Source organism: Thamnophis sirtalis, unplaced genomic scaffold (genome assembly GCF_051295495.1).
Source record: "Thamnophis sirtalis isolate CommonGarterSnake01/CBP01778 unplaced genomic scaffold, rThaSir2_p1.2 scaffold_1, whole genome shotgun sequence".
Taxonomy (NCBI): Eukaryota; Metazoa; Chordata; class Lepidosauria; order Squamata; family Natricidae; genus Thamnophis; species Thamnophis sirtalis.
In genome coordinates, this window is record NW_028261381.1 from 143906603 (window position 1) to 144044334 (window position 137732).

At 38.1% G+C, this 137732-nt stretch overlaps 1 protein-coding gene across 3 annotated transcripts; it reads left to right on the top strand.

Annotated features, from left to right (window-relative positions):
- The first annotated feature begins 27960 nt into the window (after window positions 1-27960).
- TRAF3 (TNF receptor associated factor 3) lies at window positions 27961-106166 on the top strand. 3 transcript variants are annotated; one of them, XM_014055054.2, is made up of 13 exons: window positions 27961-28160; window positions 29516-29570; window positions 72372-72486; window positions 82700-82958; window positions 85403-85454; window positions 88000-88104; window positions 89065-89232; window positions 91262-91342; window positions 94601-94675; window positions 97656-97748; window positions 100904-101044; window positions 103003-103177; window positions 105296-106166. In XM_014055054.2, the coding sequence occupies exons 4-13, from the start codon at window positions 82717-82719 to the stop codon at window positions 105865-105867; spliced, it is 1704 nt and encodes a 567-aa protein (XP_013910529.1). In that variant the 5' UTR covers window positions 27961-28160; window positions 29516-29570; window positions 72372-72486; window positions 82700-82716; the 3' UTR covers window positions 105868-106166. The 3 variants fall into 3 exon arrangements, with proteins under 3 accessions (XP_013910529.1, XP_087582823.1, XP_087582832.1); XM_087726697.1 differs by having other exon boundaries at window positions 27965-28095; XM_087726706.1 differs by lacking the exon at window positions 27961-28160 and adding an exon at window positions 28683-29414.
- Window positions 106167-137732: the final 31566 nt, after the last annotated feature.

Below are 137732 nucleotides of genomic sequence, written 5' to 3' on the forward strand. Positions count from 1 at the left end.
AAAAATCTGGGGCCATCTAGATCTCAAGGACACACAGACTTGCAACAGCAAAAGCATGACTCCTAGTTTCCACTGGAGGACATTTCCTAATAAAAGAGACTTGGACATGTCAACCCTGCCCATTCTGATGGAGCAAGCAGAAACCATAGAGACAGGCAGGCACACAAATATTGTGACCTTGTGCCGTGTAGGGCATTATAGGTGCCAAGCAACAGTTTGGAAGTCCATTGGGAAAGTCTGCAGTTTGTAAAGTAGAAGTGACAAGAGGATACATTGCAGAGTATCCAATGTTGCCAGAGGTGGGTTCCTACTGGTTCGGCCTCGTTCGGCCAAGTAGGCAATAACTCGGCCTGCCATGCCCCCGAACCGATGGCAGCCACCGGTGCCGCCATATTGATTTTAGATTCTGGGCATGTGCAGAACAATCTTCATACATAGAAATCTGTTTTCCCCTTATATAATGTTGTGCACATGTGCAGACCTTTGTAGGTGCAAAAGTGCACGTGTGCGGAGCTTTTGTTGCACGTCGAACTGGTGGTAGTGCCAGCAGCAAGCCACCCCTGAATATTGCCCATCCTATTGCATTCGGGATGAATTGCAGCTTCTAAAGGCTCTTGGAGAACAGCCATAGGTACAGACCATTACAATGATCCAACTAGATGGTGACATGAGTTATTGTGCTTAAGGTAGTTACAAATTTAGTTGTAGTAGAACAAGACTTATAACCTTCTTTGAATATTAATTTTGCCTTTGCATAGCATATGAGGGGCCGTAATTTAAAAAGAAGAGGGTGCAGCTAGACAAATTTCAATTTTTGTTGTACTGACATTTAAATTTAACTAAGGCTGTACAGAGATGTAGATAGATATAGATACATATTCCATCAGACATTTAATAATTTTCTCAGTCTGTCACATTAAAAATGTTAGCTTGGCAACAATTTTTGGAATTGTTCAAGAGCTTTTTTTTGTTCAGCTGTGCTGCTTTTAAATGATTCAGCAGTCTGAAATTGTAAATTTTACACATTATATAATGTGATGGTTTAATGGATGCTTACTATAAACTTCTTTGAGTAAAAGAAATAGCAAGGAACAAAAGGGAATAATTCAGAGGTACACAAATTGAGGCCACATCTGGCTCCTGAAATGTTTTGCTGTTGCTAAGTATAAGGAAAGTATTAGAGTAGAAAGTATTCATTACAATCCTGGTGTTGGAGAAGACTACTAGGACAGGCAAGAAAACAAACAATTCAACCCAGAGCTCTGATTCAAGGCACAAATGTCCAGGCTTAAATTATTCTACTTCAAACACATTATGCGAATATGCAGCTCTCTGGAGAAAGCTCTGATGCTAGGAAAATTGGAAGGAAAGAGAAGAAAGGAATGACTAGCAGCAAGTTGGATGGATTCAGGTTAGGTCTACACCATTGGAAGACCTGAATGACCAGCTTAGAAATAGAACATCATGGATAAAATATTTTTGGGTGTTCATTAGAAGTCAAAAATGATTTGATAGCACTTAATCACTCATTCAAGGGTGGCTCAGTAGCTAAGACACTGAGCTTGTCAATTAGAAAGGTTGGCAGTCCAGCAGTTTGAATCCCTAGTGCCGCGTAATGGAGTGAGCTCCCATTACTTGTCCCAGCTTCTGCTAACCTGGCAGTTCGAAAGCATGTAAAAATGCAGGTAGAAAAATAGGAATCACCTTTGGTGAGAAGGTAACAGCATTCCATGCACTTCGGCATTTAGTCATGCTGGCCACATGACCACGGAGACATCTTTGGACAGAACTGGTTCTTCAGCTTTGAAACGGAGATGAGCACTGCCCCCTGGAGTCAGGAATGACTAGCACACATGCGCGAGGGGAACCTTTACCTTTACCTTTAATCACTCATTCAATTATTACAAGCCCTAATTCAAATTTGCCCAGTTTCTGCTTCAATCTATTTATTTAAAAGCAAATACCATCCTCACGTTTATTACTGAATGTACAATATTTCATAATTTGCCATATTTATATGCCATTTTAACCAAGAACTATCATGAAGTTGAAGAAGACAAATTATTTGATTTGCTTGATTACAGTGTGTGCATGTTTGTGTTTGTCTGTTTTTATATATAGATAGTACAAATAAAAAAGAAAAGCAAAAAATAATTAAAGAAGCAACGTCCAATCTTCTTTATCCCAGTTACATACCAAGTTATTATTCCTCCCCCCCCTCTTTAAGATTACACCACACAGTTCCTCTGTATCCTGTTTTCAACCTTTTAAATCAGCAAATCCAAAAATTACCATTTCATTTCCCCCCATTTTTTAATAAAAAGTCCATAAAAGTTTTCTAGTCTTTGAGAAAAGTACTTGTAGTTCTGATATAATAAAGTTAAATTACTTGGCCTAAAGTGTGTGAATTCTGCTCCATTTGTGTTATGGGAGATCACATTATGTTTTATGTTCTGTAGATGGATATCAACATCTCTTTGGTATGAGAACAGCAGCACTGTAGCAATTTAACCTATTTATTAGTGGAAGTAGTATTTTTATTTTAAACAGTACTAGAGAGGGAGCACAGGTGAAAACTATATGAAAAGTATAGTGACGAAATGGCATTTATGATAAAGAAAAAACACAATGTCTACTGTAAAAAGTAAATGTGTCACCCCAAAAAGAAGTGAAAGGAAGATATATATCTGAATAAAATATGCACCCACTAAGTGATGGCTATAGATATAAATAGGGAAATCATTTCTTTATTTTAATCAGAAAACAATAAAGCAGAGGTTTTTGACCTGCTGAAATACTGTAGGTGCCCCAGGGTTCATTTTTTCAGTCAATGTGTTAATTATTCATGTGCAATTTTAAAGTCTCTGCTTTCCCTCCTAATGGTCTTTTTAAGAGCCAGGGTGGCACAGTGGTTAGAGTGCTGTACTGCAGCCACTTCAGCTGACTGTTATCTACAGTTCGGCTGTTCAAATCTCACCGGCTCAGGGTTGACTCAGCCTTCCATCCTTCCGAGGTGGGTAAAATGAGGACCCAGACTGTGGGGGCGATATGCTGGCTCTGTAAACCGCTTAGAGAGGGCTGAAAGCCCTATGAAGCACTCTATAAGTCTAACTGCTATTGCTATAAATAAATATTAACCATTAAGTTTGATTTGGATTGGGACCCTTTCCAAATGAGAATATTTTAAACAGAGAACTACCCCCTGCTAAGTACTGCATGTGACCAGTTTAGGGAAAACATGGTATTTTCAAGTATTTTTGCATCATTTTTTTGCATCACACTTGCAAGAGACGTGTTCAGTCTCTGGATGGATATAAGGACATACAAATGCACAGATTATTTCCCTTTCCCTATTGTGAATAAAAGTAATTGGCATGGAGAAATAGACACAGTGAGTCCAAGATAAGGAAACTCTGAAATTACTGCTCTGAGTTAGACTTCTGCTGATTCTAGATAGTTGGAATGGAGAAAGCATTGGTACAACTTTTGAAGCTTATCCCCATAAGATTGAGCTGGTGAGTCTCACTCTTCCTATTGCATCCCAGCCTTCCATCCTTGTAGGCTGCTGCCCATTAGTGGGTTCACTTCTGCATTGGGAGCCTTCTCTTCTAATATAGTCGTATGGCATGATTTTCTTTGGATCCTGGAGTCCAACAATACCCCTGAGGCTGAAAAGCTTGTCGTATTGGTGAAGAGAAATGTAGTTTCCAAGGCAACAACAGAACTATAGACCTCTAAGATGACTGAATTACAGTATTACCAGGCTTGTCATTAATGAGCCTGAATCCAAATGGAGACCAGTGTCTGCAGCTTCCAGGCCTGAGCTCAGTAATAACCACCAAGGGTTACCAAGCTGACACAGACAGCCTGCCCACGATAAGCTCAAGAAGAAACCATCATTATTACATACAAAGCCCTTGATTAATTGACACATTTTATATGTTCTCCATGTTTCCATTAGCAATTGTATGCCTGGCGGTTTTCATTTCTCAGGAAACAGAGAGAGGCTGGGAAGGATGGTCAGGCTCAAGGAGCATAGAAGAGCTCAATTCAAAAAGAGGCTGGGATTGGAATAAATTGCTGCTGCCTTGGCTCTGTCCAGGGTCCTGAAAAATTTGCAAATGCCCACTTGTCTATTGTATCTTCTTCATTTGTCCCAAGATATATATTGGATTTGTACCTTTCTGCCATTTGGTTCTTCGTTGCAGATTGGGAAATGATTGAAGAGCCGAGCCTTGACTAAGCAAATTCAAATTCAAGTCAGCCTCTAAAAAGGAAAGCTTGTTTGGTGATTTTGAGCCAATCAGTATCTTTCAGCAAAACCTTTAAAGGTAAAGGTTCCCCTCGCGTATATGTGCTAGCTGATTCTAGGGTGCAGTGCTCATCTCTGTTTCAAAGCCGAAGAGCCAGCGCTGTCTGAAGATGTCTCCATGGTCATGTGGCCGACATGACTAAATGCCGAAGGTGCACAGAACGCTGTTTCCTTCCCACCAAAGGTGGTTCCTATTTTTCTACTTGCATTTTTACATGCTTTTGAACTGCTAGGTTGGCAAAAGCTGGGACAAGTAACAGGAACTCACTCTGTTGTGCTAGGGATTCAAACCACTGAACTGCCAATCTTTCTGACTGACAAGCACAGCATCTTAGCCACTGAGCCACCGCATCCCAAAACCTTTAGCATAAAACCTTTATTCATCTGGGGGAAATGAGAGGCTATATGTCGAATAAATAATTGAATGCACAGTATCTAACTCTTCACTTGAAACACCCAGCCATCAATAGGTGGAAAACTCTGATTTGGGGGAGGATGACGGGACCATAGAATAAAAGGTTTCAATGGAGTACATGTAAGCGCAACTATGCACACATATATCAATGTTCAAATTTGTGTGTGTGTGTGTGTGTGTGTGTGTGTGTGTGTGTGTCTGTGTGTGTGTGTATGTGTACGTAGGGGTATATTATGCAGTATAACTGGATATGATTCTTGAGCTGAAAATTTTGCCCATTCCTGGACTAGATTTTAAAGAAAAGTCAGGTCAGTATCAGCCTGTGGTGTGTAGATCCACTTCAAAAGAAGTGAGCCCTAGATCATGTCTCCCTGTCTATACTGAACAACCAGGGAATTATTAAACAGCTATGAAGACTCTGCAAATGCCTATATCCATGATGGTGACCCTATGGCACATGTGCCACAGGTGGCATGCATAGCCATAGCAATAGCAATATAGCAATAGCAGTGGACTTATATACCGCTTCATAGGCCTTTCAGGCCTCTCTAAGCGGTTTACAGAGAGTCAGCATATTGCCCCCAACAATCTGGGTCCTCATTTTACCCACCTCGGAAGGATGGAAGGCTGAGTCAACCCTGAGCCGGTGAGATTTGAACCGCTGACCTGCTGATCTAGCAGTAGCCTGCAGTGCTGTATTTAACACACTGCGCCACCTTGGCTCTTTTCATATTTGCTGGCATAGCAACTCTCAGCAGCCCTGAGCTCTGGCGCACAAGTGCGCACCGGCCAGTAAACTTTTGGCCTTCTGGAGGGCCGGAGGAGACTGTTTTTCACCCTCTCCAGGCTTCAGGAAAGACTCTGGAGCCTGGGGAGGGCAAAAATATCCCCCACGCAGGGGTCACTTGCGCATGTGTGGTGAGGTTTCTCATGCATGTGCAGGCTGGTGGGCATGTGTGCATGTTCAATAGAGCGTGCACACACAGTTTTGGCACACTTTTAGAAAAACGTTAGCCATCACTGGCCTATATACTTATTTACATGCAATGTTAGCTTCCTTCAACATGGCTTCCTGCAATAGCATCACAATCTAGCCATAGTATAATACAGTTTTAGCATAATAATAAAGCATTAATTAAGTTCATAAATAGCACAGTTAAATCATTTGCTTTATTCTTAAAATTAGACCTATAATAATTTAAAAACTTAGAAAGGAGTAATAAACCTATTCAAAAAAGAGTCAATAGTTTCCCAGTATCAACCAATTAATACACCCAAGTCTGCCTGGAAGGCTGCTGAGCTATAAAACCCATGTCCACAGGTTGATTGATTCAACAGATGAAACAGTAGCCATGAGTTAGACTTTCTTGGAAGAAGCAGCTGAACTATAGATCTTCCACTTAAGGGAGAAAGCTATGTTCTCTTAAATAACATTTATGTTCATTCAGACATTTGTAGAATAACATTTATTCCAAGATCAAACTATCTTTTAGATGATGATGGTGATGACGATGGTGGTGGTGAAGATGACGATTCTTCTCTTTTTGGATTTATTTATCAATTTTGCTTTTTTATTTTATTTATTAAACAAATTTATTTGAATTAGATTATGTTGTTTTATAAATTCATCTGGACTTTATAAATTCATCTGTGAAGGTATAGGAGTGTAGAAAATAATTGAAGAAACAGACAGACAGATAGATGACAGTGACAGATGACAGACAGATAGAAAGAAGAAATTTTAATAAAAAACAGAGGGAATAAGGCATTATGGAATTAAGTATCTTTTTTTAAGAAAATGAGACAAAGAAGGAAAATTTAAAAATGGTAGAAACATGCTGCACTTGTAAAAAATGTAGTTATCTGAATCATGTGCAGAATTATTGTGCATGTAAATATCTAAAGCTGACTAGTTGCTGGCCTTAGAAGAAGCAGCTTTAACTAAAAGCAGGATTTATTTTCTATGCATTAAAGCAGGGGTGTCAAACTCAAGGCCTGGGCACTGGATCCAGTGCTTAGATCTGGCCTGTGGCGATACCTGGAAACAATGAAGTGCCTCTGCTATTGGAAACAGAACTCGCAAGTGCTGCACATAGCCCTCCCAAGCTCCGTTTTTGCTGGGAGGGTTGCAGGAGGCCGTCGCAGCTGAAAACAGAGCTCAGGAGCCCTGGCAGAGCACTTGGGCACCCCTGATGCAAATGACGTTGAGCTGGCCATGCCCACTCCAGCCCTCGAGATCAAACACAACTCTGATAGAGACTGCCTACTTGAGAGACCGCCTTCTGCCAATTACCTCCCTGCGACCAATTAGATCTCACCGATTGGGCCTCCTCCGTATTCCATCGGCCAGCCAATGTCGGCTGGCAACTACAAGGAGGAGGGCCTTCTCAGTAGTAGCCCTGACCCTTTGGAACGAACTCCCCGTGGAGATTCGTACCCTCACCACCGTCCAGGCCTTCCGCACAGCCTTGAAGAACTGGCTAGCCCGTCAGGCCTGGGGACAAGGATAGTTGCCCCTCCCGAATGATGAATGTATGTTGCTTATCACTTTTATTATGTGTGTCTATGTCATTGTTGTATTTTTCCCCCCCTGATTTTATGTGAGCCGCCCTGAGTCCCCTCAGGGAAAAGGGCGGCCTACAAATGTTAATAAAATCTAAATCTAAAAAAATCTGATGTGGCCCTCAATGAAATCAAGTTTGACATCCCTGCATTAAAGTATTTTCTCTCCGTCAGTTGTGTGCAGACATAACCACAACCCAATTGTCCAGTCCCCCCTACTAAATACTCCAGGAAAAAAAGAAGGGATATAGATGGCACTATAGGAGGTTTAACATTCAGAAAACAGCACTGAGATATGAGTGAACTATTTATGGAGTCCACAAAAGAAGACCATGATTTTTTCTCTATTACCCACAATGTAGGATCTGAAATAATGGATTTAAATTACAGGAAGGGACATTGCCGTTGGTGAGAGTAGGAAACTGCTCACATCAAGGTCAAGACATAAGGAAAACCAAGCAACCTCCAGCCCTGTAAAAGGGGTGAGTATAGTCCTTTAACTGAAAAAAAAAGCAGGCAAAACATTCATAGGGAAAGGCCTGAAGGCTTGAAATTTCAAAACCGCACCTACTCCGTGTCTTGCAAGCTGTAGGAGGAAACTGCCTGTTCCCCCCGCTACTCGAATTTGCTGTGCTTGCTGTGCTTTTTTAAAGTGTTGTATCACTGTCCTGTTTGTCTTACTTTCTGTATTTGTTTTTCCCCTTCCCCTGGTTTTTGTTCAGCCGCCCTGAGTCCCTTCGGGGAATAGGGCGGCTTACAAATCGAATAAATACCAATACCAATACCAATTGCTGGAAACAACTAACAAAGCTTCAAAGTATGAAACAAGGGAGACCCAGAACAGTGACTCTGGAGGACCATTGCAAGAGACCTGTAACATCGATTACACTTTGGTTGGGGAACCTACTTAAATGGATATGAAAATCAAAACAATTTAAATAAAGAAGGGGCATTCTGACTTTTAAAAAGTTGAAAAGTGTTTTTTTTTTAAATTTCAACATTAAGAATGATACAAGCATTGGAAAAAAATGTCTCAGAATTAATGCCTTTTTCTTACAGAACTGCCTGTTGCATTTAGAATAGAAACTCTACCAGTGATAAGGTCTGTGAGTGGCAAAATTTGAAAGACCACTAGAGGGCAGCACATTAGAGTTGCCTGAATTTCTGCAGTTATCTATAGCAGCCTGTGTCTGGCAGCCCTACTGCATGGCCTAAATGTCCTTCCTAACTATTCTGTTGCTACTAACTCTAGATTCTATTACTAGAATCTAGGTTATTAGATAATCTTTCACATTTTTCTTTTGGGAGGGCTATCTAGGATGCATCTGCTCAAGGTATTTCTTGTTTATTGTTTTTCTTGTTTGATAGCTCTCTAGATACAGTCCCAGTTTGGGGGCTAAAATCGTATTTTTTGTTACCCTGTTACATGGTGGTGTTCTAAGCTTGTTAAAATTCAACTGTTACATATCTTGTTGACATACATACTAAAAAGCAAATACCAAATTAAAGTGACTTATTATTCCTGCTGTGAATACCAATCCAAATGCAAAAGTTTACAACTCTCATGTGAAGTGGATAGACTCAGATTCTGTTAGTAGCTTTATTTGGGGAAGGTGATTTGATGACTGCTGGGGCAGCTGCTGAGCACCTTCGGGCAGTTTTCATTATTGATCTCTTGTAAGAGATTCTTTGAAACAGTGTTAAGATTGCAGGGAAAGTAGAGATAGGACCAAGAATGGTATTCATTTACTTTCCCTACTGGTTCGCAAATATGAGTGTGGACTCTTGGCCTTCCGTGCACGCGCTTTGGCTTGAAAACATGCCTAAATAGGGGTAGGGGTAGGGCTCAGGCCCACCTACAATTTCCACTACCGGTTTGGGTGAGCCGGTCCGAACTGGCTGAATACCACCTTTGGTTAGGACCGAGATAGGACCGAAATAGGAGAACTTCTGAACATATTGATAGTGTTTTTCATGATTGGGCTTCTCTTGTTTTATGAATGCAAAACCCTGTTCATTATCTACATCAATTAACTAATCAGTGCAAAACCCTGTTCATTATCCACATCAACTATTCAAAGTGTAAGTAAAGAGAGTGTAGCATTTATATTTTAGTTCAGGGCTGTCAAACTCCTGGACTACGGGCCGGATGGGTCACACACTGGCCATCCCAAACCAGGTTTAGCAAAGGGGGAAAAAGTCCCCATATGTCATGTAATGCTGTTGTGACACTGAGTTTGACATTCCTGCTTTTAGTTCATTTTCTCTGTGATTAGAATGGCACTGAGACAATAGCAGGGTTGGCTCAGGTTTCCCTCACTTGTACGTTTCAAATATTTTGTTTGTTTGTTTAGATTGTTCAGTGCCTTTCATGTTTACAATAAGATCAATTTACAGAATCTTCCCCCTTCCTTGTAATTTATTCTTGCAGTCTCTAACTTGTCTTTACCAAGTGAGCATTTATAGCCCAGAATGTGGCTTTTGTCTCTAAGCTATCACTTGTCCTTGAATAAATACTTAAGAACACAAAAACTTAAGCAGTGCCCTACTGCAGTGGTTCCCAAACTTGGCAACTTTAAGACTTGTGGACTCCAAATCCCAGAATTCTCCAACCAGCTCTACTGGCTGGAGAATTCTGGGAGTTGAAGTCCACAAGTCTTAAAGTTGCCAAGTTTGGGAACCACTGCCCTACTGGATTGGACCCCTGGCTGGTCAAGTTCATCAACTGTATAAGGAAGCTCACTAGCCTCCTAGCAGATGGCCTTCAAAGCAGAAACACTGGGATCTAGGCTAATAGTCATTGACTTCCATGATTGCCTTGAATTGCTTGAACATTTTTTTAAAGCCAGCCAACCTGATAGCTAACACCTCATCTTGAGACAACAAAATGAATAATTTCTTGTTAAAGTCAGGTCCTGGATCTCTAGGTATTAGTGATGCATTAGCCTTTTTCCAGCCGTCAGGAATCCTGATATTGTATTTTTTTTTTAAATAAAAGTTGTAAACGTTTGTTCTTAAACATTTATAGTAAGAGGTCAACAGTCCATCTGTTTTAGTCTTTTTTAAAGCTTCTCTTAATGTTATAGGTCCAAATTTCAAAATTTGTCTTTGATTCTCTGTAATATTCAGTAAATTCTGCTTATGTAAATATTAACCACTTTTTCCAAAGAAATTTCCGGACCCTTATGTAAAGTAGAATAACATTGGTAAAACAATTTTTTGCTTATTTACATTTTTTGTTATTACAGTTATTACAGATATTACTATTCCTTCTTGTAACTTTACCATCACTTACTTTTCTTTTCCTTTTCACAATTTATATGCCAACCATTTCCCTGGTTTATTTGCCAACCCAAAACTTCTTGGTTTTGCATAATTCATCTTGATTTCCATCTCTCTCACTGCTAACATAGATAATTGCTTTTATAGAAGCTTAATTTGGTGGGTAATGGTTGTCCTCTATTTAAACTCTTCTTCCTTTTCAAATCTCATCAAAATAACTTGTGTTTTCTCTTTTCTTTTAAAATTCACTGCTACATGTTGTATAAGAAGATATCCACTTCTAAAAGCTTTGCTTGTATCCCAAACAATTCTTACTTCTGTGACTTTATTAAGATTATTCTCAAAAAAATCTTCTAACTTCTTTTTGCAGTCCTCAATGAATGTTTCCTTTTGCAACATCTCATTCGATCTTTGTCTGAAAAAAAGCCATTTTTCTTTTTAGAAGTTAAAGTGGTGTGAGAAAATCTTTAAGAGCCAAATTCCTAGAGACTGAAATCACATCTATTCTTGAAAAGGATGCATGTCTTTTAGAAAAATCAGTATATTATTTTGAATTACTATTTTTCTATCTTCATACATGAATTAGCTCCAAATTCTCCATTAAAGCAAAAAAAAAAAAAAAGTTTGGTAATTTGCCTTGGGTATTTTTAACATTTTCCTCAGAAGTTATATCTGTTTCTGGGAAATCCCACCTTTACAATCTTCCAGGAGACACCAATTTTCACATAGAAAGCCCAATTGTTTATCCATAAGTTTTTATAAAATGCTATTTTAACTTTGTTCGGGGCATAAATTCCCAATAGCCACCTGTAGATTAACTTACATCCCAATATATCTGCCATAATTATCAGTCAATAAAGGTTTTGGATATAGTTGAAAATTTATATAACAAAACAATTTCATTTTTTTCATTCAATTTCACTCCTAAAGTCTTTATCTTCGTCAGCCAAATTTTTCTGACTCAAATAGTTTATATCCTTTTTCATAATGTTTTTCATGTAAGCAAGTCATATTTTAACTTTTTCAAATATCAAAACTTTTTTTTTCTATTTTGAGGAGCATTTGCACCATTTACACTTCATATTAATCTTTTAGAATCCTTAGTTATGCCAAAGCTGGAGAAAATTCAATATCTGTAGCACCTATAGTGGTAGCATCTTCACTGTCCTGATGTATCTATTGTGGCATTTGTTTAGTTATATCTTTATTGTGACTTCCCTTTGCATTTCCTCTAATTCTTAAAATTTTTCCAACAAATATCTTGCTTTCTTCAGTTTGAATCTCTACTGTTGAAAAGTAAAAATTACCCTTCCAAATAGATAGAATCCCATCTAAATAGAATTATTTCTGTTTTAATATGTGGGGGGGAAACCACCCTATTTTTTCTTGTGCACGATTCCATTTGGAATTTATATTATTTATATTATCAATTTATAATATTATTAAACCTTATTTTAGTATTTAAATGCTACTGCAAAACCTGGTCCCTAGTTTTCTTGTAGATGGAATGCAGAAGGATAACTACTGGAATATTTCTTAATTTAGCAAATTGAGGATTCATCCCAATCCAAAAAATAGACACAGACTTAAAAATATTTTCTCTGCTATCTTCCTCTTGGTCATTTAATTGTTCTAAAAATCTAGAATTGCTCAAAAATCATTTTCTCTCTCTCTCAGTAATGCCAAGTTATCCAAATATTTATTTATCTCTTTATTATATATCCTATCTTACTTTCCAAAAGTTTCATTTGGTCATTAATTTGTTTAATTTTCCAGCCAATTGTTGTACGGATTCTTCCATCTTCTTAACTTTTTTCATATACTGTATATATTTTATCCCTGCAAAGCCTTCTTCCATTTCTTTTTAAAAGCTTCCAAAGTATTGGCAACTATTTCAGTCACCCTCTTATCAGATTCCTCAAACATTTTCTGCAAAAAGCCTAGTGATGTCCTTATGTATGTTTTTCTAGTATTGCCTTTTTTCTTTTCCAGTGTTTGCTGCTTTTTTGTGTGGTTGCCTTTGTAATAAATTATACGCATTTCTATTATTAGGGTGAAAGCAAAAGTCAAGCTTCTCTTTTTTTCCTATTTTGATTTTCTTTGTCTAATACTTTAATCCCAGTTAGCTGTCCATAGCTACATTCACACTGATTACTTATTTTGTAAAATTCACCAATTATTTATTTTCCTTAATAATACATAATTGGGATTCCCACAAAGGTCTGGTCTGTTTGTCTACTTAATTTTATTACTTTCAAGGGAACCTTCATATTATCTTTATATAATATTTTATATAATATAATATATTATTTTCCCCATTTTCTAAAGTTGTCCCTTTACACATTTAAAACTTTCTTAAATCATAATATTATGAAGCTTTTTGCTTTTAAGTCAACATCCATTATGATGGTATTTTTTCTAGTTTTTTTTAATCATAAAAAATCATAAATATTATGAAGCTTTTTGCTTTCAAGTCAACATCCATTATGATGGTATTTTTTCTGTTGTTTTTTTTAAAAAAAGAAGGCAATTCAAGTGTCTTTATTCTTTCCTGCTGATTGGAAAATCACTCTTAAGTTGTAAATTAATTGAAAGCATGTAAAAATGCAAGTTGAAAAATAGGGACCATCTTTGGTGGGAAGCAGTGGTGGGTTCCATATCCCGTTCAAACAGTACAGTTGGAATGGGCACGGTGGTGTACATATGGATGCGCGCAGTGTGCTCGCATGTGTCTTAGCACCTCTGCAAGTCTCCACGATGCTCCAGCTGCTCAGCGGAGCATCATGCAGGTGCTGTTCATGCTGTGTGCGTGCGCGGAAGCCCCAAAGACTGGTAAGGAGCTTGGGTGGGTGGGCCCTTCAGAGCACCGTACCGGAATAGTATCCGGTGCTCCGGGCAGGCTCAGATGCTCCGGGCAGGCTCTGATACTGCCTGCAACCCACCACTGATGGGAAGGTAACAGCGTTCTATGCACCTTCGGCGTTTAGTCATGCTGGCCACATAACCATGGAGATGTCTTCGGACAGCGCTGGCTCTTGGGCTTTGAAACGTGGATGAGCACTGCCCCCTAGAGTTGAGAACAACTAGCACATATGTATGAGGGGAACCTTTACCTTTACCTTACAAGTTGTTATTTTAGGCAATAGGAAACCAATGCCCTCAATGCCCTTCTCTGACAAAATGTACTACATCAACTACATACAGCAAAGCTGGAATTTCATAATATTGTAACATTAGAGAGTGATAATTAGAAGATGAAAGTGACTGAATTATTGAATTAATGGACATATGATAAGGGGCCTCACCCTACCCCTAGAGAAGCATCTGACCCTCAATGAAGAATAGAATAAACAGTCTGGATATGTACAAAGGAACACATTTGTACATTGAGGATTCCTGCAGTTTCTCTCATAGTTCTCTTTTGGAATCAGAACCAAAAGATAATTTGAAATCCATAAATTTTGCAAAAAGGTGCCGTTGGACAGTAAGCAGTAGTGGGTTTCAAAAATTTTTCGAACCTACTCTGTGGGTGTGGCCTCCTTTGTGGGGGTGGTTTGCCGGCCATGTGACCTGGTGGGAGTGGCTTGCCAGCCATGTGTTCCCCCCCTCTCTCTCTTTCCTTCCTTTTGTCTCTCTGTCCCTTTTTTTTCTTTCATTTCTCTCTCACTTTTTCTTTCTTTTTTTCTTTTTCTTTCTTCCTTTCTTTCTCTCTCTTTCTCTCTCTGTGTGAGTCTCTCTCTCTCTGTGTGTGTGTGTGTGTGGCTCTTTGCCTCTCTCTCCCTCTCTCCCTCTGTGTCTCTCTATGTGATTCTCTCTGTCTCTCTCTCTCTCTCTCTCTCTCTCTCTCTCTCTCTCTCTCTCTCTCTCTCTCTCTGTATCTCTCTCCTCTCTCCCTCTGTGTCTGTGTCTGTCTCTCATTCCCTCTATCTCTCTGTGCCTCTGTCTGTCTGTCTCTATCACACACACACACACACATAGACACAGAAACAGACACACATACACATACTGTGGTCACCTTGTTGAGTGTTCCAATCACATTTGAAACACTCAACAACTGGCCAGTATTCATGGTTTTTTGCAGCATTCTGCAGACATGGGAACAAAATATATGGTTAAAAGTACCTGGCAGCGGCGTTCTTCCCTGGGGGGCTCCACAGAACATCCCAAGACCAATGGCTCTGGGATGAGGGACGGTATCTTCGCTGGGGGCCAGTAAAGCTTCGTCCACCAGAGGCAGCAGGACCAAAGCTCCTCTCCCAACTGGCCCTTCCTCCCTCTGAGGGCGAGGGACCCGGCTGCCCCGCTGCCTCTGGCTTCCTTCCAAGAGTCTCCACTCTCCAGGGCTGTAATTGTGCAGGCTTATGTTTTCCATGGGGGTGACGAATGGGCTCCAGAATCGCTCCATGCCTTGGAAAACATAGGCGCGCGTGGGCAGCGGGACAGCCAGGACAAGGGAGCGCAACCCGCACGGCTTGTTCAAACAGCAATAGAAGGGACAGGAGAGGAGTTCGGCTATTTGAAAAGCCCCGCTTGGAACTCCTCTCCTGTTCCTTCTTTTGCTGTCTGTACATGCAGTGCGGGTCACACTCCCTTGTCTTTCATATCCAGCTCGTTTCCAATTGGGGTGGGGATCCATGGAGCGGGACGGAAAAAAATCGATTTCTTCCCCCCTCCCCCAATTGGAAACGAGCTGGCTGTGAAAGAAAAAGGAGCACAACCCGCACTGCATGTAGAAACAGCAAAAGAAGGAACAGGAGGGGAGTTCCAAGCGGGGCTTTTCAAACAGCCGAACTCCTCTCCTGTCCCTTTCTTTTGCTCTTTGAACAGGTCGTGCGGGTTGCGCTCCCTTTTCTTTCATAGCCAGCTCGTTTCCAATTATAACAGCTGAGGTGGCACAGTGGTTAAATACTTCAGCAGTTCGGCTGTTCAAATCTCACCGGTTCAGGGTTGACTCAGCCTTCCATCCTTCCGAGGTGGGTAAAAATGAGGACCCGGATTGTTGGGGGAAAGATGCTGACTCTGTAAATGGCTTAGAGAGGGCTGAAAGCCCTATGAAGTGGTATATAAGTCTAACTGCTATTGCTATTGTTGAAAATCTTTTGAAAAGAATTCTCCCAAATATCTGCAGGTATTTTGCAGACGGAACCTAAGCAATTACCCATAGGAGAGCAGATAAGTGGGCACCAGAATCCAGCAGGGTCCTTAAAATTAGGCTGCTGTAAATAATTGACACTGACTTCAATTAGAAAGTAATGCAGAGAAAAGCAGGGATGAGGTATAGGGAATAACAACTGAGGTTTCTTTAGTAGTGGATACTAAAGAGAAATAGCAATAGCACTTAGAGTTATATACCATGTCACAGTGCTTTACAGCCCTCTATAAACAGTTTACAGAGTCAGCATATTGCCTTCAACAATCTGGGTCCTCATTTTACTGACCTAGGAAGGATGAAAGGTTGAGTCAATCATGAGCTGAATCAAACTGCCAAATTGCTGGCAGCCGGCAGTCAGAAGGAGTAGGCTGCAGTACTGCATTCTAACCACTGCACCACCACGGATCATGAAATAGAATTATTACTCTGGCTTCTCACATTAATATTATTTGATATCATTTGTTAATGCCATGTGATATCACAGATTTGATAATACCTCAAATAAGTGTTACAATAATTGTTTCAATCAGCTATTGAGTTGAGTTTAAATGGTATCTGTACAGGGAAAGGAGAAAAATCTGAACAACTTTTATGACTTATAAATGTAACTTTACCCTGTGCTGACATGAGATATATAACTGTTATTAAATGTATATGTATATGTACATATACATATATAAATACATGTTTGAGGGGTGGGAGTTGTGTTGTGGGTTTATCTAAATTACTTTGTCCTTTTTATCCTTGTTCTTAGGGATTATTCTAATGATAAGTCATTTGGAAATATAGTAAAGTAAGCAATTAAATGGATATGCTTACTTTCTGAATGGCCTATTCCAGACAAGATAATTTCTTATTTGTGTGTGTGTGTGTCAGTTAAACTAAACTTGTCAGTTAAACTAAACTATTTGTGATGACTCCCATGGAAGCTTCCCCAGATACCTCTTCAAATGTCAGTTCGGAGGAGGATGAGTCCGTCCCAGGCACCTCAGGAGGGGAATTAGTCAATAGCTCTGAGCAGCTGTCTGAGAGGGATTTGGCTGGAGCACAGCTGCAGCAGGACAGTCCTGAGGCTTCAGGTGGTGAAAGCATGCACCTGCAACTGGTCAGTGATGAGGAGGAGGAACTGCCTTCTGTCCCTGATCTGAGAACACATAGGGCAGAGAAAAGGCAGGAACAGTGAAGGTCATCACGATTACTTGAGAAGAGGCAGCCTTGCCCCTCTTGATGGGCTGCAGCAGAAGCTGCCTATTTAGCACAGCAGACAGATGGAGACGATCCTGGGAAAAACATGTCCTAACTGTGTGTTTCCTGGTTGTTGTGATCCCTGCCTTTCTTTGGATTGACACAGTGCCTTGACTTGGATCTTGCCTTGTGAATTCTGGACTTGTCTTGCCTCATTAACCCTCTTGTGTTTTGTGGATTTAATTTTGCCTGGTGGGTTTATCTTGTTTGGGAAACTTTCAAGTGCCTTGTGGACTCATTGGCCATCACTCTGTGGAGTAGCATCAGTCTGCTTTTGGCTGGTCTTAATTGGGTCAGTTTTGAATTTTTGGTGAAGGGAATTGCTGGGGAATATTAATAAACTCACTAAACCACCATTATGTGTGTATGGATGGGATAGTACACTATTCTAAAAGGTTGCTGCTTTTCAGTTCTTCCCCTTCACTATTGTACGTCTTTAATTTCTACAACAACAACGTTTTCTGTGCAAGTTTCATTGATTAGTGCTATAGTGCAAGCAAACAGGAAGTCACATTTCACTGACTAATTAGTTTCAGGTAAATGAAGAACAAGAACTAATCTCTGGGCTAGCGAAAGTCACCTTCCCCCTCCAATTTTACTTGTGGGATACATTTCTTTTTGGCCATAAATCAAGTGATCAGGAAGAATTTCTAAATAACACAAGCTTGCTTATTTGTTAATCTAAAACAAAAATATTAAACAGATAAAATTTCCTGAAGGGAATGCCTCTTAACACATAAAAGTAGAGCTAATGAATCTTTTGTGTGTTGCATAATAAAATCCTGTAATTTTTAGATAAACACTGCACTGGTCCAATTTAAACAGAAATTAACTTCCAAAAGACTTCCACTTTCTTCTCTTGGTCTGTACTTCCCTTGCATTAAGGACATTGACCAAGATAGTTGCCCAATATTACTGTCAGATCCAGTGGTGAAATTCAATTTTTTTTTACTACAGGTTCTATGGGCATGGCTTTATGGGCGTGGCAGGGGACAGATAGTGCAAAATCTACAACGGGGATTTTACAGTATCCTTCCCTTGGAGTGGGGAGGGAATGGAGATTTTACAGCATCCTACCTGGGAGTGGGGAGGGAATGGGGATTTTACAGTTTCCTTTCCCTGGAATGAGGGGGGAATGGAGATTTACAGCATCCCTCCCATGGAGTGGAGAGGGAATGGGGATTTTACAGTATCCTTCCCCTGGAGTGGGGAGGGAATGGGGATTTTACAGTATCCTTCCCCTGGAGTGGGGAGGGAATGGAGATTTTATAGCATCCTACCTGGGAGTGGGGAGGGAATGGGGATTTTACAGTATCCTTTCCCTGGAATGAGGAGGGAATGGAGATTTTACAGTATCCCTCCCCTGGAGTGGGCAGGGAATGGGGATTTTACAGTATCCTTCCCCTGGAGTGGGGAGGGAATGGGGATTTTACAGTATCCTTCCCCTGAAGTGGGGAGGGAATAGAGATTTTATAGCATCCTACCTGGGAGTGGGGAGGGAATGGGGATTTTACGGTATCCTTTCCCTGAAGTGGGGAGGGAATGGAGATTTTACAGTATCCTTCCCCTGGAGTGGGGAGGGAATGGGGATTTTACGGTGTCCTTTTCCTGGAGTGGTGAGGGAATGGAGATTTTACAGTATCCTTCCCCTGAAGTGGTGAGGGAATGCGGATTTTACAGTATCCTTTCCCTGAAGTGGGAAGGGAATGGGGATTTTACAGTATCCTTTTCCTGGAGTGGTGAGGGAATGGAGATTTTACAGTATCCTTTCCTTGAAGTGGGGAGGGAATGGAGATTTTACAGTATCCTTCCCCTGGAGTGGGGAGGGAATGGGGATTTTACAGTATCCTTCCCCTGGAGTGGTGAGGGAATGGAGATTTTACAGTATCCTTCCCCTGGAGTGGTGAGGGAATGGGGATTTTACAGTATCCTTCCCCTGGAGTGAGGAGGGAATTGGGATTTTACAGTATCCTTCCCCTGGAGTGGTGAGGGAATGGGGATTTTACAGTATCCTTTCCTTGAAGTGGTGAGGGAATGGGGATTTTGCAGTATTTTTCAGGATTGTAATGTGTGTCCTTCTAAGGACACACATTAAGGGACCAGAGCATGAATAACTGAGCAGAGTTTCACAATTCAGGAACAGGGGCAACTAGTACACAACATGTTGTGTAAAGACCCTACTGGCCACAACTGCCACCTGCTTTTGAAGCTGAAGTTGTGAGTCCAGAAGGATCCCCCCCCCCCAGATTATGGATCTGGTCTATTTGGGACAGTGCCATCTCATCTAGTACCAAATAATATAAAACCCTAGATCCGGAAGACCCTAAAACTCAAAGCTGCTCAATCTCGCTAAGGCACAGTTGAAGCCTGTTGTTTCCCATCAGGACCCCTACAGCTTCCAGGCATCATGACAGGACCTCCACCGCACCCAGGGTCAAAGATTATATAATTGAGTATCATTACTATCGTGGTATAATACCTCACTCCATAGCAACAGATGATCTCCCCAAGCAGTTTCATGTAGAGGTTAAACAGGAGTGCGGAGAGCACTGAACCATGCATTAGCCCTCACTAAAGCATCTGAGGGTGGATTCTCACTCCTGACCAACATTGACTAGTTTCGATCTCTTAGGAAGGAAGCATACTGTGTTATCCCCTCCAATTCCTGGAGTCATTCAGAAGAATGCCATGACTGATGATTGTGAAGTTTACTGAGAGGTCAAGGAGAGCCAGGATTTACCTTACTGATTACATTGTGAATTGTAATTGTTGCTTTCTTTGTTCTTTCACTTTTCTCTGCTTCAGTTTGTGATTTGAGGCAAGTCTGCCCTGAATAGTTCCTTGTTTTTCCTCTTAGCTACAACAATTATTTAACCCAACACACTAATTTATATTTCCCTGAGTCAATTACCAATTGACTCAATTGACCCAATTACCTCCCAAAGACCCGTCAGATCTCACAGGGTTGGCCTCCTCCGGGTTCCGTCCACCAGCCAATGCCATCTGGCTACTACCTGGGGGAGGGCCTTCTCTGTAGCAGCTCCGGCCCTTTGGAATGAACTCCCCGTGGAGATCCGGACCCTCACCTCTCTCCAGGCCTTCCGGAAAGCCGTCAAAACCTGGCTGTGCCAGCAGGCCTGGGGTTGATGAGTTCCCCTCCCCTCTCGACTGGTATGGCTGTGTGATTTTTCTGTATTTTAATTATGTGTACTGTTGTTTATGTTCCCTTTTCCCCCTGAGTTGTTCGCCGCCCTGAGTCCCTCCTGGAGAAGGGCGGCATACAAATAAACCAAATACAATACAAATACAATACAGTATTCTCTGAATTTTTCTTCTTTCTTTTTTATTTAAAAGCAGTTTAACAGCTGAGATCATTGATGTAATATTTTATTATTCTGGGTAGCAGAATACAACGTAAGTTTGGGTGTGACTTTAGCTTTGAATTCATTGTGCACCACCACCTGGAATTGAAGAGGGAGGAACCTTGATATAGACCAGTGATGACAAACATGTTAGACACTGAGTGTCCAAACTGTGTGTGCACATGTCCATACACAGACATGCATGAACATGTGCATGCACAGAGATGCACGTTCAAGCGCAGACATGCACATGTGCATGTGCAGCAGAGACCCGAAGATCAGCTGGCCGGGAGGAGGCGGGGCATCCCAAAACTGGCAGGGCAGCAAGAGGTAAGGTCTTTTTCTTTAGTGAGCTTCTGTTTCGTCACTTGCAGGGAAACAGAAGCTCACAAAAGAAATGCCACAGAGATCTGACTTGGGGTGATGGCGCGCATGCCAGCAGAGAAGGCTCTGCGTGCCACCGATATGACGAATATAGACTGTACATATAATTTTTGATATACAAGTTATTCTGCGCTGAAATCAGATTGTCTCAGATGGAATGAAGCTTTCATTTAAATAATACTTTTGATTATTCTAATCTAAGCCAATTTAAACAATTCACACATAGTGATATTTCAGGGCAGTCTTTAATACATCTGGGACCTAGAGTGGTGATTAAATTCCCAGAATAATTACAATGTTCAAAATTCTAAACTAGCCTCCAGGATCTGATGTCTTTCAAACATGCATACTTTCAGTTAAATGTCTATGGAGATTCTCAGTCATCCAAGTCACGGTTGTCCCAAAGGTGCTTTTTCAAAAGGCAACCAGACTTTCTGGTTTTTCTTTGAAGACATTCCACTTCTCATCCAAGAAGCTTCTTCAACTCTGAAAGTCCAGTTACCTCTTGAAAAAGCAACTTTGGGATATGCATACCTTTAGTTTCTATCATACTCCTATCAGTGCAGATTATGACAATTAGGTTGGGATTGTGGCAGTGTTTTTTTCTAATTAGTGGACTGTATTGCATGACATTGCACAAAAAATAATACAAAGAATAATAATTATTTTTTTACAATCCTGCAAGGTATTGCACATGAGCTTTATTGCCACATAAGACTTCAGGGTTCCCATCTTAAATTTAAATTATGGGAATTACAAGTTTGGAGATAATTTGTTTAATAACTGTTGTTTAATCTGAGAGTTTAATTAACTTTATATGCAGCTAAATGTACCACATTGCTCACTTCTTGATTATAGAAATCTTACATGTAAGGAACATGACATATTGTAGGAAAAAATGATCTAACTATAAAGTCAACAGTCTCTTCTATTAGCTATTATTCATTCAATTCATATCTCTTTCTTAACCTCATGAATTAGGAAGTCCCATCTTGATCATGCTGTAATTATCTTTTTCTTGCCTCAAGTTCTTTAATTATAGATTCCTAGTTGTAGGATCATATTTTTCCTGATTTCTAACTAGTGTGATTACCAGTTCTTCACTCCCCCCACCAATAAAAGCTAAATTGCAAAACAGTGACTAATCATTCCATTTTACAATACCAATTCAGTCATTCTCCATTGGAAGCCATGAGCACAACACTATCTGATTTTTCTCTTCTATAGATTATCAATTTAAAATAAGCAATTTCAACTTACAATATTCATGTCAATATCCATGGTTTACTTATCTAGAACTTGTTTATATTTGATGGCATTTTCCACTGGGAAAATCAATAGATGTAGTCAACAAGGTTTGGAGTAACATTTTTACAATAAATATTAGCATAGTACAGTAATATTATACAATAATATAATTTAGTATTATAGTATTATTAGTATTAGCATTTCACTTGACTAAAATAGGCTAGTATTATATTTTCTAGCTTCTTGCTGACCTATTCTGCCCTTTAGCTAAGGCAAGTTTGGATTTATGCTTAGCTCTAAAATAATTTTAAAATAACCCAGAAGTCCATTTTTCCCTCTAGGAAATTATTTTGGCCCCATAAAAATTGTAATGTATCTTTGCCCTTCCCATCCCCACACCACTTCTTTCCTTAAATTTTCATCAAAGGGATGACCTACTTCTATATTTTGTAATCTTGCCATAACTGTGTTTTATACCACTTGAAGAAATATGGTCTTCAGCATGATCCATATTGTATATTAAATGATAAGTTAATAATTTACAGAATCAAATTTATAATAATGTATAATATACATGTTGCTATCCTTTTCCTGGTGAATTTTTTAATCTTGGCTATTGCTATATAAAGGTTCTAGGAACTTTTTTGAATTGTGAAATTTACAATGACAATAGCAACTTTAGGCAAAATAGTTGTGACTGGTTCTTTTTTAGTAATGAGAAGCACAATGGATAGAATCAGATTGTTTCTTGGCCATTAAATGCTACTGACAATAAGAGATAAGTAGCTGTAAATGGCACAAAGGTACCAAGCTTAATTTTCACTAATTGGGGGAGGAGGAGCTGACGTCACAACGACATGGCGTGCGATCTTGGAGCTCCAAGATTGCAGTCGATACTTTTGCCACTGGACGGTCCTTTTGGACCTAAACCGTCCCGAAGAGACGGTGATAGGGAAGAGTACATCCTGCTGATCTCAGGGATATCGCAAAATCCCTGATTGATCCAAGAGAATTTTTTGCCGGTGACAAAAGCACAGCCATTGAAGCTGCTGAAGTTGGGACAGCTCTGGAATGGGAGGAAAATGGAAAGAGAAAGTATGTTCATCTGGTGAGGAAATTTTATTATTATAAAAGAGACTACCTCAAAAAAAAATTAAAGCTGAATTAAATTTGAAAACAAAAGAGAACAAGTGGCAAAATTAAACTACATTAGACAGTGTGTTATCCTTTTAAAAAAAAATCCTTTATGGATGGAACTTTTGCAAATGTTTCCTATTCTTTAAATTGAACGGATTAGTTTTTCTTCTACTACTTTTTATATTCTTTTTTTATACCTATGATTAAAATCTTTTTCCTTATTTTTATAATGCTTGATTGGATAGTTTTTTCTTTTGCTCCATTTAAGAATTTTGTTTTCTTTAAGCCTGGAATATAAAGAAGATATAAAAGGAATACAAAGAGGGCTGTAATAACAGAGGGAAAGGAAGTAACACTGCCATTTGGAGGCTGGAGGCTTGGAAAGTTTGGAAATATTGTCTATTCTGTTTTCTTGTTGAACATTTGATTTTGCATTTCAAGGTTCCTCAGCTTTACAGAGAGTGATAGTGAGAAGAGCACGGGTTGTTTATACAGGTGTTTCTCAGGAGCTTCATTGGCAGCTGGAGTGGAGTGAAAACAAAGCCTTGTCTTGAAAGATTATAAATGAACTTGCTTTAAATTTAATAAAAAGTTTTGAATGCCAGAGTGGCAGTGTGTACAAGTTGGAGGAATGGCGCAGCATGAAAAAGAAACTTTAACATTGCAAAAGATTATGTTTGAAATTCAAAAACTATTGGAAGTAGCAGAGAGAATTGAGAAGAGATTGGAGAACATGGATCTTAGAACAGCAAAATTTGTTGGAAAAATTGAGGATGTTCATCAAATGAAGAAAATGGAGGTCAGAGTTCTAAAAACTGAAGGAAAAAATAAATAAAAAGACAAGAAATTTTTTGATACTGACAGTGAACTGAGCATGGTTGGAAATGGATTGAGTGGAATATGGAAAGGGGAGATTGATGGACTGGAGCTCTACCCCAGATCTCAAAGTATAGAAGAAGAAAAGAGAGAAGAATTGATGGAACTAAGGAGAGAAATTTTGTCAGAAGGACTAGTGATAACCAAAGATAAGCTGATCGAAGAAGCAGATGGAATGTTTTGATCTTATACAAGATATGCAATAAGCAATAAGTTGCGAAGAGAAGTCCATACAAAACTTACTAAAGAAATAACCAGAATACTAATTCCACAAATGGCAAGAGACATAAGACTGCACTATTCCTGGAAAGGCACAGGTTGATGTAATGAAAGCTTATAATAAAAAATTAAGACAATTTAGTTAAATTTAGAGCATCATGTATAAAATGAAGTGATAATGGATACAGTTAAATAATTGGTTGATAATGATAATAATGCATATATATTGGTTTGATAAGGGGAAATTTGATATAAATTGCAAATGGTGACTCCGAAAGGAGGTTTAGTAACTCTGTTATTAAATATAACCAATTTTATAAAGATGTTATAAAGATGTAATGTTACTGGATGATATTGGGAAGAGCTAATGGAATGCTATTATGTGGTTTTGCTTCAAATCTGGAATATTTTATATAAAAGGATGTAAAAACAATTATGGTCAAATGAAGGTTGAGGTAATATATATATGATTTGATATGAATTGTAGGTGATGACTGTGGAAGGGATGCATGAAAGTTTTTGTAACCAATCGACACACTTTCTACAATTTGTAATGGAAGATGGTTTTGTGGGGGTTTTTGTGTTTTGTCTGTTTATGTTTATTCAAAAATAAAAAAAATATTTATAATAACAATTTTTCCCCACTAATTGTAGGAAACAACTGGAGAGATGCAAGTCCTGACTGAGTGGACTTCACATATCAGAAAAACAGCACCTGGTAGCATCACTTAAACCATATTAAAGCTGCTTCATACAGATAGCTTGTCATGCTAAGAAAACTACAAGAAGCAGAATTTAGGCATTTAAAATAAAATATAGGCTTTGACAGCTCTCCAAGCAATGGGAATTCATAATCTGGAACCCTGACAACCAATTTGGTATAGTTGTTAAAGTTGCCAGGCAAAAAAATGGGAGACTATGAGTTCTAGTACTGCCTTAGACATGAAATCAGCTGGGTGAATTTGGGCCAGTCACTTCCTAAAATGTTGCCAGAAAACTCCTGGGAGTTGTATAGGCAGTGACTAGGATTTAAGATTGACCAGAAGGCACCATAAATAAATAACTATCCCCCCCCCACCCCCAAGCAAACCTCTGCACATTCACTCCACATTTGAATCCCAAAGCATTTTCAAATAAATGTTTGCAATCATTTTGGGATTAACTCCAAACCAGATTGATTTCATGCTATCATTTATTTTCAGATGCAAAATTGTTCTGTACTGAGTCTAATCCAAATTCTTTGGAATCATTACAAAACTAATATTTTACTTAGAATTGCTTAACACTGTAAATCTCGTGAGTGGTTAATTTTCTCATTTGCTGGAATCCTTACTTCACCCTCCTTCCTAGCACTTAAGTTAAACTGAGTTACTGTATGTTAAATTAGACCTCCAAGGTCCCGTCTAGCCCTATGATTCTATGATTCCCCCCCCCCCAAACACTTTTGAGCTCAGCATCCTGTTCTGAGCTTGACTTTTCCTGTAATGTATCGTTTAAAATTTCTGCTTTTCCCCAGTCCAGCAAAGGTAACCATGGTCACAGTTATAAGGAAAAGTATCCACTTGAACAATTGCCAAGACAGTGAGGTTTTTCAGGGCTCTGAGGCTGGTAGAAGTAATAACATTTATTGGTTGGACTTGGAATCACACTGCTTTATGAGGGATTAAAGGAGTGGAAACACTGATGCTGTAGAAGTGGCTCTAATTCGCATGAGAGGTTCTTTCTTCTTGACAGGCTTTGCCATGGCTGCCAATCTCTAACATCACATTCAATTGTATGATCAACATGGATTGTGTTGGATAAGAATCTCAGTTGCACCAGATTATCCAGATGTGGCAAAAATCTGGTAAGAAGAGACAACCTCTCAAAGGGATAAACTAGGATCCAGTTATCTGCTGGCTTTTTCAGCTGGAGAAGAGGTTTGTCATAGCCTAAATATGAGCATTTCTTCAAAATGATTTAAGTGTTTATTCTTTTTTTATAGAGATTTCAGAATAAAGAGCTACAACCATAAAGCAGCTTTTATGTGGGTCTAATAACTTTCAAACTTACCAGTTTAATGTTATTTCTCTAATCTCTAATATCACCCAAACCATGCAAATGACATTTTCTAAATATGCACTACTAGAATAACCTTAAGATAAAAAAATAGTATTTCTATGAATTAGGTTATAATGGCAAATAGATAATATTGGCTAAGAGTGAATATGAATGTGTGTATGTTGCTTCTGTTGGATGGGTTTTGATAGCTCCCATAAATCTTGGGTTTTCTTGCTACCTGAAGCTGTGTTTTACATGTTGTTTATTCTTATTCTTCACATTGTTTTGACCCTTGACTTTGGAGTGAAATGAGCTTACTTTCTTGAATTGGTTATTTGGCCTTGTGATTTCCCTTCATTTTCACTTGTCGTGTTCTTTCTTTTCCTTCTTCATTCTCTGCTTCTCTAGTGATTTCACAGAAGGCTGATTGAAAACTTATTTACATGAGAAGTATGTTTTTGGGTAGCAGAGGTAGTTGCTTGACTGCACCTAAAGCGGCCTTCCCCAATTTGATACCCTCATCGGTGCCATCCCAACACATCTGGAAGGCACCATGTTAAGAAAAGATTTATAGGGAGCCAGCCTTCAATTTCTTTTGCCCGTTTCCCTGTGTATTTCGTTTTAGAAATATTGCACCTCATAATTACAAACACCGAATCGGGTGTTTCATGCATTTTTAAAAAAATGTTGTGAACTGTCCTGTACATAAAATGATCGGAGTTGTGCAAGCCAAGATGTTCCCAGTGACATGGAACAGAAAGTTGGACTTTGAAGCAGGATAGGAAGAATATTGATACTTTTGAAGTGTGATGTGGGAGAATGCCTTTATGACTTTAAAAAAAAACATTAAATATTTGTGGAAATTCTTAATTTGTAACTTGCATTAAAATGCTTTTAATGAATTATTCTGTTTTAAAACTGTGTCCGATACATTTCAGCACCAGTGAAATGGAGGGGGTACTGATCTTCTCCATAAATGTTTTAAAACTCACTTTTACGAACTAATTACGAATGCCATCATGCCCTACTGTGACAATCATAAAGGACCCTTATTACAAAGGAAAAGAACGATAGGTGGACAAAAACGATTTAAGCAAATGCTCAGGGATTGCTCTTTTCCCTCCACACCAACTGTGGAAAATCCAGGTTTTAATTCCCTATGTATGAACTTTATGAGGGAAGTCAGCGCTCGCCACAGATACGGGACTTATAAGTGAAAGGAAAGGACAGCACTCAGCCCATGCTCAGAGAGAAAGACTTCATTTAATCATTTCACCACACAAACAAGTGCTAGAATTCCAGCGGGACTCCCGATATAAATGAAACCCCAATTACGCACGAATGAAACAGCGCCACCTCTGTCCCTTCTTCCTCGGAACTACGGCTAGGGGGGGTCGGTCGTTCCGTTTTCCTCCTGAATGAAATGTGTGCGGAAATAGCGCCCCCGCCCCATGCCCTCCCCATTTTTCCCTCTTTTCCGTCAGGCAGGACAGCCAACCAGCCCGCGGCTGGCGAATGAGCGGGGCGGGGACTGAGCTCCGCTGAGGCCCGACCCTCGTTCAACCCGCCTCGCCAGTGCCGAGAAGCCAGTCTGGAGGCGCGCTTGGTGGCGGCGGCGGCGGGGTGCTGGTTGTAGAAAGAGCCCGGCAGAGCGCGCGAGAGAGAGAGCGAGCGGGCGAGCGCGAGCAAAGAAAGAACGCGGCGGGGATTTCCAGAGTGGGCTCGAGGGCGGGAGAGGAAGTGCCGGGCGGGCGGGGGAAAGGAAAAAAAAAAAGAACCAGCCGGGGCAGCGCACCAGGGACTTTCCAGCCGAGGCAAGGCAAAGACTACGTTTGGCTGAACTGCTGCAAGGACAGCAGTGGTCGGTAGTGCTGGCGTCCGCGGTTCTTTTTGCCCCCCCTCTCCCTTCTTTTCCTCAGGCGCAGAGTAAGTAGTAGGGGAAGAACCGAAGAAGGTTGGCCGGCTGTTGCTCGCTTCCAGGCAGAGGCGGAATCCGGACCTAGTGGGGAGGAGGAGGGAGCCTTTCCCAAAGCCGAGGCAGAGCGGGTCGGTCTCTCCCTTTCCCTGCTGCTTTGCTAAGCTGGAAGGGGAAGCCGTCGTGTGCAACGGCCGGAGGTCCCCCCTTTGGAAGAGCCCACAGGGCGTGGGGGGCTGCCCGAACCGTGGACCTGCTGTGGGGAAGGGGCTGGCGCCGCGATTAGTTTGGAGAGGTCCGCCGCTGCTCAGTTATAAGCGCGTGTCTGGAGTGGTGGGAACTCGCCTAGAACTGGGTAGGGGGCTGCATGTTCCGCTCCCCCGAGCTGTTGCTTCTCTCTCTCTCTCTCGCCTCTTTTTGTTTTTTCCCCAATTAAGGCAGCCGCCCGGAAAGAAGGCTGCTGCTTGGGGACTATGCGGGGAGTCTGTTGATGCTGCTGCTGCTGCCCGGAGGCATTCGCATTCAGCCTCCATGCGCCTCAAAACTGCCTCTCCGAGGTAGATTCGTTCTGCTGCTCTTGCTGCTGCTGCTGTTGCCGCCGCCAAGAATCACTACTGGCTGCTTTGCTCGCACATTCATCACCCTTCAAGCTGTTGCTGCTATTGTTGCTCCTCTCCCTCCTCCTCCTCTTCTTCCCTCCTGCTCCTGCTTCTCCTCCTCCCACTATATTCGCTTTGGAAGAAGAGAGAGGTGGCGTGTCTGGCTGCTTTAAGAGACGCGGTGTGCCTTTCTTTTCTTTCTTGAAGCTTGTTGCGAGGCCGAAACCTCTAGTCACGTTTTAGGATCGGATCAGCAGGACGCGGGGTCTGATAGCTGCCGGCGGGGAAGAAAAGCATGCCGGGTTTTTTTTTTCTTTCCTTCGGCCGCTGCTGCTGCACTATAAAGGTGTCTGCCTACATGCATTGATGTGTGTGAATGCAGAACGCTCTCTTAATTCCTGGCTCCCTCCATATGCAGTCGATGTGGGCGGACCGAAGGGTTTTTCAAGGGGCAAAGCGTCTGCCTTGGTAAAAACGGGGGTGGGGGGGAATGCTGCTTTTAATTCACTTGTGGCAAACTCTCGATGTACGTACCAACTTTGTATCTTCCCCGAACACTTGTTTTGCTTGATCACTTTGCAGTCCAGTCACTGAAGGATGCTCAGGCAGCTGCATTTTGAATTTGTATCAGAGGTAGTAGGCATGCAGGATTAAGGACTGTTGCAGGTGCAGCTGAAGAGGAGGGAGGACCCTAGTAAAAGATGTGGGATGAATGAAATGCAATGGAGATTTTTTTATTGTGTGCCTTTTTTGCTTTTGTTTTATAGGGATAGCTTTATAGCAAGTGCAGAAGAAGGAGCAGTTAAAGGATACAACATGAAGGTATTACGGGCGTTGGGTTACAAATTGTTTTCTGTTGTCACCCCAGTAGTACTTTAAACGTGCCTCTATTTTAAGAAGTAGAAAAGCTTGAATTATACACGATTACGTCATTTTATAGTGCCGTGGAGAATTTGCTTAAAAGTTTATACTGAGTCATGCCTCTGCAGATAAATTTTACTGATTCTTAAAGCTGATTGTAAGGCTTTTTATTGGTTTGTCTGTTTTAAATGAGGAAGGGAAGTTGGCAACAGATCAGTTTGTAAAATGTATATTAGGAAAAGATAAGATTTAATTTAAGAAAATCATAGTTGCATTTGTCAGTCTAGCCATGTCTACACAGTGTTTTTACTAAGATGTTGCTGAAATATTCAGATGTCATTGTCAATAGCATGGGTTTCTGTCCTTTCAGTCATCTAAATGTATTTTGGAAAGCTTTGTTCTTTATATTATGTTGTGCTAGAAAATTAAACATATGGATTGTAGGACCATGTTGGTTTATATGTGCTGACAATGGGAGGAGTAGCCCTCAAGCTAGTAAGGATGAATGTTCAGTATTTCGATCAAAGATTGTAAAAAAGGATGAATGTTACAGATTTTATCTGTAAATGTAATATTTTTTAGAGCTCAATTCTCCCAGTTTTTGAACTCGATGACTAAACATGTCTCTGAGATCAGGACTGCACCAGTAGTACTGTATGCTTAAGGCATGTCTGTGGAGAGAAGCAGTCTGCTGTAACCTATGCAATTGAATGCTATAATGTGAATGACTTTGACTTTTTAATTGATCTCTATATAGGCTATTTAGAAAAATGCATTATTACAATTGTTAACGGGCTGCATGTAGTAAATAAATTATAACATTCTGACATTTTTAGTCCATATACTATCTTGTTTTTCTTTTTTAATCTTTCCATTCTAATTTGCTGAAGGCTAATGGTTGGTTTTGAAACTGCATGTATTTGGTTATCTAAAATAATAAAAGATAGATTTATGAAACCATATTCGGGTTTAAAATATTTGGGAAGCAAAAGCTGGATTTTAGTGTTTGTAGCAAAGATGTTCCATGTATGAAAGAATTGTTTTTACTATATATTGGAAGTGAGATTGTAGGATCATTTTGGGAAACTGCTTTTATTAGCACGGAATGGAAAGAGTGTCAGGTTAAACAAATGAAATAATATTTACATATGTCCTTAAAAGTAAGTTGTGCTGTTATATATATTCCTTATGTGCAATTACAAGGATCTAATCCCAAGTCAATGAAGGTGTTAAGAAAATTGAAAGCCATGCTTTTTCTAGAATCTATAAGAAAGGAATATTTATGACAGTTCGTCACTTAGATTTAGAGGTGAAGAGCAGACAATTTTGACATTCTAAAGAAAACATTAGACTAACTTATTGCATATGTACATTATTTTTGTCTGCAGTGGACATATGCAGCATACCATGAAGCTAAAATCAGGAATTATGACATTTCTCGAAATGTAAAGTATATACTTAAGAACATGACTGACCTGCTGGATCAGACCAAAGTCCTCCCTAATGTGGCATCCTGTTTCCTGTAGTAGCCAAGCAGCTGTCCCTGGGAAGCCTGCAAGCAGGATGTAAGAATCATAACCCGATATTGCTGCTCTCCAGCAACTGGTATTCATGTTCATGCTGCTTTTCATATTAGGGATAATGCGTAGTTATCACAATTGCTGCCCATTGATACCTATGTTCTGCCTATGGTCATTAATAAGCAATAGCTTCAGTGAATTTCCAGTGTTTCAAAGGGTTCAGAGAATGAGGTTTCCATGCTGATAAGGATTCTTAATTCTTGGATTCATGACAGTTCTGCACTAAGATTTCTGCTTTTAAATAACATTTACACACGTATATTTCAAGATGGAAAGAAACTATATATAATTTGGAGATGATGAAATGAAATAATTGAAGCATGTATGTGATACTGGCTAGCATAATATGCTCTATGGTTGCTCCCCCCCCTATTTTATTCTGAACTTGGATTCCATTTATAAAATCAATGGAAGTCTACGTAAGAAATAAACAGTTCATTTTATAACTCTCTTCTGAAACTTTTGATACAGTCTTTTCTTAAAATGACTCAGTGGGGTAATACAGCAGGATAGCCATCTAGTTCTCTTTGGACAAGTTTGCTCAGTTTTTCATAAAATAAAATAAAAAGTTTATATTCTAAATATTCATTTCAAATGAATGGATCAGAAAGATACAAGTAGGCTAGAACAAGATGACGCTTGTCCTCCAGTGGCCATTGAGATCTGGGCAGACTGTTTGGATAAAGAGAAAATGCATGCAGTTCTGTTTTGTGCAGTCATGAGGACTTTCATAAATATCACATTGTCGATATTTAGGGAACACAAAAATATGACTGAACCCCCCCAACTTTCGAGTTACTCTTGTATGAAATAAATTTGGACAGCCCAAAATTTACAGCAGAACTTATTTTTTGTAGTGGAGGAAGCTACATTTTTTTATGTTTGCATTTGCTACTAGCTTTCAATGGCATGGAATAGTGTGTTTGTGTGTGTGCATTCAGAAAGTATTCAGACCACTGTCACTTTTGTTATGCTACAGGCTGATTCTACAGTTGTTGAAAAAAGAAAAAAAAAAACTGAAATATCATATTAGCATAATTAGTATTCAGACTCTTTGCAACAACACTTGAAAGTTAGCTCAGATGCCTCCCATTTCTTTTGATTATTGCTGATATGTTTCTACACCTTGATTGAAGTCTACATTTGGTAAATTAAATTGGTGGGACATGGTTTGGAAAGGCACATACCTCTATAGAAGGCCTCACACCTGATAATGCACACTGTAGCAGAGCAAAAGCTATGAGGTTGAAGGAACTGCCTGCAGAGCTTGGAGACAGAATTATTGCAAGGCACAGATCTGGGGAAGGCTACAATAAAATTTCTGCTGCACTGAAGTTTCCTAAGAGCACAGTGGCCTCCATAATTCTCAAATGGAAGAAGTTTGGCATAACCAGGACTCTTCCAAGAACTGGTCACCTGGTCAAACTGAGCAATCCGGGGAGAAGGGCCTTCCTTAGTAAAAGAAGTTACCATGGTCTGACTGAATTCCACTCTGACTGTGTAGATAGGACAGAATTCCAGAAGGATAGTCATCACAGCAGTTCTCCACCAATCTGGGCTTTATGGCAGAGTGACTGGATGGAAACCTCCTCAGTGCAAAACACATAAAAGCCCACTTGGAGTTTGCGAAAAAGCACCTGAGGAACTCTCAGACTTTGAGGAACAAGATTTTCTGGTCTGATGAAACCAATATTGAACTGTTTGACCTCTTCTAAACATTATGTCTGGAGGAAACCAGGCACCACTGACCCTATGCCCAATATCATCCCAACAGTGAAGCATGGTGGTGACAGTATGCTATGGGGTTGTTTTTCAGCAGCAGGAACTGGGAATCTGGTCAGGGTTGAAGGAAAACTGAATAAAGTACAGGGATATCCTCAATGAAAACCTGTTCTACAGAGCCTAGGACCTCAGACTGGGTTGAAGGTTCATTTTCCAACATGACAACGATCCTAAGCCAAGACAACACAGGAGTGGCTTAGGGACAACTCTGAATGTCCTAGAGTGGCTCAGCCAGAGCCCTGTCTTGAATCCTATTGAACATCTCTGGAGGGATCTGAAAATGGCTGTCCCCCAATGGTCGCCATCCAACCTGACTGAGCTTGGGAGGATTTGCAAGGAAGAATGGCAGAAAATCTGCCAGTCCAGTAGTAGCCAAAAAGCCTCAAGGCTGTAAATAATTTCATTTATTTCATTTATTAAATTTATAGGCCGCCCAATCCCGGAGGTGCTTCAAAAAAGTAGCCAAAGGTTCTTCAAAAAAGTAGCGAATGAAGGGTATGGATACTTATGCCTATTTTATATTTCAGTTTTTTCTTTTTAATAGATTTACAGATATTTCAAAACTTCTGTTTTTACTTCGTTATTATCGGGTACTGAGTGTAGATTCATAAGAAAAAAAATGGATGTCAACAACTGTAGAATCAGGCTGCAGCATAGCAAAATTGACAAAAGTGAAGGTTTTTTTCTGAAACACACACACACACACACACACACACACACACACGTTATCACTGAAGTTCCAGTTAACACTTTTGAATGAATTGGATGGATTTTAACATTTGAACTAAATTATCTGTGGCCCAAAAACTTCATTATGTTATAAAGAAGCAACTTTTAGAATAATTTGTCCAATAATTTAGTAAATATTTACTGAAGCAAAAAATAATCACACTAAATTTCCTTTCCCTCATCTTCCTATCCTTCTCTAGCTGCCAAACCAGATCAAATAAAATGCTTCATGGTACTTAAATGTTGTAGGGTCTTCAAAAGAGAAACATTCCACAATTCTAGATATTTCTGGACTACTGTAATGTGTTCTACATGGCGTTGCCCCTGAAGATATCCAGAAGTTTCAGTTGGTTCAGAATGCAGCAGCCTGAACAATTTTGTGCAAGCCTAGATTTGTGCACTTCTTTTGCTGGAGCCTTTACTGGCTGCATGGTTGTCACCTTTAAAGCCCATGTGGCCTTCCTCTGTTTCTTCCCTTTTGTCATTACAATGGAAAGTCAGGGTATGTTGTGGATGCCATCTATTAAGGAATGTACATCTGGTGAGACCACAAAAAGGGTCTTCTCAGTGGTTGCCTCTTTAGAACATTTCCCTTGAAGTATGATTGGCCCCTACCTTGTTGCCTTTCCAAAAGGGCCTGACAACAGGATTTTCTCAGTGGGTCTGGGAACCATAAATGAAGATGGAGCCAATCAACTGTTGCTGCCGCCATGGGGGAGGGGGGTGTTGTTGGATTTTTATATTGTGCATTTTTAATACAATCTGCCCAGAGTTATCTTTGTGTAAGTTGGATAGCTATATAAATTTGCTAAAGAAACAATAAATAAATTGAAATGAAATGTATTGTTGCTGGTGCAAATATCCTCCCCTGCAGCCTACAGATGGAGATAGGAATCCAGAATTGGTATGAGCACAATAATTGCAATATGAGCAATAGCATTGTTGCTAAATAGATTTTTTTTTTTTACAAAAGCTAAATATGTAGCAGCTGAAAAATATATTCTCAGTCTAGGAACTGATTCAAAAACACACTAGCTATTCCTCAATGTGAAGATGGAATCTGGATCCAAGTGCAGTGTAGTACTCCAACTCACAGAATCTGATAGAAAAGATGTGCAATGGCAGCATGGAATACATAATAATCTGCCTCTTAAGAGTTGCATAGACTTTAAGGTGAGCCATCCCTGCAACAGAATGGAAAATGCATTTGGGTGCTTTCTGCATACCAATGGCTCTCTTTTATTTATATAAGCAATATTTATATATTCCTTCTAAGCAAATATATGCATACCTATAACTTTTCCAAAAGTATTTGTAAAACATTAAGCTTTAAATTGTTTCTGTTAGGAATATAATCTAACGGTTGGGTTGGCAATATATAAATCATGTAACAATGCTATACCTTTTTCTTTAAATCATACTGTAAAATGTGATTGGTTGCTGTTTTCCTCAATTGGCCATAAGAGAGAGCCAGAATGACTGTTAGCTCTCTGTTTGTTAGATGCTGGGCTGATCTGATCTGGGTGTTTTGGAAGCTGGCTGTTAGAAAGTGCCGTGAGCTATTGTAAGTTTTGCAACTGCTAGCAAACTTTAAGTACTGGACTGTTTGTATGATTATGGACTATGTTATTTGGATTATCCCTTAACTGAAAGACATTGATGACTGACTGTCTTATCCGTGTATGACTTGGACTGTTTGATGGACTCTTGATACCTCTATTTCCACGAAAGTAAAAGCCTATTTAAACTGCAGTGTCTCTGTATGCTGGTTTGTGTGTTCTCCAATACAACTCTCACAATGCTTCTCTGAACGCACTCGCTCTCCCAACGGGGAGCTTACCTAGCAGTTTCCTAAATCCGTAAGCAATTAAACTGAATGGCTGTTTCTTATAAAAGGAAAAACCTCAGAACCACAACAGAAAAGGCTCTTCTTTTATTGATAATTTTATGGTTATGCTACTCTTCCTCTGTTTATATTTCTGACTCATTCAGTGCCTTTTCATACATTTCAAACCGCAAAGGAAGGAGACGGGAAATCTGCAGAATCCATGTTTTCAAAGGAATATCTTCCAAAGATGGCTCTTGCTCTTCATAGATTATTGTTTAGAATTAATAGAGGCAAATCTGTTTTAGAAGTCTTAATTTAGGTAGTCCTTGACTTAAGACCATTTGATGTTCCAGAGGATCTACTTATGTCCAGCTTTGAAATTGCAACAGTCAGGACCTCCGTGGTTATGTGTGACTGTACTTGGGGTACTCGATAACTGGCCCATGATTGTAGTGTCCTGCAATCATGTGATCATGTTTTATGACAGTTTTGCCAAAAATTGGCATTTACTTCTGAATTTTGGCAAAACTATACTCATAGCCAACTATTGGTTTGCTTAATGAATGTGGCATTTGCTTAGTGACAATGGTGATTCACTTAATGATTGCCACAATAAATAAAGTCATAAATTGGGTAGATCATATGACCAATACATTTTATGAGTTACAGCCGTGGTGGGCAGGCTCCATTCTGGTTGGAACACAAGAACGATTTGTAAATGCACTCAAGTAAATGGGAATTGCAACATAAATGGGCTATTATACAGCTTACATTTTTAATGTAAGAAATTTTTAACGAGGTTACCAGATACAAAGATAAAAACCAATGCAAAGTAAGAAAATACAAACAGTAAAAAATGTGAGGAAAAAACAAACATTTGTAAAGAAAAGAGATATATAAAGAAATGGCTTCTTCAAGAAAGTACAAACCACTTCAATAATTTATCACCTTTTCTGATAACCTCAAAATCATATGTACTTCCCATATCTCATCTCTTATCTATAAACAAAAATCTCACCATTCAGTCCCAATCAGCAAAAATCCATTAAGAATTACCAGAAACAACAACACACATTTTAACTTTAAATAAACCAACTTTATATTCCTTCCCTTTACTTTTAAGAATCTTTTTAATTCCTTTAAATAGTGTTCCCAAAGATGATTTCTTTTCATTTTCGCTGTCACTTCTCAGAAACTCCTTCATAAGTTTAAAATGTCTCTTTTGTAAATCTAAAATAAAGTTATCCAAGTCACTTTTCTGGTTTGTTATTTATATATTCCTTCTAATTATCAAAACAACTGGTTTCATTTGTAAATTCAGTGTAACATCTTTTTCCATATCATTCTTTTAACTCATTTTAAAATCCACATTCAAAACATCCTCTGAGTTCATTGCTGCTAAATAACATTGGATTCTTCCAAAGTTAGAATACATTGATCCATTCTATATTAATGGGTCACTTCTCTTTTAATTATAATCTTTCAGTTTCTCTAATGTCCAACCTTCAAAGTCCTTTCTTATCCTTTTTTTTTGATGAACAGCATTTTCCATGGGAGAATACTTACATTAATTTCAAAACGTTCATACTTCATAAAGGAAGGAAACCCAGTGTCCTTTTGAAAGTACTAAATCATGGCTTGGGTAAAGATGGCAGTTCCTCCAGAGCTTTAAAATGAGCCAATGACCATTGTTTTACTATCTTCTAGACTTGTGGGCAATCCCAGATTCTCCCCTTGAGCAGAGAAAAATTCTGAGGAGCCAGTCTATTTGTCAGCTCCTTGTTCCATCAGTCATTGGCTCTGCTCTTAGTGTAACTTGCTGGGAAATTGATTTAAAATTGAGATTCAGGTGGCAACTAGGAGAAAATTCCAAGCATGGAGTGTTATTTTTGTGCCTTTGAATCAGTGTTGACTCCTGGCAACTGGACTAGTCCCTGAAGTTTTTTTGGCAAGGTTTCACAATCAATCTTGTAATTTGCCATTGTCTCCTTCCAAGCCCTGAGGGAAAATGATTGGCTTAAGGTCACCCATGGTTAAAGGTCACCCAGCTATCTTTGTACCTATGCCAGGCCTAGGATTCATGATCTCCCAGTTTCTAGTCTCCTACCTTTGCCATACCAAACTGTCTCTCAGTAATGTAGTGATTTAGCACTATCTCTACTTGTAGAATTCAGACAATCAGGAATAACATACTGTTTTGAATTATCAAGGGCTTTCACTAATTTATTTTTTCAATTTTTGTATTGCTCTTTATCCTAAAATTCAGGATATCATTTTACTTTTGCAAACATGGATTTGCAGAAATCCCAATTTGCTACATATATGAGTAGGCTTTCAATTTGTTTCCAACTTAAAGTTCAGTTCATTGTACCATGCTAGTTTCTGCACTTACCCCTTCTCCCTCCTAATGTGCATAATTAATCACCATTAACTTCAAGCTTTAATTACATATTAATCTTTGGTTGGTGTCACCAAAGTTGCTAGACTAAAATGTGGTTGGCTAATTCGTGACTAATTTTGCAAGTTCAAGCAGTTGAGCTAATAAACCATGATTCAATTAACTATGATTGTAGTGTACAAACACAAGTTTGTCAGCTATTTCCAGTTAATGTGGAAGAGCAATCAGCTCTTGGACATGGCAGTCTTCAATGGTCTATGTCATGTAAGCTACATACAGTGGGGCAAAAAAGTACTTAGTCAGCCACCAATTATGCAAGTTCTCACACTTAAAAAGATGAGAGAGGCCTGCAATTGACATCATAGGTAGATCTCAACTATGAGAGACAAAATGAGAAAACAAATCCAGACAATCACATTGTCTGATTTGGACATAATTTTTTTGCAAATTATGGGGGAAAATAAGTATTTGGTCACCTACAAACAAACAAGATTTCTGGCTCTCACAGACCTGTAACTTCTTCTTTAAGAGGCTCCTCTGCCCTCCACTCATTACCTGTATTAATGGCACCTGTTTGAACTTGTTAGCAGTATAAAAGACACCTGTCCACAACCTCAAACAGTCACACTCCAAACTCCACTATAGTGAAGACCAAAGAGCTGTCGAAGGACACCAGAAACAAAATTGTAGACCTGCACCAGGCTGGGAAGACTGAATCTGCAATACGCAAGCAGCTTGGTGTGAAGAAATCAACTGTGGGAGCAATAAGTAGAAAATGGAAGACATACAAGACCACTGATAATCTCCCTCTATCTGGGGCTCCACGCAAGATCTCACCCCATGGGGTCAAAATGATCACAAGAATGGTGAACAAAAATCCCAGAACCACACGGGGGGACCTAGTGAATGACTTGCAGAGAGCTGGGACCAAAGTAACAAAGGCTACCATCAGTAACACACTACGCCCCCAGGGACTCAGATCCTGCAGTGCCAGATGTGTCCCCCTGCTTAAGCCAGTACATGTCCGGGCCCGTCTGAAATTTGCTAGAGAGCATTTGAATGATCCAGAAGAGGATTGGGAGAATGTCATATGGTCAGATGAAACCAAAGTAGAACTGTTTGGTAGAAACACAACTCGTCATGTTTGAAGGAGAGAGAATGCTGAGTTGCATCCAAAGAACACCATACCTACTGTGAAGCATGGAGGTGGCAACATCATGCTTTGGGGCTGTTCCTCTCCAAAGGGACCGGGACGACTTATCCGTGTACAGGAAAGAATGAATGGGGCCATGTATCGTGAGATTTTGAGTGCAAACCTCCTTCCATCAGCAAGGCCATTGAAGACGAAACTTGACTGGGTCTTTCAGCATGACAATGATCCCAAACACACCGCCCGGGCAACGAAGGAGTGGCTTCGTAAGAAGCATTTCAAGGTCCTGGAGTGGCCTAGCCAGTCTCCAGATCTCAACCCCATAGAAAACCTTTGGAGGGAGTTGAAAGTCCGTGTTGCACAGCTACAGCCCCAAAACATCACTGGTCTAGAGGATATCTGCATGTAGGAATGGGCCAACATACCAGGAACAGTGTGTGCCAACCTTGTGAAGACTTACAGAAAACGTTTGACCTCTGTCATTGCCAACAAAGGATATATAACGAAGTATTGAGATGAACTTTTTATATTGGCCAAATACTAATTTCCCACCATAATTTGCAAAAAAATTCTTTCCAAATCAGACAATGTGATTGTCTGGATTTGTTTTCTCATTTTGTCTCTCATAGTTGAGGTCTACCTATGATGTCAATTACAGGCCTCTCTTATCTTTTTAAGTGGGAGAACTTGCACAATTGGTGGCTGACTAAATATTTTATTGCCCCACTGTAGATGTGTACCACCTGTCTCACTTGCATCAGAATTTATTAGTAAAAAAATAATCAAATTAGAAATTGAAATTTGAAAGAAATCTGTCAATAAATAGGGATCTTCCAGAATTATCTATCTATCTATCTATCTATCTATCTATCTATCTATCTATCTCTCTCTCTCTCTCTCTCTCTCTCTCTCTCTCTCTCTCTCTCTCTCTCTCTCTCTCTCTCTCTCTCTCTCTATCTATCTATCTATCTATCTATCTATCTATCTATTTATATGATTTATACGGCTATCATATCACTATTGTTACTCTGGGCAGCAAACAAATTCAAACAAACAAACAAAAAGAACAATGCAAATAATTCAAAAGAAATGTCAACCATAAACAATATATTGTATAACATGACAGACATTTTAAAAAATCCACTTTACAATCAATAAAAAACCCCATAGCCATAAACAAATCAACCAGCAAGACTCACTTAACATCTTGACCCAAATGCCTAAGGGAGCATGGTTTTATTTGAAGCAATTCTTCCGTAATAATGCATTAAATATGATAAGTTCCAAATTATGCTAATTATGAAAGCTGAAAAAGTATTTTTCTAACACTCCTCTTGCACATGAATTGCTGTGCCTTCTTACCTGAAAGAAACCTTTCCTACAAGATGTTCATAAAGAAATATTAATTATAAGTAAATTATTATGACCATTTAAATTGACATTGACAAATTTTAAACCATCTGGTTAATATAAATCTTTACGTCTGCCATTGATGACCTGCAAATGGAAAAGAGTAAGCAATTAAAAACCAAATTTTTCCGTATTGTCATGTGACCAGCGCAGAATGCATTTTTTTGGTTCCTATGTCATGGACATAATATCCTTGTGTTGAGGCAAGTTAGTTGGCTCCTGGATCTGCAGTAGCATGAGATCAGCAGATTGCTTTTCATTACAGATCTGCAAAATTGCTAGGATTGTTAAAGATTGTGGATCATCATTTTGCAGCCACTGAGAATGGTCTTGTTCATAATATCTGCCCTTGAAACTCTTCTCACTTGATAAGCAAAGGGCAGCTATTACTACATTTAGAAATGTACTAATTTGTCATTGTGACTGGTAGAGCTGGATTTTTTAAAAAATTCTTCCATTCATTTTTAATGAATAACATATATGGAGTGTTTTAACTTACATGTTTTATTATTGTTCTTTAAAGTAATTGTAAATAACTTGGAAATGCAGTATAAGTGGCAATATATAAATGGTTTTAATGAATTTCTATCATGTTAATCTTGTAATATGGCAATTGGATTGGATACTTTTATTTGAACTATCCAATAAGTCTTGCTTTTAAAAAATGCAAATATATTGTAACATCTCCAAGGTCAATTGCATCTTGTTACTTGTTGAAATTATATTGATTAATCCTTTTACTGATTTCTGTAAGTAAAATATTTTTCTTGCAGATATAAACCACATCAAATTAGTGATGTTCAAGACATGTTGAATATGAGCAATCTGATATTGCCTTTCTTGTAACTGACTCACTGGACCAATTTATTAACATATATCCATTGATTTTTAAAAAAATACATTTTATTAAACTTTTACAAAACACATAAAAACTAACGTAGAGTAATAAAGAACAGAATCAATGGAGAAAGGAAGAACAAAAGCAAAAGTGCAGGAAGAAAATCAAAGAAAAATTTGGATGAAGAAGCTTCTGATTTCCTTTACAGCAAATACAAATAATATTACAGAATTATCTTTTATGCTGATTATAAAAAAACACTTAGTTTTTTCCTATTAATTTTTTTCTAATCAGCAAAACTACAAATCCTAAGTACATTTGTTCTATAAGGGGTGTCCAGTCAATCATAAATGTAGATACGTTTTTTTCTCTGACCAAAGCAGTTAATTTGATCATCTCTGCAAATTCCATCATTGTCACCAACCAATTCTCTGTTGTAGGTAATGATGAGTCTTTCCACGTTGGAGCATATAATAATCTTGCAGTTGTCATATTCCGTATAAAAACTAAATTTCCCAATTTTTCCTAGTTATTTGTCCATTAATCCCAGAATCTCTGGTTCCAGTTGTGCTTTAATAAAATCATTTGAATTTATTCATATATTTATACATAAAATTATTTTGATATTTTACCAGTCCACCTAACATCATAGAACATCACTTCATGTTGCTCACCTCCAGCAATGATTTGAAATTCCTTTATACATTCCAGACAATTTCTCTGATGACAAGCACAAACCATATATTATTTTATAAAAATTGTCTTTAAGGCTACAAGATAATATAAATTTCCATCTTTTCAACCACTTATTTTCCCATTAGTTTTATATTATAACCAAAGGTTTAGGTTTAGCCCATTTTATCATACAGCCTTTCACTTATTCTCTCTCCATATTTCAACTAAAGTTTATGTATTTTAGCAATAACATACTCATTAGTGTATGAAAGTCATAAAGGTGTTCTCAGCATCTGTTGCTAATGAATCTCAGCTCTCCTTGTTTACCTTAAGCCTGAGATGTTCAGACATCCTTTTGTGTTCCTGGACCTTGCAGTTCCTGGAATGAAATATATCAAGTACACTTGATGGGGAAGTTATGAATATCTCCTTCAAATCAGTTGTGACCTAACTCGCCATGACTTTCAAGAAGACGATTTAAAAGCTATTTTGGGACAAAATATGTGGAACATTCTCTCTCTGGAGATTAAAATGGCCCCAACTCTTAGCTTTTTGTAATGCTTTAAACACTGACTGCGGGCCTGGGGTGCTAAATGTGTTAAATACCCTGTTTCCTGGATGTATTGCCAACTGGCCAAATATCTTCTCCCTATAGTATGCATATTTAATTAATCTGGATGTTTTAGGATTTTTATTATTATTTTTAAATGTTTTAGGACTATCTCTGAATTTCAAAGGTTTTAAAATATATTTAATTTTTTTTTTAAAAAATGTCTTGCTTTAAGACAGGAGTGTCAAACTGGCGGTCGATGGGCTGGATGCGTCACCTGCAGGCCATGCCCACCCCATCTCTGCAAAGGGAAAAATGTTCTGATATGTCATGTGACGGCTAGATGACGTGGCAAGTTTGATACCCGTGCTTTAAGGAATAAAATTATATTGATATCCACAACTTTTCTCAGGATGTCAGGTATTAGTACTCAAAAGCTATCCTGAAAAATTGAGCCCAAACTGAGTACCAAGATGGAAATATGTTAAATCAGAAAGAGAAAAAACTGAATGAGAAAAGAAGAAAACTAAGCAAAAAAAATAATTTTAGGAGTAGCCAACTGTATATTTATCATACTGGCTAAATAAAATGGAGAGATAATATTTGGATTCCGATGCCAAGAACTGGAGGATAGTATTGCATGCCATTTCTCAAAAAAGGACTTTCATACTAATGGGTCTTCTTTAATAAGCATTACTGTCATTGTACTTGAGATGAGGCTGCTTAGTGTTTTGTAGCTGGTAAGTATCCTTAAAAACAGCAACTTTGTTTTGCAATAGGAAAGTAATTGGTGTTTTCACTGGTTTAAGTTAATCTTTTGATAACCATGCATCTCCTCTCATCTGCTATTAGTTTGTTTGTGTCTCTCTGTGTATATTAGAATATGCAGAAAAAGCTGCAATTGTAAATTCTTGCTCAGAATTGTGTCAACACATCACCTTTGTCCATTTTAGTGATCTCAGCTCTTGTACATGGCTGAAATACAAAGCTTTCCTCTAATATGATGTCTGTTTTGTATGTGTACAGATTGAAGGTAGTTTCGAAACCACAGCAAACAAGTGGCAGAAATGGAAACCAAGACATTAGTTAAAAATAACAGACTGTCAATCTCAGCCTTTCCAAAAATGGGTTTTAATCAATACTGTAGTATAAATATAGAAGGCTGTTCAGTTTTTTTAAAAAAATTGTAAGTCTAGCATATGGTGATTTTTGATGGGTTTTTAAAAAACTAACACTCAAGCTAAAATTTATTTACAATAACAAAATCTTCTGACTCTCCACATCTCATCTCATCAAGCCAAGTGAAAAAAATAAATCCATTTGTTTATAGATTTTGTATTACTAGAAGTTCAAAATCAGAGTCAACCTTCTGCAGATTATCTCTGTAGAAAAGAGGAGAAAAGAGGGATGACTTGAAATCTAATAGTAGGCCCTTAACTTATTTCTTCACAAATAGATCGACTGCTGTTTTATTGTACACTTTACAGTTATAAAGCTTGTACAGTAGGCCTCAAACCTATGACTGTAATTAAGGACATAAATTGTAACGGTCATTAAGAAGGCCAACCACATGACTACCTGATTTTATGAGCTTTTTCTGATGTTTAATCACTAGTCGTTAAACCTCAATGGGTGTTTTTTTTTGTCATAAAGTGGAAGTAAACACTAGTTTGTAGCAGAAAACATAAACCACAGTTGTCTGACCACAGGACTGTAAATGGACATTAATTCAGGCCCGTTGTCAAGCGCCCAAAATGAGATAACCATAGGAAGGGGTGTTTGGGCCATTGGAACTTTGAATCTGGGTCATAAGTATCCCTGGGGAGATATATGATAAATTTGACCAGTTGCTAAGTAACTGGTTGCAAGTTGAGGAATACCTGTATGCTTAGATCTATTTTTTTTTTTTTGGTATAACAGTGCTCTGCAGAATACAGTGGGTACTCTGCCCCAACTCCTAGTATTAACAGCAGTGGAAAAAGCCCAGGGGAGACTGACTTATTTGTCAAAGTACCCAGTACCATTGTTTTCATTATCATGAAAGCTTAATGTTCTGAACCTGTTTTATTAGAGTCTAATATTTAATAACTTAGTATTTGCATGCGTTTAATCAGTTTGGATAGTAAGTGATTAGTCTTGAGTTATTTTTCATCCATGAGGTACCCTCATAAGATAAATTGGCAAAGGATCAGAATGGACTGGAAAGATCTATATTCTGATTGAATATAACTCAGACAGAATCGATAGAACTCAGGCAAGTTTATGAAAATAGATCTAAAAATGCATTCAATTTAGTACAGGTTTCCTGGAATCAGTTTTGGTAAAAAGTTGATAGAAAATATATTAAAGGCTCAGTCCTGATAGGATCCAGAGCAAAGGGCACAGCTCTAATAACAGCTTTTTTCAAAGTCATAGCTGAATAATTTGTTGTTATTTGCTGAGTCATTGGTTTTGCAGGCTAGGATACAGACTTATGCAGTTTAGGCATAAGACAGCAAGAGTTTCTAAAATATAGGCTTCCATGAATTAATCTGCAAAAAGCAAAATCTTCATATGTAACTTAATGCCAAAATGTGAGCAGTTTACTTTTCTGTGTTTTATAATATATCAAACAAAGCAGGATTTTAGTACTTCGCATCCCTTCTTATATTAAAAATCTAGTTCTGTCTTCCTCAGCCTGATGCCCTCCAAACGGATAGACCAATTCCCAGAATTTTCAGCAATGGCTATTCTGACTGGGAAATTATAGAAATTGAAGGCTATATGCCAACTGGATGCTCAGGTTGGGTAAGGCTGATCTAGTTTTTCATGAGAATTTTAAGATGGTGAGGCTACAGATACCATTTTTATAGCATAGAGGACTGGAGCATAGGGGATTGGAGCATAGGGGCCTGGAGACTAAAACATGAAGAATGGTTGCAGGAACTGGGTATGTCTAGTTTAATGAAAAGAAGGACTAGGGGAGACATGATAGCAGTGTTCCAATATCTCAGGGGTTGCCACAAAGAAGAGGGAGTCAAACTATTCTCCAGGGCATCTGAGGATAGAACAAGAAGCAATGAGTGGAAACTAATCAAGGAGAGAAGCAACTTAGAACTGAGGAGAAATTTCCTGACAGTTAGAACAATTAAACAGTGGAACAGCTTGCCTCCAGAAGTTGTGAATGCCCCAACACTGGAAGTCTTTAATATGTTGGATAGCCATTTGTCTGGAACTGTATAAGGTTTCCTGCCTAGACGGGGTTGGTCTAGAAGACTTCCAGGTTCCACCACAAATGCGCGCACAACAAAAGCGCGCCTGACTAAACCGTGGTGACTAAAGCACGGTGAGAAAACCGCGCGACGAATGAGCGACGAATTAGCCCTAAAGCGTGCCGACAGAAGTGCACTGTAACGTAACCCTAAACCTAACCGTAAACCGTAAATTCAATCGCGCTTCTGTTGGCGCGCTGTTGGCGCGCTTTTGACATCGCGGTTTTAGCACCGCGGTGTTGTCGGCGCGCTTATGACGTTCGCGCTTTTGTCGGGTCACGGACCTCCAAGGTCCCTTCCAACTCTGCTATTGTATTGTATTGAATGCAAACACCTGCATCCTTATATGAAGATATGTTAGGAGATGAGAAGTATCATTATTAAAACTCACACGTGTCAAATTATGACTTTCTTATCTCCAGTATAAATTAGACCATAAAAAATACAAAGATCTAACAATAAAACTTGTTAAGGTATAAGGTAGAAAACAGTATTAATTAACTTAGTCTATTGATGTAGAAAATGGATTATTTGATGATTTTATAACATTTTAGTACATCTTTCCATTTTTCAAAAGCAAAATTAACTTGGGGCTGCTACAAAACCTTTTATGTTCAAATACAGAGATCTTTAAATCAATGTTTTGAGCTGGAATTATTGTGCTCAGTACCAAAGCCAGATTCTTATAAATGCAGTGCAAATAATACATACCTGGCCAATATTTTTGAGCGGAGTTGGGAATGAGTCTGGCTCAGAGTCACCCTTTCTTAAATTATTAGAGTAACAGAGTTTGAAGGGTCCTTGCAGATCATCTAGTTAGCCCCTTGTTCAAGGGGGAGATCTTGTACCATTTCTGACAAGTAGCTATCCTGCCTCTTCTTGAAAGCCTTGGGTGATGAAGTACCTACAACTTCTGAAGGCAAATTGTTGACAGCCTCTCAAATATTGGAACGCTGCTATCATGTCACCCCTGGTCCATCTCTTCACTAGACTAACAATGCCCAGTTACTTAACAGGGCATGGCTAGCCTCCAGGCCTCTAATCATTTTTGTTGTTGCCTGTACTCTTTCTATGGTTTCAACATCCTTTTTATTGTGTGGTGACCAAAACTGGATGCAGTATTCTAGATGTGGCCTTATTGTAGAATAGTATAGTAAATAATTATAGTAGATAATATAAAATAGAAATTAAGTTACAAGATGCAGTGTTTTGTTGTTATTTTTCAGCTACCTTGACTACCTTGGTGAAAATTTGGATTTTAAATTTGAAGAAAAAATATTAAATCATTTGAAAGTTAATGATATTAAAAATTAAAGTAGGGAAGCACATTAACAAGGGAGAAGAACCAAATCTATTAAAAATCTTTAAGAGCTCATGAGGCTGTATTTCTATGAGAATGAAATAATCTGGAACAAACCTGAAATGAAATTACATAGTTTGTAGAGCTACGGTTCCTGTCTGAAAAATTAATCTGCTAGTTTCAGATGATAGAAGCTTTCATGGGACACTGAATGTGCCATGAAACGTTGTATATGTATATTGTATTATTAATCTGAATAGATATGTGAATTCACACAGTCATGGCAACTCATCAGGATAGGACCCTAACTTCCTAGCTTAGACCTTGAATTTCCTAGTTTGAAGCCATCAACTCCATGGCATAGAATGTTCATAAATGTAGAACATGAGAAACTTTCTTACCCCAAGCTGAACTTTTTGTTCAACTAGCACAGTACTGTTTACTCTGATGAACAACAGCTGTTTGAGATTCCTGTCAAAGAAATTCTTTCTCATTAGCCGTTGCTTGGCCTTTTTTTATTGAAAATGCCAGAGATTAATTCTAAGCCCTTTTGCAAGCATAGCAAGTGTTCTACCTTCATTTGACCTGAATTTTGTGTTTGAAGATGCTAATTGTTTCATTGAAAGCTAAACGGTATTCTGAGAAGACAGGTTTTAAAGGCAGTGCCTGGAAACAATTTAATTCTTCCGTTCTTTCAGTATAATTTTGTCTTACCTTTCAAAACAAACGTTTGCACTTTATCAAAAAATATTTTCAACTAATATTATTAAGTTCAATGGATTCAACTGATGTCCATTGAGTTAGACTGGAATCCCAGTGGATGGAGAAAAATGATGTAGATTGAAATAAAATAAAATCCTACTTAAAATAAGTGGGAGTTAGATACTACTTCTATAAGTGGTGTCACCACTGAAAATGCATGTTCCTTGCCACTCTAATTTATCTTAAAATAAGGGGCAAGTTTCTGTGATTAATGGTAAGGCCTAGAGGGTTCTTATGAAATAAAGTGATCTTTTGTCAAATCTGGTTTTAGAGCTTGGTAAACTGAAAGCACTGACAGAAAAAATATATGTGGTGCTGCTGACATCTTCGTATCAGCCATCGCTGAAAAGAATTGGAAAATAAATAAGAAGGAAGGGGTGACTCTCTAACAAGTTGTTCAATTAGAATTTTATTTGGAACTTTAGAGAATGTGTTCCTTTAATGCCATTAATCAAAGCTTGTATTAATACAGGAGAATATATTTATAAAAAATAGTCGAATTGAAAATACGTATTTTAAACTAAAATTGGACCAAATTTATTCTAGATATTTTTGCATTTTTTCAAACTAGGTTTTCATAAGAGTGTCAATTTAGTGACAATACAAGGCTGCAAACAGAAAGATGATAAGTTCTAGTCCTACTTTAGGAATAAAACCAGCTGGGTGACCTTGGGCCAGTCACCCACCCTCAGTCCTAGGAAACGGGCAATAGCATTTAGATTTATATATTGCTTTATATCAGTTTACTGCCTGTCTAAGCAGTTTACAGAATCAGCATATTACCCCCAATAATCTGATCCCCATTTTACTGATCTCAGAAGGACGGAAGGCTGAATAAACCTTGAGCCAGTCAGGATCGAATTGTTGGCAGTTGGCGGAATTAGCTTGCAATATTGCATTCTCCTAGTAGGTGGAGTATGACTCCGTCAGGATCCAATATGACTGAGTCTACAAGTGATAAAGACACTCCCACGAGACTACTCCTCCCCAGAATAGACTCAGTCGATCCTTCGATTAGCTGTGTCTCTATCTCTCCTTGCTAATTAATTCTTTTTAAATTAAAATTATTCCGAAAACTTCCATTTTTTTTCTATTTGGCTATCTTTTGAAATTCTTTCAATTGGCTCTTAAATTCATTCGATTCGGAGGCTTGTAGCCTCTGGGGGCTTCTGCCTTGCTCTAGCTTGCCTCCACACGCGGCATGGAACACTTGCAGCTAGCCAACGGGGAATTTACCTCAGGCTCTGCCTTTCTGTTCATTGCTGCTGCCCCTCTGCCCGAAGAGCCGATCGCTGCAGCGATCGCTGCAGCAGTGCCGCCTGAAGACTTTAAAAAAGCAATCTCATCGCCCTTGCAGCCTGCAGCTTCTCCAAAGTGCGGTATCTGTCACTTGAGTGCAGGGCGTTTCGCACGCCACCGCTCTTATTGCCTTATTTCTCCCTTTGGCCTCGAAAGGCTCTGTCGGCTTCACTTCCAGCCTTCTGACAGCAAAGCGGCAATTTCTGATGAGCACTAAACCGCCTGGCCGGTTCACTTCCTCAGGGCCCTATCTACTCAGCCCTTCCTCAGGGCCCTATCTACTCGGGCGGCCATTTTGTTTGGGCAGGAAACATATGGTGGCCATTTTGTGTGTGTTCAGTAACCGTGAGTAATGCCAACCAACGAAACCATGTTATCTCGGGATGATCCCTCTTCTCCAGCCATTATTCCTGCTCCAGCTCCCTCTGAATCCAGGAGCAAAAAGAGAACCAATGCTTCCAGTCTTCTTCAACCAAGCCTGCTAAGGCCTAAGCCTGTCCCTCCCCAGGAGGCTCAAAATGTGGCTACCCCTGGTCCAGACATTGACAAGGCCTCTGATTCCGCTCCACGAAAGGCCACTTCTAAGACCAAGCATAGCTCTCTACTGATACTAATGGAGGTATCTCCCCCGTCTCTCCTTTAAACCCAGAGGATGGGATTGGGTTTCAAGTGGACTATGATTCTGAGGGGGGTGGTAGTGTCACCCCAGACATAGATGTGGGTTCTCCTACCCCCAGAACTGTTTCTGTTAATCCCAATGATATGGCTGACATCATAGTAGCAGCTATTGAATTGCCATAGGCCTCCAACATTGGTGTCTGGCTTCCACCACCCTCAGGGTTCTACTTCTAAGAAATCAAACAAGGGCAATTATTCCTGTTCTCAAGGGGCGGTTTCTCAAACTACCACTCAGTTTTCTGCTGCTGATTCTGAGGAACAGGTGACCCGTGATTCCGACCTTTTGGATGATGAGGACTTGACACCAGCCCCATCGGCCTTACTGGGCCTCTTCAACCCTGCCTTGTTTCTCTCCCTCTTGTTCAAGGCCAAAAAATCTCTGGCATCCCAGCCTCAAAACCTTCCTCTACTGTAGAGATTGACAAATCTGACACACGGATCCACTATTTTCTTGACCTCCTGTCAAAAAACATGTGGTTCCCTCCCCAAAGCTTTTCTTGGAAGTCATTCAGAATCAGGGGGAATCTCCAGGGGCGGAGCTCCTCCCGTCTGCATTGGACAAACAATTGTACAATGTCAGTCCAGAGCTTTCTAAGCTGTTGGAAGTTCCTTCCATTGATCTACCTGTGGCTTCTCTGTCATCTCCCAATGCAGCCACCAATGCTCCAGAGGACGCTTTCCGTCCTGAAGACAAACGCTTTGAACAGTCTTTGGTCAAAGGTCATCAGTCCGCCGCATGGATGGCTAGGGCCACCTCTTCTTCTTTTTTCAACAGGGTGGCCCTTCGTTGGCTGAAGCAGATGCAAGACAGAATTCCTCTGGCTGATTCCTGCTCTCACCAGGACATCAACAAGCTCAAAGCGGCAATGGAATATGCCTCTCTGGATGCGGCTCATTTCTCTTCCAAGTCGATGGCATCTTCAGTCATCACAAGACGTCTTCTATGGCTGAAGCAATGGCAAGCGGAGGCTGGAGCAAAGTGGCATTTGGCATCTGCTCCTTTCTCTCCTGTTCTGCTCTTTGGCCCACCTTTGGAACATCTTAGTAGAGTCCAAGGATAAATGAAAGGTGCTTCCTTCTGCCAGCCGCAAAACAGATTCTAAACCCTCTTCTTTTTTCTGTAGGTCGTCCTTTTGAGGGGTAGATAGGGTTTTTGCCCACCCCCGTCCTCAATGCCAGGCACCCCCGAGACAGGGCTATCCATCTCAGGACAGATCCAACAGAAATTCCCAGTGTTTCTCTTACAGGAAACCCTTCAAGGGCAGCTCCAACTGCTCCTTCCGAAAGCAGAAGTGATCTTTCCATGGACCTCCCTCTTGGGGGCCGCCTGTCAGCTTTCGGCAATCGTTGGGATGATATCACCCATGATGCCTGAATCAAGCGTACTATCCTATTTGGCTGTGCCCTGGAATTTCTCTCTAGTCCCCCGCAGACTTTCGTACTATATCCTGTGTCCAGGGACAGTACCAAAAGGCATCTGGTTGAACTTGCCATTGGTCATCTCCAAATTCAGGCCTTTGAGGAGGTGCCCCTGACCAACATGGGCAGGGGTTTTATTCACGTCTCTTCATAGTGCCTAAGTCTCCGGGGAGGGGGGCGGCTGGAGGGCAATCCTCAACCTCAAATTTTTAAACAAATGTATAGTCTATAGGAGGTTTAAAATGCACTCTCTGCTATTGGTTTTGGAGACCATTCGGCCTAACGACCTCCTCTTCTCGGTTGATCTCACAGAGGCATACCTCCATATCCCTATTCTTCCTGGTCACAAGAAGTTCCTCTATTTTTCTTATGCAGGCAATCATTTTCAATACCATGCCCTTCCATTTGGGTTGTCCTCGGCCCCGAGAGTCTTCACTAAAATCCTTGCTGCAGTGGCTGCCCATCTTAGATCTATGCCAGTTAGAATTCTCTGTTACCTTGATGATATTTTGTTACTGTCCAGGTCCCTACACCAGGCTCACAGAGACATCCAGATCACCCTTCAGACCCTAGAAGACCACAGCTTCCTGAAGAAAAGTCACCTGCAGCCAACAACTCACCTCACATACCTAGGGGCAGTGATAGACACCTCTCTGGAACGGGTTTTCTTATCACCAGAAAGGGAAGTGAGCATTCACGATCTGGTCTTATCCATCAGAGGTCAGCAGAACATTCCTCTCATTCACCTGTCTCAACACCTGGGGAAACTGGTGTCCTCCTTCAACATCGTTCCGTGGGCCAGATTCCACATTCGCCAGCTCCAATGGTTTCTGTTACCTTACCAGAAGGCAGACTGCAGTTGCTCGATGCACAAGGTTCATCTAACCTCAGAGGTAAGCCGGTCCCTTCACTGGTGGCTCTCCCCTGCCTTAGAACAGGGCTCTTTGTTTCTCGACCCCCCACGCCTCACTTTAACCACAGATGTGAGTCTGTGGGGCTGGGGAGCTCACATTCTGTTGCACACAGCCCAAGGCCTTTAGTCACGCTCCGACCAGAGGAACAGTATCAACTGGTTGGAACTGAAAGCTGTCCTTCTCGCCCTTCTTCACTTCGAACATCTTGTGGCCAATGCGCACATGCTCGTCCTTACGGACAATACCACCGCAAAAGCGCATATAAACCGGCAGGGGGAGACGAAGTCCAGACAGCTAATGGCCTTGTCCTTTCAACTGGGGTCCTGAGCGGAAACTCACCTATTGTCTCTCCAGGCCGAACACATTTCAGGAGTCCAGAACACCCAGGCAGACAACCTCAGCCGCATGCACATGGCCCTGGCAGAGTGGACCCTGCATCGGGGAATCTTATCAGCTGACTGTAAGGTACAGCCTTCCAGTTTTTGCCCTCTTTGCCTCCCAGGGCAACAATCAACTGCCACGGTACTTTTCATGGTACGTGGCTGAAGGGGCGGAGTGAGCCGATGCTCTAAGGTGCCAATGACCTCCAGGCCTTCTGTATGCTTTTCCTCAGATCCCTCTCATACAACGAGCAGTACGTAAAATGTTGATGGAGGAGACAGAACTGATCTTAATTGCTCCTCGGTGGCCTCGCAGAACCTGGTTTGCCGATCTACTGAACCTCTGGGTAGCCCCACCGTGGCAGCTTCCTCAGTTTCCCTCGCTGCTTCTTCAAGAGTCGTTCCAACATCCCGACCTTCCTTAGTTACGTCTAACCGCTTGGAGGTTGAGCGGGAGGTTCTAAGGACTGCCAATCTGTCCACTGAGGTTATTCACACAATTCAAGCCTCCAGGCGCTCTACTAACCGCATTTACAATGCCACTTGGACACAGTTCTCTGTCAGGTGCCATAGAAAGGGCATTGTTCCTTTACAGTCTTCTGTCCCACATATTCTCCAGTTTCTTCAACAGGGGCTGGATCTCGGACTCTCGCCAAACACTCTCCACCGTCAGATCGCAGCACTGTCTTCCGTCCGCTCCCTGACTTCTGCACAGCCCCTTTTTCATGACCCGCTTATCTGTCGTTTCTTGAGAGGTGCCACAAACATCACCAACCAACAATCCACAGGTTTCCAACTTGGGATGTTTCCAAAGTCCTGGAATCTTTAACTCAGTCTCCATTTGAGCCTTTGCATTCTGTATCCTTATATGACTTGACTTTAAAGATGGTTTTTCTTGTAGCCATAACCTTGGCAAGGCGTGTTTCTGAGTTGGCGGCATTGTCCATCAGACAAGATTTATGCATCTTTCATCCAGATAAGGTCATCCTCCGTCTGGATCCAGCCTGTACCTAAGGTAAATTCTGTATTCCACAGAGCCCAGGAACTGGTGCTTCCTGATTTCTGTCTTCACCCATCCCACCGGCTGGAACGTAAGTGGCATTACCTTGACGTACGTCGTACTTTACGTTTTTACATTAAACAAACTGCTGTTTTCAGGAGCTCTGAAGCTCTTTTTCTGAAATTCCAGCCGGGAGGTAAGAAAGGCTCCAAAGCCTCTTCTTCTGACATTGGTTGTTGGGTACGAGCTGCTATGTCCAGGGCATATTCTGCACTCTCTCTGCCAGTTCCACCTGGCATCACAGCGCACTCGACATACAGTGCGGCCACCTCTGCTGCCTGGTCATCTCAAGCTTCTTTGGAGGAAGTATTGGAATTCTATTTCTCCGTTCATCCACCATTACAAGCTCGATAGATATGCCTCATCAGACAGTTCATTCGGACAGCAAGTGTTGCAGCGAGTGGTTTCTTCTTAACGCTTTTTATACCTTTTTCAATTCCCTCTCGATGGAACAGTGGGCCCCATTGATTTTGCTTGTCAGAAGATCACAAAAGGAGGTCACATGATCTTGGAACACTGTAACGTCATAAATATGAGCCTGGCACCTGAATTTTAATCGCGTGACCATGAGGATGATGCAATGATCGTAAGTGTGAAGAACAATCATAAGTCACTTTTTTAGTGCTGCTGTAACTTCCAATGGTCACTAACTGAAAGATTTTAAGTCAAGGACTACCTGTAGTCAAGTAGGGTATAAGTTGACTCTAAACAGTTTTAATTGTCCTAATCGTTTTCAAATTTTAAAACTGCACTAGTAGATTAACTTATTTAATTTAATTTAATTGCCATTGTAAGTGAAGGGCTACTTGAACAATCACAAGCTTTCACGTCCATAAGGTATAGTTTGGTTAAATTGGAGGAAATGCATAGCACAGTTTCATAGCACCTTGAAACTTCCTTGATTCTATATGCTGTTTAGAGTTCTCTGTCACACTTCTGCTGGATTCCCACATGAAACTTCCTTACTTGCTCCCCTGTTTGCTTGCTCAGTGTGTTTGCCCTCTCAGGAGGTGGATTCCATATATGGGCCCTGAAACTGTGTCATCTAGGTTAACAGTAAGCAGTCCTCTAAACATACACAGTGCACAATCAGCAACCATCAGAAAATAGCCAGCTAGTAGCAATTAGTCAGCAATTTTCCTCCTCTTTCTTTTCCCTCTTCAGCTTATCCCCCTTGTGGAACCCTTCTATTTTCACTCTGTTTCTTCACCCAGGAGCATAATCATCTGTATCCACTTGATAAAGAACATTTACTCAATCACATAAAGCAAAAACAGTAGAAGCAAGAAAAAAGACATACATTGTCCTGTACACTACACCTCGGAAAAACCCAAAAGACCAGGTTGTGGTTGGATCATTTTTTAGAAAATGGAAACCAATTTAATAGCACATAATTGATCAAAATTGGTGTAGGATTTTGTGGTTAGCATCAAGGAGTAATGAGCTTTCAGGCTGAATGGCTGTAGTATGGTTTTCTGATATCCTGATGCTTTGCTGGTAGTTCTAGTTGGTATCTTCAGAGGCAGAGTAAGCTACTCTAGTAGTTGAGAGGCACAGGCAGCTAAACTGACTAGGTTCTTGTATTTGTACCTGGATTTGTCCAAGTTACAGGAACCAAGAAAGCTGGTTCCTCCTTGGTCCTCATCTTGTGAGACTAGATAGCTATTTATCTACTGCATATCTTTTAAGATGAAGGAGATAACATTAAATCTATGAAACCTAGAAAAGTTGCCTGTTTTGAAGCCCTTCCTTTTTAATGTTATTAAACACATATTGGTTTTTATGCTAGGGTAGGCGTGGATATGGCCTGCGGGCTGCCAGTTTGGCCTGCTCTATATCATGATGTATGCATGCATATATGTATATATATATCCAGGAAGTTAGATGAAAACTTATCAAAGAGAGATCCAACTATAACTAAGGAGAAATTTCTTGACGGAACAACCATCAGTGGAATGGTTTGCCTTCAGAAGTTGTGAGTGCTTCACCACTAGAGATTTCTAAGAAGAGATTGGACAGCCATTTGTCTGGAATGGCATAGAGTCTCCAGCTTGGACAAAGGGTTGAATTAGAAGAACTCCAAGGTCCATTCCAATTCTGTTATTCTGTAATATTTAATTTCCTTGTAAAATTTGGATTTCAGAAATCCAGACTTGTATACAAAATTGTCTTAGGAATCAGAAACAGCCTCAAAACAACATCTCTGTTTTTGGCTGAAGTCAGTGTTTATGACTCTACTATCAGAAAAACACTAGATTAAAAACAGGTTCATAGGAGACTATGATAGAACCATTCCTTATTAAGAACATTGATGCTCACCTCAAATTTGCTGAAGTACCTGGATCACCCTCTAGACTTCCAAATGAAAATTCTATGGACAAATGAGTCAAAAGTGGAAATTTTTGAGCTACCTGGATTTTTTTTTTTGCCTGGTGGAAACTAAATATTGCACTTCATCCCAGTTCTTAATTAGTGTCATGCCTTGGAAAACCTTCGCTGCTTCAGGACCTGGAACATTCACCATATTTGAAGGAAGCATGCATTCTGGTTTAACAGAAATCTGGTGTAACAGAAATCTGTAGGAGAGTATCAGGACTTGCAGCTGATGTGCTTGTAGCTCATGCAGCAGGACAGTGATTCCAAATAGTGGCTGGTCAAAGAACAAATTTAATGCTTTGGAATGGCCAATCTCTGGATACAAGCCAGACTTGGATATTGTGTGCCAAGTCTTGAAATAAAAAGTTCAAGGTAAAATACCCTCAAAATTTCCTGAGTTGAAGCAGATTGCCATGGATGAATTAATCAAACTTCCTACGTAGTGGTGCAAGGGACTACTTTCTTACTGGTTATGTTGTTGTAGCTAAAGGTGTAACCAGTGACTGTATCTGTGGGTTACGTTTCTCATTTTCTCAGATTGCATATTAAATGACTTGGTTATGAAATTGAGCACCAAATTTTGCTGCTGTTATTTATTTACCCATTTAGTATAATGTAGACTTATATGATGCTATGATAATATTTAATAACAAAAATATATAAAGATTCAAAACATTCAAAAGAAGGTGATTTTTAAAAAAGGAAATTATAGGTTTTGAGATTCCTAATAGGTAATAATACATGTGAAAATGATTTCAGGATTGTGATTGACTCCTAATCGAGGTATGTTGCTTTTCAGAAATGATAATACAGGCATCCCTCAACTTAAAACCACAATTGGGACCAGAATTTCAATTGCTAAGCAGTTGTTAAGGTTGTTAATTGATTTGACACTTGATTTTGTTTTTGGCCATGGTTAAGCAAATCATTGCAGTTGTTAAGTGAAAAATGCAGTTTCTTAAACAAATTTAGCTTTCCCTATTGATTCTGCTTATTGGAAAAGCCAGTTGGGAACTTTGCAAATGGTCATCACATGATCCGAGGATGCTGTAATCATCATAAAATATGGATTTGCCAATATTCTTTTTTTTAGTTTGTAATGCACAATACAAGGAAAATAACATTATCAATGGCACTTAGACTTATATACTGCTTCATAATATTTTACCTCACACACTAAGCAGTTTACAGAGTCAGCATATTGCCCTCAACAATTTGGGTCTTCATTTTGCCAACTTCAGAAGGATGGAAGGCTGAATCAACCTTGAACTGGTCAGGATCGAATTCCTGGCAGTGAGCAGAGTTAGCCTGCAATACTTCATTCTAATCACTACACCAACACAGTTCCTACTACCAGTTATTCACTCTTTCTTCAAATTTTGTCCACCTGCATTAGGGTAAATTGTCGTGTGAAATAAAATAATTCACTCCTGAATATGTGCTATTTAAAGATATATTGTCTTCCAAGATATGCATACTTATTCAACTGTTTCAATTGTTTTTCAGTTCATTATTCATAAATCAACAGCAACCTATGGTCTGTTGCTCTTAAATCCTAAGACCTTATTCCTTTTTGATAAACTGTCTATAACGTGGAGAACTGGGGAGGACAATGGAATGCTGTCATTTTCAAGAGCAACCTTTTTTAAAAAGAATATTTATTGTGAATTTTATATAAAGTAAAAGACAAATCTAAAGAAAAAGCAAAAAAGAGGAGTGTTATGTAAGCTCTCCAATGGGAGAGCGAGTGCGTTCAGAGAAGTGTTGTGAGAGTTGTGTTGGAGGACACACAAACCAGCATACAGAGACACTGCAGTTTAAATAGGCTTTTACTTTTGTGGAAAAAGAGGTATCAGAGTCCATCAAACAGCCCAAGTCACACACGGATAAGACAGTCAGTCATCAATGTCTTTCAGTTAAGGGATAATCCAAATAACCTAGTCCATAAACATACGAACAGTCTGGTACTCAAAGTTTGCTAGCAGTTGCAAAACTTACAATAGCTCATGGCACTTTCTAACAGCCAGCTTCCAAAATCAGATCAGATCAGCCCAGCATCTAACAGACAGAGAGCTAACAGTCATTCTGGCTCCCACTTATGGCCGATTGAGGAAAACAGCAACCAATCACATTTTACAGTATGATTTAAAGAAACAGGTATAGCATTGTTACATGATTTATATATTGCCAACCTAACCGGTAGATTATATTCCTAACAATGGGTAAGGAAAAAAGGAAAATAATTATGAAATATGACTTCTGACCTATTCCTTAACAGTTACTATAAAACCTATTATTTTCTCTCCTTATCTTTGAGAGATATTCATCAATCCCTTATTTAATTCTCAGCTGTTTCAATCATTAAATCCATAAATCATTCCACATTTTTCTTTTTTTAGCAAAAAAATCCATAAAACAGATTTATTTTTCGATCAGCAGCATAGCTTCTATAGCAATAGAAATAGCAGTTAGACTTATATACCGCTTCATAGGGCTTTCAGCCCTCTCTAAGCGGTTTACAGAGTCAGCATATTACCCCCAACAATAATCCGGGTCCTCATTTTACCCACCTCGGTGAGATTTGAACAGCCGAACTGCAGAACTGCAGTCAGCTGAAGTAGCCTGCAGTACTGCATTTAACCACTGCGTCACCTCGACTCTTGTAGAACTGAAATCTTTAATTCTGAAGAATCTCCTGATAGGTTCGCTTAGGGTATACCTGAGGAGAAACTTGAATTTGAAAACATGATCTGAAAAACTTGACGCATTGACATTTTCACCTTCTTGAATATATACCAGTGCTTAATGAGAAATTCATACCTTAATGACAAATTAGTATTTCTGTTCAAAATTAAACAGCTCATTTACATATATGATTAGCATTTACAATCCCTCAGAGTTGACCCAGAAGTAGCATAAGAAAAAAAAGGGAAGCATCAAAATTATGAAATTTATAAGCAAGAAATCCGGTATCCCAATAGTAGAATAATTTAACAATTCTGAAAGCAAGGTTAAAAAGCTAAACAACTTTAGGTTGTGACCCTGATATATATCTAAGGAGTAGTCATTTTCAAGTGTTTCCAAAATTCCAACACTATAGCTGTTTTTTGCCTTGGGAGCTTGATTTAATTGCTTGTGCTTATTAATAGTAGGAACTTAAAATAAGGTTTACCAGTCTTTCTCCCAGCAGGATGTACCTTTCTATTGAGAATTCCAACCCCAATAATGGGACCAATTCTTCAACCAGCTCAAATCTGTTCAAAATGCAGTGTGGCGTTTTGCATCTTGTTTTGTCACTTTCTTTTAATTTTATCCCCTATATATTGGAAAATACTACTATAATTATTTCACTTTTAGGTATTGCAGAAGGTTGATCTTCGTATATATGGCTTCTGGTATTTGGCTGCTCAGTAAAGTAATTAATCTGGCACTATCATGTCTGTAAATTTCTGCTGTAATCAAATTTCTTTAATTATTTAAAGAGTCAAGATTTATTGCTATACTTGGAGTAAAGCTTGACTCTCACTCTGTCAGGTTGAATATGTTTTGGCCTTTCAATTAAATTTTAAACAATATGATTTCATAGTCTCTTGCCTAAAATGTATATTCCATCTTTGCTTTTGCTTTTCCCCTTTCTAGGAGAGGAGAACCAACTGATAAAATATTTTATGAAAAGATTGTGGAGACATCTCTATCCATTAGCATCTCCACAACCTCTAGTTTGAACTCTGTCCTTTTTTCCTCTCCATGTTAATGATCAAGCACCATTTGTCCAAGGTGACTTCTCCATTCACCTAGCATGGAAGAGAACTTTTAATTCACTGATTAGGAGGGTACAATGTGTACAGTACCTTGCAAAATAATCTCTTTATTTTTCATAAAGATAAGATCATTTTTTCAGTCATTCGTCTTCTTCCAAATTCCTTCTCTGTGTTTGACTTGAATCAGATAGATATAATTCCAAGATGTAAAGTTTATGTTTCTTCAAATATTGTCTATATGGATAACAACAACTACCAGGCATTATTATTATGCATTGACAAAGACACTGTGCCCCCTTTATCAGGGTGACAGCAACATCTGCAGCTTTTCTTCAAAGAATCCCAATTACTGATGCTGTGGAGGGCTGCAATATGGACATAATCCTCAACCTTCACCTAGTGCTACAGACTGGATTTCCATTTTTGGAGATACTGTCTTTGGAACAGAAGTCCTTTCTTTTGTTATTTTATGTCAGTCAGACCTTCTTCCAAGTTTCTCACTAGTATGTATGAATCAAAAAGACTACAGAGAAGATGTCTAATTAGAATTTACACCAAGGTGTTAATTTGCGAATTTTCCCCATCCACTCTCGTCTCCTACTTTGTATCATGATTTCACGGTTGCTCCTGATATGTACTCTGTCAGTCTCAGAAATTGAAGTGATTCAGCAAAAACTTTGCCTTGTTGCATACTGTGCTCAAAGAGAAGGATTCCCACCAAAGAATTCTCTCATCTCTAAAATGTTTCAGACAGCCCTCTCCACAGGTAGATAATCCATATGTGTGAATTCATAAATCTCTAATTGAAGAACTTCATGATAAATAGTACTTTCATACATATTATGTGTATGATCACGATCAGTCAGGTTTAGTATATAAATACTCAGCTTGATATTCCAGAACTCACAGTATTTTCTGTGGGATAAAAAAAAAACAGTTTGCAGAGCCCAGTTTAGTATTAAATGGTGTTTGCCAAAAACTGGCAAAAAAAGTCACGAGTTGTGGTTATATGACCACAGAACCACACAATCCGTTGTAAAGACAGCCTGTTAAGTACCTGTTATGCAGTCACATGAACATGGAAGAAGCATCACAAACATTTACAATGGCTGGAGAAAGCTTTGTGGGTTGTAAAGCATCCATTCCATGGCAGTTGTAATTCCAAAGTGGCTGGTGGTAAGTTGAGAACTACCTGTATTGTGTTTGAGAATGCTTGTACAGTTGTAAATAATTCAGCATCATCTTAATACGAAAGCTCAGAAGAAATGTTTCTTTTTATAAGTGCTCTCTCTTTCTCCCTGCCTTCAGCCATCCATTCATAGGATATTCTCTTTTGTTGAATATGATGTTCTTTTTGAATAACAGATAAGATAAATGTAGTAATATGTATTTTTGGAGCGCTTCTTTAATCTGGCTATGTTTAATCCACCTTTTTAATGCTGCCCATCTGAACTCCTGAAGTGTGCAAGATAATGTATTTTGTGGATAGATATTTTTCCCTGTTTAATTTAGCTAATCAAGATTGAATATCTGTCAAGTGCTAGTTTTTAATCCCAGTAATATTTTATGGTGTCAGGGAGCCTCTCCACATTCCTTTTTTTTTTTGAAAAGCAAATTCACAGTGATGCTTTTATTGTTCAACAGCATGATAGAGAAAAGAAAATCCATGAATTACAACATTTCCTTAAATTGTTTTTTTATTCTTCTGACAAAGCATATGAACCAGTTAAATTTGAATTAAGTTTCTCTAAGCATTTTTAGCTGTGTGACTTCAAAATTCCTTTTGTGCACCCATCCAGAGCTAAATAGCATATTCAGTGTGAAAATTTAATGTTCTTGGTTTTTTTGTTTTTAGTGTTATTTGAAAAATATTAGAAATAATATGTAAAAGTAAGCAACAGGAAAATAAATTGTAATTGTGTTTGATTGGTTGGCAACATAGCTCTGATGGAAATAATTACAAATATTAAAAAATGCTGGGCTGCTAGATTGTATATTTAGAGTTGGCTGTTAAAAACTCAACTGGGGGCAAACTGATCCTTTTTCCCATTACTGCAACTGATAGCGGAGTAGTTCTCTTTACTGATTGTACATGCTTAAAAAGTTAAATATGCTCATAGTTTTGTCGTACTGTAAACAGCTAGGTCCATTCTCCTTAAATTCTAGCATACCTGAAATACTTATAAGATACTTCTCATGCCATATTCTTAACAAGCCTCAGTATTTCATCATTTGGGGGACAAAGAACAAATCTATGTATAAATTAGTTGTAATGACTATGGAGATTCTCAGTCATCCATGTCAAGGTGCTTTTCAAAAGGCAACTGGACTTCCTTTTTTCCTTGAAAATGTTTTGCTTCTTATCCAAGAATGAACTGAAGAAGCTTCATGGATGAGAAATGCAATGTTTTCAAAGAAAAACCAAGAAACCAGTTGCCTTTTGAAAAGTACCATTGGGCTAGCTGTAGTGACTACTGATAGTAATGAATGTGTTATGATGCTGCTATTATTCAGTAATGATCAACCTGACATCCTTTAGCCATCTGCAGCTCTCATAATTCCCAGTCAACGTAGACAAGGAAGGGGACTTTCAGCAATGGCAGATTGAACAGAACTCTACTGTTTGCAGAACGGGTAACCGTGGGTGATAATAGGACCCGATGAATCTATTGGATCCTTGGAACGGACAAGTGATCGCCAAGTTTGCTCCATACGGAATCTTCCTGTGAATAGCTATTTCCAGCAGGTCTAATGTCTCTGGGAGTAGGAGCGAAATTCATCCTGCTTAAGCCATCATTTGGCACTTTTCAAAGAGATATTGGGTTCACCTATTTCCTCATTTCACTACTTTAGGATACTGCTTATAAATAATAATAGAGTTGGAAGGGACCTTGAAGGTCATTAGTCCAACACCCTTGTCAAGCAGGAAACCCTATAACAGTGATGGCAAACCTTTTCGACACTGAGCGCCCAAACCATAATACACACTGGCCAGCTGGTCTTCAGGTTTCCGGTGCTCTGGCGTGCGCTAAGACCAGCTGCAGCTAGCGATTGCACGCATGCCCACAGAGAGGGCCCTGCGTGCCATCTCTGACATGTGTGCCATAGGTTTGCCATCATGACTGTATAACATTTCTGACAAGTGGCTGTCCAGTCTCTTCTTGAAATCCTCCAGTGATGAAGCACCCACAATTTCTGAAGGCAAGTTGTTCTATTGATTGAGTGTTCTAACTGTCAGATTTTTTCTCCCTTATTTCTAGGTTGAAGCTCTCATTGATCAGTTTCCATCCATTGTTCCTTGTCTGGCCTTTGGGTGCTTTGGAAAATAGGTTGTCCCCTTCCTCTCTGTGACAGCCCCTCAAATATTGGAATCCTGCTATCATATTATCCCTGGCCCTTCTTTTCACTAGACTAGACCAGTTAGCTATGCTTATTAACTTCCTAGAAGCTAAGAATCTTCTGAAGGACCAGGAGAATCCACTTCTACTGTTGATGAGAAAACTCTTGTGTAAGTTTAAAGATTTAAAAAAAACTTTATTTTTGGGAAACAGTAAAATAGGGACTGTAATGTGGATTTTGGAAAGTTACGTGGCTATGTGGACTTGAAAGAATATTCCCTGTGGGATGTTTAAACATTTGTAAAAAAAATTATGAAGATTTTGGAATTAATTGTAAAAAATCCTCATGTGCGAAAGTTTTCTTGATTGAAAAATAAACGGATGATAAGAGGGGACCTGAAAGTTTACTAAAGGGAACCAGAAAAAACAAATGATTACAATTAAGGGAGAGATCCATTCATGTAATGGGGCAATACTATTTTAACTAGAAAAAAATCAAGGCTGTTTAAGAACAATGTAAGGGTGTTTTGGAGCAAAGAACAACATATTTCATTGGATAAAACTGAGTGAGACCGATTTAAATGTGGATTTGGGGTTTTAGAAAATGCTGGATTATAAAAGTGATATGGAAAAAGGTGCTGTGGACCTGAAAATGGACTTAAAATGGCAAAGAAAGAATGACGTGGAAAAGGATGCCATGGATGAAGCTGAACAATTAAAGGGGTCATACAAATAATAAATCAGAAGTATGACTTGGAAAGCTAAAAAAGGAATGTGAACTCTGTGAGGAGACAAAAGAGGAACTACTGGAGTTATTTCTGAGACAAAGAGAATGACAAGAAATTTGTGGGATATTATTTGATGGAATTAAAGATCAAGCTTCAAGCTTTTTAAAATAAACAGCTCTACAGAGTGAGTTTAGAGTTAAAATATATATGTTCTGTTTCTAATAGCTATTAATGGGATTTATTTTTGACCAGGATTGAATGATAAGGCTTTAAAGATCTGTTCACAAATGGGGAGAGATTTCTTATAGAAACTTTGGGAATACAAAATGGATTTACTTGATGAAAGTTAATGATTGCTTAACAATTGGTATGAGATGTTTGTGATGATCTGTTGTGTTAGGTTTTTGCCAAACATGGCATTGTCCATTATGGCCAAACATCTTCACTTTCGTCTCGTCTGTCCAAAAGACAGTGTTCCAGAAGTTCAGATGCAATTTTGCAATCCTAAACTCTACTGCCATATTCTTTTTAGAGACAAGATGCTTTCTACTAGCAACCTTTCCTAACAAACCATAACTGATCAGTCTTTCTCTAATTGTAGTGTCACCAATTTTAACATTTAACATGCTATCTGAGGCCTATAAGAGTCTGAGAGGACTCTTGGATTATTATTATTATTTTTGCAATTTCTCTAAGCATTGCACAAAGTGAATTTGCTGGGATATCCCCTCCTGGGAAGGTTGACAACTGTCTTGAATGTTTTCCACTTTAGATTAATCTTCTTCACTATAGAATAATGGAGTTCAAATTGTTTGGAAATGGCCTTATAACTCTTCCCAGATTGATGGGCAGCAACAATAGCTTCTCTAAGACCTATTTACTTTTTGGCATTGTGTTAACATATACCTGAATGCTGGAGACTAGCAAAGTCCTAAAGCTTTGGCTTTTGTAGAGGTAGTCAAATTTGCTGATGATCAATTTATCAAGGGCACTTGATTAGTAGCACCTGGCTGCCACTTAGCATCTTCATACCTATGGAAGCATAGGTATTAGTTTTTCACACATAGCTTTCCATTTTGGCTTTCTTTTTGTAATAAATGATGACATGATGTAATATGCCATATGCTGTTGTTCATTTGAGTATTTACTTACTTTTAAGAACTGCCAAGGGCCTGGTGATTTTACTACGTCCTGATACATAAAACCCTACAACTCAAAGAGGGTGTACTTTCTTTTTCATATGTTTGTATAAGCCTATCTTCAGCTTAACATTTATTTCAGGGGAAATATATTTTAATGGTACTGTTTAGCCAGTGCACATATAACATCTCTGTGTGAAGTTTGACTCCTGAGGACCATTTAGAGAAGTCCAAGGCCACTTCTATTTTTTTGTTACCTGAAAATAGAACCCCGGTACTTCATTCTTATATCTATTTTGTTGATACAAGTTTTAAACTTTTAGATCAGGGGCATCAAACTCATGTCGTGATGGCAGCATCACATGATGGATTGGGGCTCCCCCCCCCTTGCTAAACTGGACATGGTCGTGGCCAGCTCGTGACACATCTGGCCCATGGGCCGGGAGTTTGACAGCCCTGATTTAGATTATTTGAAGAACCTGAGCATCCTGATGACCACTTGCTAAATTAGATGTTGTGAGACACTGAGTGTACAATCTATTTCTATGGCCTCATCTCTGCTGGAATTATTTGCAAAACACAAAGTGGTAGATACCTTTTACTCTAGTGAGTGAAACCACTAGATTAGAAACTTCTTCTTAGGACTATCCTGAATATATTTAACACATTTGCTTCAATGTAGCACTGTGATTTGTAGCTCTGCCATTAAAAATGAGAGTTTTAAGTGATGTTTATTATTTTGTTCATGCATCTTATGGGGAGTTGTATGTTTTCTTTAAATTAATATTAAAATTAATTTTATGTACCTAAAATGTATTTTAATATATTTCATTCTCATCTTTTTCTGGCTTCAAAAATCAATTGGCAACTAGTATTATTATGCTTTTTGGATTTGAGGATGGTATAGGGATTTTATAAATAAAATAAGTTGACTCCATGATACATTTAGATATTTCTTGAAATTTTTTTATAAAGTAGGACAGGCATCCCCCACTTGCTTATGTTGATGCAAAGAGCTCTTATTAGTTTAATGGATTTCATTTTATTTCTTTTACCTGTCATTTCCATTTACTCAGTATTAACAATAAATAGCTGTTTTAAAAATAGAGTATGTATCAAGGGAAACATGTTGGAAAAAAGGCAAGCCTTCCTGAATTTATGAAACCTATCTTTGGATCCTAGTTCAATTATGGATTAGTTCCTTTTATTTATTTATGTTAAACATGCTTTAGAATATTTTATTTATTAGAACATCAAATTATTGCTCCTGAATCTCCTCAGAACTTGACACTATTTGAGAAGGATTCAGTTGAATGCAAAGTAAATTGGAAATATTATTTCCCATGACTTGAGAATTATATTTCTGTTAATAGAATCCAAAATTGCAATTGCCTTTTTTTTTTGCAACCATGTTACACCGATGACTAATACCAAGTTTGTAATTGGATTTTCACAAGTACTTTTGATGGAACATGATGAAACAGACTGGTCCAGAATGGCAAAGAAGTGAGACAAAACTATATAGTCTGTCCTTATGTATTCAACCTACATGCTGAATACATACCGAGGAAAGTCTGGATTGCTTAATGTACATGGTTTTTAAATTGGAGGAAGATATATAAATAACCTTTGATATTCTGATGACATTTCTCTGAGGGCCAAAAATGCAAGTTGTCTACAAGTTCCAGTAAGAAAAATCAAGGAGAGCGTTGGGTCCAAGATTAAGACCAAAATAATGACAAGTTAAACAACCAGCTTTTAGGATTGTAAATGAAAATACTGAAGAGGAGGTAGCTTCTACTTTTTTTAGGGTTGGCTATTTAACAGTAAAGGGTCCAAGAGTCAATAAATATGCCTCAGATTAGGACATGGTAGAATAGTATTGAAGGCCTTAGAAAATATAACGGGGGAGTGTATATACCCATATGTATCAAAATTGTGCTGGCAGTGATTTTCCCTTTGACAATAGTTGGATTTTAAAGAATAGGATAGAAAGAGTGTTGACACTTTTCAATGTTGGTGATGGAGAAGGCTTTTTGAGAATATAAATAGCCAAGAAAAAAACTAAAAACAAATGGAATACAGAGCAAAACAATCTAGAGTTCTCACTCGAAATACAAATCATCAGACTCAAATTTAGGACACATGAAAATCTTGTTTCTTGAGAAATCTGTAAAGCTAGAGAAGGTAATAGGTAGGAAGAGAAAAGGGCAGCTAGCAACGTGATGGATGGACTCAATATAGTGGGACTCAATATAGTGGTGATGGGTGTATTGGTGAAAGACTTGAAGTATGAGACTGGGGGCAGAAGTTCCTGGAGAAAGTCTCTGCTAAGAGATCACACTGATTGGATGGCACATAATTAAATTATCAACATCTTCAAAGGAATACAATTCATAAGGGAAGAAGAAAACAACATGCTGCCCTACTCACAAGAGAATCTGTGTAAGAACATAGATGAGCGCAAACAAATTGTAGTAATCCCTGGACATCACAAAAAGGAATCAGATGATTTATACAACATCTTCCAACAAAATGGATACTCACACAACTTTATCAAAAAGTGGTTGATCACTCAACCTACCACAATACAACTAACACAAGCTGAGAAAAGGATAACACTTCCATACACACAAACCAACTAAAGTTCTCCAAAATATCCTAAATAAGCCAAGGATGTAGCAGCCCCAGAAGAAAAAAACTGGAATCATCTACAACATACAGTGTATGGATTGTAATATCCACTATGTAGGACAAATAGGCAGAAGACTAGCAGAATGATTCCATGAACACCAATTGGCAGTTAAAAGACGATGAAAACTTCTTATTTCACAACGCATGAACAGACTTAACTATAGTTTTAACTAGGAATTACGAGCATCCTAGACCAAGCCAAATTCAAAAATGCTAGAGAATTCCTGGAATCCTGGCACCCAGACAAATCAGCAATCAACAGGCACAAACAACAACTACATACTATTCAAAAGAGACAATAGAAAGGAAACAAAAAGACCAAAACACCTTACCAGCTATCATTAATCAGAGAAGCAGTTATTAACACCAAGATTAATACAAGACCAACAATCAAGAAATGAACACTACCCCAATTAAGGAACTGCTAACTCAGACTTATAAGCTAAGAATAAACAACAGCCTAATCAAGAAACTACTACTATCAACATTGATAGGGCAAGTCCTTAATATATAAATAAATAGCAAACCCCACTCTCCTCTAGCCCTAAAATATCTAGTTTGGTAATGAAACATCTGTAAGAAAACAACCAAGCTGAGAGAGCACTAAGGACCTCACACAATTAATTTCACAAATACTGTTGCCAACCTAGATATTTTTCTTACATCTAAGCACTTTCTATTATATTTCTTTCTATTTTTTAAGTTAAGAACTTTGCATTTATTTTTTTATCAATTTCATTCTGTTATTTTTAGACCTTTTCTCTAACATATCAAGTAATCATGGATAAAATCTATGTGCTTTTTAAGAGATCACACTGACATAATGACTGCTAATACATATAAAAATAAATATGAATCTTATACCATCTAAAGATTGATAAATACTTTACTCTTAACCTACTGGGCCAGATTTATAATTAGCTTGTTGACCAGGGAAGTCTCAAAATGGGCAGTCCACCTTTTGGAGATCAACCACTTTTTATAGGTAATTATAGTAAAATTTATGGCCTGACTGAGAGCTGCTTTTGATGAATAGGCTAGACAAGGAATAACTTAATGTAAGATTGAACAACAGTGACAAGGTAAACACAAAGTATAACTGGAATTCAACTGGACTGAGGAAGTGTATACATTTGATAAATAAATACATAAATAAACAAATAAGTGACAAACAACTTGTAGACCAGGAAGTGAGATGGAATGAGATGACATAGATTGACCAGTTTAAAGGAGCCTACTTAATAAACTATAGGATGATTTAATTGGACAGGACACTGCAGATTCTTTAGAAACATTCCTTCAGTGCTTCAATAACTGGACACACTGATTGGAAAATTTAAATATTCTCTGATTTTCCCCTCCATTTCTCTCCATCTGCTTATGAAACATCAGTACATGCCTAATCCATGCAGCAAAGTGCCCAGCAGAATCAGGTTGGCGGTAGAAAAGCCATGCCAACACATGCACGGCTTTTCTGTTATAGTATTTGTTATAGTATTGTGGGACTTTGGGGCATTTTGTACTATTGGTAACTTTTCCTGCCCTGAATCAGCTGTGAAATCCTGCACATAGGCATTGTGAGGGCATTTGGCCATCTTCTGGCCTAGATGCTGTAAGCTTGGCTCTATGGTGAAGGAACATGGCCTCTACTCCAGAAGTTTGGAAGGAGGAACATCTGACAGTTAAAGAATACTGAAACTCACCCTGTACAAAATCAACACTTAGGCATAGAAAAGTAAAGAGATTCATTGTAGAAACAGTGCATTGACTATCTGAGGGGTAGGGGAGGATGGAAGCACCAGGCTTCTGCAGGAAAGAGGGAAGGAGTGTTTTGAAAAAGAAGTAGGGCGAGAACACATTTGCATAAGATCACCAGCAAATACCAGATGTACTGTACACAGCAGTCAATGGAATTCTTTTGTAATAATTGAATTAACTTTGCTATTCATTAGAGCTTTTCCATTCTTGGAAATCTTGTTTCTGTAGTTTCTTATCTAACTGCCCCTGAGAAGTCTGATAATTTCTTTTTAAAAAAAATAACAGTTCTTATCCTTTCTCGAGTTCTTTTTCTGATTAGCTTCTCTTGCCATAGGAGGCTATTTGTGATTGTTATTTATAATTAAGGTTTCTAGCTTTCTGATTAATAATTAGAAGGAACATGGCTCATAAAGTTCATGGCCTTCGTTGTCTATATAGAAATGCTTGGAATATGGGGAATAAACAAGGTGAATTTGATTTTTAAGAAAGAAAATATTAATCCTCAATTTAATAATGGTGAAAATAAATGTATAAACTCAAAAAATTATAAGCAGTACAAGGCAGTCTTAGTGTGTTTATATCTTCATATCCTAACAGATATTTATATCTGCTCACAAGTCTAAGAAAATGAACCTGGGAATACTGTACAACAGTGGTTCTCAACCTTCCCAATTCAGCGACCCTTCAGTTCCTCATGTTGTGGTGACCCCCAACCATGAAATTGGTGTCTCAATTCCTAAGACCATCAAAAATATGTGTTTTCCGATGGACTTAGGCGACCCACAGTGGTCCTGACCCACAGGTTGAGAACCACTGCTGTAGAGTGTCTGGCTTAAAATAAATGCAGAAACAAATAAAAATACAAGTAATCCATAGTTAATGGCCACTCACTGACTTTGCAATGACATGGAACAACTAGTACTTAATACTGGTCCTCAGAGTTATGGCCATCTGACCATCCCAATGTCATGTGATTGCTGGTGGTTCGCTTGGCAACTGGGAGTGCCAGAATTGTATTTGCTATTTGACAAAGTCATGTTATGTCACACTTTACAACTACATCACTTATCAGTGACAATTTTTATTGTTATTGCTTCTGTTGTTTTAATTGTGAGTGTCCCAGAGTCATATTTGTGAAATAGCCAATGTACCCAATGTGATAAATGAATAAAAAATAAGAAAGACTTGGTAGAAAAGTACCAGATGTTTTAGGGAAAAGTGATCATGTACTACTGACTTTCTTGATTTTAAAAGAAAAGTATAATCAAAAATATACCTTCGATTTAAAAACAAATAAATAATAAGTAGGCAGAAAACCTCATGAACCTCAATTTTCAGATTCTTGAACTAACTTCCTAGATTTTTAAATAGAGGATTTTGCAAAAATAATTGTCCCCGTGTGCTTGAGCAAGAAGGGATATTAACTAATAGATACGATAAATCTTGGAAATTCCATTGAACTTTTGATCCTTGCATATGGCAAACTACATTGAGATGATCGGTTCTGCTCTGCACATATTTATTTCATTTTTCATGGTAGTGAGTCACCATCTACCTTGTGTCCTTGTGCTTACAATGCAACCCTAGGCACTGAAACAGACTTTGTCTTCAAGGAAAGTTGCAAAAGCTCTTTATTGCATAATATAGGATGGAAATAGTGAATTAAAATAAATAGTTGAGCATAGAAGTGAGCTGCTACCAACACAGCAACTCCTAGTGGGGAAATATAAAGTGCAGATTTTATTCAAGTTTCTTAAGCAATAAGAAACAACAAAACATGTTTTATGAAATTATGATGTAGCAAAAGCTGTATTAGAGATTGCTGTCCTATAGGTTTATTTTCTAAGAGCACTTCCATATTTTTCACTGTTTATAGCTAAATACTTCGTTTTCAGATGTTGCAGTTGCAGATTTCATAAAATCAGTTGGATGAGCTTTTTCATGGAAATTATTTCTGTAAATCAATAGATTTATTATCCAGTTCCTGAATATGATAAATAATTTCTCTAATACTATGATATGCTGACATAGTATTTTTTTGTTTAATCAAAGTTATTCTTTTTTTCTGAAATGTAACTTCGCTTTACATTTAAAATTGCTCACTTTTTATTGCTCAATATTAGAGAATAATTATGTAACTAACAGGAATTCTATTTCATTGTGGAAAAACTGAAATTATTTATTTATAAAATTTATTGGCCACCCATCTTACCAGAGGGTAATTGTCTCCTAGCAAAATGTAGCTCTGAACTACAAAAATTAATTTCTTATTGTAAATAACCAGTAAAGTTACTAAGATTAGGGTGTTCTGTTTATTTTGCAGGCCTTCTTATTTTTTCAAATTAAAGGGGATGGGATGGAAATGTTTATGTTTGACCAGAAATATTTGCTGACCTGTGACTGTGGGGAGATTTAAGTCTGAGATTAAAAACTCATTAAACAGTCTTATGGTAAAATATATCTGCGGTTGATAGTAATTAATTACCTAGAATCGACTGCTATTGTTTAAAAGCATATATTTGATCCTACCTTTTTCTCTATTTTTTTCTATCCTTGCATTCAAATCAATTCAAATAATTATAATTATAAATTTACATGGTAGTACAATCATCTTATAAAAGATTTTTGGTTTTTTGTTTGTTTGTTTTCTGTGCTTGCATGGGGAAAAATACCACTAGTTTGGAAGAGTAGTAATTGAAATGTACATGTAACATGACAAATACTGAAAGCCAAATAAAAATGAAAACAGGATAAGGTGGGAAAATAAGTTTTAAAAGATCTCTGCTGGATAAGCAATATGGAAAAGAAATCTTAGAGGAGTAAAAGAGACACACTTAAAATTTGTGGGAAGGATGACACGAGGACAGTCTGATTATGTATTCACCAGATATATTTTAATTCTATATGATTCTGTATACGTTTATATTTTGGATGTGGGTTTAAATATGTTCATCTGTATCTTTAGGTTAAAAGAGTCCACATTTGATGACATCAACTGGGATAGCCTGAGTGTTCATTTTTCTTTGACGTTTTCATCTAATCAAATTTAGATGTTCTTATCCTTTTCATCTTTCATACAGGTAAGCTATTTTATTCTGGGAAAGAAATATTAACGTTTAAGAACAGAACTGATGGTATGAGGGCCAGCATATTGTATGGTTAAGACTTGGACTCTAAGGAGGTGTGTTCTTGTTCTCCATGAAGGTAAGCTGTGTCACCTTGGGCAGTCAGTGAAATATAGGGCCAAGTAATGATAGATCAGATTAATAAAACAAGATTAACTGATGATGAATTTGGTTCAGCCTCTACAAAGAGTTGCAATGGAAAAGCCATCTTCCTCAGGTAGCAATGGAAGTATGGCAGAGGTGAACTGTGCTGGCAGTATGTCCAGCTTAAAAGGTCAGGAGAAGAGTGCAGCTTGCCTTCATTAACCTCTGATTTAGAAGACCAAATTGGGAGATTGGACCCCAGTTCCAAAACTGGAGAGGCCTGTGAGACAGATAGCAGCAGAATCAGAGTCTTAGACTCTGATAAGGAGATTAACTTGCAGAAACCAGTGAAAGCAAAAGAGGATAAATACCAGTCTTATCAGGTATTTTGTAGCTAGAGTGGGGTTTCACATAGGAAGTAAGGCAATATCACATGTCCAATGTACAAATTGGAAAGTACTGAAAGTACTAAAATTGTGGCAGGGAGGCACTGCTGTCTGATAGATACTGAAAATGTACAGATAATGGGGAGTTCCTAGGACTTATTGAAGGGTAGAGGCTAATAGGACTAATTACAAGTTAAGCAGAAGATGAAATGAGTTAGGGTTGATGTATTATATGCCAATCTAAACCCATAGAAATATCCTGCAATGATGTTGATGAGATTGGTAGATGGCCAGTGCAGGTTTAGATAAGGGAAATGTATATTTTTATGTTTAGGGGTGATTTGATTGGGGTTCAACTGGACAGATGTAGATATAGCAGGAGGTGCTAGGGATTGTTATAAGGTTTTTGGAGCGATAAGGCAACCCATAGAGAAAAGGTGGTTTTCTTTCCTCCTAGTGCAGTAGAGAAATTAATATTCTGCTATTCTGCTCTATTATTCTGTTAAAAATAAAGGTATGCTTTATAAATAGAATTGTGGGCCTTTTAAAAACTTATTCTTCAGACTCTGTTACTTTTGGGCTTCTTATTTTTAAGATATTTTTATTTTCATATTATTTCTAAAAGTATACTTTTCTATCTAATTATATTATAATTATATTTTTCAATCATTTTATTTTCACTTTTCCAACTTTTATTATTATTTTTCTCCAAAATTCCACACCTTGTTTTATATGCTTCCTATTATATATTTGTAATAATTTAATTATTATTAAAGAATTGAATCGAATCGAACCTTCTTCACATTGAGCATAACTTAATTTACTGTACTAATATACATCCAAGTTACAAATTTAGAAAAAATAATTTTCTCCCCATAGCTTAACCTTTATTTCTATGCAGTGTAGAAATCATCTTTTTAATTCTAGCTCAGCAAAAAATCCATTAGGAATTACCAGAAATACCAAATAAATAATCTATTCATGATCAAATAGTCCAACTTTATATTCCTTCTTTTTGATCTGCACAATCTTGATCTTTAAAGCATTCCTAGGGCATGACCATTTATTTATCACTGTTTGTCTAGAAGAATAGGCAGAGCAGAGTTAAGCTTGTCATCAGTTTAGAATTCCTATGTGGCCAAAAATGATCTAAGTCCAACCACTTCTGAATTCCGTTGACATTTATCTGGAGCCAATTTAGTGTTGAACTTTAGTTAACTAGATTCTTGGATATCAGCTTGAAAAAAAATTTCCTATGCTGAAGTTTAACAGATGGTCTTGATTCTTTGTGCCTGTCACTTTGGCACTTAAAAGGAGTCTTCAACGCTTTCACCAACCTCTGTAAATATCATAAAGAGGCATCACCTAGAATTTCTTGTTGCAGCAGTTCCATGTCCATTTATTTTTCTTGATTTGTCTTTTGTGTTTCCATTTTGGTAATCTCAATTTTGTTGTCTTCCATGCTTTCAAACTCTAAAATGTCTATGTCAGATAAACATTTTTTTCATCATATTTTAAAAGTCTATGCATTGAAATCTCTATTCTTTCTGAGATATTAATATTTCAATCCATGTTTCAAAATACTTTTTTTAGATAAGAAAAAGATAACTAGCTTAGGCATTTGAACTCTTTTTTTTTCTGCCTTGTCCTTTAGTTCCCTCTAGTGTCCAATTCCAATCTTCATCAAATCTCCGTTCCTAGCATGGTTCCTTTCAGTCATTTCCCATGAGGGTATATTATTTAATTATAATATAATCTCATGGGAAATGACTGAAAGGAAATAGTTAATTTTTAAAATAACTATTATTTAATTAAATGTATGTTTTTCAAATAAACATTTATAATTAAATAAAAAACTGCCTAGTTTTTCAATCAATTTTTTTTTAAAAAAATAAGCTCTTTTTATAAAAAGCTTTTTGCCAATTCCTTAAAATTTTTGAAGAATGTAAAACTCACCAGATGTCTAATTAAGCTCACTGTTTTGAAGGTCTCTAATATTCCTAAAGTGGTAGAATTGAATATTTTAAAATGTGATTAGAAAATGAATTCAACAGCTTTGTGTCCTTCTCTGCTGCTATTGAGAGCAAATATATTATCTTCCTCCATTCCTGGGGCTTGAACTTGCATGAGGAGGTTCCCTGGAGGAGCTGCCATTCGTAGCACTCATTGGCAGTCTTCTTCCCAGAGAGATTCAGAGGACTGGCCTACTTGCTGGTCTGCCTGTCTTTTCAGCTCGCTTGCCAAGATATCTTTAGTCAGCCCCTATTCACACTGCGAGCTACTCATTACTGTATTTTTTATTATAATCTTTTTTATTAAATGTTAATTCTTTCTAAAGGTCTGTCAATTCTAGACCTTTACTGACCTTTCTCCTTGCTGTTTGCCATCTCTCTTGTGCATGTGTGGCTGTCCATCAATGTAGATCTTGATTGCCTCTAGTACTGCTGTAGCCTTAACTTATTTTCTATCTGCACTGACCTTCTCTGACATAAGCTGCTATTATGTCAGGACCACTTGGCTCTAGTGCTGGCCCTCATCACCTTATCCCTGGCTTTCCAGTACTAATGGTCTGGCACTAGCTCTTTTTGATTGATACTCCCTGGCATTTGATACTTCTAGCCTACTCTGGTATGAACCTCTCTGATCAGTGGTTTATCCTGTTACTCCCATTCATTCCTCTTCTCTGGTTTGACTTTCTCAGGCAATTTGTGTGTCTAATATGCTTCAATTTGACTCTCTCTGTCACCTGGTACTGTTGTTTTTGTTGCTCTGTGCTGATTCCAGCCCCATCTACAGCTTCTGCCTGGCTTGGAATAAGTGAAAATGCTGGGGCCTGTAAAGCTAACTTTTTCTGGCCTCAACCCTTCTCAGAGTTCAGCCTAGTACTCCAGTGCTTTCCAGTTCCTTGTGACTGGAAAACCCCCTTTCCAAGGGACTTGCCCTCTCAGACTTTCCCTGGCACCACTTCCTTTTTTTTTTTTTTTTGGTTCTCTTTAACACTTGAACTCCTTTTTCTCTCTCTCTCCTTTGTGGTGCTGCACTGCAGAGCCAAGCTTTCCTGTGCCTGCTCCAACTTCATCATTGTTTAAACAACGGGCTCCTCAAAATGGTAGTGGTTCAGTCCTTTTAAACCATTGGAGCAAAGTACAGCTATCCTTACCACTGCTGGTGTCCTCTCACAGAGAGGTTGTTGCAGAAAAAAGAACATATTACTTCAAAGCCAGCTGTTCATCCCTCAATTCTTAGATACCAGAGTTCCGGCTGCTGCTAGTAAACACCAGATCTTTATGAAATAAGACTATACCATATATGATGGACAGAAGCACAGATGTGGTGGAACTGAGATCTTGTTGGGCAGCTATGGGAACATTTGCTCTCCTAGGTTTCAGGTCTTGTTCAGTTATGATGCAAGATCAAGGAGGTGGTGCAAGCATGGTTGTGCCTATGCCTTTTGCAATGAGTTCAATTTCTCCGATGCATCTATATAGGGAAAGCATTTAGACTTTGGCATAGAATGATGGCAACTCTTCCAGATTGTTTTTTTTTTTCTGAATGTAACTCTTTGCCTTTTGTAAATAAATATTTTTTTTAAAAAAAACCAAACAATGAAGTAAAAATATCAATATTCTATCATTTCCTCCATAATATCTAGTATTTCAATTCCAGTTTCCAAATGTGCTAATAAAAGGATCCTTTTGAGACTATACTGCAATTCTGCTTTTATGTTTACTATGCCCTGCCCCAAAGAATCTGGAATACTTCACATGTGCTATGAATGTGCATTTCTCTGTGTGTTCCTGTGGTTTCCTGTGCTAATGCACCTTAAATGGTAAATTATTCCCCACTAGTCTTTTGAATTTGGTGTATATAGAGTTAGTAACTTTGTAAAGCTCATTTCATCTATGAAAACGAATCTTTAGGAACATCCTGTGATGACTAAACCAACTGTTGATTCCCCAACACCTCTTAGGACTCAGCAAAGATTGGATAGAAAATTCTATATCTTTTCCACTTCATTATTTAAAATATAAAGCAAGTTTGAAAGACTACTATTGGGCTTGGAAAAAATGAAAGAGGTTGATTAAGCTGCTCTTTCTGCTGTTCAGTGCTTTCTAAAATATAAATTATGCAAAGGAGAAAAATGCTGACATTGACTCTTCCTGAGCATAGACTTACTCAAAGGACTTCAGTTCACTATAAGAGTTTTCTGTGACTGTCAATCAAAAATATTAGTTCATTAGTCCTGCAGGTCCTAATTGAAAACAACATAGGAAGCTATTAATCATAAAATTACACACAACTATTCACAGGGAAAAACACAGTGACTCATCTTATTTCTCTTCTAGACTTCATATATTCATATTCATAAACTTTAGAGCATTGGGATTCATCAGGCACTACTTTTCCAGAATTGGTTTCTTATCTAGACTGAAAATCTAGGGAGTCGTATTTAAGAATCCTCCCATCTCATGAGTTTCTGGAATTGGGGGTGAAACAACAGGCATTTTCCTACACCCATTCTCCATGGTCACTCCCACTCCCATATCCTGGAGACATGGTGGGCCCCTTCCTTCCTCAAATTCTTAAGTATTTTATTTCACTATGTCTTTGATTCTGATTGAGTTTAGTTCATCATTATACTTATATTTTTTTAATGTTGTATTTTACTTTTGCTTTTCTTTTTTTTTCTTTTTTTCTTTCTGCTTTTTGTAACATGGCCCAGATCTGCATGGATTAGAATAATCAACAGATACTGAATCTATGACCAAACATACAGACTTTTTAAAGTGTCATGTCGCAGATTACAGTGAATGATTCAAAAGTCACTGAATCTTAGAATGTTTGTTTCACATGCAGGAAAAAATAAACTGGAAGAATTGAATGTAGGCTAGAACATTAAAGCTTAAGAATATATTTTAGTTCTGATTTACTGATCAATAGTAATCAAACGAATGTCATAATGAGCAATTTTAAGGATGTGATTACCATACCATTGTTCCTCTGTTTCCATGTTGTAACCAAGTTTTAACCTTTTGCTACTCTTATTATGTATTACAAGTTAAATCCAAGACTTTTGATAACAATGATAACTTTTAATCCGGTTCATTTCAAATACATATAAATTATAAATACTTCCTGTTAGAATATAAAATTGTGCCAATATGTGCATTTGTACAACTGTTTTTAGTAAATGGTACACCATTTACTGCTCATAAAAGCACCTTCAAAAACAAGGAAGAGAAAGAACGGTTTTACCAACAAGGTGTCAAGAATTAATGATGAGAATATACTGAAGAGCTTTATGTCTGCAACAAAAAGACCCAACCTCCCAAGAATGATGAAGAAAGGGAAGCAGAAATGGGACCAGCTGTTCTGTCCCAAGCCTCCACAATATATACCGACACAGACTTGGCTGTCTGCCACAACTAAGGAGGGGGATAAGCAACCCCTTGGCTGGGGGCCCAGAAAGCTATCTCTATGAAACAAGGCTTGAACTCATGAAATTCTTCCAATCTTTCCCCTCTCATCGCCCCACCTATAAGCTCTCCAGGAGGGGCCAATCAGTAGGCACCTGTTCCTTCTGTGACCCTTTTTCCAAAGCTGCTCCCTCCTCCTCACAGCGCTACGCCAGGGACAGCCTCCCTCTGTTCTTCCTCACTGCTCCCTGACTCAGACGCCACCTGGTGGCCAACAGACCTCTCTAGTCCCTACTCTGACTCCGAACACCCCCCCCCCCCAGCCTCCAGGGCAGTCCCATAGTGTTCATTGCTGTCAGATTCCACCAACAGCTCAGCCGGCCACTGTTGGGCCACAACACCAGCTATCCTTTAGGAAGAAGTCATGTGGGCAATAAGCCAGTTGCCAAACAAGAAGGCCCAAAATATTGAACCATCCCTGAGGTCTGCATTATCCACATCCATCATAGCTTTATGCCAGAAAATCTGTGAAATGAACTCAAGGCCACAGGATTGGAAATGATCAGTATTGATTGATTAACCAAAACCAGTGATTCTTAAGGATTATTCTCATTTCCACACAATTGCCCTTATCAGATATACTAGCCAGATTCACCTTAAGATCATACAACAATATCCCACACCGTATTTTTCGGAGTATAAGACACTCTGAAGTATAAGATGCATCTAGATTTTGGGGGAGGAAAACAAGGGAAAATATCTGCCTCTGCCTCCCAGCAATTTGCCTCCTTGCAACAAACAGTACAGATGATATACACTGTAGTGTTATATTTCAGACTATACTTGTACAGATGTTGTTAAAATTGATGTGCTTTCTGGAAGTATAATTATTCTCTGCTATTTAAAAGAATAGCACTTTTTAAAACAATAGCCCTGAGCCTCTTCAGATCAAGCATTTATTTTAAAAAGCTGCTTCATTTTGTTAAGTTGTGTAGAATAATATTAAAGCAGTCTTTAAAAAATAAGTCTAATATAATTTGAACATTCTATAGGCATTTATAGGTGTTGACTTACCTCCTTCCAGCAAACAGCCTGATTAGCACAAGAAAAAAAAAAGCTGCCTCCTAGCAATTTGTCTGGTGGATCAAACAGCAAGTTTCACTTTCAATTTCTCCCTATCATTAGCTGTTAGAGGCTGCAGAGATTGCTATAGCTTATTGAAGCCTCCACAAGCCCCTGTTTTCTGCAAAGAGGTAAATTGCTGGGAGGCAGAAGACAAGAGTTGCAGGAGATGGATGGGTGGGGCTACATTCAGTGTATAAGACACACCCAAATTTTCACCCTCTTGGGGGAGAAAAAGGTGCATCTTACACTCTGAAAAATACGGTAGTATCTGAGCATCAAGACTGGACTACTGCAATGCGTTCTACATGGGGCAGCCCTTGAAGAGTATTCGGAGACTTCAGCTCATCCAGAATGCAGCCGCGCGAGCGATTGTGGGTGCACCTCGGTACACCCATGTTACACCTATCCTCCGCGAGCTGCACTGGCTACCGATTGGTCTCCGGATACGCTTCAAGGTGCTAGTCGTCACTTATAAAGCCCTTCATGGTATTGGACCTGGGTACTTGAGAGACCGCCTGCTGCCAATTACCTCCCAAAGACCCATTAGATCACACAGGGCTGGCCTCCTCCGGGTTCCGTCTACTAGCCAATGTCATCTGGCTACGACCCGGGGGAGGGCCTTCTCTGTGGCAGCTCCGGCCATTTGGAACGAACTCCCCGCAGAGAATCGGACCCTCACCTCTTTCCAGGCCTTCCGAAAAGCCGTTAAAACCTGGCTGTGTCAGCAGGCCTGGGGTTGATGAGTTCCCTTCCCCTCTCGATTTGTGTGGCTGTTGGTCGTTTTTTTAAAATGCCTGTATTTGTCGTTTTGTTGTGTTTCCCTTTCCCCTTTGGGTTTGTGCGCCGTCCTGAGTCCCCTCGGGAATAGGGCGGCATATAAATAAAACTAAAGCTAAACCTAAACCTAAAGAGAATTACTGAAGCTCAAACTGGTTTCAGGATCAATATAGCAAATTATGCTAGAGCATGGAAAAATCTTAAGAATATCAAAAGAACATTTTACATCTGCTTTATTGACTAAAAGAAAACCTTTGATTGTGTTGATCATGACAAGCTGTGGAGAGCCCTAGAAGACCTGCGGTACGATCAATCTGACCAAGTTGGTGCAGTTGCTGAACACAAATCAGGAAGTCATTGTATGAACATCATATGGACACACACAGACTGATTGAAGAAAGAGGAAGAAGTGCTTCAAGGTTGCATTTTTTCACCTTTTTTATTCAACCCGTATGTCAAAATGATCATGATAAAGCTGGAACTTGAAGAATCAAAAAAATGAGTAAAGATTGGAGGAAGGAACATCAACAATCTTTAATATGCTAAATATAATCATATCCTCAGAAACCAAAAAAAGACTGGAAAATTTGATCAAAAAGATTAAAGAAGAAAGCAAGATATTTGCTGATGATCTTATGATCTTCCTGAACATATAAAAGACTAAACTCATGACCACTACAAAAACTAGAAATGTGTAAATAACAATCAATAGTGAAAAAATTGAACGTATGCAAGAATTCACTTTCCTAGGATCATTAATTGATCAAAGTAGGGAATGAAGTCCAAAAATAAAGTATATAATCACATGTGTCACCCAACATTGATGAATTTAAATTGAGTATGGAAAAGCAAGGACATCAGGCTGGCAAATAAATGCAAATTAATATGCACTATTGTGTGCTCCATTACTACTTATTGTTGTGAAAGTTGGACCATGGAAAAACTAGATAGGAGGAAATTCGACTCGGTCAAGCTATAATGTTGGAGCAGTTCCTGTACATTCCTTGTACAGAAAGGTGACAAACAAGCAAGTACAGGAGTGTATAAAATCAAATATCTCACTGGAAGGCAAAATCACAAAATTCCATCTTACTTATTTTTGCCATGATGCAATTCACTGGAAAAGGCAGTTATGCTCAGAATGGTCAGTGGTAAAAGAAAAGAAGCTGCCAAAAACATGGCTAGACACCATCAAAGCTGATACCAGAGCACAAAACAATTGAAAGAAGCCATTCAAGATTTGAAAATGTGGAGAGAGTTGGTCCATAGATTTGCCAAGTATCAGAAAACAATTGAGCAGAAAGCATCAGTACAGCTAGTTTTACAGAATTGAGAACTATTGTGCATGTTTTTGATGTAGCAAATGTTTTTCATGTACTTATGGTTGTAGTACAAAATAAGACATATGACATGTCAGAAGGAAAACTCTGGATACATTAGTTTCCCCTTTTGCTTTTATTAAGATGACATAAATCTACTGGAAGAATTAAATACCACTAATGTAAACTCTGATTTTGTGGAATATGTTTGCAACTGCAACTTTATTTGAAACGTTGGAATTAGTTAAAAAGAGAGAGAGTAGATGAATCATTCTAAAATTAGTGGCAGGAATAATTCATGTGAATTTCAAGAAAGACAATACAAATCAAGAAACGTGAACTCATAGAGCTATAAGAGATATATTTGTTGTGTCTATCTTCTCACCTTGAAATGTGACTTAAAGTACAATTGGGAAAGTTTACCTAATGCTGTTGAGAAGGATGAGATGGCAGCAGATGTAATACATGCTCTTTACCTGCCAGTTATAAGAAATACCACTATGTTGCCTTTCAGGAGCTGGCTAATCTTGATCCAGGAGTAAGGTATTTTGAGTTGATGAAGTGCAGAAATAGGACAAAAGGAAAGAATTAAGCTTTTGCACAAATATAAACAAGAGGTAACCATGTCACACATAGTTCACTGAGAGCTAAAATGTTCCAGTTCCTTAACTTCATTGATTTATTCTTAGTGCAGATATGCAGGATTAGTGACAGCATTGCTCCTCTCTGTGACTATTAATGACCCTAATACTTAGGAACCGTAAGGATGAACAAGCTGAAAAAATATTGGTATTCACTATGTCTACTAGAAATTATATTTCAACAGGTTGGTATGAATGAAAAATATTAAGTTTGAGGTGATAGGTGGTTACTTGATTATGAATCATTGAGGATTAAGCCTTATCCATGGATTGGCCCATGGGAGGGAGTAGTATGATTTCAAGCAAATGCAAGCTTTATCTGTGCGTTCATTTTCATATGAATTGTATACATAAAAGATTATCCTTTATGTTACTCTTAATATGTTTAATTATTGAGCATACATATGTTTTCTTTATAGTATTTATTAATTCCAACATGGATGGAAGCAAGAAAGCAGACCCTCCAGTTTTAGTGGAAACAAAACAGCAGAAGGCAAATCCTGATCGCCACCCTATGCCATCCATTTATGTACCAGAACAAGGTGGTTACAAAGAAAAATTTGTGAATGCAGTGGAAGACAAATACAAATGTGAAAAATGTCATCTCATTTTGTGCAATCCAAGACAGACAGAATGTGGGCATCGCTATTGTGAGACCTGCATGAGTTCTCTGTTCAGGTTAGTCATTCTTTATATATATATATGAACTGGTTTGAAAAAAAAATGAAATTTAAGATTTTAAACCTGTATCTCAATTCTTTCTTTCAACTGACACATTAAATAATAATAATGTATGCATTAAGTACTTGCAGAAAGTCTGAGACACAATTCGAAGTAAACATAGGTTAGGTTTGTATTGAGCGATCCATTACTCATATTTAATATTAATTAATAAGGTCACTGTAGATCTTTCCCTCTAATGCAGAGGTTCTCAATCATGACAACTTTTAAGATATATAGTTTTAATTCTCAGAATTTCCCATAAGTAGCTGGGGAATTCTGGAAGTAGAAGTCCATATATTTTGTATTTGCCAAGGATGAGAAACATTGCTCTAATGTTATGCAACACTTCAAAACATTTCTAATTCCTGTTGCTTCCAGAGCACCTTAGAAAAAGCATATGTATTGCCACTGCTCTTCCATGAATTAGGAGATGATTAGAATTGCATTGACCATTCTGATTATTTACATCTATAATACAATATTGAAAGAGTGTTATCTGCAGAAGAACATTTGAACTCTTTCCCCCAACCCAAAAGTAGGATAGCAATGAAATATCCAAGGAATAATTTAATTTTAAATTGCATGTGTGTGATGGTGATGGTTGATACAAAGCTTACAGGAATTTGAAATATTGCACTGAGACTGAAAAATCGAAACATCTGTAATTACTGAATGGACAGAAAACATCAATGTGACTTTTACAGATGTATAGGAAAAAAAAGAAATTGAAGGCTTTTACAGTAGCTCGGGTTCAGTTATTGTTCTTGGTAGGTCCTAATTACAAATTTCTGCCATTAGGTTCACTGCACAGATTTTAGATATTTTGTCGTCCTTGATCCATCCTTAAATATACAGATATCAGAAATGTATCTTCCCGATTTTCCTTATAAAAGTGATTTTGTATTACAGCTTTCTAGCTGATCGTTTTCTGATATAAAATGTTTAGCATTAGTATATTACCAAAATATTTTCTGTCAGAAAATAATAAATGAATGTAAATTTAAATATATAAAATCTGAAAAGAACAGAAGGCATTTTAGTACCTAGCATCGTCCTGGCATTGTTGCTTTACATGCAGTGGCCTTCCTGAACAATGGATTTCAAAATATTATTTTCGATGATTGTATTTTTTTTTCCTTTTTGCAACTACTAAAATAAATGACAGATGTGCCATAATGATGATTTTCATAATAGTTTTTCCTTCCCATTTCTGGCGTTCATGTTAGCATTCAGTGATAAAGCTGTGAAGCTTTAGTACTTCTTTGGGTCATTTGAGGATACAAATACAAGAACTACCAATGATTTCTCAGTGACGATTACTGCTCAGTAATCTCTACGACATAGCAGTTCAAGAGAACAAACAAGACGCTCAAGTAGATTCAGCACGGACTAGAAAACGATGCGACCTTTCTGCTATTTGGTCTGCTGCAGAATGTAGTTTATAGCATTGTGCTTGTACCCGAGGAACAAACAATAAAGGAAAAAAATACAGCCAGTGCAGAACTGTTGCTTTTAAAATATAAGGTTTCAAATGGACTAAAAATGGTCAAGGACTGTAAAGATGGTAGCTGTTATTCAAATGCTGGACAAACAATTCAGTGTGGTATTATAACAATTATTGCTCTATTTTAAACAAATGCCATCGCAAATACTTGGTTGTCCACACACCATGCAAAAATTTAAAAAATACACATGACAATCATTAAAAAAATCTATGTAGCAGAAGGCAAACTAGTAAAGTTGTTTCCTTCTCACTTCTTCTAATCTCTTCTACTGATAACTACCACCTCAGCTTAATTCTCTCTCTTTCCAGACCAATGGCATGTTTTTCAGCTAAAACACTACTCTAAATTTTTAATCTCCAAGAATAAAATAGACCTCTCTGGGACCCAAAGATATTGCTGCAAATACAGATTGTATTTGAGATTGATGTTTTGCTTCCTATTTATTTACTTTAATAGTAAAGAATGTAGAAAATTGGTGGAACAAATACCTTGGCAAATGCCAAGAAAGGTATACCCAAGTCTGTGGGCTCCCATAAGTGTCACAAACAGAACCTGTGATTTATGTGTTGACATACAAGAACAATGAAGCAGTTGTGTTTATAAAAACGTATCCTGAATTGCAAAAATCAAAATTTACATTAATAGTAATATTGCTCCAGTCTAGTTTCTCTTTGCTTTGTATCTATCTCCTTGGTCTCTCTGTCAACATACATCAGAATGTCATTAATATTAATCCACTCATCTCCACATCATTTCTCCCATTTTCTGATTTCACTCTCTCTCTCTCCCTCCCTCCCTCCCTCCTTCCCTCCCTCCCTCCCTCCCCCTCTCTCTCTGTAATTATATCTCTATAAAAAATATTATCTAAAATCAAGGGTATTTTTTCTCTTCTAGTTCTACAAGTCCAAAATGTACAGCATGTCAAGAAACAATAGTGAAGGATAAGGTATAAATTTCCCCCATAATTTTGCCATTTTGCGTTGCTGCTGTTACTATTACTAGTGTAACAATACTTTGGTTTGGTTATATTTTGAAAATCCATTAGAAAAGGGCTTTGTGGTATGTAAATGAATCTTTGCATTTCTTAGCTGCAGAGTTTTTATGAATGCAGTTATTGAATGAACAGGTCTTTTTTTAAAAAAAAATTCTGGGTTTTCCCCCTGTGGCTTTCTCTAAAGCTTCACCTATTCAATGGGTTGTAAATAGTACTTGCCATTTTATTTTTATAATGTATTACACAAATAAATAATAAGGTTGGCAACAGACTTCTTTTTGAACAAATACAGGTGGTCTTCGACTTATTATCACAATTGAGCCCACAATTTTCATTGTTAAGTCATGATGGACATAATGTGGATCCGCATCCAACCTTTTCTGCGGTGGGCATTAAGCAAACCCATTGTTCGTAATGGGGCTTTTTTTTTTTTTGCCAGAAGCTGGAAGTAAGTGCCAGAAATTAGAACTTAAATCCAGGTCAGAAGTCCCTTTTTTGAGATCTTTTATAATGTTGAATGATGCTCAGTTGTCTATAACTACATATACAAACATTTCCTCTGACAATACCCATTAAGGGAAGCTGTTCTTTATAAATGTACATGCATGCAGATAGCCAAAGATAAATGTCCAATCCCCAGAGGCAGCAGGAGGAAAACATTTAACACTAAGGCCTTCAAAAATAGATATGATTGCTCTTCCACAAGGAAGCTGCTTTGCATTATGAGTATATGGCATGCACACATGACTGGGAAAATACTGAAAAATTAAAAATGAGGAAGCATACAGTCCAGTATCCTTGCCCATTTAGTGCCTTTAGTTGTACTGCGTATCTACTCCACAGAAACTGAAGCCTTGGGAATCCTGGCATTTGCACCCTTAACATTTGAGGAGACTAGGTTGGAGTTCAGTTTGCTCTTTGCAATATTGGCCAACCAAACTCACTGACAGACACAAAGAAAGATATTATATATTTCCTGTGATAACCTCCAGCTGATATTCAGAAGGTGATTGGGAGTTCCATTGAGCAGACATGACCAATTGAATTTTGCACTAGTAAAAAAAATGTGTATTTTTCATTTTAAAGAAGAGTTCAAATCAGATTCTGGCAATTGAAAGTTAATACCATTTAGCTCATGTTTCTTTGTTGAAAAAACAAGTCCAAATGTTCTGCTACTATATAACAAAATAATAGGGTGCTTTAGAGGTTGTAGTACTACTTTAGTGCCTGAACTGCTCTTCTATGACATTAATTTTGATTTTACCTGCTATAGCTCTTCCTTTATATATATTTTTTAATCTGGACTTCAAATTGAGCTGGTTGTGTAGCATTTATCATACAGAACATTGCTTAGTGCACAATCTTGTTATCTTATTCATTTCTCTGCTCCTTAGTCACTTGTGACAGATCCTTATTACTCTTTATAGATATTTTTATTGCCTCATAAAATCTACTTTAAAACCAGTAAGCATTGACATAAGGTCTGCTTTTCTATATATAGTCTAAACTCACTTTATACATTTTGTGTCCATATGTATTCCAATAAGAAGAGGGTAGACAGTCCTGGGAAATATACTTTGCTTCAGCTGTATATGTGACAGCTATGAACTTAGAGAACTATTGGAACAATTCAAAATCAGTCTACAGCTGTATAAATAATATATGGCAGGGGTCCACAACCCCTGGGCCGTTGCCCACTACTGGGCAGTGACCTGTTGGGAACAGGCACACATGCATATACGCAGCTCTTCTTGCATGATCAGTGGGCTGGCACACATGCGCACAGCTCGATTTGCAAAAGTGGTAGGCCAATTTTCTTCTCCCCCCCCCAAAAAAAACCAGGTCACCAAGCCTTAAAGGTCTGGCAGTTAATCCTTGCATGAGCACAAAAAGACTAGAGTTGAAAGATGTGTTACTTTTGTCACCTGACTCTTTGAAGGGTCATAAGCAGGTAGGAGAGGATAGGTAGTATTTCCAATTTCTATTGAATTATGGTTTTCTACTATAGTTGGTATTAAGAAAAGTTGGAAGTACACAGAAAGTCCTAAAGGTTACTGAAAATTTCCTTGGACTCCATATTTTTTTGTTTAAAGACGTATCTGTAGCAACCAATCTTTAATGTGGAAAAAATGTAATTGCAATTTTCTATGGCTAAAATGGGGTATTTGTTCATTTTCTCACATTTTGGACTGAGTCAAAAAATAGCTCAACATTTTCAGATTTTACAAAATATATCTTGTTGTGCAAAGAAAAGAGAAGTTCTTGTATTGTCAGTTTGTGGCTGTATAGCAACTGCCTTCAAAATTTCTTACTCTTAGAAAATGTTCTAAAATAGTTTGTCAGATTTCATGTGAATTTATGTTTATATATTTTAATTCTCTAAGAGAAGTTTATTTATCAGAATGTAGTTATTTGCATCAAGAGGGTTAGTGCCAAAGTGATAAACATTTAGATCACCACTAAAATTATAACTCTATTAAATGTCTGTTAATTCTAGATATTTAAAGATAATTGCTGCCGAAGGGAGCTTCTAGCCCTTCAGATATTCTGTAGAAATGAAAATAAAGGTTGTCGAGATCAATTGACCTTGGGACAGTTGCTGGTAAGTAGCTAGAAACCTTCCAATATGTTTTTGTCTCTCCCTCTCCTTTCATCATTGAATGGTGATTATATGATTTGTGGTGTTAATTGAACCTAAGTTACACATTGCTTTAACAAAGAAACCCACATCAAAGTTGTAATGTATGAAGTAAGTTAAGCCTCTTGACCAGGAGTGTTAAACTAGCGACAACACGTCAACTAAAAATATAAAAACACAGTGAAAAATCACTATTTTTGGATACTAAATTCTTAAGTACTCCACCCCCAATAAACTTTAGTAGTATACTTCTGTCAGTGTTTTGCCAGTGGTCCTGAACTTAGGACCACAATTGAGTACAACATTTCTGTTGCTAAGTGGGACAGTTGTTAAGAGAATTTTACCCCATTTTTACAACCTTTCTTGTCACATTTAAGTGAGTCACTGCAGTTTTGAAGTTAGTAAGGTTGTTAAGTGAATTTGGCTTCCCCATTGACTTTGCTTGTCAGAAGGTTGCAAAAGATGATCACGTGACCATGGAACATAGCAACTGTTATAAATATGAGTCAGTTGTCAAGCATCTGAATTCTTATCATATGACTATGGAGATGCTACATCGATTGTAAGTGTGAAAAATGGTCATAAGTCACTTTTTTCAATGCTGTTGTAACTTGGGTCACTAAATGAACTGTTGTTAAGTCAAGGAGTACCTGTATCATATTTTAGCACTGCTGCTGCAATAAGATTCAGATGTTTCTGGGTGGCAATCTCAAATTCATTGGCAACCAGGCGTTTGTGTTTATTTCTCAGCTGTTAATATAATATTAACTTATATTTTATGCCCAAAGAAAAACAAGGGGAAAGATATTTTGAATTTCTTGCAATCACTAAATAAAGTTTATAGGATTTATTATCTTTAAATTGATAAATAAACGGAATGTATTATCTTTTGTGTATTGGTGACTTGGTGTTTGTTGGTTTCAGACACATCTAAGAAATGACTGTCTCTTTGAAGAACTCCCATGTCCTCGTACTGATTGTAAAGAAAAAATACTGAGAAAAGATTTACCAGATCATATAGAAAAAAACTGTAACTATCGGGAAACAACATGTAAATACTGTAAAAGCCAAGTACCAATCATTATGATACAAGTAAGTATGCCTTCTTAGAAAGCAGAACAACTTTCCAGGAAACTAACTATGGTGAACAGGGTCTTTTGAAGAACCTGGGACCCGTTAAGACAGACAGTTCATTCAATGTCATATGCACTCTCTTAATATAATAACAATGAACTTTTTCTCCATTGTTTCTGATTCATTACAATTAGCAGGCTTGTAAATGGGATTGAATGAAAAAAGTCCAAAAGGCTGAAGTCTCCTAAGGTCACTTTTATTGCCTTCATTGAAAAGTGGAAGAATATTTTTGATATGATTATTTCAAATAGATAACCATGATTTGGATAGCAATCTCTCTAAGTATAGGGGTCCAGAGTAATTGTCTCTCTAGAGGCTGTAATTTGAAAGCTGCCTAAACCAGGGGTCTCCAACTTTGGCAACTTTTAAGACTTGTGTACTTCAACTCCCAGAATTCCTCAGCCAGCGAAGCCAAGGTTGGAGACCCCTGTTCTAAACAGTTTACAAACTGGGAAGCATATGCTCTAAGAAATGATGCTGCAGCATTTGAGCTTCATTTAGAACATTTGGAAATTCAGATTTCTTAAACCTTTCATTCTGTTGATTCTAATAAGGAGTACTCAATGGCTATATTTGTTTGGGGGAAATAACAAACGTATACCATTTTTCCCCAAATCAGAGGGAGTTCTCATACAATAGAGCAAACCAATTGATTTTTTCCGTATGGTCATAAATTCGAGGGCTTAAAAATGAAGAGGGAAGGCGGAAGGAAGCTGTATGGGACTGGGGGATGGAATGAAAGTTATACAAATAAGCTTTGATATTTTTCTGCTTTTGATAATTCAGAAATTTGTAGCCTCTACTTGTTCTGCAAAGTAAGAAATATCAGTTACCTTGAGGATTTGCAATTCAATGAATAATTGACTAGTATTTTTGGCACTGTTTATGATATTTAAAAAATAATAATTTAAAAACAATATCACATAATTGTACATAGGGAAGGGCAATCTTTATCAACCTGATACCTGATTGTATCTGTTAGTTGTAACTTTGATTACCATAGTAGCAATATTAAAACCTTATTTCTTTAGCGATTTCTTTGCAGATTTCAGGATTTAAGGGGACAAAATGCATGCCTGTAGCCTTCTAAAGTCTATATTTTGTACTCAAATTCTCAGATACAAAAAATAAACCCAGTTGTGTTTTGCTTGAAACAAACCTCTGTTTGAAACATTCTGTGCTGCTTACATCCTATTGAAAAAGAACTTGAAACAGCTGAAGGGTCCATGTATTTGTTGGAGCCAAATATGGAATGTTTCAAGCTCTGAATGAAATAGTAAGAAGTGGTTGTGACTGCATTGCTATCTTCTTTTTATCACAGTGCTGCAGAAATAGGAAGGATGCACAGTTGCGGAAAAATCAGCCAGTGTTTTAAAACTATCTGATATAGGATGAATTGAACCATTTCTAGGGACAGAGGGGAGGGGTCAGTGGTAGAGAAAGGGAGAGAGAATAGGAGAGAGGGAGAAATGGTAAGATAGTTGTTAGGGGTAGGGTACTTAATGGATTATTATAAAGTATCCACTTTATTATTGTTCTATAAAACACTGCTATAATCAAGTGTTGTTCTTACAACTACAGACATACACATACACATTAAAAAGTGATATGTACATATATGTCATACATCATCACATTTGCATACACACATGCATATACATCTTGCACAACTAACAAGCAAAATGCATTATTAGAAAATTATGTCAGGGTAAGATCATTTGTGCACATTTATTTCCAGATAATGGAATTCAAGATAATGTACATTTTGTTCAAACTTGGAACATTTGAAATGAGAAGCTGGAGGAAGAAACATTTTGTGCCTCTCTAAAAGGCAGAAGTTTCAGTCCTACAAATAAATTCTATTGACAGGTTATAAATTCATGTTATTTGTTTTAAGAAACAACTTCTTCACCATTTTATTTTTTTGTCCAAACAAATAATTATGAATGTACAAGTACATGACATGACTTTTCTTATTGTTTCTTAGAAACATGAAGATGCAGACTGTCCTTCTGTAATGGTTACATGTCCTCATCAGTGCAGTGTTTCAGCACTCCTCAGAAGAGAGGTAAAAAATCATATTGCAAAGCTTTTTATGAAATCAGATAAGCAGAATGTTTTGTTGAAATAGTAATTTGCAGAAGCAGTTCCAATACATTTGAAAAACAAGAGAACCATTCTTTCTATTGCTGACATTAACTTTGAAGGTTCTAAGCTCCCAGAATAAAATGCTGCAATTTTCTTAAATAGATAAGTAAACAAACATCTGCATTGATTGCAACAATTTTTTCCATTTACCCTTATTATATGCTGCATTAAAACTCTTGTCACAGATATCAGAAAAACTTGATTGTGCTTTGTAATGAATGTATTATAAGAGAATTTAAGTGTAGTGTAATTGCTTGGTAAGTTTAGAGCCATTACACTAAGTTCATAATCTCTCATTTTTGCCTTATAACTTACATTAATCAATCAATCATGAGGGCACAACATTTCTAAGAAAGCAGCATACAAACTTTTATTTATTTCCTCCAATACTCTCTTTGATTTGAGAAGCTATTTGTACTAGGAGCTAAAGTAATATACATGTAATGTAATATCTAGCCCAAACACCTACAACCTACATTAAAGATAACTCATTCATACAGGATGAAAATTCTCCTCAAATGAAATTTAAAAACTACCTTTAGAAATAGAGGAGGGGTTTTTGTTTGTTCGTTTGTTTGTTTGTTTGTTTTGGTCTGTCTGAGCAAAAATCAGTACAGGAGATATATTAATCATTCCTTGGCAATACTTCTCCAGTTCTTTTTGGCCATTTTATTCCCAAAGTTCTTTTCCAAATGAACTCCAAAACTGTCTTGGGTTTTTTTTAAAAGCCCTGAAGGTAGATGTTTTAGCATTCCATATCCTGCCAAACAATTTTTCTCTGCAGTTCAAATGAATGGTAATGTCTTGTATTACTATGCAACTGATTGAAGTAATGTGATGCTTCACCTTCAGTGTGTATAACTATAATCATATTCATTGACCCTAATTAGAAAAAATTATGGTATGATGAGTGTATTTATTGGTCTGAGATTAATATCAATGTCTTCTTTTGATAGAACATTTATTAGAGGTCTACTCGACCCAATGGAAACAGGTTTCAATCCGGGGGGGAGGGGGAACTAACTATTCAGAAGATGTATTTGAATTATGTGTAGAATAAGCACCCCACAATGCTTAGTATTTACACTGAAGTTAATAAGGTTTGGTGGTTTCATTACTGACTGGGAAATAGATTTCAGTCAGAAATAGACTTGTGCACTTCAACTCCCCAAATTCTTCAGCCAGACCTCTATAAACAATCAGGTTTTGTAATAAGCAAGTAATGTTTAGAATATTTAATAAATTCAGAAAAATCATTACAGTTGAATAAAGCTTATATACCAACATCATAGTTGAGGTTATACTTTTGTGGGAGAATTTTATTGAGATTAAATTATAAACAAAGTTTATCCAAAATTTTCTGAAATGGGAGAAGTAGCTATTTTATTTGGTTCTATCTTATTGCTTAAGTCAGCTGGTTTACCAACAGTCAAATAGTAATCTCTTCCACTGCCTTGAAAATTCCCCACTAATATGAAAACTCCAACCAAAAAATATGTGTAGGACAGGGGGGGCATGAGTGCATAAAAAATGAAGGTAGCTTTCTTTCTATGAAGCTGACCAAGTAAAATTGTGAGGTCTGGAAGGAAAAATAATGTTCAGGAAAATGAATTTGTGCCATTCTCTTTACACTGAATAGATTTTTCTCTAGATGATGTTATTCAATTTTAAAGAATTACTTCTTGAGCAGTATGGATTGGCTGTTGTTCTTTATTTAAAAATTACTGTAGGAAGTTATATTTCTTGGACTTTCTCCCCCTCAACTTCTATAGCATCTTAAAAAAAATTCTTAATCTTTACAAAAATGGAAGCATATCCTATGTTACCTGCAGTTATCCTTATTCTGATGCTGTGAGGTGAAGCTAAAACTGTTTTTTGTCATTCATCTATTATATGCCATAAACAAGAAGTTGATCTGTGGAGATTTTACAGACTCCATGATCCTGAGTCATATCTCCAATAGATGCAAGCAGAGAGCTGAAGAACAAGGCATGTTAGAGACCACTGACATTGTATCAGACAGCCATTGTTTCAGTGTAGTCAGTATTCAGTGATCCTTTAGAGCAGAGGTGTCAAACTCAAGGCGTGCTTAGATCTGGCCTGTAGGCCTGCCCTAGAAAAAGCGAAGGACCAGTCCATGGTGCCTCTGCCAGCAATAATGGAGCTCGGGAGGATCGCACGCAGCCCTGCTGGGCTCTGTTTTCAGCCACAATGGTCTCCTGCAACTTTCCGCCAGTGAAAACAGAGCTCAGGGAGGCTGCAAATGGCCCACCAAGGTTCCATTTTCGGCTGTGACGGCCTCCTGGAGCTCTCTGCCAACGAAAATGGAGCGGCATCCCCAAGCTCTGTTTTTACAGAGTGAAAATGTTGAGTGACATTGTGCTGGCCATGTCCATTCTGGCCATGCCCCCCTGAGCTCAAACACAACCCTGATGTGGCCCTCAATGAAATCGAGTTTGACACCCTTGCTTCAGAGGATCCAAAAGCTTTTTGTGGAATAATAAAGACCATTTCTTTATTTACTATTTGACATATCTACTTTAGTCTCCATTGCTCTTAGATATTAGGATAGTTTTATATATATATCCATATATATATGCAGTGTGAAACAACATGTAGTTACTTAAACAACTTTTATTTCTATGTGCTGTTTTAGTAAATACAAAATTTAATTTACAAATGTACATGTTTGTTTCATGCAATATTTGTTTAAAGTCTCTGTCAAAATGTTCTATTTTCTTATCACTGGAATTTTGCATGAAAATCTGTTTTGAATTAAAATTTGGGAAGCAGCCTGAGGGGGAAGGATGTGCATTAATACAGTGAAACCTCTATCCAGAATGATTGGCCCACAAGGTTACTTAATGTGCCTTTTGAAAAATTGGCTTTTCGATAAAAACACACTGAAATCCTTTTGAAATTAGCTGAAATGATTATTTGATTAGGTTTCACTGTAAATGTGTCAATTTGTATATTCCACTGGAATGTTCCTGTGATTACATGTGTATGTGTATACTCTCAAGTACAACTGGAGGTAATATGAACACATGGTTTTAAAATAAACTAAAACCAATCAACCACAATGCAAACCTATATTGCATTCCCTATATATTTTTAATCTTATTATGCATACATTTTCCATCCCCCCAAAAAAACTCACATTTTTTTCCTATTACAGTTGAATGCACATTTGTCAGAATGTATTAATGCCCCAAGTACCTGTAGTTTTAAGCGTTATGGCTGCACTTTTCAGGTCAGTATATAATGATTTATATACTTGATGAAAGTCTGCAATAAGAAAATATTATTAATAACTCTCTGGACTGGACTTGATGTCTCTTGTTATCCATGAAGAGAAAATGCATCCAGTTGCTTGAGTGATTAAAAGCTTCGTATTGGATTTATAGTAATGTCCTTTTTCTTTTTTTTCATACTATAGAAATTTAAATGGTTTCAAGAACTTTGAATATCAAATTTAGAATATGAAAGACACATTTTTAAATTCAATAAAGCAGACTTTAATTATTTCAGCTGTTTCAGCGATACATTTTTTCTTTAGAAAAGAAACATTTCAATTCTTCCTGTTTGAGTGGAATGAAATTCATAGCAAGCTAAAAACGTGTATAACTTCCACTGTTGTGAATTTCGCTTGGATATGTATTCCACATACAGTAGATTCAGAATTTAGTGAATTGTGCTCAAGAAAACTAAACATATTAGCCCAGTACAAATCTTTTAGAAATATTATTGTAAGTGCGAACAGACTTGTCTAACTCTTTTGACAAAGTTAAATTGGCAAAAACAAATTAGTATAGTAGAAGATGGGCTCTTTTTTTAGCAAGGCTATGTTATGTATATAATTTAAGTTGTGCAGTACATGTTTTTCTGTAAATTGCTTATTTGATATCAGTGTTAAATTCCAACAAGAGAGTAATATTAAAAAGGCTAAGGGTAAAGAGTAGCTCACTGAAATAAAATCCCTGCATGTCTTTTTCTCTCTCTAATCTATCTTGTAGACATGTGACCTGTGGCTTAACCTTATTTATTTGAATATTAACTGCCCTTTTTAAAATCTAATGTTGAATCCACAAAATACTTTGTCCCCCATAGTTTAACGCTTTTCAATATTTTGGAAAGGAAGGGTAGTGTAATCCAAGTTCCATACAGAGCTATCATTCTCACTGTTTAAAATGGGGCTGTATTTCTATGTAATGATGTTATAAGATCAGTAAGGAGTAACAAGACAAATAAACTATTTTCTTCTAAAAGGCTCTAGACACCAAATAGCTTTGAGTGATAAAATAAAAACATTAAGTGGTTTGCATGTAACACATTTGCTCTAAGAAGAAATAGACTGTGATGTTAGCATTGCTTCCCATTCCTTCTTTATTTTTATGTTGTGTGTTTGAAACTATATGTGTTTACCTATAGTTTGAATATATTAAAACACAATGTACATATTGACATAAGGATACTACATTTGCAACTTATTCTACATAATAATACTTTATCAAAATGGTATGTGTACTAAAGTATGACATAAAGGAAAGGCAAATGCAGCTTTTTCCTTAAGTACTCCATATTATAATTTCTTTTTCAATTGTATAAGATGCAGAACTATATTGTGTCTACAGCACTGAAGTGTTCTGTACATTCCTTAGAGTAGGGAATTTTATTTTATTAAAGCAGGCAGTGCTGCTATTTCAGGGGGTAGATGAATTGGGTCTGACTGTTTTCAGTCTATTCAGCTCAAACAAAAGCATTTTGATAACCTAGAAATTTTGATCCAGTCCATCAATAGCAGTAGACTTATATACCGCTTCATAGGCCTTTCAGGCCTCTCTAAGCGGTTTACAGAGAGTCAGCATATTGCCCCCAACAATCTGGGTCCTCATTTTACCCACCTCGGAAGGATGGAAGGCTGAGTCAACCCTGAGCCGGTGAGATTTGAACCGCTGACCTGCTGATCTAGCAGTAGCCTGCAGTGCTGCTTTTAACCACTGCGCCACCTTGGCTCTTTTGTTCTTGTGGAATTCTTGTGGAATTTTAATATAACTAAGAAAATGACTGCTACAACTGTTGCCCTTAAAACCACACTGTTAATAATGTCCAACTGCTTGTCCTTCCTTTCTTCTGTCATGGATAGAAGGTAATTGAATTGAAACTCAATTTTTATAACTTCATGGACATATCCATGTAGTTTTCTTAACAACAGTAATGATATAATATGGCATTGCCTTCTCCCTCCACGCTTATAGGTCTCAGATCTGCTGGCGATCAGTGGCAGCCCAGCTGACCTTCACCAATCTTAACTGACTAATACTTTGAGATTGGTGCTGCCACATAAATTTAAAATCATACAAACATCTCAGAGCCAATAGTCTTGTTATCTCATCACTCCATAACCAACTAGATTTTTCTAGAAAAAAATCATATTTTCCTTTTCTTCCATGGAAAGTGGTATATAATTGCCATTAATAACTTTATTAACGGTGAATTTGTCTAGACTCCCTTTAAGTTTATGTCTGTCATATCATATAACAGTGGCTCTGTGAAACATTTTTGGTTTGTCTGACTGAATCTCTTGTAAATTATCTTAATTGGATATCTCCAGTTTTACTAGGATGAGAAAGAGAAAAATGTCATTTCCTCTACTCATTTCTCTATAACCATGTACAAAGATAGAAGCACCAGCACCCACTAGTTGGCTTTAATATAAGGTGCTCTCCCAGGAGAGTTTGCTATAAAGATAAGGGAACTTAACATTTGCATGGTAAAACAGTGAAAGGAAGAGATGGTTTAATTGAGAATGAATGGATGTTCACAATTAATCAGTTAAAAGAAATATTGGGAACACTACAGCAAGGCAGGATTTTTGACCCTTTTTGAGGTAATTATTTGCTATTGAGCAGCATTTCTGGAACATTTTACTTTTAAAAAATATTCTACGTAACCTTCAGTTAGATAAAAGATTCTGAAATGTGATTTGAAATAATGTTAACGTAGTTGTTATGTTTTTAAATTTTCATTTTTGGTGCATCACTAATTATTGGAAAGTTGGATGTGTTGTTATTTGTACTGTTTTTCTATTAAAATTGGTCTCCAGTAATATGTTTGAAAAATGCATCAGTGGGTTAATATACAATATTGTTCAATTATAGATGGGCAAATGCTATACTTTAGTGTAGGTTTGCTAAGAAATGAAGCTGGCTAAAATATATTCTTTGTCACAGGGAACAAACCAGCAAGTTAAAGCACATGAAGCCACCTCAGCAGTGCAGCATGTAGACTTATTGAAAGAATGGAGTAATTGTCTAGAAAACAAGGTACATCTCCTGCTCGCATTATCTTTCATATTTAATATATTTTACTAATGAGCACAGGTAAAATTCTGGAATTTAAAATGATTGTCTTCAGTTTTAAATGCAATAAAATGACTTAAATTTAAGAGCAAATCCAAACCAAGCTGCCTCATAGTTAAAAATAAACATTGAAGTAGTTTTCTTATTCATATTGTGCTTTTAGCTGGATGCTTCTCATAAAATACTTCCCATTGGGTTCATCTTATTTAGAAAAGAGTTGGGGACTTTTAATAATAGAGCTGAAGACTTTTATCATTTACAACTGATTAACCATCTCTGACAGAGGCTGTGCCAGAAAATGTTACTGCATTTCTATTTTTTTTATTCCTCATAGAACTGTAATGCATCATTCACAGAATTAATTTCTGCTATATTTTATTGCGAAGTAAGGTTTATTCTACTTGTTGGATCATGAAATTGTATACTAAACTTATCTATAATTGTTCCAACTCCAGTCCTTTTCCTTTTTGTTCTTTCTTCTTTACACCCCTTATATAACAAGTATAATAATAAATATAGTACACTCTACCATATACATTTTTAACATTAGACTTCCTTAAATATACATTATCAGTAGTCCTACGTTATATAGCAATGAAATAAACCCACCAGTCATGATGTTAGCTTCCTTGCACCCCAATAACAGAAGTCAGTATTGGCTATTTAAATTGTAGCAATCAAGATGTTAGCTAAATCAATTTAAAGTTTATTTCTGCACTTCTCAAAATCATTAATGCCCATGCAGATGTCTGGAATATTTGTATGTGTTCTCTCAATACCTTAAGTACTTCAGAGAGAAGGAATGAATATCACTGCTGATATTGGAATTCTCTCTTCTACTCCATCTCTATCCCCACTTAGGGAAATGCCAGAGAACATGTTTTAGACAGTTGTGCTTCTATTCTGTTGTTTCTGATTAAATGGTTTGTCTGTGTTCCAAGAAAAACAGGCCAAATGGAGAGATGGCATAAGAGATCTTCATATGCAATATTAACAATTCTTCTAGAATATTAACAATATTATGCAATATTAACAATTCTTCTGGAACTAGTCAAAGTTCTCAGCTACCTCACCAAAGTACAGTTTCTGTTCTAGTATTCTGTAAACCTAGAATATCTCAGTAACATAATAGGAAATATATAAAAACACTGTTTTCTGTTCAAGGTGACTCAAAGGTAGAAGTGATATCTAACACAGCTGTTCAGATGAAAGGCAAGTACGTGGTTTAGAGTGCATGAGGATACCCCTGCCATATCCATCTGCAGTCGCTTAAAGCAGATTTTATCTTTTCCCAGTAGTGCATAGTTGTTCCTTCACAATCCTGAGAAAAGATGTGCTTAGTTTAAGGAGTTGCGGATAGGTATTCTGAAACATTTTTTGTCTTTGAATCTCAAAAGAATAGCCCTGGGACTTGACATACTTAAATTGCAATTAAACAATCGTTTCTTCAGAAACGTGGGCTTTGCCATTTTTGTTGGAAAACAGTTTTGTATGGGTAGAGCCAAGTTACAAATTCAAGCCTTACTTTTTTTTCCAGACTGGCTTTCAAGTGTCAATATTGATAATCTTAAGTGAAATTTGAACCTGATTCTCATCTTTAATAAAGCTTTATGTAACATTTCTTTCAAAATACTTTTCTTTTGATTTAGTTATATTGGATTTCAACTCCAAAGTGATTTCCAGATAGCATGGCCTTTGATGAGAATTGGTCAAACATCTGGAAAGCACCAGTTTGGGTAAAATGTTAATATGTGAGAGTTTGAAACATTCTGTTATCCGGGTTGTCTTAATAAATAGAATATGAAAAAAGACACAGGATATTACGTTATGCTATTGCACATTTGGGGACCTGTTAGATTCCAAGAGCCCAAAGCAATAGAGTCCAGTATTCAGTTTTTAAAAAAAACCTATCTAAAGGGTTACAGATTCCAGCGCCATATTACATGCAACAAGTACCAATGCACAATCTGAATATCTTTATATACATCCTTTCTAAAATAGTCAGGAATCATCTCATCTCTTGCAAATTGTATTGCCTTTGATATTGTGTTGTAGCTTTGTCATCCTAAACTAGAATATGTGAACAGGTACACTGGGTGTTCCCTGAGAGAATTCTAGAATAAACACTTATTCATAGAGCTGAGATTAGCAGGGGAACTTAGTATGAATATAAAGCAGTACTTCTGGGGTTGTGAATGATACTTGTGTGATCCCACCTTGGAAGGTTACCTAATCTGCCTGAGGCTGGCTCTGAAACGGTAGGAAGTAAGCTAAATAAAAGTTTTTAGAGTTTTTCTATGCCTAGGCATACATCTTCATTTGTGTGTTCTGTTTTTTAAAGTTCAACATTCCACAAATACTGTTTGGGTTCCAGAGCAAGGTGTTAGGAGAACATCCTCTTTTTAAAAAAACAAAGAAGGGTTAGTTGATCTTACATAGTTTAATTACTAACGGTAGAAAAAAATAGATTTTGTCTATTTTTGTGTTTTTACTGTTATGAATAGTCAGGGCCAGGTTGAATGGATCATAGATGTTTATCCTTAGCAGTTTTCAATAAAGTTTACTTTACATGAACATTTTTCCTAGTTGCTCTCAGTTTTAAATACAGTATATAGAATGTGCCTTTGGCAAGACAAGAGGGCTGAATTCCAGGTGCAAGATATTTTTAGGGAAGAAAATACAGTGATGAACCATGTGCAAATTCTCGTGGGGGACACATGCTGTGAATAAAATGTACTAGTTAGCCATCTTTTATGAAACTGTTCAAAAGTCTAGAAAGTTGGCTGAGAATTTCAAGGAAACAAAAGCATGGATTGATTACTTTCTGGGAATATCAACAAAGCTTTTCCCTCTCATTTTTTTTCCTTTGTGTGATTTCATTCATAAAATTATTACAGGCTGATTTTGGCTTTCATCACTTGTAGTTTCACTTAATTACTACATATACAATAGCTTCAGTTCTGGACACAGAACACATCCCCAGTAGGTTTATTTTGTTTAAGAGACAAAGCAGGATGACACAATTATCTCCATCTTACTTCTTTTGTAATTCATTGATCATGAGAGATAGCTGAAGCTTTTCCACATTTGGAGGAATAATTTTAGGTTTTTTTTTCCAGGTGGCCATGCTCCAAAATGAAAGCTTGGAAAAGAACAAGAGCATACAAACTTTACATAATCAAATCTGTAGCTTTGAAATAGAAATTGAGAGACAGAAGGAAATGCTGCGAAGTAATGAAACTAAAATACATCACTTACAGGTAAAATTTCGGTTTTTCTTCCATTAAAAAACCCCAGAAACCATCTCCTTAGGTTTTGGTTTTCATGTTGAAGAGTAGTCAAGTCTGCAAACCTAAACACTTCCCCACGAATAAGCTATCCGTGAATAGATACCATGTTTCCCTGAAAATAAGATAGGGTCTTATTTTCTTTTGACCTCTGGAATAAGCACTTGGCCTTATTTTTGGGGAAGTCTTATTATATTTGAGGTGCAGAAGGTGGCGAGCGTGGTCACCTCATACCTGCTGCTGTGTTGCAATATTTTCAGGGAGGGCTTATTTTGGGGGGAGGGCTTATTTTAGTGCATGTGCTCAAAAGCCCAATTGGGCTTATTATCCAGGGAAGTATTATTTTGGGGAAAACAGGGTATGTGTTCAGGAAAACAGGGCCATGCAATGTAGATGCACCTTGATAGCACCTTCTTGGTTATCTTCAAGAAGTTTAATGAAAACACAGGTGCAGCTTTTATGCTGAGAATGTATATCATTATTTGTAAATCCAAATGTGTTTAAACGTCACTTTTCTACCTCAAATAGCGGCATCCATTTATTAATGTAAATTGTACACATATTGTATGTATGTTAGGCTGATGATTATTGTTCATGACTTTCTTTTTTCCCAAGACAGTGGGTTAAAATAATAACGCTCTCTACATATTTTGATTATTTTTATTAAAGAAAATACATTCTGGGAAACTTTTTTTAAATGATTTTTTTGTGGCGAGAAAGGCAGGGCATAGCCCAATTTAGGTACAGCTGTGTTATTTAACGATCTATTGAGGTCATATTCTAGTTCATATGTCTTGTTCAGCAATTTTATATCTTTTTTAAAAAGTCTGCGAAAATGCAATATTTTCACTGAATTTTCAAATGTTATAATTATGGAAGGAAAGTCATTCTGAAATGCCACTGTAGATACTTTTCAGTATGGTTCTTCCGTGATACAGTGAACGGAAAGAATTTGAGAGTATCTTTCTTTTTTTCTATAATGTGTGAGTAATTGAGAAAAGTAGACGTCTTTGTCTATACCAGGGATGCGGTGGCTCAGTGACTAAAACACTGAAATTGTCAATCAGAAAGTCTTATTGATATGCCTTGGCCCACTAAAGATTAGGAATCAGACCTCCTTTCTGGTTGCTTAATACATTTATATTTTGCAGTGATATAGCTGGTACAGTTGGAAAGGAGCAGAGAACAAGTTTTGCAATGATTTTTCACCCCAAGATTTTTATCACATACTTACTGTTTCTCTTTGTTGATTTTGCCTGGCCAAAGAGAATATAGCAATATATCTCTTTTTCTCATTATAACTGTAATAGTAGTATTGTGTTATTCAAATGTTTCAGTAAACCTCCTTCCTCAGCTAAACGGATGCCAAAGATATTTGTTTGTTCAAAATTGATTGAAAAGACTTGCCCAGATTTCTAAGGTTTCTTAAATTTTATTTTTACTTAATTGTTTTACCTTTAATAAGGTTTATTAGATGGGTGAGTAATATCAGAGTATCGCACTAGGTCCATCATGACGAACCTATGGCACACGTGCCAGAGGTGGTATGCAGCACCTTCTCTGATGGCACACGAGCTGTTGCCCCAGTTCAGCTCTGCTGTGCACGAGCCTTCCGCCAGCCAGCTGCTCTTCAGGTCTCTACGGCGCATGCCTGCGGGCTAGGAACATGGGGCAGCACGCACATGCGCAGGGGTGGGATGTAAGCATGGAAGGGGAGCATGCATTGCATTTTGAGGGTTCGGGCGCATGCAAGCGCTTTGGGCACTGGGTCCAGAAAAGGTTAGCCATCACTGCACTAGGCAGTCATGTCTGATTTATTTGAAATTCTTATATAATTACTATGTAAGTTTATTGTGCAGTATTAAGTGTTCCCTGTATATTATTTTCCTTGAGGTTCTTCTATATTTATGCAATTTACTTTTTTCTAAAAGCGGGTAATAGATAGTCAAGCTGAGAAGCTGAAAGAACTAGACAAGGAGATTCGACCTTTCCGACAGAACTGGGAAGAAGCAGACAACATGAAGAGTAGTGTTGAGTCCCTTCAGAACAGGGTGACTGAACTGGAAAGCATTGATAAAAATGCTGGGCAAGGAGCTAGAAACACAGGTAGGTTTGAACATGAGATGGTGAAGTAACGGCAAATTCTGACAAATTAGACATTCTGAAATGTGGCTGCCCTGTAACCTCTTGCAAGATAGCTATTTATTTAACCTGATTCTTTTATTAATTTGCATAATGTTTATTTTAGAGTGTTTATGCTGCTAAACCAACAGAGGTATTCTCCTGTCAAGCCCCATTAGAGCAAAGTGGTATATATAGCTTGCTAAGAGCCATAAGGTTGATAATGCTATGAGTTAACTTTTGATTGTTCTTTATGAAAAAAAGGTTTTCAGAATTCCAGAGAAGTTTCATTTCTTGAAATACAATATATAAAGTCTGTATTCAGAAAATGAATAGCAATTGTCTTCTAAAGGGAGAAAAAAACATATTTAATTACATTATATTTTGCTTGATACATTCCCCATTTATAGCTTGAGGTGAGTTCTACTATAAAGCTTAACATCATACATGTTTAGTTCAGAGGAATCTTTCTTCTGAGCAGCACAATGGGATCAGATAAAATAAAAAGGTCATTGCCTCATTTGAATGAAGCAATAAAGCCACCAATTAGCAATGACATGTATCTTTCTAAGAGGCTCACACAATACTGTTTAGTCAATTGAAAGACAAATTAGCATATAAAAGGATTGCCATCTATTAAAGCACCTTGAATCACTCTTCATTCATTACAGAGCAGTACTATAGTCATTCAGAGCTTGAAGTTCAGGTAGCTTCTGCTGGTGATTGAAATTTCATAAGCTCCCATTCCAAAGAGAGGAAAGTGACTCTTGTAAGCATGGAGAATTGATTTACTAAGGAGAATTTTGAGAGAGATTAAAGTCCCCAATAATATTTAAAAAAAACATTGAACTAGAATAATAGAATGTTTAAACCACGGAAAAGATTGTTTCTGCACATGTGCGCAAATATGCCTGCACACATACCTCCCCCACATATACAAACTTGCACTTACCTTTGGAACATCTTTCCTCCAAAACCTTAAAGACATGGTTGTGTCACTGAACTTGGGAGATCCAGATGGGGTCTAAGACAATTTGCCCTGGCCAAGTCACCACAGCTAACTTGCCACCGCCAATTCACTACAAGGTAACCCACTGCAGGACTAATATCAAAGAAATAGTGGACTAGAATCATTACGAAAGGATGCTAAACAAGGGATAGAATAAAATGTGAATGACAAATATTAGAATATTTTCTAATTTATTTTAAATAATTACATTGAATTGTTAAATTGTCCCACATGAGTTCTTCTGTGGCAACTTGGCTATAGCAACTTAGCCACAGTGAGTTGGCTGTGGCGAGTAAACTGCAGCAAGTTGTTCCATTCCATCCAGATGTGTGGTAGAGGCTGTGATTTGGCATTGATTTGTTTACTGGTTCTTTTGGGTTTTTTAATTTCAGTTGCTGATTACTTATTTAATTCAACTTTTATGGCCATCTTGGTCAATGACTCTGGGCAGCTTGCCATTCAATATATATAATTGTTACCTTGTTTTATGGTATGGTGTATTCAATGCTGTTAGCTGCCCAGATCATTCATTTGAGATGGGTGGCCAAATAAATTGAAATAAAAAGTATAAGTACATAAACATTCAATACTTAGTCACACCCCAGGAAGGAATCCTTTTATTTGTATAATTTTGCAGATGTGTGACTGATTCACAAAATTATTTCTGAAGATCAAAATATTAATTTGAAGGTGATTTTTCATTAATTTCACCCTAAGCTTTTTGCATGTTTTATACTGTGGAAGCACCTTTTGCCAAGATCCATCAAGTCTGGGTGTCCTTCACACTGAATTCTAAAGTACTATATAGCCATTTATTGTTAAGTAACTACCTTAGTCTGCTACCATTCACAAATATGATGGTAAATATTAATTTTGCACTGATGACCAAATTTCATGTGTCTGATCATGCCCATTGGAGTGAGAATAACACTGGTGTAGCCGTACAAGAGAATTTTATCTGAATGAGAAGATCAGCAACCGGTGATCTTTGCAGCAAGGCTCACATGTTCATTTAGCTATCATATTGCTTAAAGACCTAGTGGGTGTAAATTTCATTTTAAAATCTTTTTTAAAGTCCCTTGTTTTCTTTCTAGGTCTTCTAGAATCACAGTTATCTAGGCATGATCAAATGCTAAGTGTTCATGACATCCGTCTGGCTGACATGGATCTCCGATTTCAAGTCCTGGAAACAGCAAGTTACAATGGAGTATTAATCTGGAAAATTCGAGATTACAAACGTCGAAAGCAAGAGGCGGTTATGGGGAAGACTTTGTCCTTATATAGCCAACCATTTTATACAGGATACTTTGGCTATAAGATGTGTGCCAGGGTTTACCTCAATGGAGATGGGATGGGCAAAGGGACGCACTTGTCTTTGTTCTTTGTTATAATGCGGGGAGAATATGATGCATTGCTTCCTTGGCCATTCAAGCAAAAGGTCACCCTTATGTTGATGGATCAAGGACCTTCTCGGCGCCACTTAGGAGATGCATTCAAGCCAGACCCCAACAGCAGTAGTTTCAAGAAACCCACTGGGGAAATGAATATTGCATCTGGTTGTCCAGTCTTTGTTGCACAAACTGTTCTAGAAAATGGAACATATATTAAAGATGATACTATTTTTATTAAAGTCATAGTGGACACTTCGGATCTACCAGACCCCTGACATATAGCAGAAAGGCAGATTCAACAGAAGACAACTCCATTTGGGGCTTTTTTTTATATCTGTCTTCAATGAGAGGTCCTTAAAGCTCAGAGAGGACCACTTTATGTTAACAGAGGAAGAGTTTGGAGGTATAACTTGCATAGGGTCCAATGGCAAACATAGCAACCCATTAAAAAACCATAACTGTGGTGTATTTTCTAAACTAATAGGAACACTTCAAGTTCTGACAAGTTACTTAATCCTCATGAAGACAAAGATCACTGTCAGAAAAGCTTTTTGTAATTTATTGACAATATTTTGGGAGAGGAAAAAAAAAGTATCTTATGCTGAATACGACATCAGACTTTACTTTCATTTTAACTAGAAAATAAAAGTTCACATGTGGGTTAGCTAGAAACTGTCAGCATGTTAAGTAAAAAAAAAGAAATTATGAAGTATTGTTGCAGTTAAAGATATTATTACTTTGAACATCTAAGTGCAATGTTGTCTGAAATACAGTATATTGTCTATTTTTAAGGCCTCATCTGGTCTCTGTTTTAAAAATTACTTTGTCAGAAGACCTTGACAAAAATGTCTAGATCTTCTTGAAAGTGTCTAAATCAGAGTCATATTTTTGTTTAGAGTTCTATTAATTGCTACAGAAAACATTTTATTTTAAAATTGTGGATAGACTGATATTTCTTGGAAGAAAAAAAAAAGATCAAATGCAGGTTATCACTTGTGATATGAAAAGAAACTATTCAATACTGCTGTTATTTCTCTTTAGAAATGTAAACCTACAATATATGTCGTAGTTAATGACACTATTTCAAAATTAAGGAAAAAAATCACTCATGGATGCTGTGCATCATTATCAGATTTATAATTTTCACCCTAAAATAGGGCATTTGTTGAACTTTGGAGTTCTAAATGGAATCCTGTATGTTTTTAAAGTTCTGCCTCATGCGCTCAGACCAAGCTCTATAAAATAGATGTGTGTATATAAACATATTATATTATATTTTTTGCTAAAGCATAAATGTGCAACATATTTTTTTGGGTTTGAGAGGAGGCATAGTGCTGAGTAATACCTATATGGGAAACTGCTAATTAATCCTTTAGGTAGAAATTTTTTCTATCTTACAGAGGATATCCGTTAGGAGAAAGCAGTGTCTTAATGGAGATACGGTGGTGTGCATGCATTCATGTGCCTTAGCTGTGACGTGCTGCTTTATAGCTCATAGTTTTGTATTCAGACTTTAATTTCAGATTGTTAGAATACTTGTTTTAACTGGACTTTAGGCATAATGTGCTGACTGATCTGTAAAACCCACCAATATTTTGCAGCATACAGAAATGGAAACCCAGATTTGTGTCTGTTTCCATCAATGAAATACTACTTATTCAGGTGCTATATTTTTTGTTCACGGTGCTCCTATGGAGCTAGGACTTCTGACAGTGCCCCTTCCCTTCAGTTTCCAAATCAGTAGTGAAACTGCTGCACGATAAAATGCCTCAGAGTAGCAGAGCTAATCATTTCAATTTGGCTCAATTCAGAATTGTAAAAGAATAGATTTGCTAGCCAATTCACAATGATGGTTTTCTGGCAAACTGACACCTATCCCTGCAGGGAAACCCACAGGAGCCTCCTACTTAAACAACTACCTGAGCTTTACTAGAAAGCATTCTCCAGCCTTTAAATCATGCAGATTGCAACCCACAGAATTTACTTACTTCTGTTTTAATAGTCCTTTGTGAGACTAGTAAGTCTAATGGCATAGCTTGAGCGTACACCAACCATGTGGGTGCTGCTTAATTGCATGGGTGCTGTGTAATCTGAATGCTCCCCTAGAACGAACTGATGTGGATCTGCAAAAAGAAATTGTGTGGCCTGTTGTCTAGCCAGTGATGTTACATCCATTGAGCTTTCCTCTTACGTTGGGCATTATAGACAGAGTTCATGTCAAGGACTCAGTTGAATTGTCATGTTTCATTGTTGTTTTTCTTGCCCTTGCCATTGGTCTTTATGGTTGTGCCTTCCTACCCAGTGCCTGCAAGAGGTATTTTTCTGTTAATAAATATACAGTGCATGCTGAATGGTTTTCATGGGTTTTCAAGCCACCTGCTTGAATAGGGCCTGCTATTGGGCAGCCAGAGCATTTTGTAGCAATATGTCTTCCTATTCTTGCCTTCCATTATTCAGGTGCTGTATTCTGTCTTTCTTATGGTTCTTAGGTGTCAACTGGTACAAATCAATGTAAGAAGGCAAGCGTTACCATTCTAGTTCTGATACAAAAGGAAGACTTCCTACTCAAGATCTATATGCCACAATTTTACGCAGGCTGATGTAAACCCATCACCTTTTCTTAGGGGAAAGAATTAACCTGGCTTCTCATACTATTCTAATAGTCATGAATATAGGTAGCTGAGCTTTTGTATATGCATTACAGAATTTTACTGAAAACAGGATTCCCTAGTGAAGATGTCCAAAGGGCTCAGGACCCATAGCTTCTGCATCATGCAGTTAATGTCCAATTGAAATATGTTAGTTGTGTTCTATAATCTAGACTATTCTAATATGGCATTGTTCCTTCAAAAATAACCTTTATTCCAAAAACATCTGAAAACGCAAATTGAGTAAAAAAAAAATCTAATTCTTTTTCTTAAAATAAACAAATTGCCAATAACAACTTTGGCTTATATATTCTAATTACTCTGATGTGCAACAGTTTGAAAACCTTTTATACACACACACACACACACACATTTAAAACACAAATTACTTAACTTGTCTTATTGGGCTATAAAATTAGGACTTGTGCACTTTATTAAAACTTCCTTGTTAATAAATAAGACCAGATATCCACATATTTATGGCAGCTGTTATGGCTCCATTGCTATAGCTATTTTTCCCACCATTATGTGAAGTTTTTCTTCTTGTCACACCTGTAGATCAATGCAAGTGCTGGAATTTCTGCTGTAGAGTCTGATAGCTGATAAAAATAACTTGTTTCCCCAAAGCACAAAAGTATAAGCTCATGGTTCTTTTTAAAACCAGCACCCAGAAAGGAGAAGCAGTAGGGATGAGAATACTCCCATTCAAAACAAAACATACTGTTCAAAAGATTAGCTTAGGGTTATCTTCTTATATATTTTGGTGTTGTCTTTTAGAAACAAATGCTTTCTTCTTCAAAATGATCCAATTTTAACGCTGTGAACATACTTTGTCATCCACATTGGCTCACTAATGCTTTTAATATAGCACAGCAAGCTAGCCAGCCAATTATTGACAAAATTATTTAGTTCAGACAACCTTAACATTTTCTGAAGTAAGTTTTCTAGGATGGCTGTAAAGTTACATGTTCTTAATGATAACACGTTTTTTGAAAAAGATGCTTATCCAAAAAGCTGAAAGAACGATAGCTTATATAGTATATATCTCCAGTATTCTTCACAGGATGTTTGTTTAGTCCATCATGAATAGCCCCAGTTTATGGGGAAAAATTGTATCCTGAAATGTAGATACAGTAAATTGAATATGACATATGAATAGGATTAGAATTTGCATTTATATTTTATGTATTTTACCTCCCTTAACATTCTGAAAGTATTTATCCATGTTAACCCAATCCATAGAGAAAAGTCCAGTCACTGCCCTAAATAATAACTTTCATGATTGATTTGATCATATAAGCTTATATCTTTTCTTGGCCCTGATTTATGTTGAGATAGGGCAGAAGAGACGATGCCTGCCTACAAAACTAGCTGTCTTGGTATCTTCTCTGAACTGAGAGAAAAGTGTGTTAAAAAGTCCAAAGCTATTGCTCTTTTTCTGGAAAAAAATGTGAATATGTTATTTTATCTCTCTCTCTCTCTCTCCCTCTCTCTCTCTCTCTCCCTCTCCCTCTCCCTCTCCCTCTCCCAAATGCTATCATTAGTACTGCCCTTCAGTGCTCTTACTCCAAAGTTGCACTTGATATTACAAAACATCTTGCATGTCTGTGAGCTACTAAAATTCTCATGTATGTTTGATTATTTTTAACCTTCATTAAGATAAGGCAATCATTTTTAATCCACATACCTCAAATGGGTAACATAAAGAATGCATCAAAATCCGGGAGTCATGCTCCCATGGGATTTAAATGTGGCAAAGTTGCGGCCTCTTCAGTGCTGCCACATTGCCACAGACATGATCATCATTTCCAACTCTCCTTGCAGCTTCCTACAAGAAAAGTCAATGGGGAAGCCACCAGGAAGATGGAAGCCACTCCTGTTCCCATAACTATTTTTTACCAGCCCATGATCATTCTGTTTCTTTGTTTAGGTAGGGAAATATCTCTGAAATGATTATCCCAAGGGGCTCATGGGAGGTTTATTTCAATGGAAATGCATAAAATTCAGTATTAAATCAGGTTTTGGTTATCAGTGTTTTAAGGACTTCTTCACTAACTACAGTATCAATGCTGTTACTTTCAATTCACCTTAGATCTCCAAGCAGCTTTGCTCCCTTATATTTTAACAAAGCACTTTAGTCTGCCATCTCATATTGTGTCATGCTAACCTATCTATTTTTAATCTCATAGAATCCAACCAAGATTATTTCAGTGCCTAAAGATCAATATGCATGACTGTGTTTGTATTGTTTTACTGTTTATTTTGTTTCAATTATTTACAGTAAGAATTTGGGTGGCTTATATGCAGCATTCATTTTCCGCCTTATATTGTAACTTTCACTGCTTTTGAGAATGTAGAATAGGAAAAAAAAGTAGTGGTATTACAGATAATGGAATGTAATTGATCTCTTAATCTGTAAAGGTGAGATACACTCCAATCTCTTTTCAAAGCTACCTTCCCTATACCGTGAGAAAGAGCATAAGGAATATTTGAGTATATGAAACAGTGATGTTAACAGTTGGCCAGTCTGTTTGAATTCTAGAATTTTAATTTAATAATCTGGTCTGTCAATGGTTGAGATTGCATTATTTTAAAACGTTACAATTTGCCTTGAGAAACTTTAAAAGAGAAAACACTTGTTTATATTGCTTTCCTAGCTTCTCAAAATATGGTATACAACATGGCTGCTAGTGATTACTACAGGAGATACTTTTCTGCACCTTGATGATTTAACAAAAATTCTGATATCTCCTGTCATTTTGATGCCTTCATACATGCAACTATGCAAATGTATAAATAAGTGGATAGATTTTTAAAAAAAACAGTTTAATTCTGCTATAGGCCTAATAATTTTGCGGGACATGTCTGAAGTTTTCTCAGCGGTTATTCTCAAATTGCCCTTTAAAATTGCTTAGCAGCTGATGGACAATAGCAGAATCTATGTTTTGCATTCAAAAGATTGCCCCCTCCCCTATTCATCTCTTGGCACTGTTAGTCTAAAATTAATAGATAACAGATAGCTACTGCCCAGTCCTTGAAACGATAAAGTCAGCCAGAATAGCCAGTATGGGATAGATAAGATAATTAAAGTGACTTCCCATTTTCCTATTACAAAAGTGGGAGGGGGCTTACGTCACAGAGAATATGTCCTCTTGAAAAACTCGTGTGCCAAATCTAATGTAATTAGTCTTTATCTGACGGGACAGTTTTTAATTTCCTACCTGCTTGTTGTGAAAGTGAGGTTTTGGGGATGCTACTAAGTTATTATTCAACAGTAAATGCTCAGGATATGTAAAATTCAACTTTGCTTAATATAAAGAAGTAGTTTATTGCTGCTTTAAAGTACACTTGTGTTGGATGGACTGCCACAAATGTTAAATGTGCTCTTTTTCAGACCAAAAGTGAGGATAAAAATAGGTAGATCAAAATCGGAGCTATTATACAGGCGAATTGACAGCATGAAAATGTCTGCCAGCTTTCACAGTTAATTGTGTCTAATATTTTTTTTTCCTGTTTATCAATCAAAAATAATAGTCAAAACCAATGAATATGGGGTTTCGGTCAACTCCAAATAGTAACTTGGTGCTTGGTACAGTTTCCCTCTGTGCAGTGCTTTACTGATATCAATCAAGCCTCAAAATTGCTTATTTGTGTAGAAACTGAAATTGAATGTTCTATGGAGGGCAAGTCTGTGTAGGTGCTACATAGAATACCCAGGCTCTGACCTCCTTGTGCTACTTTTAGGCCACTAAACAATGTTATTTATTGCTGTGCCATAGAAATGGGCAAGGAACCTGCTTTTATCCTGTATAACTGACTGATCAGTCATCATGCTTTGGGAACATATTTGTCCGATGTACACGTTATGATGTCATTTTACTTTTGCAATTGATGAGATTGAGAAATTCAGTATGTATATTCCAGTGTGTGCCCAACAGTAATGATAACCTGTGTCTTGATTTCATAAAAACTTCTGGTAGAGCTTTTTTTTTAAAAAAAAGATTTCAGTTTTAAGGGCTTTATTGGACAAGGTGAACTTAAAAATATTTTAAGCGCATGACTTAATTCTCTTTCTGTCAACTTCTGCACTGTGAATATTATAATTAAGTATTTTAAAGAAAATACATTGAGGGCTTTACTACTACTTCCTGCTTTTTAATATGAGGATCACTTCCAGCATAAATGTCTTGCATCCATGCATGACTCCTAAAGAATGTGAATATGAGATTCATTACTTATTGTGTGAATTGAAAGAGAAAAAAAATAGCTCATTGTAATAAATTTCTCCATATAGAATAGGGCTGTGCAAATTTCAAAGTAAGTCCTTTTTTTCAACAGACTTGAGTGAAACACCTCATTAAGCTGCTTCATAAAAGGAGGAACCTTCCTCATTTCTAATGACAAATTGAATCAATTACATTACTTCACTTTTCCTCCTTTGTGGGACCTCCTGTGATGATTGTGCAAATGCCAGCTAAAGCTGAGAAACAACACACATCACCTTGTTGGTGTATGTAGATTGTATGGCCTCTCCTCAATGAAGGGAATTGTATCATTTCCCCATCTGAAGTCCTTCATAGAGGTGAATCTAAATAATCTCACATAAGCAAAATTCACAGTGAGGATAATCATTCATTAAGAGCCATCCTTTGAATGTAAAATATTATGCTGAAATTGATCTCTAATGTTGAGACTAATGCAAAATGGAGGAAAGTTGAAGCATTATTATGGCTGCAGAACATGGTTATCCTGTATGGTTTTAAAGTAGCATTAGGCCACAAAAAGAATTGATTAAATCTTTAATTATCTTCTAGCAAATTGGCAAGACAATGTAGCTTTTCGTCTTCCGTTTCATGAAAGTTTTAAGCCTAATCCTAAACATTTGCTTGTGGTTCTAGTATGATGCTAAGTGTATTGTGTTGTGGGTATACCTCATTTCAAGCACCAGTGTATCAGATGCATTAAAGTTTAGGATTAGGCAGTGCATATCTATAATACTTTTTCTTCCTTATTGGAAGCATGCAAGCACTCCAGATTTTATAAGCATTAAATTAGAATCCCAGGTCTAAACTCCCATAACATTTGAAATTAGACTTAGATCCCGTTCTCTTACCTTTGCTATTTTTTATCAGATAATGGATGGAAAGATTGCTTCTTTCCTTACAATTTGCTATTGCCACTTGTAGAAAGACGAGTTTCTAACTAAAGGGAGTTCTGATCGTGAACAGTTTGGTAAACCGGGGTTTTGAAATAAACCACTATTTTAAAATAACTCCTTTCCTGCTGAGACGATTCTGAACTTTAGCAGAGCTATTGCATTTGAACACAATATTTTCCAGCCAGGACCTCTTCTCCTGGCATAGTCTTTGTGCACTTGGAAAATGGGGGCAAATAGTTGAATTGCCAAGGCACTGAACCACCTTGTATTGCATTATTTTCTCTCTAGCTCTTTAAAATGTATATCTTCTACAGTTTGTATGAGAAAATAGTTTTTTTCACTGTGATCCAAAGCCTCCAGGGGTTCAGGATAAATGAGGATATAACGGGACACCCCATCTTGAAATGATGGACTATGAATCTGTTATTTAAGACAAGTAGGATAACCTTTTAACATCCATAAAATGCCATTAATTCAATGCGATGGGAAAAATGATCAACCTTTTCCAAGAAGAAATACCTGTTAAATGCATCAGTACTATGAACTCTGTACAAAATCAGTCTGTGTAAACTTGTGTGGTGTTTTATTTCATATTCTATTCTTTGGTAAAAGGTACATTGGTTGTGTTCTGTTTTCTGATCCAGAAACAAAGACCAAAGAAGGCCAACCTCATTTGATTGTGTATATTCTGCCTGTTTTAATTATAGATAGCTATAAAGGATACAGTGCAAGTAAGTGAACCTGGTAATCAATGATTTTTGTATTTTCTTTTTAAAGGAAAGGAAACTTTGAAGTGTATAATTTATTGCTCAGCAATACAATGTTGTTAATAACTATTAGCAACATATTCTAATTTCCCAATAGCATTATTCTATGTTGTCCTTCAGTTTGTTGTATTGTTATTTGGTATTTATTTGTATTTGAAGGTCTTGCTCTGTCTTGTGTTTTGATGCTAATAATTGAGAACAGTGTGTAGAATGCAAAACTTTGAAATGCTGAACTGTATTAAAGGGAAAAAAATAAACCTAAGTAGGAAGTCATATTTTTTAAGAAACAGAATTGTGTTTTAATTTTTTCATGTTATATTGATGCACAAAATTAAAACATCCTTTTATCTATTTTCAGTTCACTTGCTTTGTGCCAATCCCTTTTGCTTTGTATTCCACTGCAAAGTATGCTACAGTTCACCTAACTAATATGTAACAGTTTTAATATGAACACATTATACTCTAAACTTACTATTACACCCATATGGAAGGGTAGATCTCTTCAGCAGTTTCTTTTAATCTATAAGAATCATATCAGTGCATCAGCTGAGCAACCTGGTATACATGTTAGACTGTTTCTTAAGTTGGGGGGGGGGGAACTATCAGTTTCAATTTCCAATTTATTTATTTAAAAAGATACATGTCAAAAATGAGCTCTTTTTAAAGAAGAAATTAATATAAAATATAAATATTTTGATATTAATTTACCAGTTCAGTTTAGAGTAGTTCCCTGGACTTTATAGCATTGTCAAAACTTCTCTTGTCATCAGACACTGTATGTCAAGCAAAAGAAAAACAGGAATTTCTAGGTTTCCAAGGAGAGGGCTAGCAGACAACTGAAAATTCTTGCTGCCACTTACGGATTTTTGTGGACCTGATCTGCAATTATATATTAGGGTTATTTTTCAGGTGATATTAACATAAGGCTAGGTCACAAAGGAAATTAACTCACATGTAGAGTTTGGTTTAGCTACCATGTTCCTTCGAAGATATGAGCGGGTCTTATTTTATTTTGCTCCCCGAAAAAGACTCCCCACACACAGACGCCTCACTTGGCCACTGGGCCGCTTCTTTCGCAGTCAAAAAGAGCGAGCACCTCACATCGTGCACCCTTGCCTACCTGTAACAGTCACTCCAGCTACCAGTAGCTGTCCACCTGAAAAAAGCCTGCCATCATCCACTCCAGCAAGACTGACCGTGCATGCGCTTAAATAGGGCCACATTTTGGGGGTAGGGCTTAATTTTAATGCACAAAAACAGCGCTGGGCCTTCTTTTTGGGGTGGGTTGTGTTTTAGGAGAAACATTGTATATGGGAATATCTATATTCCTGTGTAAATTTTATAAGAATAGACATACTCAGTTGCTATATCCAAATGACGTCAAATGTCAAATTGAAGTATGATTCTAAGGAAAAGTGGAAAGTTTTAGGATAGATTGGAGTCTAAGTTACCTGAAGATTTTTCAATAAGATTGCACAATTTCAACATTGTTTAGAAGTGCTTCAAACCGTGCACAGGTACATCAATGCTGCTAATTGTCAAGTGACTTTATGTTTAGAGTTCCACTCAAGCCTGAAAAAATAGCACTGCTTCAAGAAGTCAATCATTAAGATTAATGCAGTTTTAATTAAAAGCAGATGTGCTATGAGAGGTCTACGGTGCTCCTAAATAAATTTCAAAGCATACTAAGCCCTATTATGTACTTGTTATTAAAGAAATTGTGCTTTGTAATTTCTTAGTATAAGCATAGATCTTTACAAATAATATACTTTTAAATACAAAAATTGGAAGCCCCAAGTTAACTGGCTGATAGCCCTGTTGCCTGCCTTCAATAGTCGTCAATCTCTAAACATTGCCTCCTGCTTCCCCAACCGCTTACTATTTTCTTATCTCCTTTTCACCTATGCACCCACCCACGCTGTCTTAGTGTTTATGTTTGCAAGCTAAGGGCCTGGCAAGATATGGCTGTCTCTAGACATTAGCATGTCCTTGAAAACAAGGAGGTGGCTCAATTAGCCAGGCAGTTGGAACTCTGGCCTGGGTCCTTTGAATGAATGAATGAATGAATGAATGAATGAATGAATGAATGAATGAATGAATGAATGAATGAATGAATGAATATCTCTCAGGTTTCTGGAGCTGTAAAGTTTCACAACCCTTTTGAAAAAAGCATAAGCTATGCTGATCCTTGGATGGGAGGTATTTGCCTGGCTGCAGCTGTTTTTCCCAAGTACAGACAGCAATTCCCAGATTCAATTCCACACAAATAACTGATTTTTAAAAAATTAGTTTCAACGTAGGTATAAAATATACCCTCGTTTAACATGATTATCATTGAAAGTCTTCCTTTATTACAGGAAAAAAAAGAATTCCTCAAAAAAAAACCACCTTGACTAATGATGCTTTGAGCACATCTCGGATTCAAAGGGAATAAATGTTTATTCCATAACTGGCTGAACTCAAGATCCAATCCTTGCTGAGAAAAAAAAAAGTCATGACATTCAGCATTGCATTCTCAGTTAATTGAGAGATTGGAAAAGATGGGGGGGGGAGTTGTAACAGATTAACAGTGGTAAATCGTCTAGTCCAACCCCTTACTCAAGCAGGAAACACAATACCATTTCAGACAAATGGCTGTCCAGTATTATTTTTAAAAGCCTTCAGAGATGGAGCTCGCACAACTTCTGAAGGCATGCCATTCTATTGTTCTCATTATCAAGAAATTTATTAGTTCTAGGTTACTTCTCTGTCAGGGTGTGCACAGTGTGACAATTTTGAGACAACCCAGGAGCAAAATACAGTAAACAGTGGTTTGTCTTTCAAATAGTGGTTTATCTGCAAGAAATATATACATACATCTCCTAGGCAAAGTCAGGCAATCAATCATCAACTATAGCATGGAAGCACACATGGAGAGAGGGACGCCCTCACAGGGTCTCTCATATATACAGCCTCTTAAAGTGATAACAGTTAAATCACCCTGCTAACTCATTCTCATTGCATCATCATTTCAGTATTACAGCATTACAACATTACAGCAACTGGTCAACTATTAAATCATTATCCTGACACTCTCCTTGGGTAGTTTCCAATCATTTCTTTTTGTCTTGCTTTCTGGTGCTTTGGTAAATAAATTGATGCCCTCTTTGTGGCAGCCCCTCAAAAAACAGGGTGTCGACCTATTTATGTTGGGATGTGGGAAATCTGCTTCCGGAAACCTGAAGTAAAATGAGGAATCATTTGAGGAATATTCATCAATTGCATAGTGGGGATTGAGATTGAAGAACTGTCCTGCATTTAGGGTTATGTCAGGAGAGAAAGTATTCCCATTGTCAAATTTGTTCATCTTACTGGGAAGTTATAGCTTGAAGTAGGAGGCAGGTAATGCTAAAGTTGCAGGGGCTTGGGGAAACTACAGAACAACCATAACACATGAGAAAACAAATGTTTTTTTTTCCCTCTCAGAATGATTTTGGGACTTTTCTAAATAATTGTATGTGGCGGGAGTAAAAAGTAAATTATAAAATATCTTCTGTTAGAATTAGAAGTCACACAAGAGAAGTCACACAAAATACTAGCACACTGAAACTCTTTATTTACCCAATGTAATATCTGTAAACTATCCATTAGGAAGGGATTTCTTTTCTACACAGTATCATTACAATATTCATACTATATGTTAGATTGGGTAATGGATAGGCACACACAGGCTTAATGGTAACAACAACTCTTTACTGAATACAACAAGTGAGAACAATCCAGCGAAGGTTGAGTCTGACAGCAGCCCTTTTATAGGGAGCTGTCAGACCCTTCGACCAATAGGATTAAACCTCTGTTCCCACCGGAACAGAGGACTTGGTGGAAACCATTGTAGATAGGGTGAATATCTAACACCCCTCCTCTCTTAGATGGAACAATCCTACTGGTAACATAGTTACGCAGGTAGGCGGGCTTTTGGGTCGCTCTGCCTGACCTGCTCAGTTCAGTAGGAAGGTTTTCCTTGGACAGGTCGGATGGACCTGTTTGCTCCGCAGCTTCGTTTGGTGGAAGCTCCTGGAACCTTTCACAAGCTGCAACTGGAGCTTCTAGAGCCGGTTCGCTCAGAGCTCGCTGGGGGCCTGCAACAAAACCAGATAAGTTTCCCGGTACCCTCGGGCTTGAGCTGGCCATGGAAGGAGTGAGTGATTGCTCCATTTGGGTAGGGCTTTGGTTAACTTGTGCAGGAGTTACCTCTGGTTGTCTAAGAGTGGAGTTGGAGAGGCAGCCATGGAGTTGGTCAATATGCCTTCTCCAATTCCTACCATCCTCGAGCTCTAAGAGGTAAGAGCGAGAGCCGGTGATGCCTATCACTATGGCAGGAATCCACAGAGTTCCCCCGGCGTAGTTGTAGGCGTATACCGAATCACCTATGCTAAATGTCCAAATCTTGCTTATGGAGTCTGGGGGTGATGAGGCAGAATAATTGGGGTGTAGCCAGTCTAAGTGGGACCTTAGCCGGCGACGCATGAGAAGCTCGGAGGGGCTTCTCCCAGTGGTGGCACTGGGTGTGATGTGCTGAATTAGCAAATAGTGATCAACCCATGTTTGCCAATCTCCCGGGCCTATCCTGTTTTTGCATATCTCATCATTCTCTCCACCTGACCATTGGAGGCCGGATGGAATGGTGTGACCAGGGCATGCCTGATTCCCTGAGCTGCTAGGAAGGTCTTGAATTGTATGGCTCATTGTCAGAAACCAAGACATTTGGCAGGCCGTGATTGGGCACCTTGATGACCGCTTCTGCCATAGTGAAGGTCATCAGGACTACCTCTAACCATTTCAAGTAGGCGTCCACAACTACAAGAAATGTCTGGCCATAAACTGGGCCACCAAAGTCAATGTGCATCCTAGACCATGGTGCTTGAGATCACTCTCACTTAACGGGCGCTTCTGGGGGAACTGGTCTAGACTCCTGGCATGGTGTGCAGGTAGCCACCCACTCTTTGATCTCCCTGTCCATGTTAGGCCACCGCACGTAACTCCTAGCCAAAGCCTTCATCCTGACAATTCCAGGATGCCCTACATGTAAAGCCTCTAATACTGCAATGCGCAGTTTGGGTGGAACAACTACCTGGTCCCCCCACAGTAAACAGCCGTTAACAACCAACAACTCATCGCGTTTGGCAAAATACATTTTGAAATCAGCCCCAACAGGCCCCTTGGGTCACCCCCTCCACACCCAGTTCAAAATTTGCTTGATGATGGAGTCCTTTGCAGAGTGACAGACAATGTCACTGTACAAGACAAGCCCAGTCTCAAGGCAGTCAATGAGAAGGACTGTTGTCTCGGGAGTAGGGTCAGTGAAAAGTTCTGGCAATGGACAGTGGCTCAAAGCGTCAGCGTGCCCTAAAGTGGAGCCAGGTTGGTGGATAAGGCAGTAGGAGTAGGCAGCTAGGAAAATGGTCCATCTTGTCATGCGAGGTGATAGCGACACTGGGGTAGGTCAGTCCCTAGCCAGTAAACCCAACAACGGCTTGTGGTCAGTAACCAGTTAGAAGTCCCGGCCGTAAAGGTATTCGTGGAACCTCTTTACTCTAGACACTGCAGCCAAAGCCTCACGGTCCAACTGGCTGTAATTCCGCTCAGCGGCGGACAAGGTCCTGGAGTGGAATGCAATAGGGGCTTCGGTTCTGTTGGGCATGCGGTGGCCGAGGACAGCGCCGACGCCGAAGGGGCAAGCATCACAGGTCAGCATCAACGGCAGGGTCTGGCTGTATTGGACTAGGAGGGAGTCTGCTGACAGGAGTCGTTTTACCGCGGCAAATGCGGCAGCCTCGGCTCTGTCCCAGGACCACTTTGCGTTCTTAGCCAGGAGACGGTGTAACAGCTCAGCAATGGTGGCGTTCTGTTTGAGAAAGACGGTGTAGAAATTAAGGAGCCTGAGGAATGTCAGTTTGATTGCAAGATGTGGGTGCGTCCTGAATAGCTTTGATTTTTTGTGTAGTTGGGTGAATCCCAGAACCATCAATCAGGTACCCTAGGAATTCAACCCTTGGCACATTAATTTGGCATTTCTCTTTTTTGAGACGGAGGCCTTTGTCTCTAATTCTAGCCAAAACTGTCCGTACACGTTTTAAGGGTTGCACCTTGTTTGCAGCTGATACCAAGATGTTGTCAAAATAGGGGATGACTCCTGGAATCCCCTGCAAAAGCTGTTCCATGATCCTTTGGAAGAGTCCTGGACCGATACTAATGCCGAATTGCAGGCAGTGACATTTGAATGCACCCCTATGCGTCACAATGGTTTGATTTGATTTGATTTGATTTATTGCATTTCTATGCCACCCTATTCCCAGAGGGACTCAGGGCGGCTCACAAACCAAAGTAAGGGTGGGGATACAAACAGGAGGAAAACAACAGAACAAACAACTACAACAGTTTAAAAACAATCAACAACCACACAATTCGAGCGGGCACGGGAATTCGTCAGCCCCAGGCCTTTTGGAACAGCCAGGTTTTAAGGGCTTTGCGGAAAGCCTGAAGGGTGGTGAGGGTCTGAATCTCCACGGGGAGCTCGTTCCAGAGGGCCGGAGCAGCCACAGAGAAGGCCCTCCTCCGGGTAGTAGCCAATCGGCATTGGCCGGTAGATGGAATTCGGAGGAAGCCTAGTCTGTGGGATCTAATAGGTCTGTTGGAGGTAATTGGCAGCAGGCGGTCTCTCAAGTACCCAGGTCCAATACCATGAAGGGCTTTATAAGTGACGACTAGCACCTTGAAGCGTATCCGAAGATCAATAGGCAGCCAGTGCAGCTCGCAGAGGATAGGTGTAATGTGGGTGTACCAGGGTGCACCACAATCGCTCGCGCGGCTGCATTCTGGACAAGCTGAAGTCTCTGAATGCTCTTCAAGGCCTCCACCGTAGCAGCCTTGCGAAGTGCTGCCACGTACTCGTTAATCAACTCACCCTCCTTCTCATTCCTGATGTTAAACTCATGCTGGCGAATGTGCTTGGACGGCTTGGGCACATAGTGGGTTTTAAGCATCTGCTGTAACGCAGACCAGGGAACTGCTTGAAGCGGTGTTGGCTCAGAAAGGTTTTTCACTGTTTCAAATACTTCCCGGCCACAGTATCCGAGGAACATGTTCTTCTTACGGCCTTTGGGTATGCCCATGAGGTCGTTTGCCTCAAGAAAGCAGTCAAATCGTAGCATGTACGATTCCCACTGCTCGGTGACTGGCTCATACGGAGGGTGGGGCATGCATAGCCATTTTGCGTACAGAGGGCGATTTAAGTTTGCCACTCAAAAATGGCTGCTCGAAGCCACGCTGAGCTGGCTGGATGTACTTGCTGGATTGCTATGCTCTTTTTGGTTTGCCTAGTTGCTTTCCAATCCCACCTTCGTCGCCAGTGTTAGATTGGGTAATGGATAGACACACACAGGCTTAACGGTAACAACAGCTCTTTATTGACTACAACAAGTAAGAACAATTCAGCGAAGGTTGAGTCTGATAGCAGCCCTTTTATAGGGAGCTGTCAGACCCTTCGATCAATAGGATTAAACCTCTGTTCCTGCCAGAACATAGGACCTTGGTGGAAACCACTTTAGATAGGGTGAATATCTAACACTATAGATCAGTGGTGGGATTCAAATTTTTTTACTACTGGTTCTTTGGATGTGGCTTGGTGGGTGTGGCAGGGGAAGGATACTGTAAAATCTCCATTCTCTCCCCACTTCAGGGGAAGGTTACTGCAAAATTCCCATTTCCTCTTGATCAGCTGGGACTCGGGAGGCAAAGAATAGATGCGCCAGTCAGAGGTGGTATTTACTGGTTCTCGAAACTACTCAAAATGTCCATTGCTAGTTCTCCGTAACTGGTCAGAACCTGCTGAATACCACCTCTGATGTAGATGCACTATAGTTGCAAGAGCAGATCCGTTTCTAACAGCTGAGACACTGTCAGTTTCAGAAGAGAAAGTGGAATAATTTAACACTTTCTTTGCTGATGGATTTTCATGCTCACTTTTGTAAGCGATTTGTGGATCATTTCCAATTCTTTTGCCTTATCAGCTAACTAGCAGGAGTTCAGTGAAGATAATAGTATAACTCTTGGATGAGAAACAAGAAACAGATTGTACTGCTGTTTTTCCCCCAAGACAAAGCAAAAAAAATTGCTTTGGGGTGGATGGAACTCCTTCCCCAGAACTTTGCCCTCGAGATAAACAGACCAGTCCAGTACAAAGTACTGCATATTCTTGCAATAAAAACTGCATATCTAGTAGATTAAACTCTTTTAAAGGTCCATGGATATCTTTTCGTAATTGATGTAATGTATATTTGAATTTTGTGAGTAAAACCATCTATCATCTATCTATCTATCTATCTATCTATCTATCTATCTATCTATCTATCTATCTATCTATCTATCTATCTATCTAACCACATTAAGAGAAAACACTGAATCAAAGAGCAATTGAGGAACCTTTCAGATATAAGAGACTGGAGGTGCATTACCTAGGTGGAATGTAAACCTGGACTATTTGATCCTGCTTTTTAAAGAAGGACCCTGTCCTTGTGCTTCAGTGCTCTTCTGATTAAGAAGAAAACCAAATGGGTATATGTGGGTGAATGATTTCAGATGAATCTGTTATTGATTTAATGAGACTCTTCCAAATTAATATAGTAGCCCTGGAGCCTCTTAGTTCCAGCGGCACTTTTAATTTTGGAGCGTGTGGATTTTAGAGGCTGCTAAAATCTCATTTTGCCTGCTTAGTGCTCTACCATAAAATTGTAATTTCTTGGTGATTGCTTAATAATTAAATATCCAATGCAAAGGGTTAAAAATATATAATGAACCTTAGGTTATACCTGCTGAGGCTCTGTGGGCCAAAACTAGATAGGAGGGGGTCAATTCAAGTGCACCTTTGCAGTTATGTAAATAGCCAATTCAGGGAAAGCAGTTTCTTTCTTTCTTCTTCTTTTTTACCCACCACAAGGAAGCATTATTTGCATTGCAAGGGAGGTTTCCATCTGCAGCAGTGAGGATTGTTCCCTTGAAATTCAAGAGAAGCAGCTTCTGGGAGAATGCATAGAGACTCTTGGAGTAGGGGTGGGGGAGTGAGATTTCTATCTTTCTTCATCAATTGGTACACACACAGTACTTAAACTATGGAAGAAAGAATGGAGATAGATTGGAAGTGTAAATTTAACAGTACTGATCCTTCAGCATCTTTCAACCTCTCAACTTTAAGGGCTAGTGCAGTGATGGCTAACTTTTTAATCCTTGCATGCCGAAAGCGCACATGCGCACCTACGGCAGTGTGTGTGTGTGTGTGTGCCCACACCCATAATATCATGCACACGCGAATCCCCCCCCGCTCCCCTGCACATCAGCAAGCTGAGAGAGCACAAAGAACCTTTCATTCCAACCCTGAGCTACAAATATTCTCCTTTACTGATTTACTCTGTTTCTTCGTCTTTGACTTTCATTGTGTACATATGTATGTGCGTAAGACAATTTGTTGTTGCCTGAATTAAACCTTATTTATTTATTTACGTAAGTCAATTTTTGGTTGCCTGAACTAAACCTTATTTACTTTTTATATAAATTTATATTGCCACCTATTCGCCCATGGTGACTCAAGGCAGCTTACAGAACATAAAACCATTGCAGGATTCTTGGAAGTGATTTGCCATTGCCTACTTCTTCCTAGGGCCAAGCGAGAATGACTGGCTGCAGTCACCTCAGTGGGCTTTGTGCTTAAGGCAGGACTTGAACCAATGGTCCCCTGGCATCTAGCCTGATGCTGTGAGCACTACGCCAAACTGGCTCTTTATCTAGGAGTTTGCTAATCTTAGGATCTTCTTCTTCTCCTTTATCCCAAAATATGCCTGCACAGAGCCTTTGACTGCTGATTCTCCTCATGATAGGATTCAGAGAAGACCAACATTTTCCCTTTGCTTTTTGAAAAGGAAAATGGTTCTGAGATTCCAAGGGTGTAGCTTTTGTGCTGGACAAAGAAAGTACCATAGAAAGGAGGCAGGATCAAAGAACCTTGGTAGCTACAAATGAGAAAGCAGCTGGGATGAACTGCCTGGGGAGGAGGAGTGCAATTCTTATTAGATTTAGATCAATTTTAGTGCCATTCTTAGATTTAGATCAAAGCAAAGATATTTGGAAAACCTTCTCAGGCATTTCTGAAAAAAAGATCCGCCATTTTCAAAGTGCATCTTTCCAGAGAGCTGTGTAATAATTGCCTTGGAGGTGGTGGAAGATCTGGCACATACATCAAATGTGGAGTTAGGAAAGATTACCCGAAGGGCAAACCTTGCCTATTGTGCTAGAAATGCTGATTGCCCTGTTTCAAAGCATCCTACATTAAGCCAGAAGACTATAGTAAATGTACTAGAAATAAAGCAGAAAGCAGGCATTAATTTTGTAATTAACTGCTTGCAAGACTTGGATCTCTGTAATTGTGAGCCAATAAAATTGACTTGCACTCAAAACTTGCAAAACCAGTGCAGGGAGAGAAAATACCTCCATTACTGTTGGCTTAGTCGTTTGCATGGTAATTGTCAAATGTAGAGAAACTGCTCAGAATAGCAGCAATAAGGATGGATCAAATTGATGTAAAGGCTGAATTCCTGCATGGGGAAATCAAGCAGTTAAGGAGGCATTCAGGAGGGAAAAACAGGGCAATGGTATTTGGTTGTACTTCATGAGATTTCTGAGATCCGAAGCAAGTCTGTTTCTAACCCTGTGCAGCTACCACACAAGCGCCAAAAAGGTGCATTCCCCTTAACAATTTTGCCCACAGGTCAGTGGGGATCCAGGGTTAGATCCGATTCACTTAATTGTGGCAAGAAAGTTTGTAAAATCGAGTGCAACTCGTTTAACAACCACCATGTATAACAATGTAAATTCTGGTCCCAATTTTGCTTTGTATCAAAATACTACGCAGATCATCCTCAAATATTGTGACGCCTTAAACAAGACATGAATTTGTATAGAGGCCCTTATGAATAAACTGATTGCTGTTGATTGGGGGTATTTTTGACATAGAGCTAGATTTTGCCTCATCACTGGAGGTTTTAAAGAAGAGACTGGACAGTCACTTGTGTGAAATGGTATAGGATCTCCTGCTTCAGCAGGGGGCTGGACTAGACGGTCTCCAATGTCCCTTCCCACTCTATTCTGATCCTGATTTATGGATTGAATCATTTTCCAAAGTTCCTTCAGCCTTTTACTCCCCATTTTGCCTGTGGTGGACTTATCAGTTCTTTTTTTTTTAAAGGCAACATCCTTTAAATTTCTCCCCCACACCGGATCCCTGGTGTCAGTATCGAACTTAGAGGACTGATAAGGACTGATTAAGTCATGATGAGCATCCCTAATATTTAATTTTAGAACAAATAAGATCAGTGCTGTAGCCAGTAGCATTACTCCTTGACTTACAACCGTTCCTTTAGCAACTGTTCAGGATTGTAATGACACTGAAAAAAGTGACTTTTGACTGGTTCCCACACTTATAATCATTGTAGCATATACCCAGGGGGTGGATTCGGCAGGCACTATTGCCGGTTCGCCTTTGTGTGCACCCCACTCATGCACACGCGCTTGATGCGCGCTGTGCGTGCATTTGCAGTGCAATAAAAATTGTTCTGTGCATGTGCAGAAGCAAAAAACAAGATGGCGGCACCTATAGCACCGCCTGGAGAACTGGTTCAGGGGCATAGCAGGCCAACAAACCACTACCGGTTCAGCCCACTCCTGAGCATACCCATGGTTACATGATCAAAATTTGGACACTTGCCAACAGGCATATATTTACAACACTTGCAGCATCTCAGGGTAATGTTATTACTGTGGTATTGCAATGGTTAGAATGCAATATTACAAGCTGACTCTGTTCAATGCCAGGAATTCAATCCTGACTGACTCAAAATTGAGCCAGGGGTGGGCTGCTGGGTGTACGCACGGTTTCGGGTGATCCACTAGCTAGGATTCTGCCCAGTTCAGCAAACCCCCAAATGCCATCCCTGACTGTCCATCATGCCAGGTAAGTGCAGGGCTCATGTGGAGGCTCAAGGAGGGCAGAAAATGGGCATACCAGAGGTTCAGGAAGTCCAGAAATGGACATGTTTCCAGCCTCCAGATAGCCTCCGGAGGGCCTCTGGAGCCTGAGGGAACCAGTTTTCGCCCTCCCAGAGGCTTGAGGAAAGCCTCTGGAGCCTTGGGAGGGTGGGGAACACTTCCCCACCGTGGTGCAGGAGACGGACTAGGCTATGCCCACATGGCCACGCCTACCCAGCAACAGGGCAGCGAATCCGTTGCTGTAAGTTTTGAAGCCCACCCCTGGGTTGACTCAGCCTTCTATGCTTCTGAGGTCGATAAAATGAAGACCCAGATTGTTGGAGGCAATATGCTGATGTTTGTAATCACTCAGAGAGTGCTATAAAGTACAATGAGTGGTATATAAGTCTCAGTGCTATTTGCAACCTTCCCAACTGACTTCTGACAAGCAAAGTCAACAAGGAAAGTTGGATTCACATAATAACTCAAGTCACTCAACCATAACAAAAAAGGTTATTAAATCAGCTGCAACTCATTTAACAACCACCTTGCTTAACAGTGAAAATTCTGGTCCCAATTGTGGTCATAAGTCGAGGACTATTTGTCAATAGGAGTTATAAACAAAGTTACAGATGGAGAGAAATGGAGTTCTAGTTGCAAAGAAAGAGAAGAAGAGGAAGAAGTCCTTTATCAGCATTATCTACTAATATGATTATAACAATTAGAGAAGATATTTCTTCCTCCTTGACTTTTTACTGGTCTTTGATGAACTTACACACTATTCTTGTATCTTCATATTCCCTATAATAATGCCTATGGGAAAAATGGGGAGTTGAGAAATCACGGAGGAGGCAATTATGGTTGAGCTAAACAGAGCAGAGTTGAAATCTCAGAATCCGAATCGCTCGGCCAAAGAAAAGAAACAGGTAAATGAAGCATACCTCTTCTAATTCTAATATTTAACATTGGTAAATTTGATGTTGCTAGTCACAACAGTTTAATGAACTAATCTTCAGGATATGAACTCAGTTTTTGCCCCTTGCTGAAGGAGCACAGTTCCCCTCAGCAGGCACTTCATTTACTCAGGCCCCACAGATGAGAGGAAGTCCACTCAGCAGGTGGAAACAGTTTGCAACCTTTCCTGTTGGCTTTCCCATTGACATTTCCCTTTCCCACTGGCTTTCCCATTTATCCTTTCTGGGGAAGCCAGCAGAGAACATTACAAATGGCAGTCTATGATTGTGGGGAATTTGGCAACCAGTTATATGTGCAAACAGGTTGCCCAAAACCTGGGTCATTGATACTCACAGGAGAGCAAGAGAGAGGGTACAACATTTTGTAATAGCTAGATGCCATCTGTCCCTTTCTGAGTCCATTATAATTCCGGACCATTGTTAAATGGATTATCATAACTCAAGAACTACCTGTAGTACTGCACATTTTCAAACTGTGCTCTAAACTATTTTCATAACAACACTGAAACATAGTTTGCTTTTTTCACCCCCATTCCTTCATAAATGTAGAGTCAAGTTTTCCAGAGGCTATATGACGTATGATGATGTCACCACTCTGATAGCTAATGAAATGTTTCTTTTACAAATATTTAACAACAGCTGTGCTGGCACAATTGCTGCTAGCTTTCAAAGAGCAGATTGATTCACTAGGGCTTTAGGGCTGAGCTCTGCTCTCAACTACTTGCAAAATTCCAGACAATTTAACAATTGCTCTAATCCAACAACTGAATATGAAACAGCATCCTGTTCAAAGCTATACCATAGCTTCTCCCAATCTGGTATTCAAGCTGGATGTTTTCCACCCACACAGCTTGGTCAATAAGCCGAGAAGGCCAAAGTGTTGGGAAATTGCTTTTCATAAAGTGTTTGAATGTAGGTGGGGCAAGGATGGTGCCACTATTACAACCCACTCACTCCATTTCATGCAGTATATTGATGAAATAATATGAAAATATGTGGTTGGAAGAACTGAAATTTACATTACTTAAAACAGAATTTTTACAACATGAATGCACTGTTGGTTTCTGACTCCAGAAAAATTATCTAAAATGTATAAAGGTTCCACAAATTTAAAATGGAAATATAAACAACATGAAAGTTCATTTTATCATGCTTGGTTGATTTGTAAAAAAAGCCAGGAAATGTTGGGTTCGTGGTAGTACAACATTTTTAAAAAAAATCAACATTATGGATTCAACTGAAACCAGAATTGCTTTCGCTGAGACTAAGGGAGAGACAATTAGAAGAGATATGGGACATTGTTTCTGTGTATGATAATTTTTGCATGTGATAAAAATGGAAAGATCCTGAAATACTCACCATGGAGGGATGGCTGGTAAAAATTACAGAATTAGCAAAGATGGAAAAAATTGACTTGTTTGGTTAGAAAAAAAGAATAACTCCTTAGTTTAAAGTACCAACCCAGGAACTGTGATGTGGTATATGAATTTTCAAACATATATTTGTTAACACTGCATGTTATCTGTGTATGTGAGGGTGTTAAATTATCAAGAAGATAATTTAAAATGAAGCATATATACAAAGGGCAGAATGGAGGAAGAAAGATATAATACTCAGTTAACTTAATGGAACCCCTTAAAATATATGCATAAGTCAGATAAAAGGGTTAATGAAATCTTAAATCTGAGTGCAAACGGATTCATTGGTAAAAGCAGGAGTTAGGAAGGAACTGTGATAATGTAATCAATGTTTAAAAGGATTTCCAAGAAATTGTCACTTTGGTATTTACATTATGAGAGAGGGAGGGAGGGAGGGAGGGAGGGAGGGAGAGAGGGAGGGAGGGAGGGAGAGAGAGAGAGAGAGAGAGAGAGAGAGAGAGAGAGAGAGAGAGAGAGAGAGAGAGAGAGAGAGAGAGAGAGAGAGAGAGAGAGAGACTCCAGTCAATAGTCACATAATTAATGGATAAAGCTACAAGAGTTTCTCTCCCTCCCTCCCTTCCTCTCACTTTCTCATTTGTAAATAAAAAAAAACTTGGGGAAAAGGTTTCCACCTGCATTCCTGAACACATCACCTTAATTAAGTAAATAAAAAAATAACTATGAAATACTTATTTTATACATTGTGTAATTCCCCAATTACACAATCAACCACACTGACATTGAGCTGCCTATAAGGGCAGTTTTCCACCTGCTCAAAATATGTTGTTCAGCTCATAATAAAAACATAATGATGGAATTAATTTTACATATTCCAAAAAAACCCCACAGTATCTCCCATTTATGTTCTCATCCAATTAAAAGTGTTTGTTTTCATCTTTAATACTTGATTCTGTTTATGATCAAGATCTCTGGCAAATTGGCTTCTCTCAGGTGAGGGGTTTACGACCTTGTACAGATTGGGTTGCATGGATGGGGCTCCCAACCCTGGGCTGCTGCCACAATCACATTAGGTGTGTAGAACAGGAAACAGCTTAGTCTCTTGCAATCTCTTTCTCTCCAATCTTTATGTTCTACAAGGGGGGGCCAACAAAAAGCTAGCGGTCAGGCACAGGACAACGCATACCAACTGTAATGACAATCATAGGACTGAGGGATGCTACAAAGGTTGTAGTTATTTTTGAGCCACAGTTATTTTTCAGCACCATTATAATTTCTAATCATCACTGAACAAATAGCTAGTAAATGAGGACTATCTTGTTATAAGCACCAGGAGTTTGTTTGACCTCCATCTTTGTCTATGGATATTCCCCAATCATCTAGGTCATAGTTCTGGGCAGAGAAGTCCACTTGTTTGAAAAAGGGGTTAAAGAGGTTATCCATGTTAAAACTGAACAGCCCTCCCTCAACATAGGGGGTCGGGATATGACACCATCTAGGTCCTGCCAGGGACGTGCAGTCACTAGAGGCAAGGGAGGCGGAGCCTCATCAGTCTCCTCAGGAAAAAGAAAGAAATTTAAATATATATTTTTAAATAATTAAAGCCAAGATAGTTGCTACCAGATTCCAGCTCACAGTGGCTTGGTGTCTGCTTAGTGTTAACCAAAGCAGGAGGCGAGAGAATTCGGGGCCTCTTTTCCATAAGGAATTTTTTGCCTTCTAAAAGTTAAGAAAGAGTTAAAAGGCAAAAAAGTTCAGATGCAAAAGAGGCACTAATTCTTCCGCCTCCTGATCTGGAAGCAGCGAATCATGTCTTCTTGAGCACGCTTACGTTGGGCGGGGCATGCTTCAGAGGAGAGAGGAGTGGGCGAGAAGGAGGAGGCTGGCTCTTTGCTGCAGACCTGGGCGCTTGGCAGCTCCCGCGATGCAAAGTGCCCCACAGCGCCCGATGCTGCCGCCCGCCTGCTGCCCCGGCCTGCTTCTCCAGGCTCCGCCGCTGGAAGTCCCGGATCGCCTCTGCGGGAAGGCTGGGTGAGAAGCGGAGCGAAGCTTCTCCGCGGCCTCCTGGCACTGCACAGAGGCTCTCGCAGGAGTGCGTGCCAGCGGCCGGTGGCCCGGAGCGGCCCCAGCTGCGAGACAAGCCTTGTCTGCATTTGGCATCATCAGATGATTTTTCAATTTTGGCCTTAATGGCATTTGTGCGGATAGCTTGTTCTTGCGCAGCCAGGATTAGTGACTCTGTTTCTTTCTTTAATGTACCTGTTGTTAACCATAACCAAGTTTGTTCACTGTCCACTTTATCTTTTATTTTTTCCAGAAATTGGCCATGCAGTGCTTTGTTCTGCCACCTGATTTTCGGGAGAGGTACAGTCTATCAGTATCACCACGTGGATGTAAACTGTAGTACATTGTCATTAGTTTCCTGGTTTTTCAGTCCAAAATGTCCAAATCAGCTTGTGTCCAGTTAACTATACCAGCTGTGTATCTTATAACTGGTATTGCCTAGGTATTTATGGCCTTGATTGTATTTCCACCATTCAATTTAGATTTCAAAATTTTCCTAACTCTGTTGGTGTACTATCCCCTGACAATAGTTTTTACTTCTCCATGCTTGATGTTATCCAACTGCAGAATGCTTAAGTATTTGTAGGCTTCATTTTCATTGCATTTAATTAGTTGGCCATTGGGCCTTTCATTTCCCTCACCTGTAGTGATTTTGCCCCTTTTTATGGATACAGTGGCACATTTTTCCATGCCAAACTGCATTGAAATATCAGTGCTGAATACTCGGACTGTGTTTGTCAATGATTGGAATATTATTATACAATTGTATCACAGCGGCCAGTTTTTTCGCCGGATTTGGCATTGGTTACTAGTCGGGCCCCACCCAGGGGCCTAGGACGTCGTAACGTATTTTCGTAATATGCGTGCAGATCCAAGCAGTGCGGCTTTTTGCATTTGACTGATGGTGATTTTGTCAATTTTTAACTGTTTTAAATGTAATTCCAGTGCTTTTGGAATAGCACCCAGTGTGCCAATTACCACTGGAATTACCACTGCTGGTTTGTGCCATAGTCGTTGAATTTTGATTTTTAAGTCCTGGTATCTTGCGATTTTTTCATGTTCCTTCTCGGCGACCCTGCTATCACCTGGTATTGCGATGTCTATGATTGTGACCTTATTTTTCTCAACCAGTGTGATGTCTGGTGTATTATGCGCCAGTATTTTGTCAGTTTGTATATGGAAATCCCACAAGATCTTGACCATCTGATTTTCGGTGACTTTTTCAGGCTGATGTTCCCACCAGTTTGTTGCTGTTTTAATATTATAATTTTTGCACAAATTCCAATGGATCATTTGTGCTACTGAATTGTGCCGCAATTTATAATCAGTCTGCGTGATTTTTTTACAGCAGCTGAGTATGTGATCAACAGTTTCGTCAGCTTCTTTGCAAAGTCTGCATTTGGCATCATCAGAGGATTTTTCGATTTTGGCCTTAATGGCATTTGTGCGGATAGCTTGTTCTTGCGCAGCCAGGATTAGTGACTCTGTTTCTTTCTTTAATGTACCTGTTTTTAACCATAACCAAGTTTGTTCACTGTCCACTTTATCTTTTATTTTTTCCAGAAATTGACCATGCAGTGCTTTGTTCTGCCAACTCTCCATTCTTGATTTTATCACATCTTTTCTGTATTCTTGTTTTGTCTGTTGGGCCTTCAGTAGATTTTTGTTCTTTACTTCGATTAATAGATGTTCTTGACTTTCTTTTAAATAATCAGCCAGTGCATGTTTTTCTTCTTCAACTGTTTGCTTCACTTGTAATAATCCTCTGCCACCTGATTTTCGGGGCAGATATAGTCTATCACTATCACCACGTGGATGTAAACTGTAGTGCATTGTCATTAGTTTCCTGGTTTTTCGGTCCAAAAGGTCCAAATCAGCTTGTGTCCAGTTAACTATGCCAGCTGTGTATCTTATAACTGGTATTGCCCAGGTATTTATGGCTTTGATTGTATTTCCACCATTCAATTTAGATTTCAAAATTTTCCTAACTCTGTTGGTGTACTCTCGTCTGACAATAGTTTTTACTTCTCCATGCTTGATGTTATCAATATTATTATTATTATTATTATTATTATTATTATTATTATTATTATTATTATTATTATTATAAATTTCTTAGAAATTTCTTCTCCACAAGAATTTAAAAATATTCAGTCATCAATAATGGAACTATATTACTAATGGAAATAATGCTTTATCTTAACAGAATAACTGCTCATGAGGAAATACACCAAATCACCTTCTAATAAAATTATATTTGGTTTCATTTTATCCCACATGACACTATGTGGCTTTTGTCATGGAGACTGCTGAGAGGAAAGTGAATCGCCCAAAGTTGCTCCATGAGTTTTCAGGACTGAAATTGGCCTTCAATAGGTTTTCCCTAATTTCACATTTTAACCATATTGTTCTTGCAGATATTCTACAAATAGGATCACCAAGATGATCAACAAGACAAAGGAATGTGAAAAATACAAAGAAACGAAGAGCGTTGTCACTTCTCTTTAATTCTTATGATAAATTGGATTTAGTCCTTTCTTTCTAATAAAGGTAATCTGGCCGAAGTATACTTTGCATGAATAGTCTTATCCTTTGCTCCTTAATTTGGGGGTAAAATACTTATCCAAATGATAACGTCAAGCTGCTCCACTAACTTAATCAGTCTTTCTGCCTAGCGAAATTCCCTGATGAACCATGCAATTTATTAGACATATTACATTAGTGAAAATGCAGCTTTGCAATATAATATTCAACATATAGCAACTCAGCAAATGGCCTAGATGGGGTGGAACGTGTAGGAATTTGTTAAGTTACAATCCCTCTTTGCCTTCCAGTGATTTGAATACATGAGATGATTTGGCAATGTTTCTCATGGATGCATTTTCAAAGGCACAACCTCTGTTTCTTCAGCAAAAACATCCAAGTTAGGACTGTGCTATACATTCTGCCATTCCTCATTGATCCTCCCAGCTCCTGCTGGCCTATTTCCATTTGTTAAAGGAATATGTAAATGTAAAAGGAGGATGGAATTTAATCCTTGTGCAGGATTACATTTTAATATATGATCAATCTGCCAACAATCCAGATGTATTTCAGTGAATAAACTGCAGTTTGAAAAAATACCCCACAAATATATTTAGGGCAAGTCTCTATTTCATTCCATTCCATGGGGCAGGGGGTGGGTGGGGGTATCTATCTGGAAAATGATGGTATGCTTAAACAATTAATGGCCAATTTTGTCTTAATATTAGGGACTACATAGTTGTAAAAAGAGGGAAATGGATTATGTCTTATCTCATGTATTTGGTTTTATTTCTGTATTTAGAAACTAGAATATTATGATAAAGTGAAATATTTGCCTCATCTTCAAGGCAGTCAAATTAAGAAGCAAAGGCAAGACTATTCAGGCAAAGTATACTTCAGCCAAACTACCTTTATTAGAAAGAAAGTTCTCATTTCTGTGTTCTCTAATAAGTTGTAACGAATGAAAATACTCATTGCTCTTAAGGAAATTCTCACAGTGTTCTTCAAGCAAGCATTCATTCCCTTTCATTGGTTCCTGAAGCATGATGTGGCTATGCTGAACATTTATCCTGGATCAATTTGGGCCTGAAAATTGCATGTGGGGGTTCCAAATTCCAAATGTAGCAAAGTTGTATACACTATCCAGTAAATGCAACTATGCTCAGGGCAATGCAAATACCTGAGGACCAAGGGAAACTACACGGAACGCCATAGTTCTCTTATATTTTAGTCTTGTATCTGTCACCAAGACAAAAAATGGATATTGGGAGTGGCACATTTGGAACTAACATTTGGCTGCTGTGAAGGTTATTTCCCTGATGTACGGTAATGATCCTCTGAGATACGGTGAGGGCCAGAGATTTAGAAATAGATTGTGATGCAGATTTTTAAAAGGGGGGGGGGCAGGGCTTCAATTGCATAGTTATGGATACCATCTTGACTTTTATGGTCCCCTCTGTTGCAAAGAACATGTCTTGTGGCAGCTGGAAGCTTAAAGACAAACACATATCTTGGTTCTATCAAAAGTCCTTGGCAGTCAAAATTATGAAATATATAGTATTAGTAGCTATTGCTTAGGCAAGGAGACCTGGTCCTCTCAGAGTCTACAGTGGCAGCAGCGGCAGCAACTGCCATTTTCTCTTTTTTTAAAAAACAAAGTTTTTAAATTTTTTGTTGCATATTTACAATTCTTTTGTAAACAGAGTGCTGTCCGGTTTCCCCCCTTTAACATTTTCTCATATATACAATTCATTTTGCATTATATTTCCATTTCTCATTTTCTCTAATAGCCCCCATGTTCTAGTGATTAAGAATAGACATTGCAGAATATGATATCTGTTGGAAAACTATGCATTTTTTGCCCCGGGCTAATAATTTTTGTTGCAGAAGCATTGTTAGTAGGAGAGATACATAAATTATTATATTTATTTGTAACATTAACATATGTTAAGCCAACTATGCAGCTGTGCTTAGGGACAATTAGTCCGTTAATTGTTTTTGGCTTCTGGATTTGATTTGACTTTCATCTTTTTCTCTGTGTCCGCACAACCAGATTGTGAGAGAACTCTCTTTCTCTTTTAATTACTCTATTGGTGTTGCCTGTTGCCAAATTCCAGGCAAGATCTTCAGGTGAATTTTCCTCAGCTTTTTGTCTCACAATGATTTACTGTTCAGTTCAAAATGCCACTTATTTCTATGGTAGTTCTCGTGTTGACACTGGAGACCCCCATTTCCATTTGGCAAATATGATCTTTAAACTTATCCTTATGATTGTTTGGCTTTTCAATTGCAGTGAGAAATGGGGACATACAAGAAGAGGGCTGGTTCTCTATTGTAGTATATATATATCTGCCGAATTCCTGTTTTATTCTTTCACTCTCACTATGTTTAGCACAATGTTTCTGCTTGTCACTGTACAGGTGCAAATAAGAGCTTCTATGTGCTCAAGAGTTTGACTGATAAAAGATACTTTGCCTTCTAAAACTGTACCATAATGGGTGCTCTTTCTCCCAGGTGAATAAATTAAATACATTAAAATAAATAAAATTGCTTTTGAACATAAGGCAGAAAAAACACAAAATTCTCTGCTTGGGGATGATGAATTAAAATAACTAAAAATGTGCAACTCTTTCAATCATTTGCCTGAGGAAACTTCTTCACGATATTTCTGCCTCCGAGCAAACACTGGCGGATATGGAAAGAATGTAATTCTCAAAATTCTCAAGTTATTAAATCAGAATTGGGTATGCATCTGGGGCTTCACACAAAATGAGAATAAGTGCACAATTATTTTGTTCATTACTAGAATTTTATTACTAAGGGGAAAGGATTGAATCAAACCTACTTTGCCATTCTTCTCAAGCAGAGGTATTCTTAGCATGTAGTAAAAAAAAAAAGTCAAGATAGCAACTACAAGTAAGATCGATGCTCTGCCTGTTTGTTATGTGTCACACATAAGAAAACAGGTTGAGCTTCAGTTGCACTTCTATGGCCACCATCTTAATTTTTTCAACCCTATCCTACAGATACCTCCATCTCACCTGATACCTGAGGGCTTCAAATGAGAATCAAGAAAAGGAGCCTGCTGCATTAGACATCCTTAATGTTTTCATTATGGAGATTGCTACATTAATAAAAATGCTGCTATTTATTTCTCAAATGGCTATTCATAGCACATAATCCATCAGCTGAAGCCATCTTTTGGGTTTGCATTTGATTTTTCACTCACAACCTACTGCTGGATGCAGAGTCTTGTCACTGGCTTTTACTTATTAAGATTTATTGAGGTTTTGTAGGTTTCTGACTAATGCTCAATCCCAAACAAGCTGTTTAACCGAATGATAGAATTTGCTATAAGCTCAAACGCCAGTGCTGTACAGTTATTATTGCTTTATATTAAAGTGTGCCATTCTTCTTTCCTGAAGTTTTTATGGATAAGCCTAGTTTTCAATTATAACCCCCAATTTATAAAGACCTATGAGAAGATGTTTGACTATTATGTACAACCACTGATTTATTCCCTTTAAAAAAAGACTTTTTATCAATGTCAAGTTTCACATCCTGTTTCCCAGTTTGTGCACGAGAAATATTTTTGTGGAATTATCTACCATTTATATGCTAATGAACTAAAGCTTGATGTAGCCTAAGAAGAGTTTTGTACAGTTTTATAAGGATGAAGTTTGTGGTTCAATTCCTTCTAGAACCTATGAAATAAAATCCAAAGTCTCTGGGTTTCCACCAGCAATTGTTGGGAAGTGTAGGAAAAGATATATAACTGGGTTATACTGTATTAACCTGTGATATCATCTGTTATGGTTCTCATCAGACACTCAGAAACTGCAATTGGTAAAAAAGCACAACAGCAAAATTGGTGATTTATCAATCTTGTCAATATAAGGTGATACCAAATGTGAAGTTCTAACATTGTCTATTAGTAGATTTCTAGGGTCAATTCAAGCTGTTGGTCATCGCTTTTAAAGACCTTATTTGATGCAACACTGGGATACTTCAGATAAAACCTCACCAAAATAAAATTTGCCATTTAGAGAAGGTCTCCCCTCCTTGTGAGTACATTGGGGAAACACCAGGAAATAAATCTCATTGGTTGCCTGCATCTTATGGAATATTTTTTCCTTGAAAGTAGAATGATTCTTAATTCTCTTTGCATTTTGTAAGCAAGCTAAAGCAATATTATTTTGATATACTTTTGGCCTCTAGCTGAATCTGGTCATTGCTTACAGTACATATTTTGTTTACTGCCATGTTTTTTTAAATTGTTTTGAACTAAGTTATTCACTGTCCAAAGTCTATGTGAATTGGGACAAGCTATAAATATTAATGTATGAATGAATAATGAATAAAGTTGCCTAGTCCTAAATTAACCACTGGGGTGTAACCTCTGACTCATCTTCTTGGCATTAATTAGCCAACATTCCAACTTTTCAAATAATAATGAAATTATTTATAACTAATTTGCTGTAATGTATGTGCATGAGCTTGAGACAATTTCTTTCTGTGTTTGTCTCCTTACATTTTATGGTGAAATAAAACACCATTTATATGTTATTTTTTAAAATTA

Bases quoted from the DNA above. Each gene is read 5' to 3' on its own strand.
- TRAF3 (XM_014055054.2), top strand. From the start codon at position 82,717: ATGGATGGAAGCAAGAAAGCAGACCCTCCAGTTTTAGTGGAAACAAAA. The intron at 85,455-87,999 runs GTATAAATTTCC...TGTTAATTCTAG, and splicing joins AAACAATAGTGAAGGATAAG to ATATTTAAAGATAATTGCTG. The intron at 89,233-91,261 runs GTAAGTATGCCT...ATTGTTTCTTAG, and splicing joins TACCAATCATTATGATACAA to AAACATGAAGATGCAGACTG.